General features: G+C 36.0%; 6 protein-coding genes and 3 long non-coding RNA genes across 15 annotated transcripts; 4 read left to right on the forward strand and 5 right to left on the reverse strand.

Annotated features, from left to right (window-relative positions):
- The first annotated feature begins 6704 nt into the window (after positions 1 to 6704).
- LOC120328475 (beta-arrestin-1-like) lies at positions 6705 to 22653 on the forward strand. 4 transcript variants are annotated; one of them, XR_013477408.1, is made up of 15 exons: positions 6705 to 6856; positions 7103 to 7133; positions 7374 to 7434; positions 8276 to 8320; positions 9001 to 9098; positions 10093 to 10194; positions 12199 to 12326; positions 12580 to 12715; positions 14644 to 14801; positions 15008 to 15145; positions 15530 to 15616; positions 16873 to 17031; positions 17346 to 17373; positions 19134 to 19195; positions 19657 to 22653. XR_013477408.1 is itself a non-coding variant. In XM_039394983.2 (14 exons), exons 1-14 carry the CDS (start codon positions 6834 to 6836, stop codon positions 19659 to 19661), a joined length of 1233 nt encoding a protein of 410 aa, XP_039250917.1. In that variant the 5' UTR covers positions 6705 to 6833; the 3' UTR covers positions 19662 to 22653. The 4 variants fall into 4 exon arrangements, 2 of the variants coding, with proteins under 2 accessions (XP_039250917.1, XP_039250916.1); XR_005567657.2 differs by having other exon boundaries at positions 21341 to 22653; XM_039394983.2 differs by lacking the exon at positions 17346 to 17373.
- A 3369-nt stretch (positions 22654 to 26022) lies between these two features.
- Positions 26023 to 28563, forward strand: LOC120341628 (uncharacterized). The gene is made up of 3 exons (XR_005569425.2): positions 26023 to 26185; positions 26662 to 26839; positions 26917 to 28563. It is a non-coding gene; the product is annotated as an uncharacterized LOC120341628 (long non-coding RNA).
- A 1478-nt stretch (positions 28564 to 30041) lies between these two features.
- Positions 30042 to 36446, forward strand: LOC120328471 (GDH/6PGL endoplasmic bifunctional protein-like). Of its 2 annotated transcripts, none has more exons than XM_039394978.2 (7): positions 30042 to 31052; positions 33457 to 33596; positions 33842 to 34015; positions 34470 to 34532; positions 34718 to 34838; positions 35227 to 35412; positions 35886 to 36446. In XM_039394978.2, the coding sequence occupies exons 1-7, from the start codon at positions 30475 to 30477 to the stop codon at positions 36163 to 36165; spliced, it is 1542 nt and encodes a 513-aa protein (XP_039250912.2). In that variant the 5' UTR covers positions 30042 to 30474; the 3' UTR covers positions 36166 to 36446. The 2 variants fall into 2 exon arrangements, with proteins under 2 accessions (XP_039250912.2, XP_039250911.2); XM_039394977.2 differs by having other exon boundaries at positions 30045 to 31052; positions 34715 to 34838.
- Positions 36447 to 37621: 1175 nt separating this feature from the next.
- LOC120328469 (sphingosine-1-phosphate lyase 1-like) lies at positions 37622 to 39567 on the reverse strand. The gene has a single exon (XM_039394975.2). The coding sequence runs from the start codon at positions 39526 to 39528 to the stop codon at positions 37843 to 37845; it is 1686 nt and encodes a 561-aa protein (XP_039250909.1). The 5' UTR covers positions 39529 to 39567; the 3' UTR covers positions 37622 to 37842.
- A 4760-nt stretch (positions 39568 to 44327) lies between these two features.
- LOC144425154 (uncharacterized) lies at positions 44328 to 47591 on the forward strand. Its single transcript, XR_013477323.1, has 3 exons — positions 44328 to 44493; positions 45550 to 47261; positions 47411 to 47591. It is a non-coding gene; the product is annotated as an uncharacterized LOC144425154 (long non-coding RNA).
- A 37227-nt stretch (positions 47592 to 84818) lies between these two features.
- On the reverse strand, positions 84819 to 85801 carry LOC144425093 (uncharacterized). Its single transcript, XM_078114383.1, has 2 exons — positions 84963 to 85801; positions 84819 to 84861 (listed from the first exon to the last, which is right to left on the reverse strand). Exons 1-2 carry the CDS (start codon positions 85799 to 85801, stop codon positions 84819 to 84821), a joined length of 882 nt encoding a protein of 293 aa, XP_077970509.1.
- Positions 85802 to 96845: 11044 nt separating this feature from the next.
- LOC120328477 (uncharacterized) lies at positions 96846 to 100299 on the reverse strand. Its single transcript, XM_039394986.2, has 3 exons — positions 99671 to 100299; positions 98430 to 99332; positions 96846 to 98026 (listed from the first exon to the last, which is right to left on the reverse strand). Exons 2-3 carry the CDS (start codon positions 99286 to 99288, stop codon positions 97875 to 97877), a joined length of 1011 nt encoding a protein of 336 aa, XP_039250920.2. The 5' UTR covers positions 99289 to 99332; positions 99671 to 100299; the 3' UTR covers positions 96846 to 97874.
- Positions 100300 to 101116: 817 nt separating this feature from the next.
- On the reverse strand, positions 101117 to 102862 carry LOC120328478 (uncharacterized). Its single transcript, XM_039394987.2, has 2 exons — positions 102072 to 102862; positions 101117 to 101974 (listed from the first exon to the last, which is right to left on the reverse strand). The coding sequence occupies exons 1-2, from the start codon at positions 102793 to 102795 to the stop codon at positions 101784 to 101786; spliced, it is 915 nt and encodes a 304-aa protein (XP_039250921.1). The 5' UTR covers positions 102796 to 102862; the 3' UTR covers positions 101117 to 101783.
- A 33449-nt stretch (positions 102863 to 136311) lies between these two features.
- On the reverse strand, positions 136312 to 140489 carry LOC144425266 (uncharacterized). Of its 3 annotated transcripts, none has more exons than XR_013477417.1 (4): positions 138546 to 140489; positions 137911 to 138096; positions 137517 to 137745; positions 136312 to 137072 (listed from the first exon to the last, which is right to left on the reverse strand). It is a non-coding gene; the product is annotated as an uncharacterized LOC144425266 (long non-coding RNA). The 3 variants fall into 3 exon arrangements; XR_013477416.1 differs by having other exon boundaries at positions 138499 to 140489; XR_013477415.1 differs by having other exon boundaries at positions 137911 to 140485.
- Positions 140490 to 141498: the final 1009 nt, after the last annotated feature.

Genomic DNA, 141498 nt, shown 5'->3' on the forward strand with positions numbered 1-141498 from the left:
TTAGCTATACGTCATTCGGGTCGTGGCTCAGCGGAAATGTATTCAAAAACTTAGAGAGCTGATATATACAAAAAATGAATACCTTCTGAATGACGTGTGATAACGTCATATCATGTTGTGTGGACAAAGAAGAAAAACATAAAGCAAAGTTTGCTGTCGTATTTTTCGGTCGAATTCACAGCAGGACGTTTTTTATGTTTGAATTACGCACGGCGCATGAGAAAAAAAAACATGTTTGTCTTATCAGACCAGTACACGCTTCTAAAGTGACACTAATATATTTCATGGCTTTATTCAGTGTCAGGTATTTCATTTCAAAATATTCAACCCGTTACAGTGCTAATTTTGTAGACAACTTTGTCCACATATATATCTCGATATCGACAAACTCAGAGTTTGTGCAGAACCAGTGTGTCGGGCAAGTTGCCCTGTCCATACAAATAAATCACTCACAAAACTTTTACAACAATTAACAAAACTGGTGGTGCATTTACTGGCATCAGGCATAGGCTATATTAGTTTGCCAATTCTCACTGATTTGAATATAATATATATCAAGCATTTTACCGTACGGTATGGTATTTATCATTTATATTCACCAAGCAAAAAATTAATGACACTTATCGCCAATTTGTCAATTCCTATCAGTAAACGATTGCAGTTTCATTCCTAAATAAGAATACAACCCCTGAAACATACACGGATGCGAGTCACGTCTCGTCAGCTCTATACGTCACAGCTATTGATCACTCACTATTCACGACGTTCCGCTGTGAGATTGGAAATACCTAAAAGTAAAAGGCGGCCAAACTGCAGAAAGTGCATAAAATAAAGCAGAAAAGATATTTTTCTACAGCTTCGTTAGTATTCGTTAAAATACGACTGTAGTAGTGTCAGTAAGAATGGCTCACAATCATTTCAAAATGAACTCAAGAACTGTAGAATCGGCAATAAAATTGCCAAAAAAATGCCAAAGTGGTCATCATTTTATCACACATGACCACGCAATTAATTGACTAACTTCATGGCGGTAGATGAATTACACAAGGAAAGTAATTTTATTTGCTGTTTCTATTAGAACGACAAATTTACAAGAAGAATTTGTGACATACTTAAAACCCCTATTTCGCCATTGGCAGAGTCATCTATCGCCGAACATTATCTTACTTTCGGTCAGCTGTAATAGAAGTATTTTGACGGCTGAGAATAATTCCTCTAAGATGATTGAGTTCTATTGCTTTTTACGGCATCGATGAGGTATTTAAAGATGTAGGATTATCTCCACAGCAATTAGTTGCGTGAATGATATTGCTTTATAATTATAGATCATTATTACAATCGATATGTTTCGTCAGACAGAATATGACAATACATATTACTAAAAGAAAGGTTTTGAGTGCTCAAGGTAGAATTAGGTGATGATGTAATTACATACCAGTGACTGAATTTCAGATTGTCAATACCTTTGACGACTATTCATTAAATTAAACTCACCTACTTGTTATATAATCTATTTGATTTTAGGTTACGGGATTTCACATAAATTCAGTCAGGCCATGTATTTATTTAAATTTCAATGATTTACAAATTTATGTGCAGTGAAAGAAAGATAGTAGCTAACCAAAAACACACACACAAACATGCTTGTCTATGAAATATTCGACGGTATAAAATCACTTCAATCTAACAATGAAATTTCGCGTGACCTAAAATCGTGTGTCGATTTTGAAAAAAATGAATCACACGATTTGCGTACGTTTACTCATAATATGTTGAATAAAAAACTCAAGATGAGTAGTAGGACTCCAATTTTTAGTCATGCTTCAATCTTCTGAAAAACTGCAAAAAATAATTTTGATGAAACTATTGCGTTTAGAACTAGATTCTAAAAAGCTGCAAAAATTGGTTACGATAAACGAGTTAGCAATGTATTCATATCCAAATTCAGCTTCGTCTGTTATTCTGTTTTTCACCTTTGCTAAGTAATAAATTTTGTAACAGATTGGCAATTCTTATATTTAGCGAATCAGACAGCCGAGCATAATTAACGTTTGTGGGTTTATTGTCTTTGATATATAACCAATTGGATGTCAGTCCTCCCGTGGAAGATTGTATGAGCGAATGATTTCGGAGTATACATCAATAAACATATACGTTGCTTTTATACTACATGACGTACTTCCGTCGCAAGTGCATGCTCCGAAATTCAGATTAAACTTATAATTCAGCTTGTCGGGCAAACAATTTGTCAGTAAACAGTATTAGGTTTGTAATCAGCTAGCCTACTACTGCTGTAACATAGCCAGCCAGTGGTGAGTAGTGCAATACCTAATGAATTGCCTTAAATTTTTGTTGAAACTACCGTGAGCAATTGCGAAAAAGCAAACTATATTTGAAATATAAATAATAAAAAATAATTTGCCTATCGTGTGTTTTAGGTCCAGTTTTCCAAACTTTTGTGGGTAACTTGAAAAAGGGTAGCAAACAATATATCAGCAATATCATAAAAAGGTCATACCGATGACGTCAGGTGTGTTTTCAATATATCGATATTATCTCAAAAAATATGCTGCATGTACATATATGAAACAAACATTTCCGCTCCGGTTATATGATATATACGTAATAAAAGAAATCCCGATTTATGTACAGCATTTCGCAATTTTGTTGATTGATTTTTGAACGTTTTCATTACAGTCGCTTAATAATAGGTGTAGGAAATCAATTGATATCTTCTTGAGCAAAATCTTGTTCTGGTGTGGCTCATCTCATATCTCTATGGGTATAATCATATTGAATTTCAATATGAACAATCTCTCCAGATTTCAGGATTTGTAGGCTACAATATCAGATTTTAATGGAAATAGAATCAAATGTTCATTGAAGCCGAAACAAACGTGCGTATTGGAGCTGTATAAAACTCGGCCTTTATTGCTCGTCGCCAGGTACTTGTAAATGTCTTCATCGTGTCGTCACCGCCTGCAGTACCTTCGAATAATTTAATTTTTGTTACGCTTAGGTCAATCTCACATCATCATTTATGAGTTCAGTACTTTGTGATAGTGTTTTTCGCCAGTAGAATGTGACTAGATTTGATATTCAAGGAAATATTAGATTCATGTCAGCGTACTTCAATGTTAGTTGAGGGAATAGTGGGCGTTGAACAATATAATGGAGCGTCAAGTTCAGCAATTTCAATCGTAAGTTATATCATCACTCATCAGTATCAAATAATTTTATTTTGTTAGCTCAGGCATAAACCTAAACTTAGAGGTGAAGAATATCAAATAGGCCTATCCCAAATTAAATCCTGTCCCTGCGCTACTACCTTTAAACGAGGAGTGGAAGTGGTGACTCCTCTTCGGCCCATGGGCCGGGGCCACGGACCATCAAATTTGGCCTAGGCCCATCAGGCTATGGGCCGCGGCTCATCAAGTTGCGTAAAGGAACTATTCACTTGGCTAACACAGACAGTCCCCAAACTCATAATGGAACTATAATGTAAAAAATCTGAACAAAATTTTGCCCTAACCCTAACCTGGTACACATACTACAGGAGTTTATTTTTTGGTTCGAATATTGACAATTTTGTAGAAATTGAAAATTTTGGTAAGATAATTGAATTTTTCCTGACGGGGCCGCGGCCCATAGCTTGATGGGCCACGGCCCATGTGGCCCAATTAGATGGGCCGTGGCCCCGGCCCATGGGCCGTAGTGGAGTCACCACTATTGTAGTAAACGAGAGGGCTTTTGCGACTCGAAGGCGACAGTCACTCTTTGCTGCCTGTTCACGAAAGCATTGAAAGGAAGTATAGGACAGGGTTTGCATATTCATCCCATCAGGCTATGGGCCGCGGCCCATCAAGTTATGCAAGGGGACTATTCACTTGGCTAACACAGACAGGCCCCGAACTCATAATAGAACTAGGCTATAATGTGAAAAATCTGAACAAAATTTTGTCCTAACCCTAACCTGGTATACATACTACAGGAGTATCCTTTTCTGTAGCTTGGGAATTTGCTTTATTTTTATATAAAGGCTTATCGTAAGAAAAAAATTTGGTGGCATCCCGCGATTTTTTTTTTGGTTCGAATATTGACAATTTTGTAAAAATTGAAAGTTTTGGTAAGATAATTGAATTTTTCCTGATGGAGCCGCGGCCCATAGCTCGATGGGCCACGGTCCATGTGGCCCAATTGGATGGGCCGTGGCCCCGGCCCATAGTGGAGTCACGAACCCTGTAGCATAACTAATCCGCACAGGATGCAAACCCACGAAGTGTAATCAGAGGTGCGGTGGCGAGCGTATTCCTAACTCTTAGCACGATGCGTCACACCGTCAAGCCCCACCAATGTAAGTTACCGTACCTACTTTACAAATGCACCATAAATTACTGCGGTACCGGTATACCACTGATAGTACCGGTACCGTACGGTAGTTTTTAAAACATATCCTCATAAAATGGGTTTAACCTGGGGAATTTTGATACCTAGCAATTACTCGGAAAATATTTATGTTGCGTAAGCTAGTAAGCTACAGTGACGTAAGGGGAGTGAAAAGTGATGTTCTTGGTGATTTCCTCGGGCGTTGTTGCTTTGACTGCGCTTTTCTGAATAAACCAGCCTAGCTCCCCCACAACCGCTTTACGCTGTGTTAGCTGAATTGGCGGTGATGTGCGCTTTTCTGGATATACCAGCCTAACTCCCCCACACCCACTCTTGCGCTGTGTTAGCTGAATCGGTGGCGATATTGCGTACCGAAGTCATTGCGATGTAACGTTAGCTGCAGCGGGGAGGTGCCGGTATTCCTTACCGGTAGGTAGGCTACCGGTACCGTTTTGCACCCCTACTGACTTACAGAATACCGGTACTGGATAATGTACCGTACGGTACCGGTGCATTTGGGTGATTTTTTTTGCTACTGCAGAGCCTAACATATTGGTACTGGTAGGCATTTTGATTGTGCAGTACCGGTACCCTACAGTCAGACAGTACTGCAGTACACTACCGGTATCGTAACTTATCGTACCGGTACATCTCAGAATTGTGCTGGCTTGAGTTTGTTTTCCAGTATTCTTTCTATTGCAACATTTTTTTCACAAGTTATTTTGAAACTGTCAAGCTAAATTATTGAATTATAAAAATCTATTAATATATGTGTTTATATCCATAATTACAGAATTAGGCTATATGTACCGGTATGGTACCGGTACGTCCCGATTCTATAATCAGTTTTATTTGTTTTGTTCCTATCAATTACTTTATTAACTATCATGCTAATTATGGAGTCAAAATGCTGAAATGAACTTATACTTATTATACATGTATCGTATTCAGGTATTGGCTGTGAATTTTTTGTCTGCATACCTGTATCAGTGTATCCCAAGCTCTTGAGGTATTAACTTACAGGATCATCGAGTCTAGAAATTTGGTTTATATACAAGCCATCAAACATTATAGGGAAGACTTTAAAAATCCGCCATTCTTTTATAGCTAATTAGGCGGCTTAATCATATGGCGAACCATAACCTCTCGTCTGGTTACCATGCTGCCACTGGATTAGTTGACCAGTTATTTGGTTCAGATGCATGGACATGAAGGTGGAGGTAATGTTAGCCATAACCAACACCAGTGGACGGGGAGTCCAGCGATCTTCTCGCACACAATTATGCCATAAATATCATATAATTATGATATTTGAACCTGCGAACACATGCAGGGTATTTACAGAATTAGAGGTGCGGTGGAGAGCATATTCCTAACGCATGTCTGCATCTGGAGTTCCTGATTTAGCAAGGTGTGGTACTGCCTTGCACAGTTATCCCCTCAATATTCCTCCATTTGACTAACATTGTAAAACATTGTGTAGTTTGAATTTAAGTAATCACAATAATATAACAGTACAATATACTGCAATATGGGTGCATGTAATTTTGTTCAAACCCAATTTTGCCAAAGAATATCTGTTATCGACTACAGGACTATGAGATAGACAAAGATTGGGCATTGTAGCCCAATTGTAGCAGTGTAAAAGCAGACTAGCCCCCAAATGTTTTTTAGTATTTGGATGATATTATAGTAAACAACTGGTTATTCAAAGAATCAAATTGTAAATGAAATCTAGGTTTGTTATTTTCGAATAATTTTATTGCACATTCAAAACTATTAATTTCAAATTCCAGAGATTCCCATAATAGAACTTTGATGTTTAAAATTAAATAAGGCAATGCAACAGTATAACATGAAGTAATTTCTGTTATTTGGCATTCCCCTTTACTTGAAATAATTGTACAAACTAACCAGGCTAACTGCAATGAAGTTTTTATTATTTTCCGATTACAAAATTACTCCTGTTTTTTTTTAATGAAAGCTGTTTTAATTAAGGCTTCTGGATAGGCACTTTATATGAAGCAGAATAGCATAGATTCTAAACTTTTATCCTATGTGTGTATTGTTAATTTGTGTAAGACATTCATTTCAATTCATTCAGTCGTGCACTTATGAAATATGTTGTTCAAGCCAGGTTGCGGTGAACTACCTACCGGTAATTGTTTACACCTTGATTTTTTGACACCTTGCTCATTTAGTGAATTGGTTTTGTGACATGGAACCAGACGCTTTATAAAGCATGGCAGACCACTGTGTGTAGTAATATATATATAAATTTGTCTTCATTTAAACCTATATTTATTTTGAATTTTTAGATTTAAAATACTGTATTGTGTAAGTACGACTATTATTGACATAGACTCAAATTCATTCAAGCTATCGGATCAAGTTTGGTGAAGTGATACATTTTTTCTCAAATACCCAACATATCCAGGCATAGTAGAATGGCATCTGCAGGAGGAACACGGTAGGATAAATTCATGAATTATTTATAACTCTGGCGTTGTGTATGTTGATTTGCTTTGTTTTTTATAAGTTTGTATACTGTGTAATGGGATTGAATAATCTATGGTCAATGTGAAAATGTCGAGCATCATACTGACAGCATTTTTACTCATGTACAAAAAATAAAGTATTAGTTGTTTAGATTTCGAGGGTATGCTTCAAATTTTCCTCTTGTCATTGACATTACAGTGTTAACTTTATTTTTCAGTGTCTTCAAGAAGAGCAGCCCAAACGGAAAGGTAAGGACTTTTCAGATATCAATTTTAAAGTGTTACAGAATGTCGTTGAATTTAGAATGTTGTTTTTGAAGCATTCTCATAATTGCAATTAAGAATTTTAATAAGAATCTTTGACCAATAATTTTGGAGTTTGTCAAAATATTTTTAAAACATCTTTAAACAAAACTGTTGTTTTGTTATCACATAATATAACACTGTTGAGATTAATATGGACTTTTCTAATCTCAAGTATATTTGCAGATCACCGCCTATCTTGGAAAAAGGGATTACGTTGATCACATCACACAAACAGATCCAATTGGTATGAAAAAGTATAGTTTTTTCTGCACATTCACATGCTAGATTAATATAATTGTGAGATTTTAAATGCTGTTCTTGATGCACAATATACATATGTAGCCATTTAGAAGTATTCATTGCTTTTTTATGAAACCAACTCCAGGCAATATAATATAAAAAATCGACATACCGTAATATCTTGTTTTTAAATAAATAAGTAAGTCATCACTAGTTCTGAAACCTCTTTGGGCCTGGGTTTCAGAGCTGTAACCAGTTTATTTTTGATTTTAGGTAAAAAAATTTGGTATAATTTGATCCCTATTGTTATTCACAATTAAAGAGAATGCCCACATGTCTGTGTATAATGGAATTGCACAAAGGATGGTTTCAATGTGAAAATGTTAAATTTGACAATTGACATAAAGCACTAATTTCAGTTATCTTTGAAATTTGCTTTTCAGTTGAATTCATGAAATAAAAAAAGTAAAGTGGTAGCCTGACCATCTTTAATCTGTTTTGCTATATTTTTGGTTATCCCAAGAGGCAATGTGTGGCGTCTGATTGGAACAAATAAACCTAAAACACATTTATATATATATAATTTTGGAGAATGACAAAACTGATATTTTCACATACCGTACTAACACATGTATAATACATAGCACATTGCCAATGCTCCCTTATAATTATTGATCATGTCATCTGGTGGTATTTTAACTATAATTTCATTTTGTCATTGTGTATATGTTAATTAGGTGTATGTAATCTGTAAATTGTCTGTCACATTTTCTTGAGATTGAGAAAAGACAAAACCATCACATTCGTAAGGTGGTGGCATATTAAATATTAATATTTATCTTCAGATGGTGTCGTACTCATTGATCCAGAATATTTGAGAGGAAAGAAAGGTGAGATATGAACATTAATATTTCAGATTCATTTTCAAGGAATAGTATGTATTTGTTTGATATCATATGACTGTCCGAATTTCTCTGCTACTTCATTCATTTTCACACAAAAGTATTAGGGTACCTTACTTTGCATATTTCCTATGTCTTCAAAAAATTTAAGTTGAGGTTAGCAGTGTAAAAAGACAAAAATTTGAAAAACACTGTGCTTTTTTGGGTAGGGGTTAATAGATGCTTCTTTTTGCATATCATTTTCAATCTTAATATAAAAATTTTGAACTTTCAAACTGGAGTTGAATTCATCGACTAAGGGTATATTTATACTGAGTTGGATATAATGAATGAAATACTTTTTTGTAACAATTTTTTATTTCTAATATTTTAATATTGTCACAAAATCATGATTCAATTGAATTTCTACAATGTTATTTCTCTGCATTATCTATTATGTATTTGTGAATATGAATGGAAGCTCTTTTAGAGCTTTGTTTTGGGCAAAGGTGTAACACCTCTTTGTTTTCAATAAAATAGAATAATCAATAATTCTTTTATGGTACACTACAGTCTACATCGATTCCCAATTTCACACACTTTCTGATTCCCAGTTTGCTGTAAATTATCAGTCACCACTACCTGAATGATATTATTATTGATTATCAGATCATTATTATTAATTTCAGTTTTTGCAAAACTGCTATGTGCTTTTCGATATGGAAGAGAAGATCTTGATGTATTGGGATTGACCTTTAGAAAAGATTTTTATACAGCAACCAAACAAGTATGCTACTTTTGTCTTATAACTGGTATATGTTAGTGGTAAATTTGGAATTTCAGAGGAATTTCATACGATCTAAATTGGGTCTGATAATATAATATTATTGTCGTTTTTCTCTAATAAACACACAAACTGTATATATGCAATCTTGGAGAACTTATTTTCATGAAATACTTTTCATTTCTAAAATAATGTCAGTCAATATTTTCTCCCATATGCTTGTTGCGCATGATGCCACATGTGACTCAAATCATTCAGATAGGTATGTCACTAGGATAGAGACTGCGAGTAATTTGTGTGTTCAATGAACAATGAGTCTACATTAACATTGGTATACCTTGTATTTTGGCACAGACATTGGCAACAAACTCCACATTTCATCTCTTGCTTACATTTAGGACCGATAATCTATTTTTAGAGGATTACTATAAGGCTGCATTTTTATTTTTGTATGAGCATTCTCCTTAAACATGTTCTTCTCTGAACTTTATACTGTTAGCGTTTTCCCCTTTAAATCCCCAATTACCAGTTCTTGCTTTTTACAATACATGTTATTAATACTGTATATGTGACAATATTGATTTCATTCATTCATCATGCGAGCTTAACTTTTACAAACTAATGAGCAGCATGACTAATAAATAGTAGGCTACTAACAATATCTATATTTTGAATTACCATTCTGGTTCAGTACATTGTTCAATTGTTTTTTTTGTGTTGATGCAACTTCCGTCACCAGTAGACAATTCTTGTACTCCTGTGCCCTGGACCATCGTTGATCATATATATAATTTGCTATACTTAGTCTACTATACAACCAACATTTTGGATTTTTGGAAGAAACACTTTAGTTATTTCTCAAAGGTGCTATTTTGTAGGATATAATATGATCATATTTTTTATATGCCATTTTTGATTTTTTAGAATAATTTTTACAGCATATTTTCACACGGTTAAACTTTTATATCAAAATCATCCATTATTTTTGTTTTATTAGGTTTATCCACCAGAGAATGATGATGAGAAGAAACCAAAAACAAGGTTGCAAGAAAGATTGATGAAAAAGCTTGGATCAAACGCATATCCATTTTTCATTGAGGTATTTCTTTTAACAACATAATTTAATGCTTGCTTGGTAGCATTTAATGCAAAAATACTCTAACTTCTTGATTATTGTTAGTATTTATTTAAATATGGTGTTGTTGTTTTCAGTGAGTTGCTTTAGACCTTGTTGCTCAGTGTTTTTTTTAAGAAAACCAAATCAAAATATATAAATAAGGTTCACTTCACTTCAAATTCTTTTAATGGGAGAGTAGGTATTTGATATAATACATTAATGTGAATATTTCTGGAAAATTACCTTTTTATGGTGTTTCCAAGTACACATACCGGACAATCTTTGTGGTTTATAGAATCGTAAAATTATTTAAATACCCCATTTGTTTGTTTAAATAGTTTATTCTTATCACACACATTGGCAATAATATCGCTTAATCGGTACCTGAATTACTTTAATTTCATAACTGGAAATGGTATGAGATGATAGAATTCAAATGAACTTTCCTTTCCCTCTGTGGATTTTAATATGCATATTTTAAAATATATGTTAAGTTTAGCTTAGTTTAGCCCAAATGAATGTTAAAACAATTCGAAAGATAGCAATATGAGCTTCAAACCTGTAATCGATCAGTACCACACATATTCTGTATTCCATAAGTCATGTGTATGGCGCGATGGTACTATACGTAATTGGAATTTTTTCATTCGAATTTCATTATTGTATTTTTTCCATGCAGAGAAATGCTGCACTTCCTGTATGTATAAAGATAATATGAAAATGCTTCATAGATTTTGGGTTTTTTATCTTAGCAATAGTTTGTAGAAATTTGTCCACAATACCATGATCTTTCATTTCTTTCGTTTATACTATTGTATGTTTAATGAAATTTCAAATAATAGTATTCAAAAATAATAAAAAAGTCATTATATTTTGGCTGAAGATATATATATTTTTTGAAACTTTATTTCACAATTTCTCTGAAATTGATTATTTAAGATTGGTTTTTTATTTATATATATTTATAAACTAGTAGTATTTATAATGGAGAGGGAAGCCAAACACACAGCCAAATATTCCAAAGAAACCTGGTTGGAATTTTCTTGAGTGAAGTTTGTCAGTTTCACTGCAAAAAGGAAAATTTCATAGAAACTTTAATCAATCTGATTATTTAAATGTAATTTTTTTTTACTCTTTCAATATCAGACCTAATGTATTTTATGAATTGCATTGAATTTAATGATTTTCTTATGCTAAATAAACAAATGGTACATTCCAATATTTACATACATGGATAGGCTTATGCTTATCAATATTTATTACAGCTCACGACAGACCACACATGAATTAGTTATGAACTGGCAGAATCTTATCGCATAAGAATTACCATCAGGTGTCTTGACCTGACTGAAAAAATAAACAAAACTATGTTTTTTTAATGACCAGTAATCACTCTAACCCCTGACAGTTTTGGAAAAATAATTGAAACCCCGATCACACTGTCTGTTGGTAATGGTATGTTGTACTGCGATCTGTTCACTTGTACGTGTTTTGTACGTATATATTTAATACAACATTTTGGATGCATAATATTTTATTCTGGTGAAATTCTTTGAAAGACCATCTTTCATCAGCATCTTAAATTTAATCGTGTTAATCTTTTTAATCACTGTAGGATGACTGTAATTGTACACTTATAATTAAAAAAATATTTTTATTTTGGAACCACTCTTCTCCTAAGATTTTCAAGTTGACAGTTTCTCAAATTATAATAAAGTTAAGTTCATACCTTTTTTCGAATAGCGTTGATTTCAACTTTTGTTCAAACTGAAGTTTTTTGACATCATCTTCATTCTAAGAATACACTTCAAACATTTATAGTCAATCTTCAATTAAAGGAAATTAATAGTCACACACTTGAGGAAGATGCCATTGCTAAGAATGTCACAATTACAATAGTTACGTAAATTTCGTCTGTCTGTGTATTTAGATCAAGATTTATGTTGTTAGAACTTCCATGTGATTGTATTTCTTTCATACACTTAGATCCCAGCTCATTCACCATGCTCAGTAACTTTACAACCAGCACCAGGAGACACTGGAAAACCATGTGGAGTCGACTATGAGTTGAAAACATACGTTGCAGAGGAAGCAGAAGATAAACTGCATAAAAGGTTTGTTTTATTCAATTCTTATCACTGTTTTAGTATCATTGTCTTAAGCTGTTTCCACAGATTGGCAAGTACTTGTTCCAATTTTTAATTTGAGTATCAGATATGCAACAGTCCAAAACATGAACATGTTTTTTTAATTTTTAGGTAAATTTTCATATATGAAATTGACATCACTTGATGGAAGACTTCTTAGAATGTCATACTTTTATAAAGCAGAAATGATTCCCTCTTAACCATTCTCATTATTTTTCAGAAATTCAGTAAGACTGGCCATACGAAAAGTCCAGTATGCACCAGACAAACAAGGTCCACAACCTACTGGAGAAATTAGAAAAGATTTTTTAATGAGCGACAAACCGCTTTGCTTGGAAGCGTCATTGGACAAAGAAGTGAGTGATTTGTTTTGTAAGACCTTTCCCTATTTTTGAATCATGTATTCTATATTTAGCATTTATTTCAATATTCAAGAGTCAGATTTGTAAACATAATCCATTAATGGCCCGGCATGACCTATATTAAAAAAAAACATGTTTGAGTTGGCTTTGTAGATCAGTATTAATAATTGTATGGCCAAAATAGTACTGGGAATTTCAAAGAGAAATGATCTTAAGTGTATTTTAAATGGCCTGTGTATAAATAATGTACCATAATTTTGCCAATATGTTATTTTACTTTATAGACTTTGACACAAAATTTTAAAATAAATAATAATATAAATTCATCAGACTGCCAAGAAATAGAATCTCAAGACAGTAGAAAGTATGATGGTTTGTGAACTGCTCTGTTTCAGTTTGATATACATGATTGAATTTCTCGACCAGAATACAATATATCAAGAAAAGAAAATCAATAGCACAGTCCCTTAGGGAGAACAATGTTAGGATTGGATTTGCTCATGACATTTCACTGAAATCACTATAATAACACTATCTGTGTAGAGGGTCAACAAAAATTTAATTGATCAGTTTTGATGGATTTTTTTTTGTATTTATTATACCAGTCTTTTGTTACTATCAGGAATGGTTGGATTTGACTTTTTATCTATTCCAAGTACATTCTGGAAATATATTTTTGGTATACAATCTTAAATGCGCAATAAACTTAAATCATATTTAAATGAGAAATGTATTAATTTATTTAAATAACTTTTAAAATTCAAATATCATATTCATGTGAATAAAATCATTAATGTATATAGATTTAATGACTTGGGTGGTTTACAACATCTTCTCATTAAGAATTGAAACTTAATTGTCAATTTATAAACTTTTTCTGAAAATTTGCCATAAAGTGTTTGTTTTCATATAGTTAATATTGCCAGCATGTCACAATCATTTTATGCTTGAAATGTTAATTGTTCTGAAATTTGCATTTGATTCAGAGTTGAAAAACTACAACAATCTATCTAATTTATAGTTTCATTTTGAAAAAAAAGCTTAATTTATCACTTATTACAATTCGAACAATAAACTCCAATGCTCACAAAACTGAATTTTCTTTATATTTGTGATTTAAAAAGTCATACTGCGAATATCAGGTTTTCAACAATATGATTCTCACAGACGTTCCTTACCGTTATTTAATTTCCAGCTTCCCTGGTTTCAATTTACTGGCATCTACTTCCTTCTACGCACAAAGTTATCATATTCGCTCCCAACAATATGAAAGTCTTATGGTAGTATTTTGTTAGGTCCATACCTGAGTTTTTTGAATATTCATATAGAAAATTTATTTACGGAATAAAACATGATATACTCGGCATGACTGTACTGTTTCCTGGTCCCTTAGGCTTTCTGGTGTAATTTCCTAAAATGCACAACTGTTTTCTGACATTTTAGCAATATAATACTTATGTGTTTAATGTTTATATTTAGTATCGTCTCATTCAAGTATCCCTGTAACATCAGTTACGCAGACATCTATCTGTAGTAACAGATAGGAATTATATGTAATGCATACCATGCTATTCGTGTCTCATATTTATTTCTGTGAAACCTTTTTTAAACTTTATTGTTTGAATATGATAGTGCATGGATTATCATACAATCACTACACCACAAATCTCCATGAGTTTATCTATGTGACAGTGTTATCACTAGATTGTCGTTGGCCATGGGCCCATGACAATCGAAAAACCTCAAATCTGCACAGTAGGGAAACTATTAAGTAGATGTAAAATTCCACAAACATAGATATTTTATGGAAAAGGTATATCTGATCTTTTTTAATATTGTATTCAAATTATTCAATCAGCTAATAGGTTCCCAACATACTGGTTCATACACATACTAAACTACATATACATTTTCTATTTCAGCTATACTACCACGGAGAAACGATCAATGTTAATGTTCAAGTTACAAACAATTCATCAAAAACTGTAAAAAAAATTAAAATTTTTGTTCGACAATTTGCAGACATTTGTCTTTTTTCAAGTGCACAGTACAAATGTCCTGTTGCGTCTATCGAAGCAGAGTAAGTTACTTATCAGTTTGTTTTTTCTTTCAATTTCAGAGTGTAACTAAGCAATAAACTGTTGATATGCACCCATAAAGGAAATTAGTTTTTCTTTTATTAAATTAAGCTAATTGAAATTTTCGTTTTCAGTTAAATTCATCATATTTATGAGTGGTATACTCTTCATGACTACATATTCTAAATCTTTCAATAAACTTTTACAGTGACCAGGTTGCACCAAGTTCGACACTGTGCAAAGTATATCAAATCTGTCCGATTCTAAGCAATAATAAAGATAAGAGGGGTCTTGCTCTTGATGGACAATTGAAACACGAAGACACAAATCTTGCATCCAGTACAATGTAAGAGGATCAAAACCTAAAACTTAATTTGTCCATTGTTGTTTGCCATATCGTGACTTCAAATAATGGAGAGTAGTGCTATGGTTATTTGGGTCATTGATTGGGCAACTGTTTTATATTCATGTCCATTCCAAGCCAGTAAATGCTTGTGTAGAAATTTGTTTAGAACATGGAAAGTGGAATTTATGTGTTAGTTTGTTCATTGTAGATAAGAAGTGGGGTTGGATTGCTTTCAGAGTTACTAATTATTCAATAGAACTATAATGAAGAAAACATATAGAAGGAAAGATTTTGACCATGTGTTTCGTCTTGCCTGATACTTTGTGTGAATATTTTATATATTGCTTGCTCGTTGCTTGTGTTAACATTATTTCAATTTTTCAGAATAAAGGACGGAGTTCCCCGAGAAAATCTTGGCATCATTGTTCAGTACAAAGTCAAAGTTAAACTTGTTATTGGTGGTCTTGGCGGGTTAGTTTTTTGTTTTAGGCTATAAAATTAAAATTTTTATGTTGATGGTAAAAGCATTCATGCCCCAAAGGAGATTTACTAGCATAGATGCTAAATTTTGATTTGTGTTTGAACTTGGAAGACAACATTTGCGTACTATTTATTGTTGACATTTGTTACATTGGACTCGCTCATGTCTATAATTTCATATTTTGTATTATAACTACGTCTTTCTTTGAAATTTATGCTTTTAAATCCTCCATAATAATGATAAGTACGTCATTTTGGAAACATCCTACGTCTCTAAACATTTTTTATGTGAATTTCATACAGAACTTAATATTGCCAAATTAATTTTGTTGTTGAGGTTGCCTCGATTCTTTGAATTGTATGCATGAACGTCAGTGAGATCATTTTACATACTGCAAACGCCCATCAAGGATATTCTATTTTATTAGAATCAAGTTAATCAAACCACCAATTGATATGACTCTGTTGGAACTTGAGTTTTAGACCAGTCATGTGCAACAGAGCGTGGCCAATATTTTCATTCATTTTTTTAATGGGAAATACTGGGAATTTATAACTTTGTGTTAGATTTCAATTACAATATTCTTTCACTTTTCAATCGAAATAGATTTCACGAATGATCTGTTTTTGTTGTTACAGTATTAGAATTTGTTCTTTAGTAATAGAATTTCAATTCAATTCTTGCGCCAGAGAAAATTGAATCTAGGAATTCAGAGTAAATAAACTCTGGAATAAATGCAAGTAATTCGGAAATTGTTCTAAGAATTTAAATAATTACAACTTCTGCAGTGTAATTATGGTTTTATGAGTAAAGTTACATGTATTGATTTTGCTAAATGGATCCTGTTGGATTATTATATTAACAGATTAAAACTAGGATTGCACCTGACTCTTTGATCAGATTTAATTATGCTTTTGCTTTTATTTAGTTATGCACAACCGCGTCCCCTATATTATTTCCATTATTTAGGGCATATACCAGTTTATGATCAAGCAGTCTTGTATGATTTCCTCACTGAAAAAATTAGTAATGTTATCTTTAGCTGGCAATGTATATGAATCTGAGAGATAAATTAGCTCCTTACTGCGCACATAACTGGATGACAGGCATGTTTCATCATATCATAGGGCTATCTTATTAACTTTCCTATTTCCAGATCAATATAAACTATTAACGATTTTCATATGTAGCTGGTTTTATAAGTTATACAGTACCTTTCATGTTTCTGTAATTTTATTCCATACAGAGAATGCAGTCTTGAATTACCAGTAACTCTGATGCATCCCATGCCCGAACCTGAAATTGATTCGAAGGATGACAAATCTCTACCTACGTCAGAGTGTGACAAAACAGAAAACCAGGCTGATCAAGCATTGGAACCCAATCTTATTTCTTTCGACTCTAAGTAAGTTGATTGATGCATGTGGTAAATTGCATAGATCGCTTGGCCATGTACTTACATATAAATTTGAATGACAGTCAATTATGAATACAGTCAATTTTTTCATCATTCAAACTTGGCCATAGATAGATTTGTTATCATGACTGATAATGTAATTATTGTGTATACACGTAGTAGCATTTAGATATAAGCAGCAGATGCTATACTTGCTATACAATGCTAACCTTAGTCAATCACAAACTAATCAATACATGTCTGCAGTTGAGACATTGTGTTAATTTTCCTTCAATTTTTTGCTGAATTCGATTGGAAACTAGAGCGCAGCCCGTAGATTGAAGAATTCAGGTGCATTTTGTATATCTTTTTCGCGTCTGGGAATAGGGATGTCCATATCTAATTTTCTAATGAAATGACCCTTGTATTTATAATTGTAAGGCACATAGCTTTGTCCATTAACAGAGAACTGTGGTTCATAATGTAGTTCCTGATATAGATGTACAACTAGTAATAAATCGAACATCATTAAGCCATTTTAACTATCTACAGTAACACTATTTTGGAAAGATGTAGAAATGAAACAATTTCAGATTTTTTTCGGAAAATTTTCCATGAAGATGAAAGAATAACAAATTTTGTACAAAGGTTCAAGCCTTTTAATTATATTGAAACTTCACCCATTCGTAATATGTCATATAATGAAGAATATTAGTTTGTAATAGGAATTATGAAACAGATACACTTCCAATTCTCGAGAATTTATTTATCCCAAATTTTAAATATTGAGCTAGTACTATGGACATCCCAATCCCAGAAATTGAAAACTAGAACTTTGTTTCACCTACTTTTCACAATTGAATGAACAGACGAAGCCAAAAGTTTGTGGGTTATTCACCTACCATTGTTAAGAAGAGTCAGGATCTTTCAATTTCTGGATTCTGTTTGTAAAAAAATTGCGGAATTCCGTATTTTTGGTCAAATTGTCCAGTTTCAGTGAACGATTTTGACTATCTCCTAAAAGCTGAACTTGATCAAGACATGTGTTCCACTTCACCCAGAGTGTAGAATGTCGATGAACCTACAGCATTTCCAACTCCAGTTGTTTGGCATATCGCAGAACTATTATCTTAAGCCTTCTCTAAAATAAAAATACATGAAAAATAATGTTAGAATGAATCACAACCGGTAGACAAGACGTAAATGCCCCAGTAATCAAAGGTGTTAAAGAAAAATTATCAAAATGAGAAACTTCAAGTACAAAATCAGTGTGGATCGGAAAATATTCTTCAATTTACTATATTGTCGGCAAACACATAAAAAAGACAACCTAAATATGTGTGTATGTATCGAAAAGATTCTCCATTCACTCCTTGCTTCGGAGCCCACATTTTTTGTTACTCTACTTCTGCTTGATTTTAGATTTAGAAAGGCATTATTTCAATAATTTAGTTTATTTTTTGGAAATTTACTTCTAGATCTAGTTTAATGCGTAACTTAACCTACTTGCTGGTGGGGAAAAAAAATTCAATATTTAAATTTCAGAGTACTGATGCAGCAGATGCTGATTAATCTTTGTATTTCACTGCATGATGCATTGTAATTTTACTAAATGTATATTTCTAATCTCCCGCTTGGTTTTGGATGTTTTTATATGTATGATGGATAGATCATAATGTTAGCAGCACGGTCGCATGTCTCGCATAATCGCAAGCAAGCCTTCGTATCGTCGAAAATTTCATTATTAAACTTAGTGTTTGACATCTCAGGTCACTTCTGCGACCCATAGTTCCGAAGTCCATGTCTCATCGACGAATCTTGTCTACCGGAATTCAAACATGTGTTCTCGGTTTGTGCGATATGCCCGAGGTGACTTCCCAGCTTTCGAGAAGTTTACCTAACCAACTTCATTCAAGTATTGTATATTTGGTGCTCCCGAAGTATTAGTTCCAAGATGGCACACAACCTGAACATAGTATGTGTACCAGGTTGGGGTTGTTCAGGTTGTGCGTCATCTTGGTACGAATAATTCCGGAGTGCCGTATATTTGTGTCTAGAGTTGCTCTTTTTTCTATGTTAAACTAATATTTGTTTTTCTTTTCTTGCAACAGAGAACCAGATGATATAGTTTTTGAAGATTTTGCCCGCATGCGTTTAAAAGGAGATCCCGCAGGTTTGTAATAAAAAATAGACATTCACTGTTACTTGTGGCATATTTTATTGTATATGGTACATAGAGCATCCTCATGTACAAATTGTAAATAAAAGCATTGTGGTATTGTAACATTTGTGAGGGTTACTAAAGGTTTCTAATAGTTTTGATTTTCGCGTTGCCAACGATCATTGGCAGCAAAAACCCCCATGGCCATCTTTATTTCAAACAAAATAACTAAATATGAATTGCTGTTATTCTACTAATTTTGCGGCTATTATATTTTATTTAATTATTTAGCAGTGAATGGTTACCCATCCAATCTTGCACCAGTTAGCAATGGTTAGTTCATTGGACCTAACCATGTTGGCTTAACAACTTAGGCTCAAATCCCATGCAGTTTTGAATTGTACTGATGTTTGAATTTAACTCTGGGAAGCATTCTACTATTTGACAAGATTTGTCTTCATTTTTTGTTCTAGTTTAATGGAATGAATATTTTACTATTCATCGAGAGTGCCGCCACAACTGAATGGACTCTATCGCTGCATGAATGCTATACAACAGCTCGTCGTGACTGTATTGTTATCCATTGTGTCTTGCATAATTGTTTCATCATTTAAACGTCTTCATGTTTGTTAAATTATTGGCAGTAGTTAAAATGGACACAATTTGTACATAGATCAGAGTTATTTTTACTTTACAAATTTAGGCAAAAGTTTTTTTTTTCTCTGTTCTATGAAACTTTCTAAAACTCAGGGTCTGTTGTTCACACCCAGTTCTTCAGTATAACATGCATGACAAACTATAAAATGATAGCGGATTTATTTTATCATCTACATGCTATGTGACATATATTATTTATGCATGTCTTGTAGTGTGAGTAGGCATGGTCCATCTACAGCTTATACACAAGTATTACAATGGGTTCCTACTTTGTAAACTTTATGTCCATGGGAAACTGTTATGAACTTTGTGCCAGGCCAGATTTGGGGCCTAGGTAAATAACGAGAATACTGAATTTGACACTTGTTGAATTTGCAGTAAATATCGTAGTGAGGTTTCAGAATGTCTCAAATTCACATTACATACACATTGATTGAACTCGCATTCTGCCCTACATCTGTCACAATTATAGGAACCTTAATTTGGATTAGTCGAGTAACCAAATTTTTTTATTTCAATATTTATTATATTTCTCATAAATACTTGATGAAAACAACCACTTTAGTTGTTATAGCAGAAAGCTCACATTGTTCTTATGTTCTGCCCTCCTTCAACTCGCCTGAGTGAGCCATGTGAAGAATTTGTTCAGAAAGATTAGGCATTAAAATGTGTTATATCCTTTTGCACTTTTTATCAATTTGGAATCAATATCGGAAATGAATTGCAAATCAGAACTTTTCATTATTGAACTATATTAACACATCATTTGCTCTATAAAAGAATGAATTTGAATGTACTGTATTTAAGAGCACCTATTTCTGTTTCTTGTATGGTCTTTTATATTTCTCTTAACAAGAAACATGATTGCTGCATGTGTATTGTATTATTTTGTTCTTTTTATTTCTGCCCTATTATTTTTCTATGATTTGTCTCTTCGATAAATAACTAACAAACTTGCCGAGTCTTTAATACCTGGCATTCAGTATATTTTACATTTGGCAGTTTTTTGCTTTCCATAAGGGCTACAAAAGTTGATAGCTATTTACACATTTTTTCGTTGCTTTGCAAAAAACCTCTTCTCCATGTCACAGAGAGCAATCATGTATTACGTCATTCAAAGGAAGTTCCTGTAAAATTAGTCCATATTCAATATATTATTTGATCATTAGAAGAATAAAGTTATCATCTAATGTGTCCAAAGTCAGAATTTCGCTGGCGCCACCAATCATTAATGGTAGCATTTGTCTTACTTACACAAGGTCTCTATCATGACTCCATGACTTACTTTTTAAAGATTTAAATCAAAAATGAAGCAGTGGATACTATTAGATATAAAATTCCTTTTTTACTTTGATCGAAATTTTTGTTGGTTATATATTCATATAGTTCCCCCTGCTGGCTGCTCCACATTGATTTGGCGTCGGTTAGATTGTCATATTTTTGTTCCGTCTATAAGTGCAATGAACATCCTCAGACTTTTTTCTTGCTTTTATTATTCAGAAACAACCTAAATCGATTTTTTGCATCTGTTTTCCGGCTACATTTCTTGAAACCGAGTTCAACTTTCCTTACTCAAGCTGCGGAGGAGCTTGTTGATAAAGTGTAAACTTCATTTAAATGAATTCGAAAGAAGTATAATTTGTTGATCATTGTCTTCAGTATAATAGTTTATATGTATGGTTTCCATCCTTATTATTAGTTAGACAAATGTTTTGATATCTTTTATCTTATGAAAAGAACTTCTGGAAAGCAATTGTACAATCGATTTGTCATTTTTCTATCTTAATAAAGAATACTATGATTTGATGTTGATTCGCTCACAAAATGCAGTAACCCTTTTTCACTTTTGTTGTTGAAGCTTTTGACATTAAGATGCTTCAATTTTTTGTCGCTTTGTATGTATTATTTTATTTGACATAACCATGAGAACTCAAGTAGATTTTTGTCAATTTCACAGAGGATGCCAGGAGGTAATGTTGCCCCAAAATGTCTAATAATCTCTCTGTTTTACATCTGTATTTGAATCTATTTCAAATTGTGTATCATAGTGCAATTCCTAAACCATTTTGATTTTTGAAAATCTCTAATTGTTTGGTAAAATTTCCAAATTTAAGTGTAATCTTCGCTGTCCATAATTCGCTAACTTCCCTATTTTAAAAACATGTATCGAGTGTAGTAGCAGCGCACTTAATGGTATATGTTGTAACAAGGGTCCATTCTTGGTTGAATTTAATTGAGCATATTATCCTATTATATATGGTTATATAACCATGTCTTGCTTAACAATTTGAATATTTATTGTATTTGATGTTTGTTTCTTTGTTATGATTGCTTTCCAAGAAGGTGTTTTACTATTTCCTGTGTATAATATCATAAACGTGTACATAGAAATTCATTCTTAATATAAATGCTGATAATAATAGGCAACACTTGTTGGAGCTTATTTCATGATACACAGATTTCAGTATACAGCAATGATTTTCTTATATTGTGTTTTGCGTTACAGTATATTCATCGTTCAAACTTTTCAAGGCGTATGTTACAATTGCTTATATGAAAAAGTTTGAAATTGCTGCAATGGAAACTAGAATATTCTGTACCACATTAATCGTGTGGTAATCAGGATTCCTTGTTTGATTCTTTTGCCACACTGGTTGCACCTTCCTATTCTAATAATATCAATGTTTTCGGTGTTGTACCTATTGATGATATTGTATTGTGTATTATTATGACTTGTTATTTGGAGCCAGATATTTTAACATGTTTTTGTGATTTAAAATTAAGAAAAGACTGCAAATCTTTTGCTCTCTCTACTCGTGAGTATTAATGGCTCCTGCTTGGGTTATAGCTTGTAATCAGCTTCATAAATGAAGCACCATGATTTGTATTGTGTCTATAGCATAAGTATGTCTATTGCACTTTACTTAAGATTTTCGTGACTACTTGATTACTCAAACACTCTTCGGGAATTGTGACACAGAATAATATGCCAACACATTCATATTGCATGTAAATTGTTGGTGTTGACGAAGAAAACAAACGTTTTGTCGACACACCCTACAACAATTTTTATTCCCAAGTAGCCAAATTTGAATTTTGTCCAGTCATGGATAAGGTGCCATTAGTTGTTTATCGGACTCACAGACACTATAGAAAATATTGGTGTGCGCAGGATAAGTTCGGCGCAAATCGATTCGTTCATAACGACCGAGATTTCCAACGATTCGTGTTTTGTCACCAACTCGAGTGAATCTCTCCAAGTTGAGAGTCGGCCCTATTCAAAATCTAATCCAGATCCAGTACATTCCGTTGAATCAATATTACGGGACAGAACAGAGTGTTATTAGCAATATTTTGAGCAGCCATCTTGAATATAAAAGAAGCTTCAATCCAATTAGAACAAAAAATGAAACTTCTATCAATTTTTTCACTCTAGGTGTTGTCATTTTGCTACGTTCACGAATCCTGTAACTTCGAAAAATGCTCATTGCTCACACGATTTCGAAATGCCGTTTGAGATTATTTCGACACCTACACAACTTGCAGACATATCACTGGGGTGTTTTCCCTCCGATATCCAGTTAAAATTCTGTGTGAATTAGTCAGCTTTCTTTTTGAATTCACACTTACAAAATAACTTAGGAAATTAAATTGCGTTGATTGATTCATACATATCAAATAACGCAAACAAATCAATTAACACGGACAAGTAGAAAAACATCACAGCACCGTGTATATAAATATCACAGTAAAATACCATAATATCAGCAAAAATAACAGGTAATATGAATCAAATTCACAGGCAAAATAAATGCTCGTATGAATCAAGTGCGTTCATCAAAAATATGCAAAGTCAGTAAAATGTTGAAAGTAATTGGAAGGGATGTCATATAAAGCATGCACACATGATGTAATATACCTAATAATTGAAGAAAGACAGCAAAATTGCTGAATCTAATAATGGCCCCGACACCATAGGACTCAAAAAAGGGTTTGTCATAGCCTAAATGTCCTCTTTATACAAGAGGCCATAAGTGTAGAATCTGAGATAGCCCGTGCCGCACAATCGTGTTTTAGGCCAGTATAGTCTAGTGCAGTGGTTCCCAAACTTTTTTGACCATCGCCCCCCTACAGTAGTTTATACAACTTCATCGCCACCCCCCCCCCCACCCCCCCCCCCCCCCGCCCACGCACTACAAAAAAATGTAAGGTTAGAAACGAATATATTACAGACCAAATAAGAGGACAAATCATAATTTATAGTGTTTTTAATGAGATAGATGAGCTTAGTGTTCTTCAGCGAGGTTTTTATTATATCTAAAATTACCCCGTTTACTGGTGGAAAGGCGATTTCGTTGTTTTGATAGCAATAGTAGCACGGCTGAAAACCCCTTTTTTACCATATGTATATATAATAGGTCGGAAATGAAAGAATCCAGGGTTCTACCTCCTCAAAATCTGCCGCGTACTCTTGCCTTATAGCATTTCACTCCCTAAATTCACCCCATTCACAATAAAATAATGAAAACAAAGTTAATTTTCCAAAACTTATAAGAATTTTCGTACATCTCATTCATTCCTACAGCCTGATGACTTGCACCAAAATACTTCGGTAAGCCGTGGCCGACTATCGGCTACGGCCCAGGGGTCGGCAAATTTTATGTCATTCGCAGGACAAAATTCAGGGTTCCTAGTCTTTTGCGGGTCGCATATATTTTTTGAAAGTTAAAAACGGAACAGCGCGCGAAAACTGCGACAATTCGTGAACTCAACTCAGTCGTCTTATTAAAAAAATATTACAATGACATTTAATATTGCTGCATCACGCTGGATAGCTTTACGACGCCAAGATTGGAACATTTTCTGAATGGGAATGGTTAAACGAGTTCAATAGAATATAATAATATTTAGTCCAAACGTGTCTCACGATAAATTCTGTTACGTAAAAAATGAATTTACTCCTCGAGCGTAGATTATAAATAAAAAAAATTCATCGTCAAAACCGCCGTTTGGATGTTTCCCCGGGCATACACTTCCTTGTTTACTTCGTGACTATGGCCAATCAGCAAGATGCAAAAAACGTAACAATGCCCCCTTTTGCATTCGCTCAGACACATTCACTCAAACAGATTTTCAGGCGTGGTCGTGAACATTACCTCATTTTTGCGTTTTTGTATTATTTTCGTTAGTTTTTAGTTGTTTTTCGTAAATTTAAATATAAATCAAATGAGTCAATGATTACTCTGTCTTTCTATGAGTTTCAGTTTAAATACAGTAATCAAAAGTTAGTGTAGAAATAGCTGTGATAGACCAGGCAAAAATTCTTTATCGGTACTTTTAAAAAAAAGATTGTTGAATGGTGTGTATTAGAATGATGATTTGTTGAAAATTACACAGTATAATTTATCGCTATAAGACAAAAATGGTATAATATTTTCGTTAGTTTTTAGTTGTTTTTCGTAAATTTAAATATAAATCAAATGAGTCAATGATTACTCTGTCTTTCTATGAGTTTCAGTTTAAATACAGTAATCAAAAGTTAGTGTAGAAATAGCTGTGATAGACCAGGAAAAAATTCTTTATCGGTACTTTTAAAAAAAAGATTGTTGAATGGTGTGTATCCCAGTGCAGCAGGACTCTTGAATTGCATATTAGAATGATAGTTTGAAACAAATATTCCATTATACAGGCAACAACTCGCGAAACCACTCTTAAAATAAGCACCGGAAATTTTAAAATGGTAAAATATAGGTAAAATTTTCCGTGGTCAAAGGTCGCGGAAAGGTCCATTCAGTGAACCGTCCCGGGCCAGATTATTTTACTCCGGCCGTATTTTGCCGACCACTGGGATACACAAACCGCCGTACCTTACTGCGAAGATGAGTCCAGAAATCCTTGTGATAATCGCCCACGTTATTCAAGCCTGCGAATGCACACAGAGTACAGAATTAAGTGCACGATGCGCCGAACATAAAACAGGTTTCGCGAAATCGCCCCCTTCGACTTTTTCGCCCCCCTCTGTATCCATTTCGCCCACTGGGGGCGATATCGCCCACTTTGGGAATCACTGGTCTAGTGCAAAGCCCATATATACCTAAGTTGCGCAACAATGGAAATTGGCCGCCATTTTCGATCAATGTCGCCTGCGAGGTTACGGCGGTTCTGCGTGATCCTCAGCTAAGCTGGTGCCTTCTGCTATAAAATTATAGGCTACTCGGAGTATAATTGCAGCGGAAATAGCAAACAGTGCAACTATTGAAGCTATCAGCAGATGCCGAGAGAAGAAACAAATGGGAAAATATTTGTAGAGGCTGGAAATCCGGCCCAGGCAGTTCGTTGTGTGAGGTTAGTCAAACGAATGGCCTAATGTCAAACTGACACCAGACAGACTAGTAATCTGCAGGCGGTACATAGTTTTGGGATGATGTCACATTTAATTATTTATATCACGTTGCCGATCCGTCCCACTAAAGTTAGCCCAGAAAAGTTACGTTGAACTACTAAGATTTTTAGATTAGGAAAACTGTATTTAAATCATCCTAAGTAGCCTAATGCAATGTCAAAAATCAGTGCATTGAATGTACAAGATTCACTGTCATGATTGCTTGGAGTCCTACGGTCACAACATTTCATAGTAATTATCAGCAATGTGAATGGACAATTCGGAGCTTAGTGGAAATAATGCTTTATCTTTTGAATTTCTGAACTGAATGCGTGTTTAGTTAAGTCACTGTCAATTATATTTTGTGGTAAAAATTGGATGCTGAACGCTATTTCAAAAGTACGTTCATTTTATAACCTACAACTCATTCCATTTTCAGACTCATTTTTGAAAAATATCAATTTGAACCGAAGAGGACGGATAAATGGAAAAAAAATAAAATGGGATATAGACAATATTTGATGAGCCAAATTCACCAAAAAATTCAAATCATCAAAAGCTGAATTAGCTAATATATTGACTGAGATAAAATTTCAAAAAAGAACAATAAGCCTACAGTAAGTTTTGAATGCCAAAGTAATCTATAATTGTCAGTTTGAATGTGTTGAAATGAATCATTTCACTTACGTTACAGGTTTGATCGAAACATCCTACTCCAGGTGCCACCAGGACAAACCAGTTGTGCCAGAAGCCTATAATGTTGGGTCATATACAGCACAAGAGTGTGAGACTGCTGCTTAAGCCTCAAGATTGACTTCAGAAGTACTATGGCTTTTGTTTAGGCATATGATGTATTGAAGACTGTAGCTTCGATGGTTACTACTTTGCACACAGTGAGTGGACTGTTGCATGTATCCAGAACCACATTACACTGTGTAACACGCATTTTGTTACTGGCTTCTGATTATTATTTTCTGGGTTCCATTACATTTGAACCCACGTACATTTGAACCCATGACAATTGTACCTGTATGCTATTGCACCTATGGAATTTTTTTGTTTCACGGATAGTTAAACCCATACTAACCCTAACCCATGGGTTTTAGCACCCGCATATAGATTGAACCCGTGGATATACGCATGGGTTCAAATGTACATGGGTTCAAATATACGGTCACCTATTTTCTGAGAACAGCACGCAACCACATAAGAAAATTTGAATATTGGGGGGAGTATTTCACCCAAATCGTTTTTTGGGGTATATAAAACAATATAAAACTTTCAGTGTAACACAGGTGTGCTATTTTTTGTGTTTTTATTTATCCAAATTATTACAAACCTATTATAAATAACTTTTTAGCAGTTAAAAGACTTGAAATTGAACATAAAAACACAGATTATTTGTTAAAGTCAATTCCACGAATAGGCACTCATATGTAGTCACGACTTTGTAATGAAACTAAGATAAGGAAAGTCGGAATAAAAATTGGGCTTAGCTTTAACCTGGTACACATACTGCGGGAGTTTTAATTAATGTACCTTTTTCATGTCTTTGTTATTTAATTGTTGAAATTTCTATTGTTGGTCAATCGAATAGCACTTCTTTTCCACGTTTTTTATATTTAGATATTTACATGCTATTGTTGATCAAATAAATGGTTCTTTTCTGATATCTTTATAATTTGATAAGTATCATTTCTATTTTTGTTCAATCAAATTACTTCCAAATTGCTCTGGACTATCAGTTTGTTTGCAATGATTTCATGAATCATACTGTTACACCAAAGATTTAAATAAAAATGTTCAGTATTCCTATGATGATCATGCTTGCTTCGTTTTGTAAACACGATTGTCAAGATGTGAATTATGAAAATTTTCCTATTGATTTGACCCTCTTGTGTGGGTCAGAAACGTTTTCAAAACCCATCTGCTAAAACTTCTTGATAAGTATACTTGTAAGTATTTACATTTTTAGAATGCAAGTTTGTAAAAATCCCAAAATATATATAAAGTTCATGCAATTTTGAAACATTTTCAGATTATGACAAACCTATGAATCAAAATCATCCTTTTCTATCCAGTGTGTTATTTTTATGCAATACTCTGTATGTATCACTAAGTTGCACTTATTTATTTTTCACGTTTAGACACATTCTCATCACATTGAAAAAAATTTTGTCGCTGATCCACTGTGTATACATAGCCAATTTATTTTTTTTTTTTTGATTATTATCTTTCAAACTTCATTGAATTTAAATTTCAGTTAAATATAAATTTCCATCACATTATTCTGGCCGCTTTTGTTTTATTTAACGAATGCAACCGCTGAGCCCCATCCCCCCCCCCCCCCCCCTTTTTTTTTTAAAAACACACACATGCTTAACATCGGTTTTATCTAAGAATCCCCCCATTTTGTTCAGAAATTCATTGTTAGAATATTATCGTAATTGTTTTTGCCACTGGTCATCTCCACCAAAACAATTTGATTTGCTGTAGCTATTTTATTGATGAGTGTATTTTTTGTTGACAAAGTAATAAAATCTCTCTTTCGTTGTACTGCCATTGGTAAGGACATTTACAATTCAATTGTGCAGCGATAGGATAGGATTTACATGTTTATCCCAGGGGAGAGAAAAGCCGATAAGACGGCTTAATCATATGGCGAACCAAGGGCTCTCGCCCGGTTACCAGGTCAGGTATGGGATTAGTTAGCCAGTTATTTGTATTCGGAAGCAATGACTTGATGGTGGAGGAAGCTGTAACCGACCAGCGGTTACGTGAACCACCCTACGGCGGCGAGGAGTCCAGCAATCCTCTCGCACATGATCATCCCCGCATGGGATTCGAACCTGCGATCCCGCGAAGGGTAATCAGAGTTGAGGTGGCGAGCGTATTCCCAACGATTAGCACGATGCGCCACACCGCCAGGCCCAGTATTTCGCAGCTGACATAGAACAGTAGAATGTTCTTTGGGGAATTTGACAGATACCGTAATCTTACTAAACAGCGTCTGGAAAGGGCAAATTTCTAATGTAACATTGCCAACAACATTTAGCTATAGGACAGTTGTAATATCTCATTTGACGTCGTCTTTACTGTCGAAATTCAGTTCGTTTTAGTCATTTAGGCCTGTTCTGGTGTGAAACACCCCAAACATGGGACCCCAAATGGCGAAATAGGGTATTTCGAATGTGACAGAAGCCAAAAATAGCCCAAGCTATTTCAGAACGCCCTGGTTGTCAGTAAATTCCGGGACAACCGTGGCCCGGGCCGCCAGACGTCAATTCCGGGACTGTCCCGGCCATCCCGGGGACGGCCGATAGCCCTAGTCTGGAATAATTTTAGATTTTGCGTACTTTCCCAATTGTCCGTAGGCTATATGTGTGTGGGTGTGTTGACTTGCATTGCCCATTTGTTTTATATTATGATAATGCTCACACAAGTTCTTAAAATGTTCAAACTTCACCTGCAGTTTTCTGGTTTTATAGCAACTTTAGTGTTACGGAAAAATCGAAATGAACTTTACTTTACTAACCGTGTGTTGCGTCTATATTTTGTTTGTCACCGAGCGGCGTGGGTTGTTAATGTAAGTGCCTCATATTGAGTTCGATACTGAATGGGACGCCTTATCGGATTTCTGCGCTTCGGAATATAACTACTCATTTAAATCTTCCCCAATAACTATTTAAAACTACTAAAATTAGGCTTGTTTGCGTTACACTACTCGACCCGAATGATCGAAAATGGCGTCCATATGACGCCATAATGGGACAAGTTAGTTGCACGGGGTTGGTCTAGTCTAGTGCATACATCCCGTCTTCAGTATTTATAATTACTAATCCTTTTAGATTGCTTTTACGAGACAAATAAACATACATACATACATACATAAACATTATCTGGGAATCAAATAACGATTGTAACATGATGTCATTTGAATTACTACATCTCCTCATAAACAACCACAGATTTTTAGCACGATGATAAATACAATATGTAAAACATTTGATCATCTATTAGTAACGTTTAGCCGTAGTAGTATATATTTACGGTTTAACACAATTCTTTTAATTTTCGAGGCGCACTTGGCAAATCGCCCTTTTTGAAAACCGCTGCCCAAACGCGTTACAGCTGCCGAGCGGGATGCGCCATCCTTGCTCGGGACATCCCCCTTGTCTAGAGGCGTACATTCCCTTATCCCGAAGTCCATATAATTGTTCCGAGCTACGCGATAAGTATGTAGGGTCAAGTAATGACGAACAACTGGTTCTTTTCGTGTTGGTGCTTCGTTTTCCTTGTTTTAAATTCACAATGCAAAGCAACGGAATTGGACGTCTTCATTTTTGGCGGCAAAGGCGATCTTGCAAAAAGATATTTGTGGAATGGATTTTTTAGGCTTTTTCAAAATAATAGAGAGAAAAAAATGAACTTCTATGGACTGGGGCTTTCCAACATGCCGCAATTAGATTTTCTAAAAGTCGTCAATAATTCAGTACACTGTGAGCCGAATTCAAGTAATAACAGTATCTGCAAGGAGCTTATTCAAAATTTTGTTGCAAGTACAAATTATTTGCAGATGAAAAATGAAAAGGATTTTGAAAAATTGAGCTGCGCTATTGATTCATCTATCAATGAAGTTATATTTTATCTCTCTGTTCCTCCCTCAGCATACAAGCACATTATACAATCAATCTCCTCTCACTGTGATTTGAAGAAAAGAAACAAAAATTACAAATTTGTTTTTGAGAAGCCATTTGGGGAGAGTTTGGAATCTGCACAGTCTCTTTCATCCTTATTGAGTAAGCACCTGAATGAGTTTCAAATATTCAGGTTTGTCAAGTTCATTTTTACTGTTTTCAACAACATCAATGTATACTATAAAGCAGGCTGCAACCTACGGCCAATGTAATCTGGCCTGCGACGTTTTACTGAAAGCTGTTTTGACGATTGCATTCTTCACGTAACAGAATTTATTGTGAGACACGTGTAGACTAAATTATATTATAACCCAACAAGTATATAATTCACGCTAACTCGTTTAATGAGCCTATAATTTAATTATAATTAGACTAATGGCAACAAAACGCAGAAAAGTTGATGCGAAGTACCAAACTATACCCATCGTCTTAAGTGCCAGTTCGCCCTATATGAATTAATATATCCAGCTTCTGTGTCTTTATTCTTTAATCATCTCTACTTTGAGTGATTGTGACATTGTAGTGACGTAATCTTTGGCTGATATAGTCACATGGGGATATAAAATATGATACAATGGCGCAGAAAATATTCAAATGGAATTTTTTGAGATGCAATGCAATGAGAAAATAAATCTATATTCTATTTGAAAGATGTATCACTGCTTATTTTCTTCATAGAACACCAAATTTGACAAACCATGCGAAAAAAATTCATAATTGATGTTTTTAAGTACAAATGCATGCGAACAATTTTTCTCGAAAATGAACATTAGAAAGAACAAGTTGAGAACTCGAATTAGTGATTCCCATTTATAAAAAGTTTTATTCTTGACTGTCCCATTTAGAAAAGTGTGATGTCTTTTGCGGCCCGCGAAATACTTGCAACCCTTAATTTGGCCGCAAGCGACAAAAGGTTGCCAACCCCTGCTATAAAAGCTCGAAATCCTAGAATAAATTTATATTCCACTAACACTAATAGTTTCTACGTCTCAAACCACACTGCGACCACATGGTGGGATTTTTCCACACTAGCATTAGAACAACCACAGTTTTCGGTTCGAAGTTAGCATAAAACGATTAGCCCATCTTATCAAAATTATACTCTAATACAGGGGTTCTCAACCTGGGGTTCGCGAACCCCCAGGGGTTCACGAGAAGATTTTCATGGGTACTTGAATGACAGTTGAGTTTTTATGTGTTGCTATTTTTAATGTCCTTTACTATCAGAGGAAAATGCGTACCGATTGAAACTCAGCATGGATTTTCCCTGAAATTGCGTTGTTGTGACTCAACAATGTGAAATCCACAGCTTTGCAGTCAAACTGGGAAATCTCGAAAGACAATGTGTTGTTGTTTGCTCCTCCAATTGAGAAACTTATTTGCAATAAACAGGGACAGCTGTCACACTAATGTCCTGTATAAATAAAATGAATTTTTTTGTTTAATATCCTTTAACAGTGGCCCAACCTATCTGGCGGACCGGTAAAAGTAAATAAAATGTACTCGTTGTCTGGCAAAATTGAAATGAGTGGAATAAAAAATAATAACATATATTTGCGAAGTGTAATGCAATGGTGGGCACTTTAAAACATTTCACATGAATAAAAACAAATAATGCGCCGGCCAAAAATTGATATAAGTAGATCAATAATAAACTTATTAAATAAACTTATTCTCCTCGTTCTTATTGCAAAATATCAAAATACTTTGTTGGTCAACTGATCTCATATTAATCATTCTGCAGTTAACCAACGCATCAAACAAACCTGCAGGGTCGCAACAAGCTCATATTTTACTGGATGTCATGGCGAAGCCCTGGAATAATATACTGTCCATGACTGTTTTCTGGTTTGAACAAAGAAATATTCATAACCTTTTCATTGGAAGTTCATATTAAGCAGGAAAAGAATGCAGAACAGAAAAAATACATTTGCCGTTCTTTTGCTTTCTGAATCTTGCCAGATTTGACGGGCATTTCGAGATGAATCGGAACCGAAAAAGTGAAAAGTGTGATTACTCTGCGCCAAGACGTCGTCGGGCTATTGATACCACAAACAGAAATTGCGCAATGAACAAACACAACGTTGTTATTTCGGGTTCGGGTAAAACGATTGAGACGACTGAAAAACAACATAATTTTTCACAGAATGACAAAAAAGCTTCCAGTGCTGGTCCGCCGACTAAGGGTTGGGAACCACTGCTTTAAAACACAGATTAAAAATTATGAGTTGATATATTCCAACTTTATTTGGTGTCTGGTTACTGGGGGTTCGTGTTGATTATTTCATGACTCGGGGGGCACTTAACAGGAAAAAGGTAACGAATCAAATTTCGGCTTATTTCTGTGCCAATGAAAAAAAAAAGGTATCTAACTTTGCTATGCAACCTGCAGCTGTAATTGTGGCCCAACCTTTATGCTTCCAATTACTTATGCTAATAACATAATTTTGCAGTTGATCAAAATCTGCTTCTTCTGGGATTAAGTATTACAGTCTTATTGGCATTGCTATTTTCTATACTTTCTGTATCACATTCAGAGTTGATCATTATCTTGGAAAAGCAACCACACATAAGATATTGAACTTCAGAAGGAAGAATCCTTATATTGAAGAAATTCTGAACAAAAAATATGTTGAAGAAATTCAAGTGGTTGTGTCAGAGACAATTGGATGCAAAGGTGCATATTTATATAGTTCAGGGCAAGTATGAAAAAATAGAGACTTGATATCAAGCATTTATTTTCTCAGCCTTCAATATATTCTTCCTTCAATTGAAAGTCGTTTTCTGTTATAATTCAAAATGCTAGGTTGCATTGCCAGGGAAAGATGAGAGCCTTCATAATGAATTCCAGTTGAAAACTGTACCCCATTCAGGTTTCGATTTTAGACACTGCATTTCTTCACTCATTCATTTTTCCACTAGGAAGAACAACCTACTATGATAAGTCTGGAGTTATCCGAGATATGCTACAAAGCCATTTAACAGAAATATTGTGCTTAATGACAATGGATGTCAATGGAGAGCAGAGTAAATCAAAATTACTAAGGGATATTTTGACTGTTTTTAGGCGTGATATTTTGTTTGGCCAATATCAAGGTGTGTAAGTTGTTTTGAATAAAGATTTTAAATAGTGGAAGTTTTATACTTATTTACCATTCCCCAACATTTTTGTGACCAGTAATCTAACCAATGATCATCTAGTATGAAATGGAATTTTTTATTTATACTGTAAGAGAGTAATCCCACATGCTATTTAAGTTGCACCATTTGCAGAAATATATAAAACCATGCATGGTCTGTCAATGTGAAGGCATTAGCATATTTGTACATGTGATAACATATTTTAGATGCACTTAATCTATCTATGGGATTTCTATACTTTAATAAGGCTATTTCTGCATTTTCATCCAGGTATCTGACAATGTGGATTCCACGAATATAACTAAATATTCATTCCATTTCTAATATGATTTTAAAAAAGTAGTGGAAATAATATCACCTCACAGTTATTCTCTCACAAATGCCTTTCTATGTTATATATTTTACGTAGGCTACATGGAAGAAGTATATCATGAATCTGGAAATAACAAATCAATGACACCAACATTCGCTGGTAATTCAAATTTATTTGATGTATTTGTAGTGCTAATACATTTATTTTCTTTTATGTAACAGCAGTAATTTTAAATTGAATTCACATAACAGCAGTTGTGCCTCGGACGATACAAAAAATTTTGTGATATTTCCCAATTACAAAAAGAAGTAAAGAAATTTGTTTTCTTCTTTTATAAATAGCAGCAAATATCAAGCTTAAATCTGCCAAGTGGAAAAATGTGCCGGTTAAACTGATTTCTGGGAAGAGGTTGAATGAGCGCTTTGGATATGGAAGAATTGTTTTTAAGAAAAAATATTTTCCAGAGTATGTTGAGATTAAACAGAATTTTCAATATTAGCGCACAACATACAAGGATTTTAATGGCTCTAGCTTAACTACTCATTGAAGACATTTTGATGAATTTGTATAATCAAATCATTTTTCACTAACATTTAAAATCTATATCCTTTAGCAGAGTAAAATTTCCATTTATCATGATAGTGTTATAAAGTACAAAATCTACTGCAAGGAAACATTTTGGAATTCTAATTATCTGGTTATAGTATGGACACGATCCAAATTTGTAATATACTGCTAGTTTGATTTATAAAGTTCAGTAATCCAAATTTTTAAACATCGTTCGTATAGTTGTGACTAAATTTTTTTCTTAGAATTCAAGCAGCATTCAACATATTTTTTGTAATTTTCACAGAATATCAGGATGTGAGTCAATGGATCCTCAAATTATTTTTATGATTAGAAATGATAAATTGAAATCTCCAGGGATTCTTGTAAGCTGGAACCTTCCTTTCAATTCTGACTATATCCCTAATGATTGGAGGTTGGCATCTCATTTGGATGATTTAACTATATTCGGATCTAAAGGGAAATGCTTCAGGTGAAATATTTGTACAATCGTTACAGAGGCCTGAACTCTATGGTGTACAATCTGAGTTTGATACCAAGAAACTTCCTGACATTATTTTATATGGCACAATGTGGTAGACACTCCCAAAACAAAACATGGGGGAGAACAGAATGTAAGTTCGACCCCAAATAACTCATTAAACAAAAACAATGATGCTTAACAGATAACACCAAGCTTAAAGATAATCAAGTTACGAATCACTTTTTTTGAAACATACTAGATCACCTGTTTGATCACAATAGTGACCTATATAGTAGTTTAGATAGATAGTAGTTTAGGTGGTTCAAGGTTAACGACATCGGTTGAAGACTTTGAATCCTAGTTAAGTGATTTTTATAAGAATCACTATTGCGAAATAAACATTTGATGAATGATGATAACCATCTCAAAACAGAAACATGACACATTACAAGATGACCCATTAGGTTATTTCAATATTTCAGAATCTTGATACCAGCAAACAAATTGGATGCATATTCTTATTTGATCTCGAAAATGTATGAAGGTGATCACACATATTTTGTTCCTGTTCAAGATCTATTGGAATCATGGAGAATTTGGTCTCCAGTTGCAACACACCAACTTAATACTCATTCTGAAATTATTCAATATAAAATAGGCTGGTCCATTTCAAGAATATTGTACGAAGGGATGTGTGAATCACATAAGTGCTGCCTCTTGAACACATTCCAAATGAAATGTGATCTGACTCCCAGAAAATGATGGCCAAAAAATTCTGTTTAGATGAAATTCAGAATTACACATTGAGATGTTTTTTAGGAATATAGATGGTCGCTATAGTGTCCAATAATAGTGAAATATCATAGGTAGTTTGAGTATCTCATCAAATTGTTTTTAGAGTCATCCATCATAAACTACCCAAATATTACTTTTTGAATCGGACATGGAGTTTAACCCAAGATTCTTGGCCACTGAATAAGCGCATAGTATATGCGATGAAACGTAATATATCCAGGATCTCTTCATTAAATTAATAATTTTTACTGATGTTATTTTAGTAGGTCAAATATTTAATTTGATGGCAAATATTTGAGGACTAGTACAGGCCGCTGTACCCAGGGCTTCTATATTGTCTTTAATCTTTATGTTATATATTCTTAAAACATGCACCTTACTAAATATATTTGTTTATACTTAAGATTTTCCCTGAGTTTTGACCTCCATTCCTCTTTTAACATTGAGATGAACGCAACATAAATTTTGATGTAAAATAAAACCGAGTGGCTCTCAAATTGGATACTGCTGTGGTTGAAGAATGTTGTGAATGTCGGTTCATTTCTGTGCTGCCAAACCAAATACCTTTGTTTCCCCATTGCCTTGTTTGTTTTGAGTGAACTGTCAAAATCGTTGCAAGTGAATTAGATCTGGACTGAAGTTGTAGCAAATGATTAATACAGACTTACCCACCTAATATATAATACTGCCTGGTACAAAAATGATTATGTGTCAAAATTTGTTCTCATGATTATGTTTTAAAACTCGGTCAATAGATTGAGCAATCAATAAATTCCTACTATTTTTTGATCAATATGACATTGTAGAGAAAACAGATTAATCACCGTATGCACATGTGGTGTAATTAATTTCATGTCAGCTTTTTAAACAAAGGCCTTATATTAGCACACCTGCAAAGTAAATATTGTCCATTAGAAAAATAGGGTGATGTAACCACATGGCACGCCCTGAAGTAGCCCTATATAATATTTGCTCATAGACTTTTGCAGGCATTGGCCCATTATTTTCTTTATATTCAGAGTTATTTCATAGACTTTTGACAAGTGCGTCTTTGAGATATAATTTTTAGGGACCATCCTTTTTACCCACCTCATAGATCCTTATTATGAATATTGGTGTCAGAATTGATTATTTCATTATTCACACTGATTTCATTCATTGATCAATACTTTTTTCACGATTTCTATTGTCAACCAGTGAAACGATTATTGTAATTCAGTGCATATAAGTAGTAACATGGAAACTGTTAACAGAGTTTGAAACAAATTTCCTAGCAAATAAATAAGTTTCTGAAAGCTAATTTGTGGTTTATGCCTACTAAATCATTGATATCCCTTCCACCTCACCTATATAAATCGGGATGGTATAAATTTTCTCAGTATTATTGAGCCCTTGGTGATACTCGTATATTACTAAAAATCCATTTATTTGATACAGCTTTTAATACATTTATTATTACCAGTGTCTTTTGGCCATATGCCAGAACAACCATCAATAAAAACAAATTTTCATAAATTACATAATAAAATATTACCACACAAAATTGCATAACAATTTATTTTTCTTTCAAAATGGATAGATAGCGAACTGTTATCGGAAAAGAAAATTTCCAATTTTATGTATGTAAAATACAATACAGGAACTTCATATATGTCCATTACGATGAGAATCTCCATTGTTTCGATAATCAGAGGTATCATACATTGCATCTAAGTAGGCACCAGTTAGTTCAGAAACTAATGAGCGATCGGGGATGGTCTGAGCCATACCATACATAGCAGAGGCCCCTGTGTTCTTCTTCTTTGGATTCATCATTATATTTTGCACGGACTGCTTCACATCCTTCACAAAGCGATCTGCCACACCGGGCTTTGTATGTAACATTGTACAGCATAGATGAATAGCAGAAGGAAATTGAACACTGTTCAAATTCCATCCCAACTCTGTCATGGCTGATGAGAGGCGGAATATATCAAAGTCCAAGCTACCCATAGCAACCACACAGACTTTTGGTTCTCCGAATATAAAGATGTTCTCCAACATACTGAGCTCTTTGGTGATGTACCTAGCGGTTTTAATGACTTTACGAGTGCAGTCAACATAACCAATGCGCCCAAACTTTACCATTACGGCCCAGCATCCAGAAATTACAGTGCCTGTTCTACTACCACTGAGAGTAGGAGTAGCATACATACCACCCTGCCAATCAGGTGATACAAAATACTGATAAGTACGCCATTTTGGTGACGAATATAAAATACACGAGGTGCCTTTTGGTGCATATCCATACTTATGACTATCTGCAGAAATACTAGTAACGCCTGGTACACGAAAGTCGAATGGCTCGAGTGGAAAGCCAGCCTCTTCCATGAAAGCAATTAAGAATCCTCCCAAGCAAGCATCAACATGAACAGGAATTCCATATTTCAATCCGAGAGCAGCTATGTCTTTTATTGGATCTATAATACCATGAGGAAACTGTGGTGCAGATCCCATAATCATGCATGTATTTTTTGTTATAGCCTTCTTCATCTTATTGATATCGACTTTCCATGTTTTGGTATCAAGTGGAACTTGAACAATTTTGACTTTAAAATAATGAGCTGCCTTCTCAAAGGCAGCGTGGGCACTGACTGGGCATACAATTTCTGGATGCTCTATTCCATTATCAAGTGCCCAATCTCTATATGCCTTCACAGCAAGAAGAATGCTTTCTGTGCCACCAGAAGTCACGGTACCAGAGGACTCTAAGGGGTCTCCATGAAACATATCGCACACCATTCTCGCCACCTCTGCCTCCATTTTACGAAGTCCTGGAAAGACATCAGGATGTAAAGGATTAGTCCATGTAAATTTGCTGCAAACTTGTCCAACAATGTTAGTTAGTTCTGGACTACCATTATATATGGCACCAGAAACACTTCCATTATCCCACTTATGATCCATACTCAAATATTCGTCTACTTCGTGTATTATTTTACTGTCTGAATATCCTTCACGGGGTAATTGACGGAGGTATCTCATACCAGGTTTCAGTTTGAAAAGTTTTTCCGCGCTTATATGGTCTTTTACTTTTCCAACTTCCTTCTTAATCATATTACCAACAATTGGCATTCTTCTAATCCAGCGAAATACAAACTTCTTGGATCTTTTTGCCAATGGCTCATCTTTCTTGAAGAGGAAAAACCATGACTTCAGTATTACTAAAGTAGTAATCAATGTGTATAAAATCAACTGAAATGGTCGATAACCTTCACAATGTAAATCGATAGTATTGAGAGCATTCTGTATTGTAACATTAACAACCTTCAATGTTTTATCCAATTCCATTGCAAGCCCTTTTACACACCTATTACAGTATTATACAAAACTGAAAAATTGGGAACAATTATGAAAATATATTTTTAGAGCTGTTATTCATTTGTAGATGCAATCGTACAGTAGGTATCCGACTAAACACTTTTGCGGAGCATTCACTTCATGTAATACAGTTATACATATAGTATAAGTAATGAATTCAATACCTTAATAAAAGTTCTCAATGAATGACTAGAGGGTAAGGCCGGGCGGTATGCAGCATCGTGCCAAGCGATAGGAGTACGGATAATTATGTGCAAAAGGATTGCTGGACTCCTCGCTGCCGTCAGGTTGATCACGTACCGTAACCGCTGGTCGGTTATAGTTCATGCATCTGAAAAAGAACGAAAAATAACTGGCAAACTAATCCCGCACCCAAGGATTTGATATCAGAAATATAAATTGCCTCAGTCTGCTGGTCTGTCAGTAACGGGCACCGGTATGGCACCGCACGGATATGACTATGAGCTGTCTAAACTAAAACCTACGGTACATCTGTACCTGACACTGTACAGCTCTAAGACTTAATACCCTATGTACGGTATACAGAATACAGGCCGACAAACAAGTCACTACCGGGCAGAGTGCAAAACAATTAATGATAGCCCGAAAGCTTAATTTGTGCGAACATGTTGAATTACTATTCTCTCTCTATCGATCGCCAAACGATAGGTACCGTAGTCTACTTTTTTTCAATTTTACATAAGAGTGGTAGAGGCGATCATTGCGTCACCTCCATTTTCTGATTGATTATTCCATTACTTGCGCATGACCGGATGCAGGATGACACTGATATCTGATTAGAGGTTAAACAATTTACGAGTTATTACCCTGATGTAGGTGCGCGTATTTAAACTAATAATAATAAGAGAATTTGTGTTGGAGGGTGCCTGGCTGTTACATCACATAAAGCAGTAATCGTGTCTTTTAACAATGGAAATTAAATTACCGGAATCATAAACCATATAAGATTTTTATTGAATGTTTGTAAAACGGAATATAATATTGCCAGACAAAAAATATATTTTTAATTCCAGGTCGGAGATGGACTCCGTACTCCATGCTCGAGACCAAAGTGGCAATAAGCAAGTGAAGACCTCGAGTGCAATGATGCATATCGGACGCCTTTTGGGTCCGACCAAAGTGACTATAACCCACAGAGATATATAAATATAGAGTGTGCTTCTCTCTCGTTTTCGCGGGACCATTTGAAGCCTCTCTCGTTTTGACGTTAGACTTCCAAATTTTGCGTAGCGCGTAATGTATTTCATATGGGATTTGACAGATACCAATTATTTGCGTCGATTTTTTTTGTATATTCGCTTGATCTTGATTCGTTTCTTATTAGGTATGAAACGCTAATACATCCAAGCTCGCCATACCGTGCTAATTTTTCATTTTGCATTAACCCTTTCCGTGCGGTGGGCACGTATACGTACCCACGACAAAACTCGCTAGTTTGCGGCGGGTACGTTGATGTACTCCACTGTTTTATTTAGCAATCGGTCGCAAACTGTTGGTCTAGTTTTTCCGGGTTTTAGTTTATTGATAAGAAGCCTTCTTCGAGATTAACATAAGCGACGGTAAATCTCGCTTTCGTTTACCATGGGAGTTTTATTTGCGGCGGAACGAGGGAGTGTTTTTGATTTATGCAAATTTCGGTGTTTTTTGGGTGGTAATAGAAGACATATTATCCCTTCCATCTACCAAAGTATTTTGAGTTAGATAACGAAATTGCTACAGTAATATTATGCTATTGTTTGCCAACCAAGAAGCGGTAACAGTAAAGGATTTAGCGAATATTTCTATTTTTTATCACGGCTTGAAGTTTCAACACCCAAGAAAAAAAATGTCTTTTTTCTATCCTGTTTGTGACTCAGACCACCCCTTTTGAAAAAAAAAAAAATTTTTCAATCGCCAATTGCAAGCTCTTTAAATAAGCTTTCCAACGAGCCGTCAGTGGGCAGCAGAGGATCATTACTTTTTCGTTAGTCGATCGATTAGTTGTGGGGGTACAAATGCATAAAGTCGGCGTAGCAAATACGATTATTTAATAAAAAATAAAAATCGCATGGAATCGTGGATGAATAATATTGCCTAACCAATCACACAGTAGGCTACATTGCTCCGAGTGGCTTACCGGAATCGCCAACCCATTTTCTTGTATTTGGCCATAGTTTACCTAGCCCGGCTTCATATTTTGTGCGCCTTAATACCATTTTTTGCTAATTAAAAAGTTATCGGAGCTATGACATTGATTATTGTAATTTTCCAAATGAAGTTGTTTCCAATTTAGAATATATTCGATTTCCAATGTTCAAAAAAACTTTTCATAACATACCGTGTATGCTCGTTTAACCGCCCGGTCTTGATTTAGCGGCCCGTGTGAACAGGACATAAAAATAAATACGGGCCGGTGCTTGAATACCCGCCCGGTGTGAAAGCTGATTTTTCAGTGGTAGAGAGCAATAGGAAATAAGAAGCGTAATATGAGGGAATTACTCTTAAGACGTGAATAATTTGCGTTTGACATGGAAAAAGGATTAATGTCGTCAAATATTTGTCTTCAAAGATACCGGTACCGTAATTTCTGTGTATAATTTTACTTTAAAAATAACAAGGCCCCTGCTTGAATAAGCGCCGGTTTGAATAAGGGCCCGGTTAGTGAGTTTGTTTAAAAAAATAAGCGCCCGGGCTATTAAACGAGCAAATACGGTATTCTGTATAGCCTATTCAGTTTTGGCCACACCTCTGTAATATAATAAGAATCAGAAAACTTGGATAGATAGCGAAGTTTATTTAACATCCAGTCATTAGCCAACAAACCAAACAAATAATAACACACACTAAGTAAACATCTCCCCCACATGAATAAGGTTGGCGGTTCACATTTTACATTATACCTATAATAAAGCATGTTAATTTATTGTAACTAATAATCGTGAAACAAGAGTAATGACACAAATAGGACAAAATTGAAAACAGTAGTGGCAAAAAAAGCGTTTCATTTTATATCGCACAAATGAAACGCTGAGATTTAATTTTTTTAACTTTGTAGGTGAAGCAATGACCTGTGAATATGAGTGGTCATGGAGCACATTGTTAAATTTCTCCTGCACTGACCACTTCTGCTTTACACATGAATGAAATTTTCTTTTTGTCGGTGACTTTCGCTGTTCGTTGACCTGCAAGAAATTTTGATGATCATGAGCATGTCCCACTTTAGATGCGTTGAACCGAAGCATGTGGCAAAAAACGAGAATTTTGAAAATTTAGAAGGCATTTGTCGTAAAAAAAAATCTCACACATCACATAAACAGATGATTTTATATAGTTATTCCGATAAACTAAAAATTAAAATACATAACAGATCAAGTCTATTACCATAAGCTAAAATACTAGGTATCTGCATGCTATAGTGATCTTAATTGCCTGATATATGAAAAAACACCCATTAAAATATGTGACAGGATTTTTTGTCGCTTTGGGTACAACATTTAAAATTATTGAGGATTCAATTTGTTGTTTATCTTATGCATACCTTTCTTAAATATTTTGGAAATGATTTGAATCAGGTCGGAACAGCATTGTCCTTAATTCTTGTGCGTTTCCCGGTTCTCTTAATATCGCTCTCTCTAAAATGGTCAGAGCATAAACGTGAAGAACTAGTTGGAATCCAATTCGCCCTCCTCAAAGCAGTTACCCACTTCTCGTAAAGTGCCTTATTCAAAGGAAATCTGAGAAAAATATTGTTAATTATGTATGAGCAAAAAAGAACTGATAATCATTTCATGCAGTAAGTGCACAATTTATTCGGATTTGAGCTACTTGAATTGAAGCAGGCCAGAACCAGAATTTGGATTTAACATAGTCTATCTGTATAGTCAAAAACGCTCTTTTCTAGTCAATAATAGTTTTATGCGCTAAATTGTTGACCACTTTGTATGTTATAAACTTGCTGTCGCCTTCAGCCCAAATGATTTAAATGCTTATACAATTTTTCCAACAACTTTTGACTAAATTACAACTTTACTACAAACTGACTTCTGACCTTATAGTTACAGAAGACGAGCCTCAATACTGTACCGAGACAGCTATACCTGTATGCATTTACTCTAACATATATCTGTATATCATGATAATTTAACTAGCTTTATCTTTTACAATGTTTAGCAATATGAACAATTTACAATATGAACAAATTGCTAAAACACACACTGGCAGACAACTGAAAACTGATATTGTCAACACAAACTGCTGGGCTATTTTTCTTACTTATGAAATGTCCTTGGATATTTTCGTTTCAGCACACTTTCCTCGTCATCATCTCCCTCGCTATCACTTCGAAAGTCCTTCCTTTTAAAACGTTTTTTGCAACCATATGCGGAGCACTGAGTACCAATACCGCTACTTTTTCCAATCATTTTCTCCGCCTCAGATTTTTTTGGCAATGCCATACCGTACCTTTAGTTAAACTATTCCGTAACTATATCGTACTGTCATCCTAAAATATAAAAAAAAAATACTAACTAGCTAGTGACAAATACTAACCTAGCCACCTATACTTAGGGAAGTTTGAACGTAAATACCCAATTATGAAACTAGCAGCTTTTAAACACGAAAAACAAGCCAAAACCAGCGAACTACCCTACCAGCAGGAAGAAAGTTTGGAAGCATAAGTGCCAAGATGGCGGCGATCAAATTGTCCCGCGCAGCGACAACGCAAAACGAGAGAGAAGATCGTTCCATATATTTCCAGTTCAGTGCTATAACCCAAGTGAGGACACCGAGTGCAATGATGCGTATCGGCCGCCATTCTGGGTCCGGCGAAGCGCGGGTCCGCGACCAGGCTCAGTCTGTTTTGGCTTCGTCAGTCTACTGATCAGGTTTCGTTAGTCATTTAGTCTTTGATTTGCAACTGTTTTGGATTTCATTCTGGTGAGTTTAGTATTTTTCTTTTGCTGTTTGCCTAGTATAATAATAATTTTACCGTGCGGTTTCGTGAAAGCTGTGATAGTATCTCATTTTAACCGCACTGCGTCTTGGGCACTGAGCTGCAAATACATATGGAGCAAACTTCTCTCTCGTTTTGTGTTGGGTTGCCTGTTTTTCGTATACTCTTGTAGCGAAAGAGATAATGATTGAAGTGAGCAAACATGTCATAAGTATAAAAAATCGCCTAGTAGTACGGTACCGTATTCGTAACAATATCTGTGTTTACTGGTTTATGGCCTGTCAGTGTGTAGTTTGGGATCTTTGCTGTTCAGATTTTGTTTCATTTAGTCTTTCTACATGTTGACATGCTGTAAAGGCATGGAGCGTAATGGCGCGGCGGTGTGGCTCATCGTGCTAAGCGTTAGGAATACGCTCGCCACCGCATCTCTGATTACCCTGCGTGGGTTCGTAGGTTCGAATCCCATGCGGGGTAGTTATGTGCGAGAGGATTGCTGGACTCCTCGCCGTCGTAGGGTGGTTCACGTAACCGCTGGTCGGTTACGGCTTCCTCCACCATCAAGTCTATGCTTCCGAAAAACAAATAACTAAAACTAATCCCATACCCCACATGGACTGGTAACCGGTCGAGAGGCCGTGGTTCGCCATATGGTTAAGCCGTCTTATCGGCTTTCCTCTCCCCCGGGATAAATATGTAAATCCTATCCTATCCTAATGTGTGAATCCTAAAGGATTAATGAGTTTGATTACTGAAAAATGGTAACTTGTACCCAGGATTTAAAAAAATAACAAATGTCACATATTTTATGAGGTAATTTTTGTAGAAATTATAGTAAGAGGTAGAGTAGTTCGTTGTTCTGAACTTGAAATTTTTTACAGATGGAAAGTGTACCTGTCTGTCTGTAGGTTCTGTTAGGTGTCATTCATATACAATTGCTCTACAAATGATATTACAGTATAAAATCATCTGTATCATAATCTTGCTAGCTTATGTGATGAGCAAGATTGTTTTTATTCAACAATTATCAAAATTCCTTGCAGGTCGAAAAAGAAATCTTCATTATTTGTGAAGCAGGAGCGGGAAGGGAAATTGGACAATGTGCTCCATGGCCGCCCATACTCGCAGAACGTTGATTCGCCTACAAATTAATAAAAGATTAAGGGTTTTCTTACAGCATTTAAAAACAGTAAAATGCCTTATCTGTCGGGTCGCGCAACCATGTAAAATCCATTGATGCCGTGATAAAGACCCTAGGAAGAAAAACTTGACTTTTTACTCTTTTTCTAATAAAGCACATCAATATGTGCACAAAGTCTTAAATGTCACACCCAAGCGTCATAAGAAGATGGTGCTAAATTCTTCCAGCTGAGCCTGGTTTCACAAAATTTGCTTTTCATTTGATTCAGCTAAATGGCAATGTTTTTTCAATGTAGTGTACTTTTTAAAGTGAAGCTTTACCATCGTTTAAGTCTTCCTATGTATTTGATTATGACTATGTCCATCGTATTTCAACGGAATGGCTAAAACCGAATGCCTAAATATTCAGAATTTGTTCAAAAATAGATTTTCAAATATAGAACATATTCTATACTGAAAATAACTTTAATTACAAAACTGCATTATTCTGTATGTATTTGCTTCAATCACATTTGAAATAGCGCAAAGATGAAGACCTTTGTTATCACATTTTTGCATGCGTTTGATGAACATTGCTTTGCCCTGCTTGGTCGATGACAAATGTACGTCTCAATCGACAATTTGCGAATTTTGATTTTTCAAAATGTTGCTAATGGAACTAAATCATTATATTGAATATAACAAACTTCTAATATATTTGACTGTTGAGTTTTGGACATCTTGATATCAGGCTTCCATTCCATAAAGTGCTTATACTACAGTCAGAACCAGAGCATTCTGCTTGGTGGGCTTCATTTTTGGGCGGGTGTTTCCCAATTTAGGAGGTGGTAAATGTTTCGCTATTGCGATTAAAACTATTTGGAGCAGTAATGTGAAAGTGTGGAAATCATGTTTACTTGTTTTATATCAGTGGAAATCTCCGTCATGTCAAGAGTAAATATGCTTTAGTTAGTTCATGAGCAGTCGAACTCGGCCCAGTGTGGATCTCGTGCTTGAAAATGTAGTTGTTTAGGCGATTACACAGTACACACTATATATAAGTGGAAATAATTGTTTTTGACTGATATCATAAAAACGCAATAACCTCCACGAGAGAGAAGTTCGCCAAAGTCAAAACGGGATCTTCAGATGATCCCGCAAAATGAGAGAGAATCATCGCATATTATTCCATAAATATAGTGATAGCTCGGGTACTACAAAGACATATTATATTGTGATCGGAACACATAAGATAGAGAAAGACAATAAAATGTGGCCAACTACATGTACATGGAAAGTCGATTCCGGTTAGCCACTCTGGGTAATGTTCTGTGGCCGTAAATTTTCGCTTCCTACGGGTCTTTTCATTCACCTGGTCCTCATTCATTTTGCCAATACTAGTTTTTATAACGCCTAAATTAATATAAACTTGTTCAGTCCAATTTTAATAGTACTGTACATAGATACCACGAAATAAATCAAGATGGTAGGATGCTCAGCACTGAATTGTACCGGAAGATATGAGAAGGGAAAAAGAATGTTCAGGTTTCCAACAGATCTTTCCAGGCGAAAACGATGGTCAATCAACTGCCGTCGAGATAAATGGTTTCCATCCAAAAATGCTCGTCTGTGCCAGGTGACATTTATGACGTTTTAATCTTGTGTAACCTTTTCACATTTATTTAGTTTATATTTCTCATTTAAACGTTACCTAGTCCCTAGTGCATTGTAATTGCCCTAATAAATGTTATAAAGGTCGTGTTGACACATTTCACTCCTTTTTAGGATCATTTTGAGAAATCTCAGTTTGAAGGTCAAAGATTGGATGGCAATACCAAGTTGAAACCAAACGCGATTCCTACCCTATTTGATGTCCCAAATTGTCCGAAACTATTAACAAGCCAGCGACGTGTTCTTAAGCGTGCAATGTTAACCGAGGCAAAAAAGATTTCGTGTTCAGGCAGTGAGTAATTTAACAAAATTTATGTAGGTAATTTAGTTCTCTCATTAATATTTGTTACATTTCAAAATATTTATAGATATAGCCGAGGAGCATTGCTACTATAGAAAACGTTAGCGATGTTCAGTGCGAAGTATTTGTTAAGAATAACGAGATGCTGGAAGATTCTAGGGAAGAAAACAATGAGTTAGATGGAGGAGATTCATTAGAACAGGTTGATGGCGAATGTGTTCAATGCAGAGAGAAAGAACTAGAGATCCGACGCTTAAAAAGACAAGTATGCCCATGTTTTATAATCATCTGGCAGTTCAAGAAACAGAACAGACTTATACGGGATATTGGCTACTCTCACCAGGATAACTGAGTCAGGAGTTCTTGAATCTCTAATTAGGTGTAGTTTTCGTGCTTTTAAAGTGCATAGTAAAAGAATAACATGGTATTCATATACATCACACAGAAAGATGTACATCTCCACCTAAGAAGTAAAACTCTTATTAGAAATTTACTGGTTTACCCTAATTCAGAATTGTGTTCATATGCGTCTAGATCCATCAGTTGAAGCAAAAAATAGATAATGTGGATTTGAGAGTTGGTAGTTTTTTAAACAAAGATCAAATGGATGCAATGAAGAATTCATCGGGAAAGCCAGTTATGTGGGAAAATGAGACTGTTTCAACAGCGCTTAAAATTCGGTGTGCAACGGGAGTGCAAGGGTGAAATTATGATATTTATACATAGCTGTCATTTTCTTCATACATATAAAGCAGTTTATTTGCTATGGTCTTTGAACTGGACTGTCTTCGAAAAATAATGCTATATCAGAATTCGGTATTCGTTTTGCTTTTAGGTACAAATTCCTTTGCAGTCTCGGCTATCCATTGCCATCTTACCGCACACTGTGTCGGCGCATTGTCAGTTTAGACTTTGCTCCAGGAATACAGCACACTGTGCTGGAATGGATGCAATTAAAAGGTGTAAATATGACTGCGACAGAAAAACTATGTTCTTTGATGCTTGATGAAATTCAAATAGCCAAGGCAGTGGATTTTGATCCCGGATTGCATCGGCTTATCGGATACATTAGTTCCGAATTTTCAACAGCAAAGGAACCTGACTCCAACGTAGCATCCCATATTATATGTTTTATGGTTAAAGGCATAACAACAAAGTGGAAGCAACTAATAGGTCAGTTGAAACATTAGATCTTTGTACAAATCCCCGCTCATAATGCAAAAACGGCTTCGTACCAAATATGCGAAATATTGACATAAAAAGAGAATTTAATATTTATCGAGTAATTGAGTGTATGTGACAAAATAACATTTTGCTATTTTAGCATATTTTTATACCGGCATGTCCGTAGCCCCATATCAGCTGTGGGGGATGATTAAACAGATTATATGTCACCTTGGAGAATGCGAATACAAGGTTGTTAATGTGGTTAGTGACATGGCTTCATCCAACCAGGGTATGTGGAAAGAAGCGGGAGTGATTACAAACAGGTAGAAGTTTGATGTATGTTATTATTGGCTAAAATGTTACAATATAATATGGTCATTCATATTTTACACTTATACAGGTTTCAGATTTCACCATGTGTTGTTCATCCCTATTTTGCTAATGAAAATTTATATTTTATGGCCGATGTGCCTCATCTGTTAAAAAATTTGAGATCTGCTGTATTAAAATATGATCTGGAACTACCAAAATCAACAGTAGAAAAATATAATTTGCCAACTTCAGTGGTGAGTTTTACTACTTAGTTATCATATTATGTATGTTTTCGTATGTGATTATATAACACATTTCATTATTTATCTTAAGGTATCCTCAAAATTTTTCCATGCATTGGTGGAGTTGCAAGATGGAAAAGAACTGAAACTAGCACCTAAACTTGCGAGAAAAAATGTTAATCCATCACACTACGAAAAAATGCGAGTGAACACCGCCTCGCAGGTAAGTAAATATTCATTCAATTTGTTAATGATGGGTGTTCGGTACAGCAGTTTCCATCGTTTTATATTTTGGCAGTTACTAAGCCACACCACTGCATCGGCATTGAGAACACTTGTCGCACACAAAGCTATGGATGAAAATGCTTTGACAACCGCCTTCTTTTGTGAATTCGTCAATAATTGGTTTGATATAACCAATTGCAGACATATGGGAGATGCTCTATTCGAAAATTCTGAAAAAAAGTTGGAACTCTTATCTGAGGTGAATATTTTTAATTTAGAAATAGTGTGGTTGCTGGGTATTTGGGACGCCGGTTTTTTCCTGTTGGTGTTTGATCAGAATACCTAATGCTAGTTTGGAGCTTTTTCTAGTAGTAAACAATAAGGCGACAAGGTTATAGTCACTTTGGGTCCGACCAATGACATTAAACAACATGATGCGCAACTCCGGCATTTTTGGCCGAAGATCGTATCTGATAGCACGCTCCAATGCACATACTTGACGAGACGAAAACGAGCGGATGTGTGCTGCTTTCAAGGCATAGCACGAATGGTGTTCGTGCCTGCTTTGACAGTTGCTGTTGATTTTAATGATATTTTGGAAAGTTGAGGTAAAAAGAAATTGGAAAAAGGTAAGGTAAATACTATTGTTGTATAATCACACCCGGACATCGCACTGTTAAGTACATGTGGGAAAGCCAGCTTTTGTCAAGTACTACGAAGTTATTAATTCAGTACGGTACGTAGTTGCCCATTTGCCGAAATTGCATATTTACTTAACCCTTATGATTTCAAATTGTTCATGCACCTCCATTTAGATTTTTTTTAATCAGTGAGGGTATATACTCATTGCTGTAACATACTATTGCTCATTCACTTTTATTTGCGTATTGAATCAAAGGGTTAACAAGTTCACCTAACATTCACTCATACCGGACGATATTGTATAGTCTGATCTCTCAAGTATTTGGAGCCACGAATGCTTGTAATTTTCTGACTAAACCCTTTTATTAGTTGGTTTATATACCAAATTCAGTAGAAATTTTTTACATAAAACATGAGATATTGGATTCATTAGCTTTTCCATTCTAAATCATATAGTTGTGGACAAACCTGTCTAAGCATTGTGAGACTCCTGCAGCATAAGAAGCAATAGCAAAAATAGTAAGTATATCAATCAAGAAATTAAGCCGACATAAAGCAAAACTTTCAACTATTCGTCTAACCTCAATTTCCTATTATTTATTCACAGGACAACTGTAGCAGAGAGGAGATATCAGAAGTCTGGCGACATATCATTGATCGAGTTATCAAGTGTGATTCCGAGAAATATAATTAGAGTACCTCATAAATGTTTGCAATAGAAGAACAACCTATGGAGGCATGCAAAGATATTTGACCCTCCGGTAGAGTTGTGTATAGCCTCCATATTCTGCAGGGCTTGAGGAAAATAACTAAAAATTCCAAAGCGTAAGATTCCATAAGCGGTCTTATTTGTAAAAGGGCACAAAACACGCCAGACATACTTAAAACAGCTTTGGAAAATGAGGATTACGGGTCACTCACTACACATGTGTTATATTTAATTCATCAACTTTTGGTAGTACTATAGAAGAAATTCAGGAAAAGGTATAATCATGATTCACGATAAAATACTGTTATATATTTTGGCCAACTTTAATCTAGACCAGGGATGTCAAACTCGCGGCCCCAGAGAACTTCCAGTGCGGCCCTCGAACGCCTAACAATAATTGTAATAGTATTTTATATCTAAATGTAATAGATTTTTTAAACCTTTTAAAGTGAAATTGATTATTCACACAAAAAACAATTTACTGAAAGTAATTTTGAAAAATTACATTTTGACCCAATTAAGAATACATACACATCAAGCTAGCAGAAGAATCCTTGAATAAAACACTTGCGTGAATAAATTAAACGCAAGTACATGAAGAAGGTGGCATTTTCGAAGAAAATGGGAGTTGCAATATTTCTGCATTTCACAAAATTCTGAAGCAAAGAAGAATTCTGTTTAATTTGTCATATTTCCATCAGTACAATGAAAAAACACAATAAGCTCAGCAGTCAATATGACAAATTCGAAGAGCAATTTCGAACAGAAAATTTCCATGTGTTTGTATATTAATATAATTATACAACGACTTAGTTACTAAAAATCATTATCAATAATAATTTAAGCAATCCTATGCCACGCAATGTGGCGCGAAATGTCTTGTCGAAAAAAATCTGTCATTTGTTTTTTACTGATCTATACATGAAATGATAAAAGTAACTTTTTTGCATTACTGGAATTATTTAAACATTTGCAAAGATCCATATTAACCCATGATCATGTGACCTCGTGAGTTAGAGTTGGTACTATAAAATCATTTCAGCCTGGCCTTAGTATGCTGGTGACACATAAAAGATGCCAAACGTCACGACAAATGTAATTAAAAAAAACAATGAGTTTATACTGTAGTATTTTTGTCAATTTTAGGTCCATATATTTAGATTAAGTGTATGTAATATTCTTTCCTTATCCAAACCTTGTTTAAAAATAATTTTGATGGTTGTACATAGAATTTTATGATTTTTTGTAAAAAAAAAGTAACTTGCAATAATAGTGGAATGCAAATATTAATATGTAATTGCATTTGAGATTAAAGAAAATAATAAAACTTAATCCAACTGTTTAGTTGCATCACAAGATATGTCACAAACTGAAACTATCTTTTAAGTATACATTAGCAAAAACTCTTTGCGGCCCTTTTTACAATTTTCAAAATGCAATGCGGCTCTCGAAAACCCATGAGTTTGACTGATCTATTCTAGACGATTCAAGCATTGCTTTGGGAAATAATATCACTTCAATTAAATTGAAAAAAATCTCGCTATATTGAATACAAAATCGTTGCTATCATAAAGGTAAACCAATTCAGCCAGTCGGAATATATTGGCCTTCACAAAGCAATGGGGGCAAAATTGAGAGTTCATGAGCTATGAACTTTTGTTCTTTTCTTTGTCTTGAACTTTTCATACTCTACAGTCCCTATTAAATTTTTTTTAATTTTAATTACCACGTGATGGTTATATATATCTTTAACTTGTATTTCCTGTCATGGTGTACTATCTCAATGTGTCAAACTTTTAATTAGTGTGCATATTTTGCTTCCAGATGACATAAATGTATTGTCTTGTTTATTACCTCAGCTTGGAGTATTGACAAGAAAAAGGTGCTAGTAAATTACGTAAAAATTTTTTTAACTCTTTGTTATAATCAGAATTCACAATTAATAGAAATTATAAACAGCCAACAATCAATGAGAATTATATGCGAAATCCCTCAGAATAAATTTGTCTTCTAAAATCGGAGGAAGGCAAAACATCCCATTCACACAAGTCTTTCAAGAGAACTTGCGCGAGCCAAACTAAATGAGCATTGTCAGGTGATCGGTAAGGCTGAAAGTTGATTTTAGCCCTGCAACCTCCTGCATCGAAGATAATATTAATTAGTGAGCTATGAGCTAAATTTAGACACAAACCTATCTACGGGGCATAATGTACCGGAAATGTTACGTACGATTAACTGAATATGTAATATGTCTAATAAATTCACCTACTTAAGCAAGTTCGATAGGTGCAAACTTAGTGTTATGGAATTGTACCACAGCACCGTAAAAAGAAGTAAAAACAGTTTTGCTGTTTTGTATGACACCCTCTTTAAATGAAATTTCAATGTTTAAGCGCAAACATTAAAATTACTAACTTTGAACTTTGTCATTTTCTGCAAAATGTTCCACACAAATCTTTACGCTATCGCGTTTGTAATCTTCTCTGATAAAAAAACGTCTATGATGTCCAGAATTACTCTTCACAGCTTGTCTGCAATTCCAGCTTTCCAAGTGAGCAAAACTTCTTAGATATAAGGATTATTTTCTTTCGTCACAGGCGCAAATAGGCAGGTACTACACGTAAAGAAAACGCCGTGTAGCAAAAGCGAGCGGAGAACGGTCGCGAAAGGCGACGAGAAATATGTGCATTGGAGCGTATCATGAAATACAATCTTTCGCCTGTAGCCTTATGGAGTGACGTCAGAGTTGCCTATCATGTTGTTTAATGTCATTGGTCCGACAAATCGCGGTAACGCGACAGCCTCGGTTTGTTTTAGCTTCGTTAGTCTGCTTATCAGGTTTCGTTTGTCAATTTGTTTGGAGATTTGGTACTGTTTTGCATTTTATTCTGGTGAGATCAGGATTTTTTTTTTGCCTTTGCCTAGTGGAATAAAACTGGTATCGTGAAAGTCTCTTTGCTCAGCCGCTGGTCGGGTGCCAGGAATAAAGCAAACCAAAATAACACTAGGTCCAGAATATCCCAAATAATTGCAATGTCTAAAACGCATTTCAAACTCATTTCGTTTCGAATTATTTATTTTCCAAGTACTTTTAGGCAGTGTAATCACAATGGACTATTCCCCGACCTTTGACCCCCGGAAAATTCTTCCCATACTTTACCATTGCAAAATTTTTAAGAGTTTTTTAGGAGACTATTTTAAGAGTGCTTTTGCGATTTGGCGCCTGTAAAATGGAGTATGTGTTTCAAACCATCATTAGGATTCATCGCATACAACAATTTGTTTTTTAAAAGTACCGTTGATGAATTTCAGGCTAGTCTATGAAAGCCATTTCTACACTAATTTTTTTTACTGCAATTAAATTAAAACTCATAGGACAATTTGTTTTTTAAAAGTACCGTTGATGAATTTCAGGCTAGTCTATGAAAGCCATTTCTACACTAATTTTTTTTACTGCAATTAAATTAAAACTCATAGGAAGACAGAGTGATCATTGAACTATCTGATTTTTATTTAAGTTTCCGAAACACAACTGAAAACTAACGAATAGAGTTCAAAACCACGCTTGAAAATCTGTCTGAGTGAGAAAAGTGTCTGAGCGGATGCGAAAAGGGGGCATTGTTATGTCACTTTCTGCATCTTGCTGATTGGCCAATGTCACGAAGTAAACAAAGAAGTCGATGCTCGAGGAAAGGTCCATATAGCTAATGAGTTATAGTAGTAGTATATATTTACGGTTATATAACTTCCATCTCATTGCGAGAATAATTGAACAGTACGATTATAAAAGGTTAGCATATGTATGGTTGTTTAGATGTGGAACTACGAGATCATGCTGAAAGAATTTACAGGGCACAAAATTTGGCCAATTAGACACATTCATAACCTTTGACTTTCGAGAAATAGCTAATAATATTACCAGGGCTATTTTATATATATGTGCAGATTTGAGACTGCTTGAAGTAAAACTGCTTGAAGTTTTAGTCAATCCCCACAGGACCGCTTTAACAGACAGACAGAGATATAAGTTATAAGTACGTTTGCAGATGTTATTGTAATCTTTGGTTAGACTGAAAGTACGATAGCCTACTACCTTCTGTACTATTTTTGTACGTGGATCTTACTGGATATACTATCTGCATACCTAACTAATTTCACCTCGCAATCAATCACACTACTGCGCTAACGTTATTTCAAGATGAACAAGGAAGTCCAAACCCAGATTCTTGCAGCTATCTCATCTCCCCAGGCCAAGCAAGAAGAGCTAATGTCACATGCAACTCTATTGTCTGCCTCTAAAGACCATGGCAACCAGTCCCAGGACATCATTAAGTTCCAGAATGACGTGGCTCAAATCTCCTCCAAGATCCAGGAGATTATTAGCAGGCTGGAGACTTGTGAAAAGCAACAGGACGATTTAGAACAATACAGCCGAAGAAACTGTGTGATTCTCCATGGCTGTAGTTCTGTGCCAGAAACTGAATACCATAAGTTCGAAGACTTCGTAGTGAAAACTCTCAACGACAGCCTTAAGCCCAACCATTTTATTAACACTGTCATTGATATTACTCACAAATTAAAATCAAGATCTCCGAAGAACCCCATCATCATCAAATTCGTCAGAAGATCAACGAAGAATATGGTGTATGGTAGAAAAAAAGAACTCAAAGGCAGCGGATTGTCCATCACTGAGTCCCTGACCCGTAGCAGGCTCAAGCTACTCAACGCTGCCAAGGAAGCCTTCGGAAAACAAAAAGTGTGCACAATGAATGGGATTATCTACGCTTACCTAGATAAATGGCGACTAATATCTTCTTTAAATGATATCACTACTCTCTCTCGTTCCCTCTACTCCAAGGCTGCTGCCCGTTCAGTGGGACCAACCTCAAGACGTAGCTGTAGCCTATGAGCAGAGGGGAACGATCAACTCATTCCTAATCTCCATTTTTCTTATTTAAATAGGCTAATGCTGTCTGATCAATTGTTCTCAATGGATCAATGGAAACCTATATAGCCAGACTAGATATTTGACTTATTTTATTCATTTTACATTTTTTACTTTTATTTTGTTGTGCCACTGCCATGAAAACTAATTTAAAATACCCATGTAGAAATTGCCACAAATCAGTTCGAATCAATCAAAAAGCTCTTTATTGTGACATTTGTTCTTCTTGGATACACTTAAAATGTACCAATATTTCTGGACAACAATATGAAAATCTTGAATCTGAAGCTGATGAGATACCTTGGTGCTGTTTCCTTTGTGAAATAGATTGTATGCCATTCTCTTGTCTCTCTGATGATGAAATATCTGAGTTATTTGTTCCCCTTCATACAGAAACAGCTGAAGCCCAGCCACTTACCAAAATTCTTGATCCTGAATACCTCAAAAAAATGTTTCTTGAATCAGCCAATACTGATACTGATGAATTCAACAACACTTGTACAATTGCTCAAATCAATATATCTGCTCCAGTGATGTCAATGCCCTTAAATGTGGTTTCATGACTCTTTCAATCAATATCAGATCTTTAGCCTTTTAAAATTCACAAAATTTGAAGCACTAGTTAATTCACTGAATTGTAAGTAAGCCTCATGTAATTGCTGTAAATTAAACATGGATTGTATCTGGTACAAATGGCCATTTCAATGCACTGGATGGCTATGTTTTTATCTCTAATAGTAGATCTCATCATCGAGGTGGTGGTGTTGGTCTCTACATTCGAAAGGATTTAAAATACATTGTCCGCAAAGATATTACTATAATGTGCGAAAAGGTTTTTGAATCTATATTCATTGACATATCATTGGAAAATAAAATAATAACCTGCGGTACTATTTATAGATCACCACTAACTGATGAATTGAACAATGCTAACTTTCGGAATCTCTTGTCCCAAATTCTCCCAAAGATGAACAGGTTACATTATAATTATATAATGGGTGACTTCAAATATATAATCTTATTGATGAGTCCAATATGAATACCAGTCTATTTGTTGATATTATGCACAACCTGGCCTATTATTCTCTGATAAACTGCCCCACCAGGATAACTTCAAGTTCTGCTACCTGTGTAGACCACATCTGGACAAACGTATATGATAAAAAAATTAACAGTGCTGTTTTAGCAGAATGTGTTTCTGATCATCTGCCAATTGTACAATGCTCTCTTCTAGAAAAGCAAATTCAGACCAGAATTGAAACGCTTTACGCCAGTTTACTTCGTCCAACTTGAATACTTTTATGAATGAACTGAATTCTATTGATATTGATGACTTCAGCAGCATCCAGGATCCCAACACTTGCTTTGAAAATATTTTCGAAAAATTCCCCACTGCTTACTCTCAATCTTTTCCTTACAAAAAACAGACAAACAGATCAAACAAACCTTGGTATGATACTGAGTTACGCAAACTCAACAAAGTCAAACAAAAACTTTATAAGAAATTAATAAACAATAAAAACATAAATGACGAGCACAAATTACAGTTCAATGAATGCAGGAACCTTTATACTCGATTGCTCCACAAAAAGAAATCAAATTATTACAAATCTAAATTTGCTTCTCACAAAGGCAACATCAAGGCAGTGTGGAAAACAATTAATGAACTTATTGGTAAAAATAAAACAAATTCTTGTCCTTTGATTGCAGTAATACACAAATTGCAAATAAATTTAATGGACACTTTTCCCTAGTGGCACAAAGCCTGCTCGACTGTATGCCACAACCAGCTGGCTGTGACAAAAATTACATTTCATATCTTGGGAAGCAAGAATCCTCATCCATGTTCTTAAGGCCAACTACATCATTAGAAATAAAAAATATCATACGCGATATGAAGCCCAAGTCAAGTTTTGGAATCGATGGTATTCCATCCAAAATATTGAAATATGTTCCAGAACATATTATTGATATCCTGACATATATATTTAATCTTTCACTATCTAGTGGGTTATTCATTGAAAGCTTCAAGACATCCAAAGTTCTTCCTCTTTTCAAAAAGGGTAGTGTTTCAGATCTTGAAAACTATAGACCTATTAGTCTTTTACCATCATTTTCTAAGATTCTTTAAAAAATAATGTATAGTAGAATGTCAAACTACTTAGAAACTAACAATGTTTTCCACTCGCATCAATTCGGTTTCCGCAAGCATCACTCCACTGCTATGGCTGCTAATGTTTTGGTACACAAACTGACCAAGGCGTTTGAATGCAAACCACATGGAATTAAAGGCGTCCCATTCAATTGGATCAGGAGCTACCTTCAAGACAGGAAGCAAATTGTCCAATATGACAACTCATTCTCTACAAATATTTGTGTCATGAAGCACGGAGTTCCACAAAGATCTTTACTTGGCCCATTATTTTTTCTAGCTTACATTAATGACATGTCCAGGTGTCTGAAATCCTCTGAGTCGATCATGTTTGCTGATGACACTGACTTGATTCTTCATGGGAAAGATCTATTCACAGTTGCAAACCAAAAACTAACCAACATTCATAGCTGGGTGTTAGTTAATAAATTATCTCTCAATGATAACAAAACTAAATTTGTATTATTCCATCCAAGCAAGCATAAAAGTGTGAGTTGTTCAAAAAAACTACTGCTCAATGGCAATGAAATTGAAAGAGTGAAAGAAATAAAATTTCTAGGAGTTATCTTTGATGAAAATCTGTCATGGAAATCACAAATAATGCATGTTATTGGTAAAACAAAAAGAATCCAAGCAGTTTCTGCCAAAGTATCCCAGTGTGTTGATCAATCAGCTCTACTAGCAATGTTTCAATCATTACTACTTAGCCATATTCGATATTGTTGTTCAGTCTGGCTTCATGGTAATAAAACACTTGTCTCAAAACTGAGACAAATAACAGTATTTGTAATAATTTTTTAAGAACAGTTTTTGGTAAAAGAAAACGTGAAAGTGTAGACCCTTACTTCAAATCACTAAATATACTTAAGGTTGAAGACATGATGAAATTTGAAATATTATCCCTAGCTTACGACTTTCATGATAATGCGCTGCCCAATTGCTTTAATGGCATACTTGTCAAAAATACCTGCAACCGAAGAAGTAGTTCTGATTTATTCGTACCTTTCATGAGTAAATCTGTGAGTCAGCATTCCTTGTCTTTTACTGGACCCAAACTTTGGAATTCTCTTCCCTTAAATTTGAAGTGGTTAAAGTCCAAAAAATCTTTTCAAAAACAAGTCAAGTCTCATTTAGTTTCCAAATATTAAAAATTACTACTGGTGGTATTCGATGACAAAAACTTGGGACACTCCACACTTGCACATTATTGTTTTAATGAAAATGTTGAACAGCTATAATAATATTGTTATATCTTGCAATGACTTGGCCAGACCTAGTCCAGCACCAAAGAAATGTTATTGTGACATGCATGTTTTTTTTTTAAATATACAGGTAGCTGACATCCCCGGATGATATTTTCTTTAAATAACTGCACACATTCTATCACTTCACGCTCGTGTTTTTACCGTTTACTAGCTGTGATGTCCTTATCATACACGCTTGGTCTTATGTTTGAGTGGTGGAATAAGGGTTGTAGATAGTATAATATAGTTCCTGCAAGGTTACTACTTATTGCAACTAGGCGAGTAGTAGAGCTAAGTTGGATTCTCCCCCTCAGATTTTAATTTGCTGTGGGTCATTGTAATTGGATGTGGTTTTTATATCATTTATGTATGCATGCATTTTATGTTAAGGCATGGTATTGGTGTTTGAGTTGGCCAAGGCATAGATAGTAAAATTTTGTGTGTTTTTTGCATGGTGTGATAAATTTTTCTCTGTCCCAAGCAGAATGTCATCATAGATCATCTATCCATCGCTATATAATGACAATGCATCCCATTTAATTAAACAATTATTTTTTGCCTGTAATAAATAGTAGTCCGGCAGATAAGGGGACCTTTTTGGCCCAAGTTTGATTTCAAACATATAGTTTTTTTTATTTGTGATTATTCATCTTGGGGTCATTGCCCATCATTTCTACATGGGTGTGGAGTTTGCATCCTTGAGCAATTTTTTTTTACGGCTCGATATTTGTATTAGTGTTCTTCGTCAAACCTGTGCATCATAATGGCGCACAACCTGAACCATAACCTGTTACAATACTATGTTCAGGTTGTGCGCAATCTTGGTGCACAAACCACGCAAGCACCAAATTTACTAGGAAATAAAATCGATAACTTTTAGGTATTTATTGAGATATTTGTATTAGTGTTTTTCGTCAAACATGTGCATCATAATGACGCACAATCTGCACCATAACCTGTTACAATACTATGTTCAGGTTGTGCGCAAGCTTGGTGCACAAACTACGCAAGCACCAAATTTACTAGGAAAAAAAATCAATAACTTTTAGGTATTTGTTGAGCCCAGCTTTGGGTCGCGACCCATATACAGTATATGGAAATACTGTCGAAACATACGCGTAAAATAAAGAGTACTTTTTCAAAATACCCGTTTTTGTTGCAATTATCATTACAAGCCTGCTAATGCAGTCGCCCGTGGTTCAAGTGGATATACACCCGGTGGAGAACAGTCAATTATTTGTTGGCGAGAATTGTTATGCAGCGGGATGATCACGACGACGCAGTGAAAGATAATGATACCACGAGAACAAGAATGAGAAAATTGCTACATTTTATAGTATATCCCCGGGAAAGAATGTAGTTCATTCTTATGTTCCACGCCAAAGATTTTCAAACTACCAAAGACTCTCAACACTTTTGCTTCTTCTCTTCTATAAAAATACATTGTTATTATATATTCGCATTTCCATCTGTTTGTTCGTGCTCCCAGATAACCGATCAGCGGCATCCAAGGAGGACGGGGTCCCCTTTTAAGAAACCCTGTCATAAACTAAAAGAGGCGACCGTGCTTTTCTTGCCTGTTATCATGCTGTCCCTGGAATTCAGCTACAACACAAATTTCACGAAAACGGATTTTTAAATTTTATGATTATATCAATATTCTCAACAATGAATGATATACGGGTGGTAAAATGCCAAGTTATTCCAACAACATGATCATGTTTTGCAATTTACAACCAATATTTTGTAGGTAACTTTGTTTGACAGAGCCCCAAGAGCTCTAACTACAAATGTCAAAAATGTGAGGCCAAAATAGCCACACTACAGCATTGTCAAATGTGCTGTATTCACGATAGATAACAGGTTTACCAAAAAGAATTACATGAAAAATGGTAAAATAAAGATCAATTCAGCAATATCTACTTGGTGATATGCATCTGTTGATGATTTTATGTGTTTGTTTCGGAAGTTTAATAACAGAATTAATTGTGGTTGTTGGGGATGTTTCAAAAAAAGGATGCATGGAAAAAAGTTTTCACAAAATATTAAGGTTTGATAGTAGTAGAGAAGTAGAAAAAATACTCCCATTTTTTTTTTCATTTGATAACCACGCCACAGAACTTCCCCGATAAGTATACGCAGCAATTCAAGAGGCAGAAATGCCAAGATGGGATTTCATCGCATTGCAAACCAATATTAGCAATTCTTATATATATTCGCGCATTCCCATCTGAACAGCGTGGAGAAGATTATACCCATCTACACACTTTAAGAACTATGTCAGATGAGCGTCATATTATCGAATATCAATAAAGGAATAGTGCAACGGGAAAAGACATATAAGGCGGAACTTTCAGTAGTATGCAATCAAATAATCTTATTGTAGAATATATATTTAAAAACATTTCGTCACGCCAACTGCAGTCCGAAACTGTTTGTCTCTGGCTGAGCTTAGATACCAATTGGCACTCATGTAAACGGGTAAGACTGTAAGAGGCACGCGATGGAGCAGATACTAAGAGTATCCATCCCCAGCTGTCATTTGAGTGGGTACTGCTGTTTGAGTGGGTACTGCTGCAAAATTCATTTTTTCTTGAACCTACGTCACCTTCAGAGGTCTTCCAAATTATAGCGAACCTGAAAAAGGGAAAAGCTGTTGGACCTGATGGTATTCCATCCCACATTTTAAATCTGTCGCAGATATCATCTCACCAGCACTAAGTCATTTTTTCAACGCGTCATTTAGATTAGGTACCTTCCCTTCTTCACTTAAGATTGCAAGAGTGATACCAATATTTAAGAATGGTAGTAATAATGATCCTTCAAATTATAGACCAATTTCATTACTACCCCTATTTGGCATAATCTTAGAAAAACTATTGCACAGCAGAATGCTCAATATTTGTACCAAATTCAACCTAATCAACAAATGTCAATTCGGACTTCAAACCAATCACTCGACCAACCACGCTATTCTCGACCTAATTTCTTATATTTACGATAAACTGGATAATGGAGAATTTGTTTGTTGTATTTTCCTCGATCTTAAAAAAGCTTTCGACACCGTCAATCACTCTATTCTCTCACACAAACTGAGACATTATGGTTTTCGAGGTGCTACAGGCAACTTATTTTGCGATTACCTGTTCGGTCGACAACAATTTCTCGAAGTGGATTCCAATAGGTCCCCGATGCTCCCCATCCACTGTGGAATTCCTCAAGGTTCTGTATTGAGACCGCTTGCTTTCCTCCTCGCAATAAATGATCTGTCGTCCTCCTTCAACTTCTTGACCAAACTTTTCGCTGACGACGCCTGTTTGCTTGACAGTTCAAAAGATTTGAATACGCTCCAAGACAAAGTAAACTCTGAAATTAAAAAAATATATGATTGGATGGTTTGTAACAAATTTACAGTGAATGTGGATAAATCTAAATTGATGTTGTTCACCCCCAAAACTCGTACTAGACATGCAAACATCTCGATCAAAATAAATGGTATAACTCTCGAAGTTGTCCACTCGTACAAATATCTGGGCCTTCATATCGACAGCCAGTTAAAATGGAACACCCACACTGCTGAACTACACAGAAAACTTTCAAGATCGGTAGGAATTCTGAGAAAGCTCAGGCACTATGTACAAGACGCAACTTTGCGAACTGTATATTTTGCCCTTTTCCAATCCCATTTACAATATGCTATAGCTGCTTGGGGAGCTGCCTCCCAATCAAACTTGTATAAATTAGAGGTCCTACAAAATAAGGCCATTAGAATTCTCATTAGAGCACCCATTCGTTCCAACTTAAGCATCCTATACCACAAGATCAGGGTATTAAAATTGCCCGACATTCACAAGTTTGAGATCTCTAAGATCATGCATCAATTCCACAACCAGAAATTACCCGCGGCTTTGACAATCATTTTGTTCAACTTAGTTCCATGCATGAGCATAACACTCGCTCCTCGTCTAAATCTAATTTATTTGTACCCCGTTATTCCCTAAGCAAAACTCAAAATTCCTTAAAATATAAAGGCGTTTTAATTTGGAATAGTATCCCCCAATGTTTACGCGACTCCACATACACTACCTTCAAATTTAAATATAAAAAACTCATGCTCTCTTCTTACCTGTCTCCTGCCAGGACCTTGAGTTGATGTGTTGTCAGCATTCAATCTGATCCACAGATCCTAACAGTCCTTGTAGTTGGGTTTCTGAATCTGTTATTTAATGTTTTCGTATCAAATGTTGATATGCTATTTTCTCACTTATTGTTATTTTATATATTGATATAACCGTATAATTCGCCTTACACATTTTTGAACCATGTACCAATTGCTTTTATAGATAATATATTTCGTAAGACTAAGAGTCTTCATAAGAACATATAGTTGGAGCTATAAACTCATAAAGCTCAAAATCCATTTATTACTGCTGTTGATTAATGATATTTGAATCGTCTTCTATTTGATTGATCAAATATTATTTTTAAAACCGGTTTGGCTATGTATTGCATACGCTAGGTAGGTTGGTGAGCTATCTTAATAATAACTCTTATCCTGCCGGAAGAATTTTTGTGTGTTTTTTTCTTTGAAATATTTTCTTCCCTGTTATTCATGTGATCTTGCTTTTTAACTTATTGGAGATTGCTTTTTCATTTAATTCTCAATTCTTCTTGGACTTTGTAATGACTCCAGCACCACCTCTTTCTCACCTCAGCTCCACCTCATTCTCTATTTGAAGGTGAACTAAACAAAGTCCATGGTATGGTACCACTGTGAAGTGACTCTCACGGTGACCTTTGTGTGCAACCAAGCGAAAAGTTCACCCATACGCAATTAGGACGCGAATGTAAAGAAAAATACAAAAATAAAGTTATATTCGTTATTTCTGTGAATTGAAATAATAAGAGCGTGCCAGAAAAATGTAAAGTGAGAAGTAAAAACAACAACTTATAAACATGAGTATGAAATTAAAAAATACAGCACGAGTAATTACTTTAAAAGTGAATATCGTAAAACATACACTTTTCAAACTTTAGTCACATGTATTTTCGCCCAACTGGCGCGAGATTTTATTATTAGATATTGATAAACTCATTAAAATCTACACAATACAACTTGAGTCGTCGGGAACAAAATTCTATAATTATGCGGAATCCATTGCTGAAAAGAGCCCATTTTGCATATATCGGAATAGGGTGTAAAATCAAAAAATATACACTTTTCAAACCTTATTCACATGTCTTTCCGCTCAAGTGGCACGAGAATTTAATATTTTCTATTGATAAGGTTCTTAAACTCTACACGATACAATTTGAGTCGTCGGGAACAAAATTTTATAATTATGCGGAATTCATTGCTGAAAAGAGCCCATTTTGCATATATCGGAATTCGGAATAGGTGAAAAATCGAAAAATATACACTTTTCAAACCTTATTCACTTGTCTTTCCGCTCAGGTGGCACGAGATTTTATTATTTTGTATTGATGAGCTCCTCAAACTCTACACAATACAACTTGAGTCGTCGGGAACAAAATTATATAATTATGCGGAATTCATTGCTGAAAAGAGCCCATTTTGCATATATCGGAATAGGTGAAAAATTGAAAAATATACACTTTTCAAACCTTATTCACATGTCTTTCCGCTCAAGTGGCACGAGATTTTATTATTTTATATTGATGAGCTCCTCAAACTCTACACAATACAACTTGAGTCGTCGGGAACAAAATTATATAATTATGCGGAATTCATTGCTGAAAAGAGCCTATTTCGCCTATATCGTCCTAGGTGAGAAATCGTAAAACTATGCACTTTTCAAACATTACTCACATGTCTTCCCGCTCAAGTGGCACGAGATTTTATTATTTTATATTTATGAGCTCCTCAAACTCTACACAATACAACCTGAGTCGTCGGGAACAAAGTTTTATAATTATGCGGAATTCATTGCTGAAAAGAGCCCATTTTGCATATATCGGAATAGGTGAAAAATCAAAAAATATACACTTTTCAAACCTTATTCACATGTCTTTCCGCTCAAGTGGCACGAGATTTTATTATTTTATATTGATGAGCTCCTCAAACTCTACACAATACAACTTGAGTCGTCGGGAACAAAATTATATAATTATGCGGAATTCATTGCTGTAAAAAGCCTATTTCGCCTATATCGTCTTAGGTGAGAAATCGTAAAATTATGCACTTTTCAAACATTACTCACATGTCTTTCCGCCCAAGAGGGGCGAGATTTTATTGATTGGTATAAAAAAGATTCATACACTTTATACAATACAAATTGAGTCGATGGGTACAAAATTTTGAAATTATATGTAATCCATTGCTGAAAAAAGCCTATTTCGCCTATATCGTCATAGGCGAAAAATCGTAAAATTATGCACTTTTCAAACATTAGTCATATGTCTTTCCGCCCAAGTGAGGCGAGATTTTATTGATTGATATTAAAAAGATTTATAAACTCTACACAATATAATTTAAGTCGACGGTTACAAAATTTTAAAATTATATATGAGATATTGGAGGGTAAAATGTTCCACCTGGTAGACATTATAGTCCTTGCGCTCTGTACGAACGACATCAATGGCCCTTGTTCAACGTATGGAAAGCGAATCGAGAAAAACTTGTCGCTCGTGTACCCGAGTACAAAGGGAGATACATCTTTTCGTTTATAGTTTTTGCTGTTTTTTCGGTAACATTTGACAACAATAGGGAATAAGAATTATCGAACTTTGTAAGCCACGCTATTATATCTACATTGTAACTTGAAATGCTGCGTCGAATACCATCTCCATTTCATTATTAGATCAAGTTTATTCTATTATTTTGGTTGTTTGGCATTGGTGCTTCCCCAATCAGGCCGACATTCTCACTGCGTGCAAGAGGTCAATGATGCTATTTGTCGATTGGCAATAACTAAAATATTGAGCATTATAAACTTAGAAGAATTAGGTGAATACTGGGGGAACTGGGCTGGGGACGACGTTCACCTTTCCGATATGGGGCTGCAGGCGTACGTAGAAATCCTGCAACAAAATGTTGATGCAATTTTTAAAAAAGGTTTGTTTGTCATAGTTACATACATTTTATGATATTTTTGTGCTCGTATTAGCATACTTGAATAGTTGTCTGGAATATTTGGTAGGATTCGGATTGTATGATAGTATAAATTCATATTTATCTCGAGGCAGATACAGGAAACTGCATAGTGCGATACGGTCTTCATATCAGATATGGGATTAGCAATCAGATAGGTCAAATATCTCATTTGGTGTTTGGTTTGGTGTTGGGGATCATAGGTTGACTTCTTCTTCAGTAGCATAAGCGCAAGATACCGTTTTTAATGTAAAATGACCTTTTCGCCGTTCAGAAGTATAGATTTTTAGTTCACACGGTGTTATTGATGCTTGGGCTTTTTTATCAGTCAAAGATTATAAACGAGTACACGGGAAATTATGAAACGGCTTGGTCAAATAATATAGGTTTTGGCTCTTTTAATTTTCTCGACCATATAATCCGATCACTACATTCAAATACATGTCACAATTTCGAAACCATTTTTAAGAGCTTGTTTACATACTCGCTGAAATTATGGATTTTGTGCGATGTTGACGTTGGATATGATGGGTGACGTTGGGTGACTAAGAGTTATGAACGCTTTTTCATCTCACCGCGGATGTTATTCCTTTTTCTGCACCCCTTCAACTTGGGAAAAATGGGAAAGTTGGAGACATTATAGCGTCCGCACACCATAACAACGGACAATGTCTTGTTACAAAACGGTTGGGGTTACGGTTGGTGCATGGTGCAAACGTTTTAAATTAGTTTATTACCACTGCATCACCGAATGCGATGGGCAGATTCAAATCCATTGGGATAATCACATGCAAGAGGACTGCTGGTCTCTAGAAGGTGGTTCATGTAATCCCCGGTCGATTACAACTTCATTCGACGTCAAGTCCGCGCACCGGAAATAAATACCTGGTTGGCTATTTTCATACTCGACATGAACTCGTAACCCTGTCGTAAGGCCGTGTTGCGCCGTATAAATAAACCAGTTTATCGGCCTTCCCTCTCCCCGGAATAAATAGGACAATTCTATCCCATATGACATAATTTGAATCTTTGCATTAAAATTATTTATTGAACTCTACTCTATTGAACTCTATTGAAATGTGTCTCGTCAAGAAGGCTTGTCAAGGCTCTAATTGATCAGGTGCAGTATCACCATATTCTGTACCGGTGTTTTTTTATCACTTTGTTGACTATATAATTTTTTTCGGCCTATGACAAGACTAATTCATTTTTGAAAATTGTTCTCGTACCACAATAACGATGAGTGTTATCAGATTATTCCACCAACCACGTTCAACTGATGTAAGTTGAAGATGTCAAGTTTGTTCAATTATCAAAAGGTTTTTAAACCTGAAAACTAAATGTGTTATATGTGGTATATGTGTTAAGTTGTTCTGATGTCTTACTAATTATCAATGTAAAGCTTGTATTTACTGCTTTGTTGACGTATAAGATTAATGTTTTCAGAAAAGAGGTAAAAATTGGTACTAAACCAGAAGTGTATATGGTCTGAACAGTAACATGCGCAGCCAATCTTAACGAGCGAACCACGAACATGCTGACAATCAAACCACGGGCATACTGTCCACATTTTATTGGTCTCGAGTCCGTGTAGAATTATATTAAATCGTAATTAGTTAGCTGTTAGCATATCACATATTTTTTCAGAAATTCAGTCAACACGAAGGATGGATGATGGGTCGTGGCTTTACTGTTTCCTGTTGGTGCCAGTAGAGAATGGAGCCTTTAGGTAGCTACATCCCTCCACTAGCCTGGGGGCTCACCTTGGGTAAGTGACAGCACCCCCTAAACCTCCCTTACTGAGGTAACAAGAAAATTTTCTACAGATAATTTTATTAATTTCTTTTTTAATCGGATATTTTGGATTTTCATTAGTGTAAAAGCATCAAATGTGTTTCATTTATCATTATACCATTAAATATGCTAAACGACAGGCTCAGATAAAAAATTGTCAGTTACTGATTACATATATATATATACGCAATGTATGTTTTTGAGATGTATGTATAGTGTATGTACCTTATTTATATAATATCTCACCCTGTTTGCGTGGATACATAGACTTCTAAATTTTTTGCATCCCAAATATGTGTATTTTAATGCACCTTAGAGTTTAGACAAAACATTTTGAATTTGCAAGACTTTATAACATGTATATATTGTGTATTTTTGTATGTTTTATATTCATTAATTTAAACCTGGCTTTTAGTCGAATTATCTACGATTTGGCTTTCAAATTTTGTCTGTATAATATTGGGTTTGCTTATTTTGTATCGAATATGTATTTGCGACTTTTATATGAATAAAACTTTCAGAATATTTTGTTTCATTTGTGTACGTCGATCGAATGATATATGATATACGACTTTTCACCTATGCTGATATTAGAGAAATAGGCACTTTTCAGCAATGGATTACACGAAATTTCAAAATGTTGTACCCATCGACTCAAATTGTTTTGTGTAGACTTTTAGAACCTTATCAATATAACATAATAAGAAATCTCCCCACTTGGACGGAAAGTCACGTGACTAAGGTTTGAAAAGTGTAATTATTTTTAATGCAAAATGGGCTCTTTTTATCAATGGATTCCGCATAATTATAAAATTTTGTTCCCGACGACTCAAGTTGTATTGTGTAGAGTTTAAGAACCATATCAATAAAAAATAATAAAATCTCGTGCCACTTGAGCGGAAAGACATGTGAATAAGGTTTGAAAAGTGTATATTTTTTCAATTTTTAACCTATTCCGATATATGCAAAATGGGCTCTTTTTAGCAATGGATTCCGCATAATTATAAAATTTTGTTCCCGACGACTCAAGTTGTATTGGGTAGAATTTAAGGAGCTTATTATTATAAAATAATAAAAACTCGTGCCACTTGAGCGGAAAGACATGTGAATAAGGTTTGAAAAGTGCATAATTTTATGATTTTTCCCCTATGACGATATAGGCGAAATAGGCTTTTTTTTAGCAAAGAATTCCGCATAATTATATAATTTTGTTCCCGAAGACTCAAGTTGTATTGTGTAGAGTTTGCGAACCTTATCTATACAGAATAATGAAATCTCGTGCCACTTGAGCGGAAAGACATGTGAATAAGGATTGAAAAGTGCATAATTTTATGATTTTTCACCTATGACGATATTAGGGAAATAGGCTTTTTTCAGCAATGAATTCCGCATAATTATAAAATATTGTTCCCGACGACTCAAGTTGTATTGTGTAGAGTTTGAGGAGATCATCAATATAAAATAATAAAATCTCGTGCCACTTGAGCGGAAAGGCATGTGAATAAGATTTGAAAAGTGTATATTTTTTTCAATTTTTCACCTATTCCAATATATGCAAAATGGGCTCTTTTCAGCAATGGATTTCCGCATAATTATAAAATTTTGTTCCCAACGACTCAAGTTGTATTGTGTAGAGTTTGAGTAGCTCATCAATATAAAATTATAAAATCTCGTGCCACTTGAGCAGAAAGACATGTGAGTAATGTTTTAAAAGTGTATATTTTTTCAATTTTTCACCTATTCCGATATATGCAAAATGGGCTATTTTCAGCAATGAATTCCGCATAATTATAAAATTTTGTTCCCGACGACTCAAGTTGTATTGTGTAGAGTTTGAGGAGCTCATCAATATAAAATAATAAAATCTCGTGCCACTTGAACGGAAAGACATGTGAGTAATGTTTGAAAAGTACATAATTTTAAGATTTTTCACCTATGACGATATAGGCGAAATGGGCTCTTTTCAGCAATGAATTCCGCATAATTATGAAATTTTGTTCCCGATGACTCGAGTTGTATTGTGTAGAGTTTAAGAACCTTATCATTATCAAATAATAAAATCTCGTGGCACTTGAGCGGAAAGACATGTGAGTAATGTTTGAAAAGTGCATAATTTTACGATTTTTCACCTATGACGATATAGGCGAAATAGGCTTCTTTCAGCAATGAATTCCGCATAATTATATAATTTTGTTTCCGACGACTCAAGCTGTATTGTGTAGAGTTTGAGGAGCTCATCAATATAAAATCTCGTGCCACTTGAGCGGAAAGACATGTGAATAAGGTTTGAAAAGTGTATATTTTTTCAATTTTTCACCTATTCCATTATATGCAAAATGGGCTCTTTTCAGCAATGGATTCCGCATAATTATAAAATTTTGTTCCCGACGACTCGAGTTGTATTGTGTAGAGGTTAAGAACCTTATCAATATAAAATAATAAAATCTCGTGCCACTTGAGCGGAAAGACATGTGAGTAATGTTTGAAAAGTGCATAATTTTACGATTTTTCACCTATGACGATATAGGCGAAATAGGCTTCTTTCAGCAATGAATTCCGCATAATTATATAATTTTGTTCCCGACGACTCAAGTTGTATTGTGTTGAGTTTGAGGAGCTCATCAATATAAAATAATAAAATCTCGTGCCACTTGAGCGGAAAGACATGTGAGTAATGTTCGTAAAGTGCACAATTTTACGGTTTTTCACATATGACAATATAGGCGAAATAGGCTTTTTTTCAGCAGTGGATTACACATAATTTTAAAATTTTGTACCCATCGACTCAAATTGTATTGTGTAGACTGTAGAGTGTATGAATCTTTTTTATATCACTCAATAAAATCTCGCCCCTCCTGGGCGGAAAGACATGTGAGTAATGTTTGAAAAGTGAATAATGTTACGATTTTTCACCTATGCCGATATTTGAGAAATAGGCACTTTTCAGCAATGGATTACGCATAATTTTAAAATTCTGTACCCATCGACTCAAATTGTTTTGTGTAGACTTTTAAAACCTTATCAATATCAAATAATAAAATCTCGCCCCACTCTCGGCGAGAATACATGCGACTGATGTTTTGAAGCTTTATAACTTTTCGTTTTTTGATATATTCCAATGTCTGTGAAATAGGTCATTTTAAGCAATGGATTACGCATGAATACAAAATCGAATATCAATCAAATCAAAGGTATTGTGTAAAATGTTTTAATAAATTAATATTTCGGCGGCAATATCTTCCGACATTTAAAACTTTTAATAATTTTGTTCATTTTTGGTACTTCTTCAATATTATTGACACAATTGCACATAATTTCAAAAATTCATCATATATATATATTGACTAAAAATGGTATCCACCCCCCTTAACTTAAGAGGACCTTTTTATTGTTGTTTTTTCTAACTTACTGTATCTTTATATTACAGCCTATACCACATGAAATAAATTATGTACTGACTTCTGGCTTTGCGACGGCGAAAAATTCTGATATAACAAAACCTATTTTATATTTCGATCAAACTTTTGGTTGCCGCATTGATTAAAAAACTTGTGATGTACTATAAAATTCATGTAAAACTTCTTAAATTGCTTCTATCTACGTCATACAATGCAAAATTGCAGAAATAGAATCCCATGTACAGCCGGCCATAACGTCCTTACTTCAAAAATTTGTCTCCAATTTAAAGGGTTTGTCTCTGAAAATATTTTTGCCTTATCTGTAAAAAACGCGCTCTTTTGACACGTGTCCTTATTTTTGTTTCATTTCAAGGGTAGAGGTTCCTATTCCGGGCGCTTAGGTTGGTCAATTCGATTAATAGGCGCATTAATGGCAACAACAACAGCAAAATATTGCTGCAATAGCCAAGATCAGTTCGTTTATCTCGAACCCAAATACAACTTAGAAGTGAGATGGAACTAATAGTTTTTGAGACTAAAAAACTCATGTAGCAAATCTTTGCTAGTGCAAAGTATGATTGGACCCTGGTCGCTCTGGCATGAATACATTTTGGTTCATTACATTTCGTTCTTTGTTATCTTATGATTATGTTTCCCTGTTGTCCTTATGTTGGGATTAATATCGATGGCAGCCCTGGCTATAGGATTTAGGCCTGTAATTGTCCTGGTTTTAAAACATTTTCAATGTCGTATATGAATACGTGGTCCTCGCGTTATAGTAGCACTGGCATTATTCATGGTATATTCTCTGAGAGTAAACTCCTTTGATTACGAATCTTATGAACTGACTTGCTCAGAGTTTATTTTGTTAGTCGGGTGAATACCTTTTTGGTAACATATTTGGAAAATACAGTATATTCCTTGAAATTCATACCTCTAAGTTACCGTAAAATGCACTTAAATTTACCGCTTATCGGGATGTATTTAGTTCATATCCCAAATTCAAGAGAATTTTCCCCGTGTTGAATTTAAGACTCGCCCATGTTTCACACAACCACCCGGTTACCGGCACCGTACTCTGGGTGCGGCCATATCTTTGAAATGTCGTTCCCATGGTTACATTACTGACGGTGCTCGGAGTCTAGTGTTGTACGTATCTGGTTTGAATTTTGCTGTCTTTTCTTCCTCATGATATAATGTTTGACTTCTTTCTCTCTTCTGTTTATATTTCTGTTAGACTAATTCACGGGTGTCGCTGCTCGTTAACCAGTTTTGGTTTTTCGCGATTCCTTTCGCCTTGAAATGCCGTATTTGAATTCCTTTTTTATATTTTTTGCATGAAGTGTTTTGTTCTGTTTGGTGAAAAAATAAATTACTGATTACTGATTTATTGCAAATGTTACTGATCTTTTTGTATTAAAGATTTACTGGCGTCACCGATTTAAGGATGTTGGAAACCAACACGCAATATTACAAAACTTACTTTCAACACGCGGTTTGAATGAATGAAAAAGCTGAAACTAGTATTCTTTAGAAGAACAGCATACTAATTCTATGGAATGAAATCATACACAAAAGCTCGTCAAAAACCTATAACTCAATAATCAAGTGGAATTTGATGCATGTGCGCAAAAATGTGCGCGTTACTACGTACAACCGAAGCACGCAGGAAAATGTGTGTGGTGTACTAGTATTCAAAACGTTTGACTCAACCATGTTGGCATAACAGGTGCACATCTCGGTTTTGCATACGCATACCTTCTATCTCCACAAGGATATATTAATTTTGCCAAAGTCAATGCGGCACTGAAAGGTTGCGGTTCTTCCAAAAGAAAACACGTTACACATCTTTAGATACCAGTGGATGGTTTTACATGGCCTTGTTCGGAGTGAAAGACGAGGTCAAATAATCCAATCCAATTCAACTAATATAATATTTCCCAAGTTTCTAAGCTTAAACTAGGAAAACTAAATGCGCACGGCAACGCAAATGTAGTTTGAAGAGCGCAATAGAAAGTGACTAGATGCTGTCGATGGATCTTGGCTCGTATTAGTGAAATAAACTACCATTTATTCTACTAAAATTGAATTTCTGACATTGTAAGGAGATTCAATGTTACTATGTATGCAAAACTAAACCATGTAGTTATGAACTAATTATTTTTAACAAAAAGGCACTCCTGAAGTATTCGCACCAAGATGGCGCACAACCTGAACATTGTATGTTCACCAGGTTAGGGTTCAGGATGTGCGTCCACTTAAATCCACTTAAAAAAAATTGCTCAACATTATATACTCCACACCTCCTTGGGTATCTTTATATATGTCATATACATTATATCCAAACAATAAAAAAAACTTTATGTCCCAAAACAATGTTAAGGCCCGATTCTGCCGGACTATAGTTCAGCGCGTTCCCCTTCACCCAATCATTGAAACATCTATTCGCAGTTTTGTTTTTCAGGTTACTTCAAAGTGATTAAATGAAGTAAAACACATAAGGAAAAAATCAAACAAAGACCCCGATATCCTGTGAAAAAACAACCTTATTCCTGTATCCTTGTCTGAAATCAATACCCAAGAATGAAAAACCTCACTTACACCCTTTGTAACCAATTTATTTCCATATCCTACTTTAATTAATTATAGTAATTTTACTGTTACCGGTAACTTTTATTACTTATTACAATCTGGACTATAATTTGGCAATAATAGGCTCTAATTTGGGGAATGAAATGGTCTCGCCCACCTCTTCATGCACCCAATTCTGTCAACTTTGGTTTGGCAACTTGGCATTTGACTCCAACTATAATCAGCTTGGCAATATGTTTTCAATAGAATCTTCCTTTTATATTTTAATTAACGATTAGAAGATCGATTAATTTGGCAATGGCAACCATTACAAAAATATCAGTTTTTATTTATTTGTTTTTATCTGTCAAATGTATTGTTATGCTGATTATGGAGTCGAAATAAACTTATACTCATCTTGCGCTACCCATTATGTGATTAAGTCAATCATTACAATGGGTGTGTTTCCCCAAACATCGATTTCCTTGTTCATGTACGTAACAATGACCAATCAGCAAAAAGTCAATATTGACGTGCCAATTGCAATTTACGCAGCCGCTCGGTCACTTGTTTCGCTCAGACAGATTTCGAAGCCTGGTTTAAATTTTAAAACATTGCTTCGGTTTTGCGTGTTCTTTGTCAGTTTTACAATTTGTTGTAAATCAAATAATTTAGATGCCGTTAAGTCTTCTGAGGATCTCAAAATAATCAAAAGTTGACCCCGCAAGCCTTGCGATAGTCAAGCCTAAAATTACGTATTAGTACCTGTAAGCCCCATGCGGATTAATGTTTCTAAAAAAAATGATAATTTTGATCATGTGAACGAGTTTGTAAGCGCAAACTCTCCAAAACACTCTTAAATAAGAGCCAGAGATTTTGCAATGATAGTATATAGGGAGAATTTTGCAGCGGTCGGGAAAACGTCCAATCGTTTACCATCTGAATTGAAATATTAATTTAGCAATTTCATAAATATATACATCATTTAATTTAAGGAAGTTCATATGCTTGTAAATGGGACTTATACTACGACGCGAAGGAGTATTGGTCATAACTCAATGAGCTCTATTTTTTATGCAGATATTACATCAAGTCTAGTTTTATAAGCGGATCCCCGTGCCACAATTCCATACTACAAGTGTGAGTAAAAGAGGGAAACGTAAGCAGTTCGCAGGATTTTTTTAGGAATCAAATTTTTGGGGCCAAGAACTGAGGCCTATGGCACGCCGACAGAAACAAGTTCGCGCGTTGATTCATTGGCAAAGACAGGAACGAATTGATTTCGACCGTATAGGTAACTAGAAAACAGTTTAATCGCAGTACCATAATGTTTCAATTTGCTTGATCACTATTTGAAATCGAATGTGAAAATTTCGAAAGCAAGTCAGCAGTTTTTAAAAAACAATTGAGAGGCACGAAAGAATGGGTCGATAATTGGATATATATATTATCTTTTTCCAGACTTATTTACAAGAAAGATTCGATCTGAAAGCACACCATAAAACACAGAGTAATGGAAAAGTTTACAGAGCACGGCGCTTATTGTACTGCGGAGAAGTTTTAGGAGATAAGCTGTATATGATCAGTTGCTTTATTTGTTTTTAGATAATTATTTATATTTACTTCATTAAACGAGGCATTCCCTGAATGCTGATTGATTAGTTTTTAAGGAAAATTACCGTTTGATTTAGAATTTAATAAATAATTAATTGTACTCCTAGTCTTTTTTGGATCGTTTATATTATTTTTAGAGCGCTTGGCAAATTATATCTCCCTAGCTTTCTCTTTCCATTGGCACAATTTGTTGGCGTATCTCTCATAGTGCTGTTTTTGTTCAGTGGATCCGTTATTGAAATGAGTTTTATGCAATTTATCTCTAACCTTGGCCGAGTGAAAAATGCCGGTTGATATCCAATGTTTTCTTTTCTAGTTAGTTTTCTTAATGGTGCACGCTTATCACACACACTTAACACTTTAGAAATAAAACCGTTAAAATATGAATTAAAAAAGGCATGAGAAGTAAAAAGATTTTGCGCGACTTGAATAAAGTTAATATCGACAAGGTTCCTCATTTCACGTTTCAATTTTTGTTGGGTGTGAGAAGATGCATGACTAATTCGAATTTGACAGAAAATAGGGTAATGATCTATTTTTCAGATATATTGGAATAAATATGGTCTATTACACTAAAACTTTAACTGATTACTCTTGTCGACTGGATTATTACTGTAATTGTGGCATGAGACTTCAACATTTTAAGAAAACTTTTTGTAAATGTTGAGAGTAAGAGAGATATTTATTGTTTTGTCAACCAAAATACAAACAGTCATCAATACGAGAAAAATACGTAACACAAATAAAATTGCTTTGGTATTGGCGAGAGGGAGCAATACGACTATGCGTCATCGAGGTCAACTCCCACCCTATTTGCTGATGAGATTATTGTTCACATTGAAGCGGACTATTAGAAAAGTTGGTCTGTCATATAATACTTGTTCACCCAAATAGTTGATAATTTGTAGACTCTGAAAATATTTAAATTTATAGACCCACCATAATATCGTCAGGCTAATAACCGAATTACATAAGTGATTTTTGGCGGGTTTGAGTGTTTTTTTAAATAGTTATTTATGTAATGATGCGCACCTGTCTGTCAATTCAGATTTTATCCCAAGAATTCCAAAACCCCCAGAAATGGAGATTTTGTGTTGTTTGCGTATTCTTGCAATTGTTTCGTCATAATGAATTGTCATTGTTTAACGCGTGCCGATGGTGACGTCACAAAGGCAAAATAGGATCTGCGAAGTATTTTCGAGTTTTTGCATCTTACATTCTAGCTTATAAATTTGAATTTACACTCCAGCGTAGAAAAGTGTGCCCTTGTAATTTTCACTATCTTAGTCCCATTCACACTGATTGGCTTTTATTCAAGGGTGCATTGATATTTTATTCTTTATATTTAATATATATGTAGAAAGCAGTGGCGGCGCGTCAATAGGGCCAACCGGGGCAATGCCCCGGTTGTTTTTCCGGTATAATAAAAAATATTCAAAAAATACCTCAATATCGGTTGCACAGACTGTCTACACTAGCCATATTCTCCCGACATGGTTCATTTTTCGCTCGCAAAGCCTTCGCCGAACGTCGACGGGGCGACGCCGATTTTGCCCCGGTTGCTCATTGTATATCGTATTCTCTCTTTTATCTTCCACTCGCCGCGTTTGTCTCGTTTGTTTTCTGTTTCTTTTACTAAATCATCGGGGCCGATCGGGGCTAGCCCCGAAATTATGACGACACAATGCCGACTTTTCTTACAACAACGTGTTGACATATTCACGCATTCCTTCTCGTTCGTTGGTTGCTTGAAGAGTTGATAGTTTCCTCGCCTTCGTTTTTGTCGCTTGTTTCGCTATTTGAATCAGTTAGAGACCTTTAGTCCATTTGCTTTCGATTTTCCACATTCCTTTTGAGCTCCTCACTTCTTTCCGGCTTCGCATTTCTTAGCCTTAGACCTCATAATGAATAAGGTTGATGCACTACTTCGCACTCCGTTTTCGCAGCTGCCGCTGGAACAAATATTAGAGGTACAACGTCTTGGGCCTTATCAACCAAAAAATTGTTCACTGGAACAATCCCATGACGGAGGAAAGCGTCGGCGTACATTCTGCGCAGAAACTTGGTATAAAAAACACGAATGGTTGTGTTACAGCGAGGACAAATATGCACTTATTTGTTTTTATTGCCTACTTTTTGCTACCGCCCGTGACTCACGTTGGTGTAAATTTGGTTTTAGAGATCTTAAACATCTTTCCGAGCGAGCCAGGGATCATCAATCTTCTATGGCAGGGGTTCTCAAACTTTTGTTGTTGCGGAGCCCTTGAAAAGGTTAACTATTATTCACGGAGCCCCAAAAGAAATGTTAAAATTGTTATTTTTTCATTAATATTCCTAAGTAAAGGTAAAAGTACGTAATAACCTTTTTTAATAGGGTTAATACAAGTAATAAAAAATTCAAAGATAAATTATGTATACTAAAGCTGTAAATTTGACACTTGACAAACATCACATGACGACGATAATTGCATTTTTGTTCTCGTGGGGAATTATGAGTTCAATGTGAAAACATGTTACCATATTATAGTCATCCGCGACGAAATGCTAAAAATAATAATTATTACTAAAGAGGTAAATCCGCAACTCAAATTTCTTGATTGAAAAACGGCATTCTGAAATATTAAAACTTAAAATGGAAGATCACACTATAAGTTTGGTTTCGGCAGTCTCACGTCAGATTAAAAACGCTTTTATAGGCATTGTGAATCACAAAATTTGTTGTTATGTTAGGTTTTCTTTGCTTATTCATCGTAGTAACTGTGAAATCGAAACACAGTCAATTGTGCGCGCGATGTACCTTTTTTTCATTCTGAAACTACCCACGGAGCCGCATACAATAAATTAATATTAATCGTTCGTATTTTGCCGACACCTTGCCGTGATTTTTTAAACGGCGATATCTTGCTTAAAAATAATCTCGAGTGCGAAAAAACAAATCAAGTTTGAAAAATCCCAAGATCGCAAAAATACGATCCAATTTATTTATAGTTGGCAGTTTACCAGGTATTTTATGTTATTTTAGAATAGTGAATCCTTTTATTCCAGCAATCCTAATAGTAATCTCGAATCAAAAGTGAGTAACGATGAGCATAAAAAAATTATTACGACAAGACACTTTAAATGCTCGCATCGGTCATGGATTGAACATTTCACGTAACAGAAATCTCGTAATCCGTTTTTTATTTTTAATCATGAAGAATGTTGCGCGGAAATTTCCGATTACACCCTCACCCTCTCCTCAAAAGCCTGGCTGCGCTCCAGCTCATAAATAATGTCATTTTTCAATTCCGCCTCTTTGCCATATTTCGAGGCTATATTGTTTCGAATATTATCAGAGCTGGTATTGCTTCCTTGAACGGTTACAAAATTAGCCAAGTCAGTATTTTGAAAAGTAATCGAATAGCTCGCGGAGCCCCTGGGTTTCTCTCGCGGAGCCCTGGGGCTCCGTACGGAGCACTTTGAGAACCTATGTTCTATGGAGCATCTGGACAATGCAATAAAATTCCGAACATTCGGAAATGTTAATATTGCAGCACAGTTGGATGAAGGACGCGCGGTTTCTACTCGTCGGCACAACCAAAACGTCGAGAAAAACCGCCATGTTCTCGGTCGATTGATAGATGTTTTGAAGTTCATTGGTTGTCACGAGCTGTCCCTCCGTGGGCACGATGAACGGGCTGGCTCTTCTAATAGAGGGGTATTTTTGGATATGATGGAATACACCGCATCCCTAGATACAGTATTGAGAGATCATCTTGATGCCGCAACTGTTTCGAAAGGGACATCTAAGGATATCCAAAATGATTTGCTCGACTCAATGTATAAAATTTATTTACAACATTTGGCTCTGGAAATTGAGAATTGCCAGTTCCTTTCGATTCAGTCTGACGAGACAACTGACATCACGTGCGTTTCCCAACTGGCTGTGATTTTTCGGTTTGTGAAAGATGGTAAACCTACCGAGAGATTTCACAGCTTTGTACCAATCGTTGATCGCACGGCTTGCGGGATATCGGCTGTACTGAAAGAAGTGTTACAGCCTTACAATGCGAAGTCAAAATTGATAGCTCAAACTTATGACGGCGCGGCAGTCATGAGTGGGTTGAAACATGGTGTTCAATATTAATTAAAAGAAGATTTTACTCATGCGCATTTTTTACATTGTTATGCACACCAATTTAACCTCGTTATTAAAAATATGTGTCTTGATACCCCTCTCGTCCGTGTATTTTTTGCAAATGTTTCGGGATTTTCTTCATTTTTATCCATTTCGCCGAAGCGCTCTGACCTCCTTCGCCAGATATGTAGCCGCCGTCTCCCAGCTTGTGCACCAACACGTTGGAACTTCCAATCACGCGTGTTGCAGGGCGTGTCCGAAATTAGGTCTGAGCTCATTGAGTGTTTCAATGGCATTCAGAGCTCTCCGGTTTGGGACGAACGCTCTGTGAGGGAGGCGGCAGGTCTAAAGCGTCTGCTAGAAGATGGTGAGTTTTCATTTTTTCTCGCTTTTTTCTCCACAATATTCTATCACGTGGATGTATTATACGGCGCATTGCAGTCAAGGCTAATGGATGGAGCGTCTGTGCAGTCGTGTATTTCAGACTTCTGCGATGCTGTATCACGTATCCGGGAAACAATAAAATACGACGACACATGGAGTGCTTCTTTACGCCGCGGGCAAACAACGCAGCGTTTGATTTTGTCTGCAAAGGAATGCTGTGACATTCTGGTGAATCAAATAGGCGATCGTCTGCGCACTGAACACCTTTTTTTCACCAACACCTGACACCAAATTTTTCAAAATTTGAACGTCAATTTCCCATCCATTTGTTGGCTACTGTCTCCAAATTTTACCCCATGATAAACGTGGGTAAATTGGAAAATGAATTGCGATGTATATACACCAATCAAACTTTTTTGAACATCACATCAACTTGCGCGCTCTATGGGTTCCTCATAGATAACACTCTAGTAACTACCTTTGCGGCGTCTGCAAAATTTCTGGACATCATTTTGACGACGCCTATTTCTTCCGCCGACGCAGAGCGAACATTCAGCACGCTGAAGCGTATTAAAACGTATCTCAGAAACACAATGAAGCAAGATAGATTAAATTCCTTGGCTGTTTCATCCATTCACAGAGACGTTATTTCTGGGATGCATGACTTTAATCAGCGCGTTATTGAGCATTTTGCTTCCAAGAAACCGCGGCGTGTTGCATATATGTTCAAGCAGTAGAAGTCTAGCAGCATATATATCTATGAGTGAGCGACGCATGTCCCTTATCTTTGCATTAGCTTTCCTTTCTTCATAGTAACGTTTTAAACCTTATTTTAGGTTTTGTCTGCTTTCCCGAAGTTTCTGTTAATATGTCATTGTATTTATCTGGTTAAATATTGCCTTTCCTTTTGAAAGAGGTTTCAAAATAAACTATGTGTGGCGTACCAAAATTGATATCACCACTCAGGTTCTTTCTGCCAGCTTATCGGACACTGAAGTTGCAATAGATGTCGTTCACAAAACAATCTTCTTGCGGTTCCAATCACAGCAGAGTAACTAAGTTAACTAACTAGATTAATTATACACCTGTAAGAACTTAATACAACCAAATACTTAATACAACCAAATACTCCAATCAGAAATACAATAAACAAATAAAAACATGAAAAACACAGTACAAATACCGTAGGATACATACGTAACACAAGATACGGAATTGGTCTATGACGTCACAGTCATGAACTATTTACTTATAATGGGATACTAAAAACCGGGTAAAACATACCTAGATATACATAAGAATAACTAGTATGACACTAAAGATACAACACAAATCCTATCTTATCGACAAACACGTAATATACATGGAAAAACGCATAGAAATACGGAAATCACACAGGAAATAAACTGCGAAAGTAGACTAGTTACGGAAGTGTTAAATACAAACTAACTAGTGAACAGAGCTATGCCAAACTGGAGAAATAGTAAACCTGCACTACTAATATCATTTTACAACAAGAATTACATAGATTTACGGCATTAAAACACTATAATAATAACCTAATATACAGAGGAATATCTACACTGCCGGCAGTCTGACAAACCAGCTACAAGAGAAAGTTACACAGTTGTTCACTAGTGACTCAAGTGGTAAGAATAAATATGGGCGTACAGAATAAAACAGAGTTATTGACGTGGTCGTCTCATTACTCCCCCCTTTTTCAGATGGGAAATTACAACGAAATTTTCCATCTTCAAAATTGAAAAACCATAAAAATGTGAAGAAACTGCAAAGAACTGTACACTCAAATGAAATGTATATCTAAAATCAAAACAATCAATTGTTAAAAGCACTATCACAGTCAAATCAAATGTAATCATCCAAATATCTAGGTCTTCGCCTAGTACGTTGGCCATTATCAGAGTTCGCATCAATTGTAACTTCTTCTGGTACAGTGTCTGGCCTTGAAGAGAAAGGTAATTCATCAAAAATATCATGAGCAACCTGCTCATTATTTTCCATAATAGGTTCCACATCAGGTAAAATGTCAAATCCAGTTAATTCAATAACATTGTCTTCTTCATCTTCATGAAGGTAAGGTCTCAGTTTGTCAACATGCACAATTCGAGAACGTGTTCCCGAATTCTTCTGAATCCTATACAAGTGATTAGGTAAACAGTCCACAATTCGATAAGGCCCAATCCAAGGAATACTCAGCTTGCGATGCTTTGGTGGATAATAATACCACACCAATTCATCTCTCTGGAAAGTAAGTGGTTTAACACCCAGATCAAAATTTCGCTTTTGTCTGGTTGCAGCAGCATTTAGATGTTGCCTAGCATGAAGAAAAGCTTTTTCAGTTGCACAGGAAAACCATTCGACAAACTCAGTGTAACAAGGATGAGTTGATGACTCTGGTTTGCCAAACATAACATCAACAGGCATCTCGATTTCTCGTCCAAGCATTAACTTGTTCGGTGAATATCCTGTACTATCATGTACAGTGGAGCGATATGCCATACAAAGATATGGGAGATGGTCGTCCCAATCATTTCGATTCTCATTTACAAAAGCTTTCAACATCTGCTGTATGGTCCTGTTGAAACGTTCAACTTGTCCATCTGAACGAGGATGATATGGAGTTGTACGAGTCTTTTGAATCCCGTACAATTGACACATTTCTGAAAATAATTTTGATTCAAAGTCTCTTCCTTGATCTGAGTGGAGAATTCTTGGTACCCCAAATCTCGAAAAGAATTGAGTAACCAATGCATCAGCAGTGGTGTCAGCTCGCTGATTTGGTAAAGCAAAACATTCCACCCATTTAGAGAAATAGTCCGACAAAACCAAAATGTGTTCATTTCCATTTTCAGTTACAGGCAATGGTCCAAGAAAATCAATGGCAATCCTTTCCATAGGAGCTCCAGATATAAGTTGTTTCAAATCTCCCTGTCTTCTTCCGTAAAGCATCTTTGTTGAAGCACAAGACTTGCAAAATTTGCACCATTTCAGAATGTCCCTTTTGAAACCAGGCCAATAAAATCTGCGCCTTATACTCTTGAAAGTTCGATTAGCACCAAGATGGCCTGCAGTGCGCAAAGAATGGAGCTTATGAAACAAGTCCTGCCTCAAATTTGATGGAACAACCAATTGGATATGCGATTCCTCCGATTTACAATCAGGAATCCAACGACGATAGAGAAGTCCATTATCTACAAAAATCGAGTCCCATTGTGACATCAAACGTTTGGTCACTGTTGACTCAGGCATGTATTCTTGAATGTCAGGTTTCTGAGCAGTAAGTTGTTTCCATTTCAAAACAGCAGAAATATCTGGATCTTCACTTTGCCAAGATTTAATTTGCTAATCCGTGTAGGTATTTAGCCAATTACAATCGGAACCGTCTGACAATGATTGACCGGGCTGTTTTGATTTTGCACTTACAATAACATTACTCACAGCCACATCACCATCGGTACCACAATCAGAACAATCTTCTCGCTTGCATTTGCGAACTTGGCGTGACAATCCATCAGCATTGCCATGTTTCACGCCAGGTCTGTGTTCAATCTTAAAGTCATAAGCACCAAGTGTTAATATCCATCTTGCTAACATTCCTTGAGGTTCACGAAAATTGATCAACCATTTCAGAGCAGCACGATCTGTGCGAATTCTGAACGATCTCCCGAGAAGAAAATGACTGAAGTGACGAACAGCCCACACCACAGCTAATAGTTCCCGGTGTGTAGCACAGTATCTACGTTGAGACTTGGACATAGTCTTACTGGCATAAGAAAGTACACGTTCATTGTCGTCCTGAACTTGAGATAACACTGCACCAATCCCATAACCACTGGCATCAGTATCCAATACAAATTCGCCGATTGTCCTCGGAAAGCTAAGAATTGGGGCAGATGTCAGACAATGCTTCAAAGTTTCAAAAGCCTTTTGACATTCAGTACTCCATACAGAGGAAATATTCATCCTGGTCAATCGAATAAGAGGTCCAGCAATTGTTGAATAATCTTGAACAAACTTCCGGTAGTAGTTCGCTGTGCCTAGAAAACTACGAATATCGCTGACAGAATTTGGCGTTTTCCATTCTTTAATAGCCGCAACATTTCCAGGGTCGCAACAGACACCGTCAGATGAAATAAGATAACCAAGATAAGAGGTGCTTCGACGGAAAAGTTTCCATTTCGAGGGCTTCAAGCGTAAACCGGCACGGCGAAGTCTTATAAAAACTTCCCGAAGATTTGAGAGTGCCATTGAGAAATCACTACCATGAGCCAAAACATCATCAAGAAAATTGAAACACCCGTTCCACAGGAGATCACCAAGGATATTGTCCATCATCCGTTCGAATGTTGCAGGAGCATTCGCTAAACCAAATGGCATCACCACAAAGTGAAAATGACCACGGCCTGGGATGCTGAATGCTGTCTTTTCGCGGTCTGCAGGATCAACCTCCACTTGCAAATATCCGCTTGCGAGATCAAGAGTTGAGAACCATTGGGCTCCGTTTAAGGACTCAATGATATCCTCAATACGCGGCAAGGGATATGCGTCCTTGTATGTGACGTCATTAAGCAATCTAAAATCCACGCAAAATCTGGTAGAACCATCTTTTTTGGGAACTAGGACAATGGGAGAAGAATATGGGGAATCGCTGGGTTCTATGACACCCTGAGCCAGCATATTATCAACAGCTTCTTCGGCTATCTTCCTACGCGCCCACCCCATTCGACGAGGAGCCTGCCGAATCGGCTGTGGTGTGGTTGTGATGATCCTATGCTTTGCTGCTGAAGTACGACCAAGTTCACCATTTGGTCCTACAAATACATCATGAAATTCACAAATCAAATTGACCAACTGTTCACGTTGACTCGGGGTTAAATCCTCAACGGAATTGACCATGTCATGTAGATGTTCTGGTAATTCAGAAGCTATAACTCGATTATCGGATTCGTCAACTTGAATTTGTGCTACAAGTTGAGGATGTGCAATACCAAGCAAAGATCCAGCACTGATCTTAAGTTGTCTGCCTTTTTGGTTCACCGCTAGAACAGGAACAGTGGACTTTCCTGGATCCACAACAGAAGAGATCAGCTGAATGCCATCAGCGAGGAAAGAAGAATTCAGCGGTTCAACAAGAGCAGCAACGTCAGACAAATTGCTTTTCGGCCAAGGACGATTAAGTTGTGCAGGGATAACAACCTTAGAATATGGCGGTATAGTAATATCTTCTCGAACAGTTACACGACAACACGGTACAGACTTTTCAGTAAACAGTTTGATTTCATGACCCTCTATCATCATGTGTCCAGATGATAAGTAAAGAACGCAATCATGTTCTCGGAGATAGTCCATGCCCAAAATACCATTAGACATACCTAGGTTGGCAACAACAACAGTGCGTCGCGATGCAAAAGAATCAATAGACAAATCAACTTCCAATGTACCCAGTGGTGATAAATCATGTCCTCCCACTGCAACAAGAGATTCTTCGAGCGGTGCTAAATGTGCTTCTTTCCCACCTATAGCCTCAAAGATGGAAATGTCGATCAGAGTAGTCATAGCACCACTATCTACAAGAAAATTGAACGGTTGATTGTTTACAAGTACCTTCGCATGCCAACTATTGTCATATTGCAAGGAACAAATATTCAGGTCTATATTCTGGTTCGTTGGTCCGTCATCAAGTAATAATTCAGCGGACACTGAGGACCTCAAGCCCGCTGAGTGTCGTTTAAATTTGCGGTCGAAGAGGAAGCAGCTGTTGCAGGATCAGCGGGATTCTGAAGATGTGGACAATCCCGTTTAAGATGACCAGTCTGCTTGCAATTAAAACATGCCTTGCAATCCCTGCCCCAATGACCATGTTTACCACATCGAGGACACGGGTTGCGTGGTACACCATCAAAATTGCGATTGTTGGCACGCGGTTTAACATATCCTATAATCTCATCCAGTTTCTGTACAAGTAACTTGATACTGTCTTCAAGAGAAAAGTCGCTTTGCTGATTAACTACATTACCAGTATTGCTCTGTTTCACTGCTGCAATGCGCGGTTTAGACATGTTCTTTCCCTCGGAGTGGTTATTATCAACAGAGTAATACAGTGTCGCAAGAGACAAAGCCTTTTCGAAAGTATCAGGCTGTTGCATGGTAACATGCTTGATCATGCTTTCATCGGTTAGACCGGCAAGAAATTGCGATTTCAAAATATCATCTTGACCAGTAATATCCAGATTTGGGTAGGCAAGAATAACAAGCTCTTTCAACTTATTACCGTAATCCCGTGGCGCTTCACTTGGCTTAATCCTACGACAGTGAAATGTAGTACGGTAGGAGCTCTCATTTCCGGCAGGTTTGAAGAAATGATTGAAATGAGCCACAATATGACGATAGCTAGTACGTTTCATGTCTGGTAAATCTTTCAACACATTTAGAGCTTGACCTGTCATGCAAGTAGCCAATTCTAATCCCGCAGTGTCGTCATCCCACTGATTATAACTGGTAACCAATTCAAAATGGCATAAATAACTGGGCCACGTCATGACAGTGGATCCATCGAAATACATTGGCTTTTTGGCATTTCTTGTCATCATCGTAGCATTAGCTGTGCTATTGAGAACACTACGACTAACATTGGCATTTGAGACACTACTAGCGCTCACTGGAGGAGCTGATTGTGTAGCCACTGTAACCATTTTCGGCCTAGTACTAAGTTGCCTTCTGACATTTGTGCCCTCATTACCATTATCATTCAAAAAAGGAATTGTAGGTGTAAGGTTACTCACATGATCATTTTCCAAAAATTTCACTTCTAATGTCTGCGAGAACGCGTTCCGCTTCCCTTCTGGCTGTCCATCTTCTGATCCAAAATCAGAAATTTCATCATGCTTGAGAACAGGTGCTGCTTTTGGAACAACTGTTGCTGGTGTTGAAGTTATCAGGCTGACATTTGTGTCATGTGACATGGGCTGGGTTTCCTCAGGATCAGCAATTTTTCCTTTATTAACCACGCCAGAAATATCTTGCAGAATGCTGTACATCTGCTCAAATGACGAGCCCATTTTTGTATTTTGGAATTCAACTGATTCTAGTTGACTTCCAATCTGTTGTACACAACCGTCCATCTGTTGCATGCGACTGTCTATCAGTTGCAAACGGCTGTCAGTCTCCTCTTGCTTTTCCTCTGACTCCCTCAATTTCGCCTTCAATACCTGTATTTGCAGATGCAAAAGTTCATTCTCCTCTTTGGCTTGCTTTGGTGCCGGTACAATCTTTCTTCTCTTAACCATTTTTCCAAAATATCAGGCAACCGCAATTAAAAAAAAATTCGGCAACCTCAAATGTCCAATATTGTCCAAATATTATCCGTCACAGACTAGCCTACTTAATCGGCTTAGTCTTAATAGTCCCTGTGTCAAATAATATATCCTGGCGTGTGCTCGCCAAAAATTCGTATATGTGGCGTACCGAAATTGATATCACCACTCAGGTTCTTTCTGCCAGCTTATCGGACACTGAAGTTGCAATAGATGTCGTTCACAAAACAATCTTCTTGCGGTTCCAATCACAGCAGAGTAACTAAGTTAACTAACTAGATTAATTATACACCTGTAAGAACTTAATACAACCAAATACTTAATACAACCAAATACTCCAATCAGAAATACAATAAACAAATAAAAACATGAAAAACACAGTACAAATACCGTAGGATACATACGTAACACAAGATACGGAATTGGTCTATGACGTCACAGTCATGAACTATTTACTTATAATGGGATACTAAAAACCGGGTGAAACATACCTAGATATACATAAGAATAACTAGTATGACACTAAAGATACAACACAAATCCTATCTTATCGACAAACACGTAATATACATGGAAAAACGCATAGAAATACGGAAATCACACAGGAAATAAACTGCGAAAGTAGACTAGTTACGGAAGTGTTAAATACAAACTAACTAGTGAACAGAGCTATCCTAAACTGGAGAAATAGTAAACCTGCACTACTAATATCATTTTACAACAAGAATTACATAGATTTACGGCATTAAAACACTATAATAATAACCTAATATACAGAGGAATATCTACACTGCCGGCAGTCTGACAAACCAGCTACAAGAGAAAGTTACACAGTTGTTCACTAGTGACTCAAGTGGTAAGAATAAATATGGGCGTACAGAATAAAACAGAGTTATTGACGTGGTCGTCTCATATGTCTATATTTATTAACCTCTTGACTTGGACCGGTTTTAAAGACACTTTCTTATCGTTAAAAATTGTCGCTTTTGCCGATTGGTTGTTACGATGGAATGGTTTTTATACTCATAAAATGATGGGAGAACTTACAGCGCTCATCCTGTCCCCGTAGATGGGGGTGACTTGGTCCCGCAGTAGCTTGCCCCGGTTGTCAAAATGACCACGCGCCGCCACTGGTGGAAAGCATTATTTTAGGTACAAGTGCAGAACGCGTTATATTGATGAAATATATGTTTTAATATTAAAAATAATGTTATTGAGACAGATAAGCTATTTTGGGGATTAGACATCGTAGATACTGGGAATTACAAACGTTTTTTGAATGTTTGGTTCTCGGGACTGGTGTATATAGTGAAGTTACAAAATTGCGTATGTCCCCAAGTCATAGGCCCATTTCTGCGCAAGTCACAGTGCGCCATCATGAGGTCACATACCTGCGTCATACAAACTAATTTAAATCCGGCTACTACTAAAAAATGAACCATGGGAAATTATTGACTTTCAATGGCATAACAATATCATTAAGAAGTTTTTTACGTTTTTCTCAACGTGACGATATGGAATATGTAATACACAAGTTACGTATCCACTCGCAATTTATGGAATGTGCTATCATTAATAATTACAGACTTAAGATCGAGGTTCTCGAAATTTTGTGTGGAATGCATTTGGTTTTCAAAATGTCTATATATGAATGCGGGAGATTGCACAATTGCATTTTCGTAGATATATTCAGTTTTACCATGTTATTCGTTGGTTTTACCCAATGCAATTAAAAATAATAAGAGCAATCGTAACGTATATTTGGATTTTACGAAATTGAAGATCTTACAAAACTAGTAAGTGTCTTTAGGTGATTTCTTGAATGCGGGAGATTGCACAATTGCATTTTCGTAGATATATTCAGTTTTACCATGTTATTCGTTGGTTTTACCCAATGCAATTAAAAATAATAAGAGCAATCGTAACGTATATTTGGATTTTACGAAATTGAAGATCTTACAAAACTAGTAAGTGTCTTTAGGTGATTTCTTGCTGCGAGGTTAACATAATGGCCAGCGTATGAATAGTTCGTTGGGTATGGATGTTTCCCCGAGCATCGATTTTCTCGTTTGATTCCGTAACAATTACAAATCAGCAACAAGTTAACAATGACGTAACAATTGGATTTTATGCCGCCGCTCAGACACTCTGACAGATATTCAAGCGTGATTGTAAACATCGTCACTTTTTGGCAGTTTTACGTGATATTTTTCAGTTGTTTCCGAAAAATCTACAATGGACTAGCCTAAAATTAGCTACCAGTACCGGTACCTATGGCTTTAAGCGGCACATGGCTTATTGTTTTGAATAAAAATGATAGTTAGTTTAGTGAACATGTGAGCCAGTTTGTAAGCGCCAACTCTCCAAAACAACATCGAAATCAGCGAATCTATCAAGGGTCGGGGAAACGTCCATGATCAAAATTGAGTGGTTTTGCTAGGTTTACGAACAATTTCTACTGTGTCCGAAATGGAATTCCTCTCAGCAATATATAATGATAAATAGCTAAGGATCAATACCTTCTCAAACCAATTTGACAAATGTTCTTTCTCAAAATAGTAGTCTAATAATGGTGCAGCAGTCTCTTCATGGTGCCACAGTCATCGAAACATTCTCATTCAAGTCTTAGACTCATTTTCTATTTTTTTCATAATGATCAAATGAATTCAATATCTAGCTTTTTCAAAATATGGCGAGACTCTGATGAATCGCCTGCGATTCAATCGAACCAGCACTGTGAAACAACAGCCTCAATTCATAAACCCTTGTCCCGAATCAGACTACAAACGAAAAGCCTGGAATGCACCCTCGAATACCAAAACAATACCCATGCCCTATCTGAGTCCCATGCCTCAATTATACCGACAGCATCTAATCTGGCTTAATATGTAACAAGTCAAGGACGTGGTTTAGCCCAGTGGTTCCCAAACTTTTTTGACCATCGCCCCCCTAAAGTAATTTATACAACTTCATCGCCCCCCGGCAATACAAAAAAATGTAAAGTCAGAAACATATTACGGACCAAATAAGAAGACAAATCATAGTTTATAGTGTTTTTTTATGAGGATAGATGGGCTTGGTGTTCTTCAGCGAGTTTTTTTTCTATTATATATAAAATTACCCCGTTTACTGGTGGAAAGTCGATTTCGTTGTTTCGATAGCAATAGTAGCACAGCTGAAAACCCCTCATCATATTAGCGGTTGGAAATGAAGGAATCTAGGGTTCCACCTCCTCAAAAACCTCCGTGTACTCTTGCCTTATAGCATTTCACTTCCTAAGTTCACCTCATTTCACATTAAAATAATGAAAACAAAGTTGATTTTCCCAAACTTATAATAATGATTTTCGTACATCTCATTCATTCGTACAGCCTGATGACCTGTACCAAAATACTTCGGTAAAGTTCATCCCCGATTCCTCATCCTACCACGGCCTCCAGTCCGATCACCAGTCCATAATTACCCAGCCATTTGTTTTTGGATTCATGGATTCGGATGTGGAAGAAGCTGTGACCGACTATCGGCTACGGCCCAGGTTGACGGCAAATTTTATGTCGCTCGCAGGACAAAATTCAGGGTTGCTAGGCTTTTGCGGGTCGCATATATTTTTTGAAAGTTGAAAACGGAACAGCGCGCGAAAACTGCGACAATTCGTGAACTCAACTCAGTCGTCTTATTAAAAAAATATCACAATGACATTTATTGTGACACTGTCTTTTTGCTGCATCACGCTGAATAGCTTTACGACGCCAAGATTGGAACATTTTCTAAATGGGCATCACTAATCCCAGTTATTTGCTTGTTCTTTGTAATGTTCATTTTTGAAAATAACTGTTCGCACAAATATGTACTTCCAAACATCGAAGTGAATATTTTCGCATGATTTGTGAAATTTTGATAAAGATTTTCTTTAGGAAGATCAATGAGCATATATACAATGAGTGGAAACTTGCAAAGATTTGCTCATTGTGGCATTGTCCCCTGCATTTTTTACGTCGTCCAGCTAAATGGTTCGTTGCATATTAAGAAAACGCATTGCTCGCTGCCAAAATCCCTTGCTTCAGCCGAGTCGGGTGCGAAATTGGCCGTATTGAGGTCTTTAATTCTTCAATACATATTTGGTTTTGGGTTTCGAAGTATGGTACGCTGAAAGCATACAACTATGAGCATATGCTTATTGGGAATGCATATCTATTAGACAGAAAACGTATCTACAGAACAGAATATGAACCAGTCGCCGAGAGGAGTGCGGTTATTTATGTATTTATTAATTGATATAACATGGGATTTACATATTTATCCAAGGGGAGAAGAAAGCCGAAAAGAAGGCCTAAATATATGGCAAACCACGGCCTCTCTCAATCATAGCTCTGTGCTCCATATGAATCACATGGCTCTGCGAGCTATTCGTTTACTTATTAAAAATACTGATTTCAACTATAAATTACTCTGGGATATCTTGCCATTGAAAACAAAAGCCAGAAATTGAAAGAATAGCAGGGAATGAAATGTGTGTATTATGTAATGGAGAACCTGAGTTTGTTTCACATATTTTCATGTATTGTAAATTTACAAAAAATATTTATGAAGATTTTGTTTTAGATATATTAAAATTGATTAGAATACATTTTGTTATCAATATGATTCTTGCATATTATTTAATTTTAACGATCCTTCATATAGTCATATAGATACTGTTGATTTGGATGCAATTATACTTTTGTAATCAATAGTGAGATATAAAATTTTGACCATGAGAAATTCTATTATATTCGAAAATAAAACACCACATTTTGCCTTTCTCAAAAAGCGGATAAAAATGGCCATAATATGTAGAAAAATATAGAGAATTATAGAATAAACAACCCATTTGAGAGGGAGTTGAAAAATTTATGTAAAGCATTATTTTAAAAAGAAAATTATATGTTTATGATATGTATTTTATATTTACTAATTTTATTTTTATTGTTTTATATCAATGCATTTATTAAAATAACCTAATTATGGTATGGATTACTACTGGAATTGAACAAAATAAATACTGGATCATGGATGCAAAATGGAATATTAACTTATTTATATTATATATATTGTTTTATATTTACCGTAATTAAAATCACTCATTGAGTGAACGAATGAGCACACTGTAATGCTTATTGGGAATACAGACCATCTATTAGGCAGAAAACTTATCTACAGAACAGAATATGAACCAGCCAAGTCGGGACCTGGGATATTGTATTCATTGATATAGATAGAGATAGTTTATTTTGAAAAGTCCACAATCTGACAATACAAACAAATAAAAAATGGAGAGTTCTGGAGAGCGAGCAAAACCTTTAAAAAAGTTCAAAACACGATGAGTATTATGTGCCTGCTATGTTATAGCAAGTAGTAATGTGTAATGAATTTAATTCACTGTGGTAAATGAATTGCTATCTTTTTATTTGTTATGAGCACACTTGCTGGAACTCCATAATCTATTATTTTATTTTTTAGTAACACTTTTTATAAAAATATCAAATTGTTTATCATACTTGCATCCATATTTCGCCCTAAATTCCATTCTATGACACTTTCTCTGTATCCAAATATCTATGTACATGACCACATTATTTATTTTTTAGTAATACTTCATTTAAAAGTATCATAATGTTTATTATAATTGCTATTCTAGTATTTTATCAGTTTTTTGCCTTAAATTTCATTCTATGATACTTGCTCTGTATCCAAATATCTATATGTATATGAGCACTTTATTTATTTTTTAGTACCGGTAATACTTATTTAAAAATAACCTATTGGGTATCATTGCTATTTCAGTATATTATCAATATTTCGCTTCAAAATTCATTCTATGTTACGTGCTCTGTAGCCGAATATAGATATGTACATGAGCACTTTATTTCATATATATATCTGCTGGAGAAGGGTCAAATCCTGATCATGTATTATTGTGTGTTACTATCCTCCAAATCACTTGCCAGTCATAATCAAGTATTATAATTTGATGTGTTCAAATTATAGTGTATAAAGAAATCTACTCATGATTTCATTACTATTATCAAATGTTTATAATTAAAGTGCTATAATAATAGAATTTTCCCCATCTTTGCTTATAAAAAATCCATGTCCTATTACATTCATTTTTAGTAGACAAATTTTCCAAATAATAGGTATCCTCGCTAACCCATTTTTATGCAGTTGATATGCAATACATGTCAACTTATCAGCTGAATAAATGATGATCTTAGGACAAAACACGATTATTTTGTACTTTCCAAATCAAAAATTCTTGTGAATAATGTATATAGTGAATAAGGTATATGAGAGGTATTGAAGAATTTAACACCGAACCTGTTAAATGACCCGAAATGTTGTAACGTTGTCTCCCAGTCAAACACCTGAGCATCTGTTTTTTTTATTATAATTTATATATGTTCATGGTTTGACGAACGAAATAAACTCTCTCTCTCTATTAGTTTAAAATACTGACTTCTGGACTTGGCTAATTTTATGCATATCAAAACTTGTCATTTATTTTGTTCCATCCATGTATTTTCCACATGTTTTTCCAATAAAACATACTTACACCTTACTACTGTTATTTGTAGCTTATTATTGTTAGCTAATTATTTTTGAGGTGGGGCGCAAGACTTCACAATTCTAAAAAGGGGGTGCGGCTTGAAAGGTTTGGGAATGTTTGTATGTAGTAGACCCTAACCTGGTACACATGGTTCCGGTGTCTACCAACTGGGTGTACATACTTCAAGAGTACCTTTTTGTATTACAGTTGTGAAACAGAAAAAGCTGAATGTCGGTCTTATTCCATCTGTAAAGTTACCAAAAACTCCACAAAGAATGAACAATGTGTATTATCGATGAAATGAAAAGTGACATATAAAAAATACAGAAGCTGTAGAAAATATTTTGCATTACAGAAAAATTAGTTCACATATTAAATATTTTATACATTACAAAAAAAAAATGGTGCTCCAGAAGTATGTGTACCAATATGGAGGTAACTAATTTTGTTCGCCTACTTTATATCAAGTTGTGTAAATGGACTAAATTCTATCGGTAGGGGGATATTCACTTGTGTAACACAGCCAATTCCCGAACTTTTAATAGAACAAAAATAAGGAGAATCGTAACCTAACCTTGTACACATTCTACGAGTACCGAAAAAACAGCCCACATAGTAAAAGCAGTTATGAAAATACTTTACATTACAGAAAAATTAATTCACATAGTAAATAGCAGACGAAGGAAATATTTTGCATTGCAGAAAAAATAGCTCACATAGTTAATAGCAGTCATGAAATATTTCTCACTATTGATTACAAAAGTATAATTGCATCCAAATCAACAGTATCTATACGACTATATAAAGGATCGTTAAAATTGCAAGCATAATAATTGCATAATATGTAAGAATCATATTGATAACAAAATGTATTCTAATCAATTTTAATATATCTAAAACAAAATCTTCATAAATATTTTTTGTAAATTTACAATACATGAAAATATGTGAAACAAACTCAGGTTCTCCATTACATAATACACACATTTCATTCCCTGCTTTTCTTCCAATTTCTGGCTTTTATTTCCAATGGCAAGATATCCCAGAGTAATTGATAGTTAAAATCAGTATTTTTAATAAGTAAACGAATAGCTCGCAGAGCCATGTGATTCATATGGAGCACAGAGCTATGATTGAGAGAGGCCGTGGTTCGCCATATATTTAGGCCTTCTTTTCGGCTTTCTTCTCCCCTTGGATAAATATGTAAATCCCATGTTATATCAATTAATAAATACATAAATAACCGCACTCCTCTCGGCGACTGGTTCATATTCTGTTCTGTAGATACGTTTTCTGTCTAATAGATATGCATTCCCAATAAGCATATATAGTTGTATGCTTTCAGCGTACCATACTTCGAAACCCAAAATCAAATATGTATTGAAGAATTAAAGACCTCAAGTCAAGTTAATACGGCCAATTTCGCACCCGACTCGGCTGAAGCAAGGAATTTTGGCAGCGGGCAATGCGTTTTCTTAATATGCAACGAACCATTTAGCTGGACGACGTAAAAATGCAGGGAACAATGCCACAATGAGCAAATCTTTGCAAGTTTCCACTCATTGTATATATGCTCATTGGGAAGATACATTCTTACAAAAATTAAGCAGTGATGAATCTCTCGAATATAATATGAATTTTATTTCTTTATTGCTTTACAATATATTCGAATATTGACTGCGCTATTGAACCCTTGCCCTCAGCATCAACTTTTCTTCGTGTTTCCATTTGTCTAATCATAATTAAATTGTAGGCTCGTTAAACGAGTAGCTGTTCAATAGAATTTTCAGGATATAATAAAATTTAGTCCAAACGTTTCTCACGATAAATTCTGTTACGTAAAAAAATGTTATTTACTCCTCGAGCGTAGATTATAAATAAAAAAAAATTATCGTCAAAACCGCCGTTTGGATGTTTTCCCGGGCATAGACTTCCTTGTTTACTTCGTGACATTGGCCAATCAGCAAGATGCAAAAAACGTAACAATGCGTCCTTTCGCAGGCGCTCAGACAGATTTTCAAGCGTGATCGTGAACATTATCTCATTTTCGCGTTTTTGAATTATATTCGTTAATTTTTAGTTGTTTTTCGGAAATTTAAATATAGATCAAATAAGTCAATGATGACTTTGTTTCCCTATGAGTTTCAGTTTAAATAAAGCAATCAAAAATTAGTGTAGAAATAGCTGTGATAGACTGGGCTAAAATTCTTTATCGGTACTTTTAAAAAACAGATTGTTGAATGGTTTGTATTAGAAAGATAGATTGAAACAAATACCCCATTTTACAGGCAACAACTCGTGAAACCACTCTTTTAAAATAAGCACCGACAATTTTAAAATGGTAAAGTATGGGAGAAATTTTCCGCAGTCAAAGATCGGGGAAAGGTCCATTCAGTGAATCGTCCCGGGCCAGATTATTTTACTCCGGCCGTATTTTGCCGACCACTGGGATACGCAAACTACCGTTCCGTACTGCGAAGACGAGTTCAGAAATCCTTTCGCGTGTGATAATCGCCCACATGATTCAAGCCTGCGAATGCACACAGAGTACAGAATTAAGTGCGCCGAACGTAAAACAGGTTTCGCGAAATCGCCCCCTTCAAATTTTTCGCCCACTGGGGGGCGATATCGCCCACTCTGGGAATCACTGGTTTAGCCCACCCTTTCGACATCTGATCTACTCTCTTACTACTACTACTGATCTAGCAACATTTTTTATTAAATATCTCTTCAGTTTATTAATTAGTGTTTAAAATGTCAATCATTACGTAATCAATTTGTAAAATTTTTTTATATTCCATCAGATTGTTTCTTCTTCACCAAGAAATTTATTCCTACGCGTCCGTCATTTTTTTTATTCAGAAATCATTCACTTTGTATAAATCTCAAGTAATTAAAAGTCTACTGAAGTTCATAAACATTCAAATAAATGGTAGGTTTTTATGAAGCCTTTCTCACAATGCATTGTGAATGTGGTGCAGATCAACATGTTTAAAGCCAGGGTAACAACCCAACACCATAAACCCAATAAGGTAGAAAAGGTTTGTCAATCTGAACCCTGATTTTTTGGTTCCAACTGTACCTGCACTCACACAGACAGATATACTAAGTTTACTAACATATTTTGATCATGATTCATAGCCCTTGCGACAATTCACTACCTCGGTCAAATACAATCTTCTGCGTGAAAGACATCACAAAAAACTTTTTAGTCAAATATTAGAACTTGAAGGAAAATACTATTTTCCATAAGTAAGATGCTTCTAATGTACACTGGCTAGTTCATAAACTAAATATTTTCGATGACATTTCTAATTTCAGCATGATAACTGATACGGTAAGTGTAAGTATATAAAAATCGATCAATAAAATGAATATTATCAAAAGCTGATAAAAATGGCATTATAAAAATAAAAACAGGATAACGCCAATATGCCAAGATATAGGATTACAGATAATTTCGATACAACTATAATACATTAAAAAAAGTAATCGTTAATTTATTCAGGATTCAAATATGGATTGTGCGAGTCAGGCAAGGCACCTGAACAATGCTCGTCTTAGATAGGCACTAAAATAGTGTATAGTAAATGAATAATATTGAATTAAAAATACGATACCAGTTTGGTTTATCGAATGTAAGAGAATAACTACGAAAAACAATAGGCATAATCCGTGAAGCAAGGAAAAATATACAACCAACAATAATTGTATTCCAAAAATTTGGATATCAGTCATTTTCAGAACAATTCAAAGCTTTCATTTCAGCTTCATAAAATATAGTTGCAATTTGAAATTTTACTTTTGCCTTTATATCCCTCGGTAGCTGCTGCAATTGAGCAGCTGTATGCACAGCAAAGAGGTATTCTGCGTTGTTCAAATCTGCAAAGAATGCACATGAAATATGAATACACATAGTACAATATGTCATGAGTTCCAACCTGTTATCAATTTAAACTGGTCCAAAGCAGCCGCATAACCGACATGAAAAACTCTCATCAAACTACAACAACGTCAACATTTTATAAGTGAAAAGCTGTTGCAAGCAAGCATGCAATATTTTTGTCTTTATCTCAGAATGGGGCATACATTTTTGAAAGGATCACCAGACAATTCTTTATAGGAAAGATTTATTTAGAACATTTCTATCAGACTAAGTATTCTGTCACAAGCATTTTGATTGCATACCCAAATAGGCCCATAATATTAATGTTACTATATTCAGAATGACAAAACTCTCCATTGATAAAACTTGATGTTGTACAAAGCTAGAAAACCCAAATACCTGTGTCATTCAGTGTCAACCTTTTGTCAGGTTTAAATATTTTCCTTTGATTTTCGGATGAAACTGTGTTTGACTTTCGTTTCCTCGAAGAAGATTGTTCGGCAGAGAAAATTGGTAGAGAGTTTTGCGATGAAGAAGCTATCCTGCAAGAACTATCTTCGATTGATCCATGATCCATAGTTAAACAGTTGGATTCAATTCTTTGAACTGACATATGACTACGTGAAATTGAGGTAGGCGAAGAAGACTGATCATCATCTGCTACAGGCGTAAAATCTTCAGAAGTAGGAAATTTTTCTTCAGACTCTGATTTTACTTCAGAAAAGGAAATGGAACAATCATTGTCAGACACGGTAGATGCCAGAGACTCAATAACTGTCTCTTCACAACTTATATCCAGAGGTGTCGCCGTATGATCAACAACATTGTTAGAGCTGACACCTTTTCTATAAGGTGCATGCTCGAGCAGGTAATCGTTTCCAAAATAATGCACGAGGTACAAGATCATAGTATCACTACTGCATTCGCCAATAGCAAGACAATAAATATGCCTTTGGAAATTATACAGCTGTTTGTTGAGGTCTGTCCTGTTGTGTTTCAGGTGATAGTAACGTTTCATAACACCAAATTCCTTGTTGTAACCTTTTCCGAGATACATAAACTTGTACGGGTCTAACTTGGCATGTAATTTGCATAATGCCAGGCGACTTTGAAATAAATATGCTCTGCCACCAACTGGATTAATGCATGGCACATCTGGAAATATTTTTACTGCATTAGCAGGATTTAACAGTACATTTCGAGCAGCCTCAAATGAAAGTGGTGCATTTCCTAAACTAAGCAAGTTCCAGTCAGACATCTTCACACACCATTGATTATGTTCAAATGAACTGCAAAATATATCTGAAACAACAGAACAAGAAATACTTGATAATGAGAACACTGCTTGATATGCAATAATTAATAAATAAATTTAATATGAAGAACTTTTAAAATATGTTTGTAGTACTATATCCATTATTGCCCCTTCACTAGTTTTCTCATCTATTTTATTATTATTCTGGTTACAGTACGGTATATCGGGTTGAGTTAGATTAGAAGTTTCGAATAACCTTAATTTAACAGGAATGGTGGGCCAATAACTTAGTAGTATCAGCAGATCAGATTTTGTGCTAAATGCGATAATACCAGTAAATATTCATAAGTCGCCTAGGGCTGTTAACTAAAAAAACTCAACTCACCCTTATCTGGCCGCAGAACCTGCCAATTCAGTTCCGCCTTGTATGCCGTCAGTTACCATTGTAGTCAGGCGTTCCTGTTCCTTTTTTCTTTTCTCTCGTTCAGCACCAATCAAATCCTCGGGTGGAAATTTTCTAGTTACGTTCAGTCCTACATTCCGCTGAACTAGGTCGCGTTTGAAATCCGTTTCGCAGACGATATATGTTTATGCGGGTGTGCCGCGCGATGAAGTGCTCATTGTCAAACCAGATGCTCGATTCATCAAAAAACGCAGTTTTATTAGACCAGCGTTATACTTTTAACCTTCCAGAATGTTATTTATTTCCCAAGTTTTGTCGCCGAGTGAAGCAAGACATCGAGCTACTCGGCCAACATTTCATACGGCATATAAGTCACGAAATGGCGGTAACAGTACGAAGCAGATCGCTGCATGAAATGTCCGGAATGTATGGTTAACTGGTAGCCAATCCCTACATCCATCTAGGCTAGGTTTTGTACCACACGCCTGCCACCGTTTTAAAACGAGTGTCCCAGGACTGTTGCAACGTGTAAAGTGTTTGACAAAGACGCTTCAATGAAAGTGCAATTGTTATGCGAAATTTACCGCAATCTTTGATAGGACAAGTTTTATGTCAACGCGCATTTTTACATAGCGTTTAAAGGAACATATGCCCCCGACTCCTAAAAAATTTATCCTCAAGTTCACCCCTGCAATATTTCCATTCTTATTTTGAATGTATTCAAGAGTGGATGTCATGTCTCCCGCAGGTTGATGAGTATAATAAGTATAAGTTTATTTCGACTCCATAATCAGCAATAGACGATAAAAACAAAAGTAAAAGTAACTGATTATAGAATCGGGAAAGCGAACAAAACCTAGAGTAAGGTTTGAAACGTACAGATGTTAGATGGAAAGGTATTGATAAAAGAAGTAGTACGTGTTCGCTCACCCAAGAGAGTTGTGTATGCCTTCAATGAAAGTTAACCACTGCATGCGAAAGTCATGCTAAGTTGTAATCGAAAGGGTAACATTCACAAATGCAAGATGCAAATACGTCAGTATCTGTCCTTTATCTGCCAATACCTCTAAAATCTTCCTTATGTTCGACATTCAAAAAAATAAATATGCCAACCAAAGTTATTCGATATGCACATGAATTACTAATAAAAAACTAATAACTGCCAGGGGGCAGCCAATATGACAAAAAAATGTTCACAACCACGCATGAAACGACACAGTGGAACATTGTTCGAGCGCCCCCCTAAAATTGGTTGATTGAGCTCGCTGATTGAGCACTCCAGCGCAGAATGTCCAAACAGCTATAATAATTTTTCATTATGTTTGCCTTGTATATAAACATTACTTCATATTTTATTTAACAACATTGAGCCAGGGCGATTATAGGGGCCAGATTTCATTTAAATTTACATCCAACAAAAAAACGAACTTTTGCATCGGAAAAAATTTTAATTTTTGAAAGCATAGAATAAAATGGATTATTAAAATTAGCTTACAGTAGGTTGCCTTCAGCTTTTCTAACCTATCATGGAAGAAGGTTGGCAATTGGCATATTAGATGAAAGTTAGCCCGGCAAGATGTTTTTTTAACCCAAAATTATCTCATCCAAAAGGCATAAGGTAGACTAGGGCTAGACATGATTTATCATGTCAATGCCCAGTCTTATCACCTTTATCCAAAATCTTATCATAATATAATTTGATAATGATAACTGGTAGACTAGGGCTAGACATGATTTGTCATGTCAATGCCCAGTGTTATCACCTTTATCCAAAATCTTATCATAATATAATTTTATAATGATAACTGCCTCCTAGTAAAGAAAAATCAGCTCTACGGAGGGATAGCCTACCCAGGTCAAAAATTTGAATACTGCTCAGGAATCATGTGCAGAAAAGAGATTATCTGCACTCTCCATCCTGAGGTATATAGCCATCAGTTTCCCTCTTGTTACCCCCATGTATCCCAAATGTTGAAACAGGTGCTGCTATTTTTCTTCATATCGCGTTTCACCAGACCATTATTTTTTTCTTTTCTTGGGATTTACCTATGGATCCTGTCCAATCGGGTCAATAATTTCACTCAAAATGCCGCCACTACTTGATGAACATATTCAGCTTGGCATCTGATATGAGGTCAGTACTGGAGCAATTTAGGGCTTTTATCTCAGCTTCATAAAACACAGTGGCAATTTGAAATTTCACTCTAGCCTTCATCTCTTTTGGAAGTTGCTGTAGTTGAGCAGACATGTTCATTGCAAACAGGTAATCTATGTTGTCAATCTCCACTGAAAATAAGTTCATGTTAACTCACAAACACAATGTAATCTAGATAATTTTGAAGAGCATCGATTTGTTAAAAAAAACAAGCAGTATCATAATCACCTGATGATGGATGCTCTCCAATTTCAAGATGAACTGACAACTTTTTTTCCGACAGAGATTCATGTTTGTATGGCTGAATATCAACAAATTTTCGTTTTCTCATAGTTGACTTAACTGGCTGAATTGATTCATAATTTTGATGATTAGGAAATATATCAGATTCCTCAGTTTCATCGAGGAAATGTGATGCCATTGCTGGCAGTTCATCATCATCACAAATTGCAATTTGAGAATTAGCTGTATCTTCGCAAGAAATTTCAGTTAAAATAATCCCATTTCCATGTTCAGCAACTGTTGGAGCACCCCGTCTATGCTGAGCGGCATCTAACAGATAGTCATTTCCAAAATAATGTATAAGATAGAAATTTGTCATGCCATGCTGGTTATCAAGTGTCAGACTATAAATGTGCCTTTGAAAGCTATACAGTTGTTTATCAAGATCAGTTCTACTGTGCTTTAAATGATAGTACCGTTTCATGACGTCAAATTCTTTATTGTATCCTTTACCCATAAACATAAATTTATAGGGATCAAACTTCGGGTGCAACTTGCTTAAAGCATGAGGACTCTGAAATATGTAAGCTTTTCCACCTGTAGGCATGATGTAGGGCACTTCTCGGAATATTTTATCTGCATTTTCTGGATCTAAAATCACTGACCTTGCAGTCTCATATGACAAAGGACTGTTGCCCAAATCTAATATTCTCCATTCCGAATTGTCCATGTTAATAAACCATAGATAAATGTACTTAAAATTTTTTACCAAGGATCTGAAGAATACACAAATTTGGTATATAAAATAATGAAATATTTACTCAATGATGAAAATATCACAAGAAACTACGATAATAAACACAAGAGAGCAGTGATCAAATATAGTTCAGTGTCACCGCGCTGTGTTACAGTACCAGAACTCTTCTATCTTTGAAAACATTGGGCTTCTAATTGCATTTCTGACCGTCATGTATTTTAAGAACACGTTCATTTCGAACAAAACTCGTCAAATTATAAACAAAGCACCACATCACAGCAATCAAACAGACAAAAACACGATGGGAGTGGAAGTGGTGACTCCTTTACGGCCGGGGCCTCGGCCCATCAGGATATGGGCTGCGGCCCATCAAGTTGTGTAAAGGGAATATTCACTTGGCTAACACAGACAGTCCCCGGGACCCGGACTCATAATAGAACGATAATGTGAAAAATCTGAACAAAATTTTATCCTAACCCTAACCTGGTACACATACTGACTGACATACCGTACTACAGGAGTAGGTATCCTTTTCTGTAGCTTGGTATTTTGCTTCATTTTTATATAAAGGCTTATAGTAAAAAAAAAATTTGGTGGCATCCGCGATTGTTTCTGGTTCAAATATTGACAATTTTGTAGAAATTGAAAATTTTGGTAATATAATTGAATTTTTCCTGATGGGGCCACGGCCCATGTGGCCCAATTCGAAGGGCCTCTCACCACCCCTGTAGCACGGTGGTCGCAAATTGTTTGACGAAGATATTATCGACGTATTATTGGAAATGCGCACCCCCCTATTCCCCCTCCTACCTGTAATGCCAGACGCTTCTTCTTTGCAAAACCAACTTATTCGATTTATCACGGTAATGTAACAGCAGATACCACTACAGTCTACAAATATATTCACACCAAGCGAAGCAGTACAGTCGGACACAAAATGGCGTCCGATGTCCGCAGAACGTGTTCAGTGACGTCATAGCAAACAAAAACAAATCTTACAGAGCTAACAAAAAATTTGAAATAAATAAAAGTAATAGCCTTCTGGAGAAAAATTTCATCTTTAACCACTAAAAATTTCAAAGCAATTGGTCCGGTCATCAAAGAGAAAAGCGACTTTTTAGATTTTCCACTAAGTGTCCAAAAAAGTATGACGAAGGAGAAGAAAAAAAAGAATAATACCAAGAACAACAACATAATATTAAAACGATCGCTATGTCCACTACGTGTCCAAAAATGCTTCATTTTGAAAAAACGTTCGATATAATCAGTTTTTTGGCATATAAGGGGCTACCTAAGTTTAGACTGAAAGTACGATAATGCCCAGGAATTTGTAATTAAATATAATGTATATTTCGAGTGGTGAAATATGGGCTTCCCGGAATTTTTGATAAATGTAGAACAAAACTTGACACAACGTTTTTGCATAATTTCAACAGTAACCATTGTATCAATACACAAACCAACGAATCTAAAGTGCAGTGATCACTATTGGCACCCTAAACATGGTACAGCTGTACCGTACCGGTAATGCAGTAATGGTCTAATGTGGTAAAGGTACGTCAGTACATAAGAGTCGCACATTCATGCACATTTTTAAAGCAATCGCAACAGAGCAACAAACGATCCATAGGTCTACTTTGTGTCTAATGCCAGGCTCGCGGACCACATGTGGCCCGCCGCTTCATTATCTGTGGCCCGGGTCACATTAGGAGAGAAATAAAAAAAATCGCATTCCGTGTTGTTTCGTCATAAAATTAACCAAAAAATCTTTTGACATATTGTTGCATCACTAATGTCACTGAATTGACTAGTGTTATGGCTTGCTGAGGCAACTAGCGAAGTTCTTGGCACTACTGTGGCCCGCGAACAACGCAAAAGTGATTTTGTAGCCCGCGGAGCTGCCAATCTTGGACCACCCTGGTCTAATGAATCTAATATCATGGTCGGAAACATTGGAAAAGCTAGTCTTTTTTTTTTCAAATAGTCAGAGGTAAACAATGTTCTCCGCGTTACATTAATTGTCACCATCCAGCCATCCAATATGATTTCCATTGCCATCATTATATTTCATGAATTTAGCATCAGTAGTATCCAATTCATTCAAACACACATTATCATATTGGTTAAAATTATAAATTTTTAAAGTTAATATTAGAATCATAAATATACAATAGTTAGGTACAAAAAGAAATAAAAATCACAATTAGAGAATGAATATGCACGGTATTTTACACTATTATTAATAAATTAAGACATAATAATTTGATCTTACAGGTATAACTTATAATATAACCGTAAGTATCATTATTTTTTTACCTGAGGGGCAAAAATAAAGTTTTAGAAACATTGGCATACGATAATATATTAACATATTGTCCATCATTACCGTACTATGCCTTTCTAAACTAAGTCTGTGTTTCAACTAGAGATGTACCGATACCGCTTTTGTCGCCGATACCGATCCGATACCAGCTAAAAAAGCCGATACCGATACACCGATATTCGAAAACGACTGATATTTCGATACTATGTAATTATTACCTCAAGTATGCAGGGCAGACAGTTTAAAACAATAGTCTTTGAGCATTATTGATAGGGCACATTGTTTCGGTTCAAAAAAAGAAATATTACACATATATATATGAATATATATATAAATATATTAAAAAGTAGATGTTATGGATCCAAATGTGTTAATTGATTCAGATACATTGAGCGCTGGCGCTAGTAATCTCGTTGTTCAAATTAGAAAACTAATAGGATTTGGCTACTGTTGGTGGTAAAATAAATAAATATTTAGCCTACTCATCGTATGAAACTGAAACATTGAGTTATGTGCGCAGGATTTTGTGCCAATATAACTTCGTAGGCTATTTTATTATGTTTCACACATCGGAACATCCACTAATATGCGATTGATATATTTCTTCATAATTACCATGTAATATTAAGAATTTTAGATAAGATAAGTTTATTTCGACTCCATAATCAGCAAAAAGGCGATAAAATGGTTGATAAAAACAAATTAATAAAAACTGATTATGAAATCAGGAGAGTAAACAAAACCTTGGACAAGGTTTAAAACCTACAAGATATAAGGTATTGCCAAGAAGAAGCGGTATGTGTTCACTCACCTAAAACTATTGAATCAAATCATTCACACTCACACACACACAACCATAGGGCACTAATAAAATTAGAAAAAAGAGAGAAGCTTTAGATAAATTTTATGGTAACCAAAAAAAAAAAAAAAATTTGTAAAAAAGAAATTAGAACAAAAGATGAAATGTAAAAAATAATATTGTTTGCCACACCATTTTAATAATTTTATAAAAATTCACAAGCAAGAGTGAACAGTATAATATAAGGACAAAAAAATGATTTCACCAAGCTGATTATAATTGAAGTCAAATGCCAAATTGCCCAACCAAAGTTGAGTGCATGGAGAGGCTAAACCTTTTCATCCACCAAAGACATGCCAAAATATTGCCAAATTGTAGTCCAGATTTATTATAAAAATTTGGCAGCGAAATTACTCAAATTGATCGAGCCAGTTTGGCTGATAAATTGCTGAAAATAGGTCATAATCCGATTCCTGTTTCTACTAGCAGGGATGGGGACATGCATGATTCTTCTACAGGGGTGGTGACTCCTCTACGGCCCATGGGCCGGGGCCACGGCCCATCGAATTGGGCCACGGCCCCATCGGGAAAAATTCAATTATCTTACCAAAAAGAATCGCGGGATGCCACCGGATTTTTTTCTTACGATAAGCCTTTATATAAAAATAAAGCAAAATAGCCAGCTACAGAAAAGGATACTCCTGTAGTATGTGTACCAGGTTAGGGTTAGGACAAAATTTTGTTCACATTTTTCACATTATAGCGGTCTTACTACTTACTAAATACAGCGCGAAACACCGCAAAACAGAAGGAAACCAGCGCAAAACAGAGGGAAACAGCGCAAAACCGGTTATGTACCGGATTATAGGTCATCGTGCGAAATTTTATCTACCTTTTTGGTGCTCCAGAAGTATGTGCAGCAATATGTCGCACAACCTGAATCCGCTACACACACACACATACTATTTTCAGGTTGTGCGCCATCTTGGTGCACATACTTCTGGAGGTCCCTTTTTACCTAACCCTAAATTATGGTACCCAAAATGTGTCACAAGCAGGGGCAGACCTGCCATTACAGCATTACTGGCTACATACGTTGGTTTGTGTTTTTAATTTGCTGCCGTGGTACTCCAACTCAAAACAAGGTGCAGCGAACTCATTGCAAAAATTTTTTCTGCTTCACACTGTTTCCTTTCCCTCTGTTTCCCCACTGTTTTGCGCTGTTTCGCGCTCTTTGCAGTGTTTCGCGCTGTATTCAATAAGTAGTAAGAGCGCATTATAGTTCTATTACGAGTTAGGAGACTGTCTGTGTTAGTCAAGTAAATAGTTCCTTTACACAACTTGTTGGGCTGCGGCCCATAGCCTGATGGGCCGAGGCCCAATTCGATGGGCCGTAGAGGAGTCACCACTTCCACTCTGATTCTTAGTTCATGATCTATCCAAGCAAAAAATAATTTCAGGATCAGTATTCTAACCTATTTTTCAAAGCATTCTGGATCATATTGAGAAACTAAATATATCGGTCTGAATCTGGCCGATACCGATACCGAAAATTTAGGCCGATATTGCCGAGTTTCAACCCCTTTCAGCCTTTTTGTTTTATTTATTTTCTTACCCTTGTTACATCTTTTGTGACTCATTAAAATGTATACTAACATCATTTCGTTCCATCCATACTTTAAACCTGACAGGAGCAATATCAAAGCACCTATTTGTGAAAAAGTGGCAATTCCATCCCCCTATACAACTCTATATTATATGGGATTCAATATGTATGGGAAGCAACCGAGTTGCAAACAGCAAAGCCCATATATACCTGGCAAACAGTGACATGTGGTGCCTCAGGTGGGTCAGTCAGTCATTTGGGTCAGCTACCCCCATGTTCGCTATTAACCCTTTCCATGCGATTTTTATTTTTTATTAAATAATCGTATTTGCTACGCCGATTTTATGCATTTGTACCCCCACAACTAATCGATCGACTAACGAAAAACTAATGATCCTCTGCTGCCCACTGACGGCTCGTTGGAAAGCTTATTTGAAGAGCTTGTAATTGGCGATTAAAAAAAAGTTTTTTTTAAAAGTGGTGGTCTGAGTCACAAACCGGATAGAAAAAAGGCATTTTTTTTTCTTGGGAGTTGAAACTTCAAACCGTGATAAAAAATAGAAATATTCGCTAAATCCTTTGCTGTTACCGCTTCGTGGTTGGCAAACATTAGCATAATATTGCTGTAGCAATTTCGTGATCCAACTCAAAATACTTTGGTAGATGGAAGGGATAATATGTCTTCTATTACCACCCAAAAAACACCGAAATTTGCATAAATTTCAAAAACACTCCCTCGCTCAGTCGCAAATAAAATTCCCGTCTTAACGAAAGCGAGATTTACCGTCGCTTATGTTAATCTCGAAGAAGACTTCTTATCAATGAACTAAAACCCGGAAAAACTAGACCAACAGTTTGCGACCGATTGCTAAATAAAACAGTGGAGTACATCAACGTACCCGCCAAAATCTAGCGACTTTTGTCGTGGGTACGTATACGTGCCCACCGCACGGAAAGGGTCAAAAAAAAAACGTTTATAGTTGGGGTTATAGTTATGGTTATAGTAAAGGTCCATCATTTAACCAATGAGCATATATACAATGAGTGGAAACTTCCAAATATTTGCTCATTAATCCAATGTGCCCTGCATTTTTACGTCGTCCAGCTAAATGGTTCGTTGCATATGAGGAAAGCACATCGTTCGCTGCAAAAATCCCTTGTTTCAGCTGGGTCGAGTGCGAAATTGGCCGTATTGAGGCTTTTAATTTTTCGATTCGTGTTCGGTTGTGGGTTTCGAAGAGAGAGAGAGAGAGAGTTTATTTCATTTTGTCAAACCAAGAAAACAATTCATGCACACATAAACAAATATCAAAAAAATAGTTTTCGGTATATGACTGGGGGGCAACGATACGACCTTTTGGGGTCATCAGAGTCAGTTGCCACCCAATTATATTAAATAAGCATAAAAATAACAGGTTCGTGTCAATATATCAATGTCTCTCACGATTTAAACTATGTACAATATTTACATGAACTTACTATTTTCAATTATGGAAGCATTCTTTTAGATAATGGGATTTTGCACAAATTGAAATTATATTGCAAAATATAAAATGATCGAAACGAAAAAAAGTGGGAAAGCAGGTCAGACAAGCTACCCATTATTCGGGTAACTTGTTTTATTGAATGAATATAAATCAAACATATCAAGTGGGATTTTGAATAAGCAAATATGGGTAGAGTTCTATTCTACTATACACACACTAGTGCAATGTAATCACAAGCATGGGTTGAGTCATCAAAACAAATTAGAATTTGGTTTAAACAACAAAAAAATGCATTTCAAAAATGCAATACATTGTAAACTTTGTATAAACAAACAATCAATATTAAAATATCAAGAAAGTTAATGCAAAAACACAACAGTTGACTTAATGTAGGAATAAATAGGATGCAATATTTCATAACACCAAGTGAAATGATTTAGAACACTTTAAAAATAAACATCAATTATTAGTGTTTGTACATAGAAATAGAACAATTCATTAATCATGGCCATTTATCCAGATTTTTACACTAATTGGTAGTAAATGGATTAATATATCATAGATTGGCCAGGGATCTCAATAGAGAAGTATTGAGATTGGCAGGTCAAAGGTTGATGAAAAAGAGCTATTAACTTAGCATATTAGCTTCATAAGATAGAAAAATTGAACGGAACATTTTATTACACAATTAGGGACTCTTTTACATGAGAGCATTTAATAATAGCAATCAAAAAATAAATCAAATAAAGAGCTCATGTCAACAAGGAAATATCATGAATGCATAAAAGCTTGGCATATTAAATTTATGATATAGAAAAAAAGAATGTAACATTTTGTAACATGATTTGGGACACTTCAAATGTGATATTAATAGTACGGGTAGTTATCAAATATAGATATAAAGAGCACATGTTAGCGAGGAAGTAACTTGAAGGTAAATATGAGGTTGGCATAACTCTATAAAATGGAAAATGAGAAATGTGACATTTATAACTTGATTTCGGATACTTTGAATATGAACATTAAATAATAGTAATAGAGTATAAGAAAAAATCAAATAAAGAGCACACGTCAACAAGGTAATATCATGAATGCAATACAAGATTGGCACATTAACTTTATGATATAGAAAATAAAGAATGTAACATGATTTAGGACACTATAAATGAAATATTAAGGTAGTTATCAAATATATAAATAAAGAGCACATGTTGCCGAACAAGTGACACGTAGGTAATATAAGCTTGGCTTAACTTTTTAAATGGAGAATGAAGAATGTAACAATTTTTTTAAACACAATTTTAGACAATTTGAATATTAACAATTAATCATAATAATCTAATATAAAAAAATAGCTCATGTTGCCAAGGTATCAATATCCTGAATGAAATTTTGGTTTTAGAGTTTTAAAGTAGAACTCGCAAAATCTACAATTTGTAGATATAGTGAAGGATTGCAAACATAAAAAAAAACAGTAGTCTTCAAAATCACAATGAGAGATCAACAACAATTCACTGCGAAGACACAAGTTAGGCATATTGGAATTGCAAGTGTATATGAACAACAACAATTCACTGTGAATACACAAGTCAGGAATATTGGAATTGCAAGTGTATATGGATTGAAGGATACTGTGTATATTTACCCCTGACTAGGCTAGGACCAAATCGACAAACATCAAACTACTGCATGGAATTTAAGTTACATCAAAGATTGTTTTATATATAACGGCCTCAAAATCAACCAACTCTGTTCCAACACAGGATCCAACTTTTATTAGATAATTTCATTTAAAATCGATAAAGCAAATACCATTAGGTGCAAACATAATTGGGTCATTTATATATAGAAATATAGAAAGTAAATCAACATGTAATAAGAAGGAATGAAACCATAATCACCCAATATTTAATAACAGTATATTAAGAATACTTTGAAAATGTAGATCAGCACTGAATTTCAATAGATTGCATAGCCAAGGAACTTTTGGGCTTGCATATTAAGAAAGTGACATGAATATTAATTACACATTGCACATAAATAATTCAATGAAGCATGATACTAATTCACAGTATAATTTGATGTAAAACTTGGAAGTGTTGGATTCAGAGTCATCACTACTGAGTTGCAGAAGATTGTAAGATTGCATATGCACGGAGTAGAAGTATAACGATGGGGTGGGAATTGAAAAATTTTGCATAGGAAATCAGTGACATGTATATAGAAAACATTTTTCTAAATGTATAGAGAACACCACTGAATACTATTGTGAAGTATAATACCAAATCGTATGTTAATTTAATCAAATGAACTCTTCAATTTGAAAAATCCACATGACAATAGACAGACAAAAAGATAGAAATGATCTCTTGACTGAACTCATCTGTACAAATAAGTAAATATTTATTTAGCTATGGAAACCTTATCAATTACAATCAATATTTTGATATGATGTGTTTCATAAGTTCATCTTTGAATTTTTTATACGAATATGTCTTGAAAATGGCGGGTATTTCATTCCAAATTTTGGGGCCAGCAATTTTTATCGAATTTTGGGTAAATTTGAAATTGATTCGAGAAATGAAGTATGCTCCTTTAGATGCCGAACGAGTGTTATATGAATGGACATCACCACAATCAGTAAAGTATGAATTGAATGCCTCTGGCAACATGTTATGCCTAAATTGGAACATCAATTTAGCAACTTCATAAAGGTACACATCATATAATTTTAAAAGATTCATATGCTTATAGATAGGAGACATTCTTTGGTACAGTGGGGCATCAGCCATAACCCTGAGAGCTCGGTTTTGTAACACTAGTTTAGGTTGAAGTCTACTTCTGTCTGCTGAGCCCCATGCCACGATTCCATACTGTAAGTGGGCATAAAAAAGAGAAAAATACACAGTTCGCATGACTTTTTTGGGAATAAATCTTTTCAGCCTAATCATTATTCTTACTGCCCTGGACAACTTCAGTTTGAGGCAATTAATGTGATTGTCCCACTTCAAATTATTATCGATGAACACCCCAAGATATTTTACAAAATCATGAATCTTCAAAATGGTACCATTTAATGTAAAATTGAGGATGGATGAAGATTTCTTCATCTTATCAGTAGAATAATTAATTAACATTACTTGAGTTTTTCGTGGATTAACAGTTAATTTATTGGATTTCATCCAAGTTGAGATACTTTCTAGATTTTGTACAACTAGGCTGGATAAGTGTGTTACGTTGGAAGATATGGAGGTTGTGCAAGTGTCATCAGCGAATAATTTTACGGCGGCTGGGGTGGAGTTTACAACATCATTAATATAGACTAGAAACAGGGTTGGGCCAAGAACTGAACCCTGGGGCACGCCCACAGATACAAATTGACGATGTGATTCATTGGCTGAAAAAGATACAAATTGAGTACGACCATTCAGATAACTTGAGAACAAATTATTCACTGTGCCACGAACGCCGTAATGTTTTAATTTACTAAGTAGTACTAATAAGTAGTTACTTATTAATAAGTAGTATTATAAGTAGTACTTACTAGTAATATCTAAGATTGCATGTTTTGTAGAATGCTGATTCCGAAATCCAAATTGATGACAATTTATAATAGTGTTTATCAAAAAAAATTTTCAGGCGCACAAGAATTACCTTTTCAAAAATATTTGAAAGGCATGACAGAATAGATATGGGACGATAATTAGACACATCTTCTTTCTTTCCAGCCTTATACACCGGAACAACCCTTGCCACTTTAAGATGATCCGGGAACACACCGAAGCACACAGAATAATTAAATAGTTCGCAGAGTACAGGACTGATTATGCTACCAAGAAGTTTGAGAAGATAAGCGGGTATATGGTCATACCCTGTAGCTTTGTTTGTTTTTAGAGAATTTATGATATTTACTATTTCGGTCACTGAGCAGTCTTCCATAAACATAGATGATGTATTTGGAGTACCCATGTATCCAAGATGTTCGCTATCGTCTACATTATGGAATGCCTCAGATAAATTTAGACCAATCTGCGAGAAGTAAATATTGAATAATGAGGACATTTCCCCACTACTATGCACAATATCCCCTGACTGAGGATTAAGTAGTCTTTGGGGAATATCTTTACTAGATTTTGAATTTATTAGCGAATTAACAGTATTCCAGGTCTTTTTGGGGTCGTTTATATTTTTTTTAAAACACTCATTAAAATACATTTCTTTGGATTTGTTTTTCAAGTGACATAATTTGTTAGCGTATTTCTTATAATGTTGCTTTTGTTCATTAGAACCATTAATAAAGTGAGTTTTGTGCAATTTATCTCTTATATTGGTTGAGCGTAGAATGCCCGAGGTAATCCAAGGATTTTTTTCCAGTCGACGCTCTTTTCGAGTTAGTTTTCTAAGTGGTGCATGCTTGTCACAGACATCTAGCACCTTGGAGACAAAATCATCAAAATATGTATTCAAATTTTCAGTACAAATACTACTAGATATCTCATATGAATAGAAGAGTTCATGGGCATCCCTAACAAATTTGTCCGCATCAAAGTATCTCATTTCTCTTTTTAATCTATGAAGATGATGGGGTAATGCATGATTGAGTTGGAATTGACAGAACACAGGGTAGTGGTCAGTCATACAATTCTGCCACACAAATGGCAAAATAACCTTTTCCGATATATTTGAGTATACACGATCCAGTAACGTAGCACTAGAACTAGTAGTTCTTGTTGGGTGTGTTATCAGTGGAATTGTGGCATGGGACCTCAGCATGTCAAGATAACCTCTGGTAAAATTTGAATAGCTCAATAAATTAATGTTAATGTCGCCTAATATTATATATTTTTTGTTGTCAAATGTCAAATTGTACAAAGTTTTGCTTAGGGCATTGGAAAATTCAGATTGATCAGAACCGGGGTGGCGGTACACTACCCCTATAATAATTGAAGTTGACTTTTCAGTACGAATAGGTAATTCAATCCACAACTCTTCACATGCGGTGATGTCCAAAATATATTTGTTGACCAATGATGGATTTAGGTGAGATTTAAAATACACTCCAACACCACCAGCGTTGGTTTTTGTTGGAGCATGGAGAAAATCATACCCATCAATATTAATTTTTTACAATGGGATCTGTTTTAAGTTTGGTTTCTGAAAGCGCTATTATTGTAGGAGATGAATCTAAATTATATATGATGCTGGACAACTCATCAATATGTTTTTGTATTGATCGTATGTTAAAGTGAGCTAGGGTAAGTCGATTTTTTGTCAAGCCAGAAGGGGTCAGGACATTTCGAACATCATCAATAGTTTTAATTGATGCACATAGTTTAACATTTTGAAAACTGAAATCTGATGTATCAAGAGGGGCATCTGGTTCCTGTTGTCTGTCCATTGTGTTTGGCAAATTTGTAAATGATTCTGTACAAACAGGGCAAAAAGCACTGGTACTATTTTTCAACAAAATTTTAAAACAATTGGAACAGAATTTATGATCAGCCATTTTGCTAACCAAAAAAAAAAGTCAAAAACATTATTTACACACACAAATAGATTATGATAGTTTTTCTATATCAGAGAGTTTAGTTATGGGGATTCTTGGGCTATCTTTGTTTTTTTTTATGTAAATATTTCCATTAGTGGTCCACAGTCGCTCATACGTTTTTGATCTTTTGGCTACTCTGGCATTATATAGTAAGTTGTTTCGATAATGCGTGAGATTTTCATTAATATATAGAGACTTCATACCTGTTATGCCAAAATCTTTCACATCAAAAGTTTCATATTTCTTGGATAAAAACTGGTTTCTTTTATTTCTGTTGGTGAATCTGACAATAATTGGTCCAGTTATTGAGCTATTTTTCCTGGGGATTCGATGAGATATTGATAACTCCAACCTTTCAACAGTGATGCCTAACAATTTTCCTATGTGCACAATAATTTTGTCTGTATCTTCACCTTCAGTGTAGGGAATACCATGGAATTCCAGGTTCTCCCTACGTACATACTGTGCGAGATCGTCAAATTCATGGTCAAACCGTTGCTGCAGGGAAAGGCACATGTTCAGCAGGCTTGCATTGCTTGCGGTCAGATCTTTTACCATTTGGTCTAGTTTGGCTATATAGTCTTTCTGAATTTCGAATTCAGCATTTATGAATTCCTGACTGGCCTGCACAGCACAGATATTAGTTTGTAGATTTGAATGGTCTACGCTAATACAATCCAGATCTTTTGATAGCTTAGCAAATTTTTGAAGTATGGTACGTTGAAAGCATACTAACTATAAGCATATTGTGGCGGGACTGGAGTTGTACTATTTTTTATTGTTTATTATTTTATTTATATTTCTTGTCTGGTTATTGCATATGCATTGGTGTGTGGAGTCTGAGCCCTAATTCGCCCAATAGTTGTATTCAGTTACTCGACTCCAACCACCACTGCATATGTGAACTGGCTGCAGTTCGCAGCGTTCGCTCTTCTTTGCTTTTGCAGTCGCTGAGTGAGGACCGTGTTTTGTCGCTCTTATTTTATCTATTTTATCTGCTTTAAGTGTGGATTTTACACTATTTTAATAAAGTCTCTTCGTTTGCATCGTGAACTTCGAACCTATTTGTGTGTCTTTGCAGCACATTGGATCTTCTGAACTAATTATTACAGTATTACTAGACTGTATTAGTGGCGAGCACCTACCGGTATTCCGGTTAAAGTCGTATTGTTGCAAATTGACGAGCAAGCGCCAGAATTGAAAAATCAGACGATTTTTTGATTAAAAGTTCATGATGTCACACCGAAGAAAGAATTGCGACCAGGAACGAGATGTAATGTGGGATAAAATTGCCCAGATGGAAACCGAAAACAAAGAAATTAAAAACATGAATAAAGACATACTAGTGGCAAATAAAGTACTAGAAGCGGAAAATAAAGAACTGGCTAGACAACTGCAAATAGTCTATGCTAGCGTTGCAAAACTTGAAGAAAGAGATTTTGGCATGAAGGAAATACTCGAACGGGTTGTAGGCCGTCTGGAGCGGTCTTACTACTTACTGAATACAGCGCGAAATACCGCAAAGAGCGCAAAACAGAGGGAAACAGCGCAAAACAGTGTGGAAACAGCGCAAAACAGAGGGGAAAAGGGTGAAGCAGAAAAAAATTTTGCAATGAGTTGGGGCACCTTGTTTTGAGTTGGAGTACCACGGCAGCAAATTAAAAACACAAACCAACGTATGTAGCCAGTAATGCTGTAATGGCAGGTCTGCCCCTGCTGGTGACACATTTTGGGTACCATAATTTAGAACATTTTCCACATGGATATGGTTGGCTTTAGAGACATATTGCTGCACATACTTCTGGAGCACCAAAAAGGTAGATAAAATTTCGCATGATGACCTATAAACGGGTCCAAAACCTTGTAAATATGCCCGAAATAGCGCCATAAAACCATGGCGAGAGGCGCCGTGGTTCTTTCGTGACAGGAGGTGGTAATGACTGCGTCTCCTGTTTTGCGCTGTTTCCCTCTGTTTTGCGCTGGTTTCCTTCTGTTTCGCGCTGATTTCCTCTGTTTTGCGCTCTTTGCGGTGTTTCGCGCTGTGTTCAGTAAGTAGTAAGACCCCGTCTGGAGAGCTTTGACGAGGCCATGAGTGAGGGCTTTAGGATCGTAAAAAACAAATGCGATTTTGATATTTTTAGTGCTCAAATGTTGAGAAAAATACATAAATATGCTCTTGAAAGCATTTTTATTTGTATAAGTGGCTTATTTTGATCATGTTGTATGAATACAAATACAGTCTACAGACGAAATTGGAGTAACGTTAGCGAAGTTAGTCTATAGACCTAAAACACCATCGTAGAAAATGCCAAAAGACGGACAACTCACCAGGCCTCTAGGTAGTCGAGTTGTCTCTGGTGAGTTGTCCGTCTCCCAACCTGACTGCCCTGATAATGAATGTTTGATGGTAATGGTAAAGGTACTATTGAAAAATTGAATTTTGCTGATGAGTGTGTGGTTGACCAGTCTACACATATGCATGCAAGTGTGAATGGTAATGTTACTGATTGCAAGGAGGTTCCTTTTGGTATAAATAATAGTGTGAGAATGGATATACAGCCTGATACTTTTAATGGTGATGGTATGTCTTTGGATGATTATTTGTGTCATTTTTCATCCATTACTACCTGTAATGGATGGACTGATAAAATTGCTGGTGTTCATTTTGATGCATGTATGCGTGGGAAGGCTTTGTCCTTGTTGAATGAATTATCCCTTCCAGATAGACACAGTTTGAGTGTTGCAGCGAGTCACTTGAAAAAGCGTTATTATCCAGAGGGTAAGGAGTCTACTTTGCTACTCTGTTTAATAACAGGAAGAAGTTGGCCACTGAGACGCCAACGGAATATGCTACTTCTCTTCGTGCATTGTCGAGGAAGGCTTATCCTTCTTTGGATGTTATTGCTCGTGAGAGTCTGATTAGGCAGCGTTTCATTTCAGGTTTTCCTGATTTCGAGATGTGTAAGACTTTGACCATCAGGCAAACTCAGAGTTTGGATGAATTAATTACTGTGGCTGATGTTTGTCATTCTATTGATGCTACGCACAGTGCACCTGGTTGTAATCGTGCTAGTAAGCCTATGGTAGCTGTTGTGAATAATTCTGAGCGTGATGATGGTGTGTGTGAATCTGAATTTAGTAAGCTGCGGAATGATATTAAAGAGATGCTTGACAGTTTTCGTGCTATGTTTGACAAAGGTCATCAACCCCGATTTTCCCGTCGGAAGGGTGGGCGTAGGAATGAAGGTATTACTTGCTATGGTTGTGGTGCCAATGGTCACATACGTAGTAATTGTCCGGAGAACCTGTGCCAGATATGTAATGGCAGGGGTTATATAGCTTCTCAGTGTGACAGATATTATGTTCCACAGAATTCGCAGCCTTCCTAGCAAATGGCCAGTGGCCCTGTAGGAAATTTTTCTCAAGGGAATAGCTCCAATTCTGTCTGGGGTGGGAATGGCCAAACTCGTGATGGTGGTAATATTTCCCAGTTTCACCCTGCTCCCAAGAATAATGATATGCCTTTAAACAGAAATCAGTAGCACGGGGGTCCTCAGTTGCTACTAGAAAGATGACGAATGTATGCATGGACCATGATTTTGATAATTTGATTTGTTCTTTGAGATTACCCACTAGCTGATATACTATGGTTGATGTGAATGGCATTACTGTACGTTTTCTTATTGATTCTGGTAGTGCTGAAACGCTTATAGATTATGCAGTTTTTTGTTCTATTGGTGGGAAGGAGTGTGATTTGTCTCCTTGTGATGTTTGTTTTCAAACTGCTTCTCTGAAAGCTCGTGGCATGATTGACTTGAAAATTTGTATTGATTCTGTGTGTGCTGTTCAGAGAGTGATTATTGCTGATCTTGGTGCCCCCTATGGTTTGCTTGGTATGGATTATTTTCAAGAGCATGACTGCGTTTTGCATATGTCTGTAGGTCAAATAGAGGTTGATGGTAAAACTGTTTCCCTGACTAAGCCTGTTTCGTCTGTTCCTAGTTGTAGAATTGTTGTAGATAAATGTGCGACTGTTCCCAGAGAGAGTGAGATGGTGATTGATGGTCGTTTGAATAGCCCATGGAAACCCAATAGTGACGTCATAGCTGTGGCAGAGGCTGCGTGTGTGTTTGAGAGCGAGTATGGTCATCGAGGTTTGTTTTTATTTCCCGGAGTGGTGGACGCCTCATGCTCTTTAGTGCCTCTCATGGTGGTCAATGTTAGCAAGGAAGCGGTAGAAATACCTGCGGATTTGCTTATCGGTTTACTATGCCCAAGAGAAGACCTGACTGTCTCTTCTCTGGAACAAGTGGTGCCTGGTGATGTCATGGACACCAGGGAACTACCTGAACATTTAAAGAAGCTCGTCGACGATCCAGAAGATTTAACGGTTGAACAACGTCAAAGTGTTAACCAATCAAAGTTCCACCGCGACGTATGGGATGGGCGAAGAGAGAAATCGCAGAGAAACAAGTACAGAACATGCTTGATCAAGGTGTAATAGAACCGAGTGAAAGTCCCTATAATTTGCCTATTGTTCTCGTTCCCAAGAAAGACGGAAGTTGTCGTTTTTGTATCGATTTCCGGGAAATTAATCTGGTAAACATCAAAGATGCCTACAGTTTGCCAAGAATTGATGATATTTTGGATGCGTTGGGTAAAGCAAAGTGGTTTTCATCGTTGGACTTGGCGAGTGGGTACTGGAAAGTTGAACTCGACCCAGAAGATCGGGAAAAAACAGCATTCAGCTTGCCAGGGAATAATCATTTTCAATTTCGTGTTCTCGCTTTCGGATTAGCCAATGCGCCATCTTGCTTCCAGCGTTTAATAGACAAAATTTTGGCTGGAATTCTATGGAAAATATGTCTTGCATTTTTAGATGATATTTTGTCCTATGGAGAAAACTTTGATCTGGCCATGAGCAGTTTACGTGAAGTTTTTATACGAATTCGTGCTGCTGGACTGCAATTCAAGACAGAGAAGTGTAAACTTTTTCGTCGTAAAGTGGAATATTTGGGACATGTAATATCTGAATATGGTGTGAGCTGTAGCGATGGAAAAATTGCTGCTGTTCGTGATTGGCCCAAGCCTGCTAATGTCAAAGAATTGCAGTCATTTCTTGGATTTTGTAATTATTACAGACAGTTTGTTGAAGATTTCTCCACATCTTCTTGTTCATCTGACAAAAAAGAAAGTAGAATTTGCTTGGACAAAGCAGTGTGATGTCGCTTTTCTTCGCTTGAAAGAACTCTTAGTTCGTGCTCCTGTGTTATCATTTCCACAGGAAGATGGAGACGAATTCATCTTGGACACTGATTGTTCTGGTTTTGGAGCTGGTGCAGTTTTAAGTCAAATTCAGAATGGCGAGGAAAAAGTCATTGCATATGCCAGCGTTACTTACCCTTAACAAGGCACAGAAGAGATATTGTGCAACGTATCGAGAACTTTTTGCTTTGCAATGGGGGGTTAAACATTTTCGTCATTTCCTGTGGGGTCGACATTTCAAGCTACGAACTGATCATGCTTCATTACGTTGGCTTTTGAATTTTAAAGATCCTGAAGGCATTGTAGCTCGTTGAATATCAGTTCTGGACACTTACGATCTTACAGTTGAACATCGTGCTGGTTCCAAGCATGGCAATGCTGATGGTTTGAGTCGTATTCGTCGCCGATGTAAGCGTGATTCCTGCACTAGTTGTGGGAATGGTGATCAGCCGTGTGAATTGGAAACTGTCAAAGTTGCTGCTTTGCAACCGAGTCATGGTAATTCTATGGAATGGCTCGCTTCGTATTCATCGACCGATATGCGTGAGATGCAGATGAAGGACGATAACATCTCTAAAGTACCGACAATGAGGAAACGTTGGATCAACCACCTCCAGCTGCAGAACTCTTGTTTTTCTCCAAAGAAGTTCGAATCCTGTGCAGCCAGCGGAAATTATTGAAAGTCACCGATGGAGTACTTCATCGCGAGTTTTTGCCATCCGCGCCTGTAGGGAAATCCATTTACAAATTGTGTTGCCTTTAGTTTTGCGTCGCGAAAGGTACCGACAACTCCATGAGTTGCGTACTGGTGGACATTTGGGTAAAGAACGAACTTATAAAAAATTGAGGGAACGATTTTATTGGCCTAGAATGCACAGTCAAGTATCCTCTTGGTGTCGTTATTGTAAAGCTTGCACTGCTACCAAAACCCCTCATGGGAAACGACGTGCTGAAATGTGTAAAATGATTTGTACTGAGCCACTTCTCAGAATTAGTCTTGATTTTGTGGGTCCTTTACCTAAAACTGAACAGGGCAATAAACATTTGTTAGTAGTCACAGACTATTTTACTAAATGGGTTGAGGCTTATCCTTTGCCTAATCAAAAGGCCAGTACAACAGCCGATGTACTTGTAACGGAATTTTTTAGTAGATTTGGTACTCCACGAATTATTCATTGTGACCAAGGGGTTAATTTTGAATCTCATTTGTTTAAGCATATGTGTTCCTTTTTTGAAATTGATAAAACCCGTACGACTCCTTATCATCCTAGGTCGGATGGTGTATGTGAAAGAATGAATAAGACCTTGCAGCAAATGCTTAAAGCATTTGTGGATTCTAGTCGCACAGACTGAGATGAACACATTCCTTATCTTTTAATGGCTTATAGATCTACTGTACATGAAAGTACAGGTTTTACTCCAAATCGCTTAATGTTAGGCCGTGAAATTTCTTTGCCGACTGATTTACTTTTTGGTAAACCTCCTGATCATAATGTCCCTAAGTGTTATGATGAATTTGTTGAATGGTTTGATAATGCTACATCTGAAGCTTTGAATTTGCTAGAGAACAGTTAGGTAAATCTGCTGTTCGACAAAAACGTAATTTTAATGCAACTGTCAATCCTTTATCTTTTAATGTTGGTGATCTTGTTGGGTATTTTTATCCTCCCAAGAGTAGAAAACTTTCGACTGGTTGGATAGGTCCTTTTGAAGTGTTAGATTGTTTTTCTCATTTTGTTTATCGTATTAAGAATGTTAACACTGGTAATTGTAGAATAGCTCATGTTGATCATCTTCGTTTATATTTGGTTGAAGATTGCGATAGTGTGCCTGTCATTAATGCTGATTTCCCAGACAATATTGCTCTTTCTAATGATGATGATCAGGATGTTGTTATTCCTGTTGATGTTGAGTCAGAAGTTAATTTAGATTTGCCTGTAGGGGGGTCTGATGAAAGTCAGGTTGTTACTCGTTCTGGTAGGACAAGGCGTAGACCTGCCTACTTGGCATTGTGAATGGCATTACTGTACGTTTTCTTATTGATTCTGGTAGTGCTGCCACGCTTATAGATTATGCAGTTTTTTGTTCTATTGGTGGGAAGGAGTGTGATTTGTCTCCTTGTGATGTTTGTTTTCAAACTGCTTCTCTGAAAGCTCGTGGCATGATTGACTTGAAAATTTGTATTGATTCTGTGTGTGCTGTTCAGAGAGTGATTATTGCTGATCTTGGTGCCCCCTATGGTTTGCTTGGTATGGATTATTTTCAAGAGCATGACTGCGTTTTGCATATGTCTGTAGGTCAAATAGAGGTTGATGGTAAAACTGTTTCCCTGACTAAGCCTGTTTCGTCTGTTCCTAGTTGTAGAATTGTTGTAGATAAATGTGCGACTGTTCCCAGAGAGAGTGAGATGGTGATTGATGGTCGTTTGAATAGCCCATGGAAACCCAATAGTGACGTCATAGCTGTGGCAGAGGCTGCGTGTGTGTTTGAGAGCGAGTATGGTCATCGAGGTTTGTTTTTATTTCCCGGAGTGGTGGACGCCTCATGCTCTTTAGTGCCTCTCATGGTGGTCAATGTTAGCAAGGAAGCGGTAGAAATACCTGCGGATTTGCTTATCGGTTTACTATGCCCAAGAGAAGACCTGACTGTCTCTTCTCTGGAACAAGTGGTGCCTGGTGATGTCATGGACACCAGGGAACTACCTGAACATTTAAAGAAGCTCGTCGACGATCCAGAAGATTTAACGGTTGAACAACGTCAAAGTGTTAACCAATCAAAGTTCCACCGCGACGTATGGGATGGGCGAAGAGAGAAATCGCAGAGAAACAAGTACAGAACATGCTTGATCAAGGTGTAATAGAACCGAGTGAAAGTCCCTATAATTTGCCTATTGTTCTCGTTCCCAAGAAAGACGGAAGTTGTCGTTTTTGTATCGATTTCCGGAAAATTAATCTGGTAAACATCAAAGATGCCTACAGTTTGCCAAGAATTGATGATATTTTGGATGCGTTGGGTAAAGCAAAGTGGTTTTCATCGTTGGACTTGGCGAGTGGGTACTGGCAAGTTGAACTCGACCCAGAAGATCGGGAAAAAACAGCATTCAGCTTGCCAGGGAATAATCATTTTCAATTTCGTGTTCTCGCTTTCGGATTAGCCAATGCGCCATCTTGCTTCCAGCGTTTAATAGACAAAGTTTTGGCTGGAATTCTATGGAAAATATGTCTTGCATTTTTAGATGATATTTTGTCCTATGGAGAAAACTTTGATCTGGCCATGAGCAGTTTACGTGAAGTTTTTATACGAATTCGTGCTGCTGGACTGCAATTCAAGCCAGAGACGTGTAAACTTTTTCGTCGTAAAGTGGAATATTTGGGACATGTAATATCTGAATATGGTGTGAGCTGTAGCGATGGAAAAATTGCTGCTGTTCGTGATTGGCCCAAGCCTGCTAATGTCAAAGAATTGCAGTCATTTCTTGGATTTTGTAATTATTACAGACAGTTTGTTGAAGATTTCTCTACTATTGCACATCTTCTTGTTCATCTGACGAAAAAGAAAGTAGAATTTGCTTGGACAAAGCAGTGTGATGTCGCTTTTCTTCGCTTGAAAGAACTCTTAGTTCGTGCTCCTGTGTTATCATTTCCACAGGAAGATGGAGACGAATTCATCTTGGACACTGATTGTTCTGGTTTTGGAGCTGGTGCAGTTTTAAGTCAAATTCAGAATGGCGAGGAAAAAGTCATTGCATATGCCAGCGTTACTTACCCTTAACAAGGCACAGAAGAGATATTGTGCAACGTATCGAGAACTTTTTGCTTTGCAATGGGGGGTTAAACATTTTCGTCATTTCCTGTGGGGTCGACATTTCAAGCTACGAACTGATCATGCTTCATTACGTTGGCTTTTGAATTTTAAAGATCCTGAAGGCATTGTAGCTCGTTGAATATCAGTTCTGGACACTTACGATCTTACAGTTGAACATCGTGCTGGTTCCAAGCATGGCAATGCTGATGGTTTGAGTCGTATTCGTCGCCGATGTAAGCGTGATTCCTGCACTAGTTGTGGGAATGATGATCAGCCGTGTGAATTGGAAACTGTCAAAGTTGCTGCTTTGCAACCGAGTCATGGTAATTCTATGGAATGGCTCGCTTCGTATTCATCGACCGATATGCGTGAGATGCAGATGAAGGACGATAACATCTCTAAAGTACCGACAATGAGGAAACGTTGGATCAACCACCTCCAGCTGCAGAACTCTTGTTTTTCTCCAAAGAAGTTCGAATCCTGTGCAGCCAGCGGAAATTATTGAAAGTCACCGATGGAGTACTTCATCGCGAGTTTTTGCCATCCGCGCCTGTAGGGAAATCCATTTTTCAAATTGTGTTGCCTTTAGTTTTGCGTCGCGAAAGGTACCGACAACTCCATGAGTTGCGTACTGGTGGACATTTGGGTAAAGAACGAACTTATAAAAAATTGAGGGAACGATTTTATTGGCCTAGAATGCACAGTCAAGTATCCTCTTGGTGTCGTTATTGTAAAGCTTGCACTGCTACCAAAACCCCTCATGGGAAACGACGTGCTGAAATGTGTAAAATGATTTGTACTGAGCCACTTCTCAGAATTAGTCTTGATTTTGTGGGTCCTTTACCTAAAAGTGAACAGGGCAATGAACATTTGTTAGTAGTCACAGACTATTTTACTAAATGGGTTGAGGCTTATCCTTTGCCTAATCAAAAGGCCAGTACAACAGCCGATGTACTTGTAACGGAATTTTTTAGTAGATTTGGTACTCCACGAATTATTCATTGTGACCAAGGGGTTAATTTTGAATCTCATTTGTTTAAGCATATGTGTTCCTTATTTGAAATTGATAAAACCCGTACGACTCCTTATCATCCTAGGTCGGATGGTGTATGTGAAAGAATGAATAAGACCTTGCAGCAAATGCTTAAAGCATTTGTGGATTCTAGTCGCACAGACTGAGATGAACACATTCCTTATCTTTTAATGGCTTATAGATCTACTGTACATGAAAGTACAGGTTTTACTCCAAATCGCTTAATGTTAGGCCGTGAAATTTCTTTGCCGACTGATTTACTTTTTGGTAAACCTCCTGATCATAATGTCCCTAAGTGTTATGATGAATTTGTTGAATGGTTTGATAATGCTACATCTGAAGCTTTGAATTTGCTAGAGAACAGTTAGGTAAATCTGCTGTTCGACAGAAACGTAATTTTAATGCAACTGTCAATCCTTTATCTTTTAATGTTGGTGATCTTGTTAGGTATTTTTATCCTCCTAAGAGTAGAAAACTTTCGACTGGTTGGATAGGTCCTTTTGAAGTGTTAGATTGTTTTTCTCATTTTGTTTATCGTATTAAGAATGTTAACACTGGTAATTGTAGAATAGCTCATGTTGATCATCTTCGTTTATATTTGGTTGAAGATTGCGATAGTGTGCCTGTTATTAATGCTGATTTCCCAGACAATATTGCTCTTTCTAATGATGATGATCAGGATGTTGTTATTCCTGTTGATGTTGAGTCAGAAGTTAATTTAGATTTGCCTGTAGGGGGGTCTGATGAGAGTCAGGTTGTTACTCGTTCTGGTAGGACAAGGCGTAGACCTGCCTACTTGGCATTGTGAATGGCATTACTGTACGTTTTCTTATTGATTCTGGTAGTGCTGCCACGCTTATAGATTATGCAGTTTTTTGTTCTATTGGTGGGAAGGAGTGTGATTTGTCTCCTTGTGATGTTTGTTTTCAAACTGCTTCTCTGAAAGCTCGTGGCATGATTGACTTGAAAATTTGTATTGATTCTGTGTGTGCTGTTCAGAGAGTGATTATTGCTGATCTTGGTGCCCCCTATGGTTTGCTTGGTATGGATTATTTTCAAGAGCATGACTGCGTTTTGCATATGTCTGTAGGTCAAATAGAGGTTGATGGTAAAACTGTTTCCCTGACTAAGCCTGTTTCGTCTGTTCCTAGTTGTAGATAAATGTGCGACTGTTCCCAGAGAGAGTGAGATGGTGATTGATGGTCGTTTGAATAGCCCATGGAAACCCAATAGGTACGTCATAGCTGTGGCAGAGGCTGCGTGTGTGTTTGAGAGCGAGTATGGTCATCGAGGTTTGTTTTTATTTCCCGGAGTGGTGGACGCCTCATGCTCTTTAGTGCCTCTCATGGTGGTCAATGTTAGCAAGGAAGTGGTAGAAATACCTGCGGATTTGCTTATCGGTTTACTATGCCCAAGAGAAGACCTGACTGTCTCTTCTCTGGAACAAGTGGTGCCTGGTGATGTCATGGACACCAGGGAACTACCTGAACATTTAAAGAAGCTCGTCGACGATCCAGAAGATTTAACGGTTGAACAACGTCAAAGTGTTAACCAATCAAAGTTCCACCGCGACGTATGGGATGGGCGAAGAGAGAAATCGCAGAGAAACAAGTACAGAACATGCTTGATCAAGGTGTAATAGAACCGAGTGAAAGTCCCTATAATTTGCCTATTGTTCTCGTTCCCAAGAAAGACGGAAGTTGTCGTTTTTGTATCGATTTCCGGAAAATTAATCTGGTAAACATCAAAGATGCCTACAGTTTGCCAAGAATTGATGATATTTTGGATGCATTGGGTAAAGCAAAGTGGTTTTCATCGTTTGACTTGGCGAGTGGGTACTGGCAAGTTGAACTCGACCCAGAAGATCGAGAAAAAACAGCATTCAGCTTGCCAGGGAATAATCATTTTCAATTTCGTGTTCCCGCTTTCGGATTAGCCAATGCGCCATCTTGCTTCCAGCGTTTAATAGACAAAGTTTTGGCTGGAATTCTATGGAAAATATGTCTTGCATTTTTAGATGATATTTTGTCCTATGGAGAAAACTTTGATCTGGCCATGAGCAGTTTACGTGAAGTTTTTATACGAATTTGTGCTGCTGGACTGCAATTCAAGCCAGAGAAGTGTAAACTTTTTCGTCGTAAAGTGGAATATTTGGGACATGTAATATCTGAATATGGTGTGAGCTGTAGCGATGGAAAAATTGCTGCTGTTCGTGATTGGCCCAAGCCTGCTAATGTCAAAGAATTGCAGTCATTTCTTGGATTTTTTAATTATTACAGACAGTTTGTTGAAGATTTCTCTACTATTGCACATCTTCTTGTTCATCTGACGAAAAAGAAAGTAGAATTTGCTTGGACAAAGCAGTGTGATGTCGCTCTTCTTCGCTTGAAAGAACTCTTAGTTCGTGCTCCTGTGTTATCATTTCCACAGGAAGATGGAGACGAATTCATCTTGGACACTGATTGTTCTGGTTTTGGAGCTGGTGCAGTTTTAAGTCAAATTCAGAATGGCGAGGAAAAAGTCATTGCATATGCCAGCGTTACTTACCCTTAACAAGGCGCAGAAGAGATATTGTGCAACGTATCGAGAATTTTTTGCTTTGCAATGGGGGGTTAAACATTTTCGTCATTTCCTGTGGGGTCGACATTTCAAGCTACGAACTGATCATGCTTCATTACGTTGGCTTTTGAATTTTAAAGATCCTGAAGGCATTGTAGCTCGTTGAATATCAGTTCTGGACACTTACGATCTTACAGTTGAACATCGTGCTGGTTCCAAGCATGGCAATGCTGATGGTTTGAGTCGTATTCGTCGCCGATGTAAGCGTGATTCCTGCACTAGTTGTGGGAATGGTGATCAGCCGTGTGAATTGGAAACTGTCAAAGTTGCTGCTTTGCAACCGAGTCATGGTAATTCTATGGAATGGCTCGCTTCGTATTCATCGACCGATATGCGTGAGATGCAGATGAAGGACGATAACATCTCTAAAGTACCGACAATGAGGAAACGTTGGATCAACCACCTCCAGCTGCAGAACTCTTGTTTTTCTCCAAAGAAGTTCGAATCCTGTGCAGCCAGCGGAAATTATTGAAAGTCACCGATGGAGTACTTCATCGCGAGTTTTTGCCATCCGCGCCTGTAGGGAAATCCATTTTTCAAATTGTGTTGCCTTTAGTTTTGCGTCGCGATAGGTACCGACAACTCCATGAGTTGCGTACTGGTGGACATTTGGGTAAAGAACGAACTTATAAAAAATTGAGGGAACGATTTTATTGGCCTAGAATGCACAGTCAAGTATCCTCTTGGTGTCGTTATTGTAAAGCTTGCACTGCTACCAAAACCCCTCATGGGAAACGACGTGCTGAAATGTGTAAAATGATTTGTACTGAGCCACTTCTCAGAATTAGTCTTGATTTTGTGGGTCCTTTACCTAAAACTGAACAGGGCAATGAACATTTGTTAGTAGTCACAGACTATTTTACTAAATGGGTTGAGGCTTATCCTTTGCCTAATCAAAAGGCCAGTACAACAGCCGATGTACTTGTAACGGAATTTTTTAGTAGATTTGGTACTCCACGAATTATTCATTGTGACCAAGGGGTTAATTTTGAATCTCATTTGTTTAAGCATATGTGTTCCGTATTTGAAATTGATAAAACCCGTACGACTCCTTATCATCCTAGGTCGGATGGTGTATGTGAAAGAATGAATAAGACCTTGCAGCAAATGCTTAAAGCATTTGTGGATTCTAGTCGCACAGACTGAGATGAACACATTCCTTATCTTTTAATGGCTTATAGGTCTACTGTACATGAAAGTACAGGTTTTACTCCAAATCGCTTAATGTTAGGCCGTGAAATTTCTTTGCCGACTGATTTACTTTTTGGTAAACCTCCTGATCATAATGTCCCTAAGTGTTATGATGAATTTGTTGAATGGTTTGATAATGCTACATCTGAAGCTTTGAATTTGCTAGAGAACAGTTAGGTAAATCTGCTGTTCGACAAAAACGTAATTTTAATGCAACTGTCAATCCTTTATCTTTTAATGTTGGTGATATTGTTGGGTATTTTTATCCTCCTGAGATTAGAAAACTTTCGACTGGTTGGATAGGTCCTTTTGAAGTGTTAGATTGTTTTTCTCATTTTGTTTATCGTATTAAGAATGTTAACACTGGTAATTGTAGAATAGCTCATGTTGATCATCTTCGTTTATATTTGGTTGAAGATTGCGATAGTGTGCCTGTTATTAATGCTGATTTCCCAGACAATATTGCTCTTTCTAATGATGATGATCAGGATGCTGTTATTCCTGTTGATGTTGAGTCAGAAGTTAATTTAGATTTGCCTGTAGGGGGGTCTGATGAAAGTCAGGTTGTTACTCGTTCTGGTAGGACAAGGCGTAGACCTGCCTACTTGGATGATTTTCATACTTGATTTATGCTCTGTAACATTTTGTTTTGAATTACATTGGGAATTGTGCTATAATGTATATATTTAGGTAGGACTTGTTAGTGTTTTTAGATAGGGTTTATTTGATTTTGTAGTTGGGAATTTTTTGTATTTCTATTGTGTATTTTGTAAATAGTATGCTTTATATTTGTCATACTTTCAGGAATGCTTTCTACTGTTTGATATTTCGTTCCACTGTGTTTCATATTTTGCTAATACCTGCCGATGGACATACACATTGTGGGGGGGGGGGGGTATTTTATTTATATTTCTTGTCTGGTTGTTGCATATGCATTGGTGTGTGGAGTCTGAGCCCTAATTCGCTTAATAGTTGTATTCAGTTACTCGACTCCAACCACCACTGCATATGTGAACTGGCTGCAGTTCGCAGCGTTCGCTCTTCTTTGCTGTCGCTGAGTAAGGACCGTATTTTGTCGCTCTTATTTTATCTGCTTTGAGCGTGGATTTTACACTATTTTATTAAAGTCTCTTCGTTTGCATCGTGAACTTCGAACCTATTTGTGTGTCTTTGCAGCACATTGGATCTTCTGAACTAATTATTACAGTATTACTAGACTGTATTAGTGGCGAGCACCTACCGGTATTCCGGTTTAGTCGTACTGTTGCAATATGCTTATTGGGAATACATATCTATTAGACAGAAAACGTAGCTACAGAACAGAATATGAATTAGTCGCCACGTGAGGTGCGGTTATTGCTGTATTTATTCATTGATATAACATGGGACTTACATATTTATCCAGGGAGAGAGGAAAGCCGAAAGCCTGAACATATATGGCGAACCACGGCCTCTCCAAATAGCTCTATGCTCCATATGAACCCCCAGACTGCCGGGACTTTGTAAACTATTCGTTTACTTATTAAAAATACTGCTTTTAACTTTAAATTACTCTGGGATATCTTGCCATTGAAATTTAAAATTTGCCGTTTTCATGTCTTGTGAATTAACACAAAGAAATTTTTTTTATTATATTATTTAGACTTTTAGAGTACATTTTGTTATAAGTTATTTAATTTTAACGTTTCTTCATATAGTCATATATATAGACACTGTTGATTTGGATGCAATTACGGTGGTTTTGAAACAGTGCACCAAAAGTTCAATTAATGACGGCGTAAGGCGGGTAATAAATTAAAAACAATGCGTCGTTCACAGCGAAATTCCACAGTTACGTGTAGCTCGTCTGACGGTTTTGGTGAATATATACAAAAACACGCTCGCGTGTAGCGCCGATCGAATGCATGAAATGTGGAACTTTTACTTGGAATTTAATGCTAATAAAGTTAAGACAACTATTAAGGAATGCATTCACAACAAAAATTAATTTTATTCTGATTTTTATCTTCTGTGTAGGATTTGTATCACAGTTACGGTCCCAATTTTGAGCGAACAATATTATCCTCACTGACCCTGGGATGCGATATTTGTGAAGCTGATAGTTGACATTTTTATGTTTTAATTTTATATCGTTTCCGTGTTACTTTCGTATTAAAAAATAATTAAAAAACTCCGCAAATTGTTGAGTATTCACGTAACTCAGCTTTGGTTTCAAACACTGATACCTTACACGTGAATAAATCAGCAAAAATGGCATTTCTACGTGGTCAAAATATGATTTCTCCACAATATCTCGGGAAATTTGCATAGAATACCTTATTCACATGCCTTGCTTATCTGATTCAACGTTTCTAAATTTACAAAAACGATGTTGACGCGATTTACGAAAAATTAGAAATTGAAAAATATGATGGCGCAAAAATGAAACAAAACAAAAAATTCTCGCATTCATCGTTTCTGCCTGTTGGCGATAGCCGTCGGTAAATTTTACGTAACTCGTTGTAAATTTATGTTAATAAATTCTATTTTGCTTTTATTGCGCCCTGTATTTGTATTAAAATAAAAGAGAATGTCCTTAAATTAGCTTATAACCCTTCTTTCATTTTGAACGCCCTAAACGACGGTTACATGCGCGTTACTGAATAACAATCACGCATTCTTATTTATCATTATTAGCGCCAACTAAAAAAGATAGTGATAATACACAGAAATAATATCGTTTTGACGAAACCATAATGCGCGACCGAAAACAACGGTGCTGCTTTTTTGTGTTTTTTGAAGTTTCGCATAGAAAAGTTTCTCAAACGGAATGCGACCCATGTAAAGAGGGACGTGGGGCATTGTATTCATTGATATAGGATGGGGTTAACATATTTATCTAGGTGGAGAGGAAAGCCGATTTCCTGCTATTCTTCGAATTTTTGTCTTCGTTTTTAATGTCAAGATATCCCAGACTGACAGAGTAATTTAAAATAGGGGAGCCCTGGGGATTCGTATGGAGCACCTTATAAACTATGATTGTGAGAAGCCGTGGTTCGCCATACATTTAGGCCTTCTTATCGCCATTGCTTTCCCTGGATAAATATGTACCTAAATCCCATGCTATAATTAGAAATAACCGCACCTGACTTCATATTCTGTGCTATAGCTACGTTTTCTGCCTAATAGATATGCATTCCCAATAAGCATATGCTCATAGTTAGTATGCTTTCAACGTACCATACTTCGAAACCCAAAACCGAACACAAATCGAAAAATTGAAAGCCTCGATACGGCCAATTTCGCGGCCGAAGCAGAGGATTTTGCAGCGAGCGATATGCTTTCTCCATATGCAACGAATCATTTAGCTGGACGACGTAAAAAATGCAGGGCACAGTGGATTAATGAGCAAATATTTGGAAGTTTCCACTCATTGTATATATGCTCATTGCTCAGACACTTCTTTGCAGGGCTGCCCCTCTAGATGTTTTTTGTTCGAGATCTAAATGTAAAATTTGGATTCTAGATGTTAGCTATAAAATCTAGATATTTTTTTTCAACGTTCCTGATATTATCCAGTGGGAAATGAATGAAGCGATGTGTATAATACTGTAATAGGTGAATGAATATTATTTCATTATTTAGAAGTATTGATGTAAGATTGATAAAACTCATTCATATTGCAGTATTGTATTCGTCCAACGGTACCATACAGCCATGTGTACTTATAATATTTGAATAACGAATTAAACATGTGACGTTTTAATTAACGTTAAATAGAAAGGACGACGTTAGTCCGATGATATTGTTGCCAAGGGGTTTTAAAATTATTAAGTTATTTAAGTCTATAAGTGCTATTGAACGTGTCTCTCTTTAAACATCAACATTTCAAAATGCCAAAGTGTATACACTACCAGCAAAAATTTAAAAAAGAATGGCTTAAGGAATGGTTTGCCCCTTCAGATAATAAGAACAAGGTCTTTTGTAAGTTCTGCAGGTGGGAATTGAATTCTAGGTTATGATGTTAGCTTCTTCGGCATTTAATATTACTGTATTATGGTCACCTTTTATTAAATTCAATGACCCCATATCTAGATGTATTTTCTAGATGTTTTATTTTTCAATCTGGATGTTTTTCGAGGTCAATCTAGATGTATTTAGTCAGGCAAAAGTTGCAGCCCTGCTTCTTTGGCTCAGACAGATATTCAACCTTGGTTGTAAACATTGTCTCGTTATCTTTTTATTTCAGTTGTGTTTCCATAAAATAGTTGTAAATCAAACAACTTAATTGTCATCATGCCTTCCGAGGACATTTAGTTTAGTTACAATAATTAAAATTTGATATCGCAAACACTGCGATAGACTTGCCTAAAATTAGCTATCAGTACCTGTATGGGGTACGTGGTTTAATGATAAAGCAAAAAAGCAAGCCACTTATTTATTCCTATGCCCAATCGCTACTTTGCTGTCAACAAATGTCTGAACGACAGTCTCTTTCACTTCACTTGTCAGGAATTTTTTTTCGATGCTTATCACAGATAAACTCGACAGACGCTGATTTGACATTGAAGACCTCAAATATGTTTTTATCTGTTTCAACTTTGAGAAAGATCGTTCACAGCTAGCAATTGAGTAGCACTGTCGTTTCAAGGTTTTCAAATGCTCCATATTTTCAACATCAATTGAGTCCAGCTTTAATAAGAAGGAAAACTTGTCAGCGAGGTTACTAACGCGGCCTGAGCGTTCTGAAAGTTCGGTTTTCAGTCTGTTTGCGATTTCATTCATAATTCTTCTCATTTCCTCAAATGCTGATAAGCCACAGTCTTTCACACTCTCTCTAGGCATCATTTTCTTCGCCTGATTCTTGTCAATGGTACATTCCATTCCTCGCAGTATTCGGATGCCAATCTGACTGCATTCTCAATAATATCTCCAGATTTCAGATCAATAATTCTATTAAGCCCATCAAGATCATCACTTGCCTGAATTAAATCGATCTTGGGATCTTGTAAGCGTTTGTCACTCTCTGAACGGATGACAAAATAGGGCACCAAAATTTCATTTAAGCTGAGGTTTTCGCAATTGACAAACTGGGCCTGTGGATTTATTTCCAAAATTCGTTTTTGGACACGTAGTGGACATAACGATCGTTTCAATATTATGTTGTTCTTGTTATTGTTGTTTTTGACACAGAATAACACACCTAGTGGAAATATTAAAAAACCGCTTTTCTCTTCGAATACTGGACCAATTGCTTTGAAATTTTCAGTGGTTGAAGATAAATTTTTTTCCCAGAAGGCTATTACTTTTATTCATTTTAAATATACCTGTTAGCTCTGTGAGATTTGTTTTTGTTTGCTATGACGTCATTAAACGTTCTGCGGACATCGGACGCCATTTTGTGTCCTACTGTACTGCTTCGCTTGGTGTGAATATATTGTAGACTGTGATCTGACGGTACGGTACACCGTTCTGTACTGCGAACAGACGTGTCCATATATTTGGGCGTAGCTCTCTTGTTGTACTCCAATTCGTACACCACTCATAGAAGCCGCGTTATCGTATGCCTGTCCTCGACAATCATTTATCTCAATTCCATCATCATTCAATTTCTCAATCACCGTTTCCATTAAGCTTGCGGCGTTTTTCTCGAACTTGAAAAAAAAAAATTAATTTCGACATCCTCATTCTCACTGATATGAACGTATTTCAAGATCTCGGCAAATTGATCCTCACGTGATATATCTGGAGTAGAATCTAACATCAGAGCGTAATATTTGTATAAGTATATTTGGCTTTCTTTACTTCGGAAATAATCTTCTTCCTAATTATACCGGCAATAAGATTGATTATTTTATTCTTACTTTTATTCGAAAGATAGTTGACCTTGTTGGGGTTTTTCCTCGCATTCTGTAAATGTTCAAACAAAACAACGTCATAATCTGCCAATAGTCCGATTATTTCCAAAAAGTTTTCGTAAGCATTATCGTTAACCAACTTTAAAACTCTTTCATCTCTGTGACTCCGAAACGCAATATTCTGTCTTGACAGGAGGAAAACAACATCGACAATTCGTTCAACAATAAGTCGCCATTTCTTTTTCTCACTTGAAATATGCTTTTGGAGTTCATAATCAATCACACGTAATTTTTCAAGTCGAGCTTCAAAATCCAAATATTCACGCTTTGCATTTCTGTGACCCGGACTTTTTTCATGCTTATAAATTCGAGGATTTAATTTTCTTCAGCTGCGAAATCCTTTTTTGTTACAAAAACTTGATTTACATTTTGAAAATGAAAAACAGACAAAGCAAAAAGCTGCCTGTTTGCATGGCGAATATATCAGCCATTTTCTCTGCAAACACTCTCCATTACTTGGCAAAGTTTCGAACCAATGCTTAGAAAGAGATCTTCCTTCTCTTTTAGCAAAAGGACTTTCTTTGTGTTGAAATTTTTCTGGTCTTTGCTGAACTAAGAATTTCACTAAATGTGTAGATATCGGCTTCCTTAAACGCCCAAGGTCGTGGTCACAAAATAATTCGATAAAATTTCCATCGTTATTGTAACCCTCGGCGTCATCGTTCAAAGTGACAGCATTTGCCTCAGCATTAGCACTCATCTCAGCAAAATCATCAGCGTCATCTAGAATCGAATTGTGTAACTGATTGTCACGAACGATGTCAAGATCTGTGTTAACTGGACTACTCACATCATCTTGGACGACAGTCACGGATTCATGATTTTCAGCACCCAATTGATTTTTTGCCACGTATTGCTTTCTCAACCAAACATCTAAAGAGCCTCTCGGGACATTATCCTCTGCTTCCCTGCGTCTTTTTTGCGACGATATTGAGCCCCGCTTGGTTGTATTCGCTTCATCCGTAGATCAAATTTGGAGATATCAAATCACATAAGAAGAAAACCGAAGAATAAGTAAAGCCAACCGTCGTGTTGGCCAGTACTGGAACCAAACATAAACTTTGCAGCATTGCATGCATGCAAGTAAAGCGCGCGCGCGAAACTGTCGTCATGGCAAAATAAACAAACAAAGGCGATGTTGCACCTCCAAGTGGCGGGCGTCACGGTTGGTTTTGTTCAGACTAGATGCTTAACGACGACGACGCTCCTGCATCACAGCTCGAAAACTAGCCCTGTTCATTGATGACTGATCGAAATATTTGCTGAAGGACGAAGAAATTCGATAAAAATGAACAAATAAATGTGAAAATGAAGACACAGTCTGTCTTGCAAATGACAAGGATGATGTGACAACTTCCTTGTCGAAAGAAAGCAAGGCATCAAAAATGCGATGCATAGCAAAAAATGTCAGTCAGATGTAGGTAAAGTGGTGACGAAAATGAATACTTTGCACTTTATATAAAAAAAACGCTTAGTAGCACAGCATTTTGGTCCCACTCCATCTCAAGTATTGTAGCTTTCACAGAAGTTTTTTCTCCACTTGACCTATAATCAGGGCTGCCATAACGTCCTTATTTTTAGAATTTGTCCTTATTTTGAAGGTCTTTGTTTTAGGAAATATTTTTGTCTTTATTTCTAAGAAACATCTTAATTTTGACGTGTCCTTATTTTTAAAGCTTATAAATGAATATACCAGTGATTTAAACATTGAATTTAGTTTAGGGAAGTTCATAGGAGATAAAATGAGTGAACGTAAAAAATTTGCCGTGATGATTATGAGAAAGAATTCAACGGCGTCAAACGAAACGAAGGGCCAGTTATTTGCGCACTGCAGCTTTTGTGAATGTGGCAACAATTCAATTAAATCAAAACCAATCTATAAATAACCTTTTTAAGAGTCAATGATTATACAAAGGCTATCTCAACACATGAAAGCAGCTGAAATTTATTTCCATCATCACATCATTGAACATCCGACAATTGGTATAAATAAAAAAAAATATTTTCAAATCATTCATGAGCGAATACCTATTAAACAATGTAACTGAATTTCAAGATGTAACAACACTACTTGAGAAAGTATTCAAAAAATTTGAGCAAATGTATACGCAAAGTACTGCAGCCAAAATAATAACAACAAGATGGACAATAGGACTCATGGAATACGAAAACAATTGAAGAAACACAGCAGGTAGATCGAGGATTAAGATATATGTGATTACAGTTAAGTTTCCGTACTCCTGAAGTATGCGTACCAAGAAATGAGGACACCGGAATGTAGTTTGTGTACCACGTTAGGGTTAGGCCATAATTTTATTCCTTTTTCCTTATTTTAGTTCTATTACGAGTTCAGGGACTAACCAAGTGAGTTTTGTAGTATTTGTACCTAAAAGTATGGCCTAACCTGGTACACATACTATGTTCCGTTGTCCGTCATCTTGGTACACGTATTTCTGGAGTACACAAGTTTTTTTCTCAATAATCCATAGAAATACTAATTAATATTTTAATTACTTATGTGATTAAACACTAAATATGAATAAGGCTTTGGGAGTGGTTCTTAGCTCGGGTAAAAAAGCAATTTAAGTTAGGTTCTATCACGTTGACATGCTACATATTTCTTTTTCTTTGCTGCTTTTCAATCAACTGGAGCACCGATGGATTCTCAGCCCCGCGACCTGCAAAATATGCATCTTTTAAATTGAAAATCTTTTAGCGATACATTCAATATTTAGGGTGAGGCCCTACGGGCATAGCTGAAAATTTTGAAGGGGGGGGGGTCTGAAATTTTCAATCGACAAGTTAGACCAAAACACCTAGCAGGTCTGATCGGCAAATGTTAGTTTATAATAGTCTCGATTGGTCTAAGTCTAAAAAGTGTTTCAAGCCACAAAAAAATTATATGTATGATATTGTAAAACAATTTAGAAGACTTTTATTTTACATTTAAAGGGGGTCTGACAGATGTTTGGTCTAATATGGAATATCACATGTTGAAGGTACCAGTATTTGGAGCCCTTCATACGCTGGAGAAGCAATGAAATGTTGTTGTTTTTTAAGTATGACTACAAAATGTGTTGCATGTAGCATTTAAAGTGTTTAAAAATCCTTGAGCTAATCACCTGTTGTAGACTTCCAGTGTGTAAAATAATTTATGAAATTTTAGCTGATCTACTGCAGTCTTTTGTCTCCAGATGTTTCAGAGAGTAGTAGTAGATTTCCGTTTTTGAGGGAAGCCACGTCAGTAGTGCTGTTGCATATGTCAAAAAAGGTATTTTGCAGTTTGCAAAACTTGGCAGTTGCTTCAAATTCAGACATTTCCGAAATCCTAGCAACAGATGCAGGAAGAACCTACAAAGAAAAATTTCCCCGGTTCATCTGTTATTAATGACCTGAATACTGTTGGTAATTTTAGAAATAATAATCATGATCCAAGTATTTAAATGCTCAATAGAAGATAGATCTAATAAAAATATACAAATGAATTAATATCCAAAACAATTCTTTGTGCCATACCTGTGCTTAATATTCAACAGACATTTTTATCAAGCTATTGAGTTAAACATGTTGGTCTGTTAGTTTACATCGATGTTTCAAATGTTTTGTCAGACATATCTTCATAAATTCCCTCTAGATGTGTTTCCATGCCAAAACTTTATCTGGTGACAGCAAATCATTCTTCAAAAGTGAGTTTCGAGACGTCTGCAAAAAGTTATATTTTAGTTTCGATATTTTGAAATAAATCGCCCACAACAATTGAACCTTGTCTACCATCTAAGCATGTATGTGTTTATATATAAGTATAACAGCCACCTTGACAAAGTATTATTTGAAACAAAAATGTGGATACCCCACAAAACCAATTGGAATTAATAAAATGTAACGGTTCCAGGAGAAATATTAATGCGTTCAATAAATGTGGTGGATTTTGCAGTAGCAAAAAAGTTATTGCCATTGATCACAAATCCATAATTAAAAACACTCGACAAAATAATTCCAAACTTTTTGGCACATCTAAAATTATAAATGTATATATATGTTGAAGCCATGATTGGATAATAGCAATAATAGGTATCCAATTTAAGTGAAAAATGTTATTAGTACCAGTCTGAAATCAAGCAAAATGGATTATCATGGCAAACGTAAAACACCTCTTATGTTGTAATATGCAGCTGGTGATTTCGTATACAATGACAGAATGAGTCTGGAAAAAAATTATCAAGATCAGTAGAACTCCATCATAAAACACTAATTAATTGAATTTAAAATATGCGTGTTTAATTTATGTATTTCATACAGACGTCACACTTTCAGGGTGGTATCGCTCACCACATTTATTTTTTTGCTGACAGTTTTGGTTGCTCCACCAAAAATTTTCATTGATGTGGTGTAAGCTAATTCTGATTTTTGAGATAAAGCATCACACAGCATAAATCCTCACACTGCAACTTTTTTATGATCCGAAAATATACATATCTCTTATTATAATTTACATTTCTTGACAAATCATTACTGTATTGGGTACTTATAAGAACATTTACAACTTACTCTTTTTTTATGCTGAACAATCGTAGCACAAAGCGGCTCTCTACGTCTACTACATCTACTCATGGGAGCTTTAAAGTGAATTTAAAATCTTACTGTCAATGTGCTTTTGAGTGCTGGACCGGTCCCAGGGCCTTAGATAGATGGATAGTTTATTTCGAAAACTCCATAACAAACATAAATTAAAAATGGAGAATTCTGGAGGGCAAGCAAAACCTACAAAAAAGTTTAAAACATGAGAAGTACCGTATCTCATGTGCCTGCCCACAAGCACGCACACAAAAACACAAGCCCTATTAAATGAGGCTTGAGCCAAACTTGACAAACAAAATACACGATAGTATTAAACTTTCGGGTTGTTGTACTTTCAACAATTACGTTGATAATGACCAATACCTACAACCTCATGCAAAGATAATGTGGGGAGTGGAATGTAATAAATTTGCGACGATAGTCATACTTATGAAAGCTTTAAGAAAAATCAAGCCACGAAAAACTACACTGATTACTAGATTGGGAATTGCGGAAAAGGTGATAAGTGGTTTATTATACAAACAAACGCAAAACCATGGCGGCAAATTCGGTGTGCGGGCACTCATAAAAGCAATTATCAGGAAAAACACTAATCACACGTGAGCAGGTCTGTAGCCTAGGCCCTAGTTAATACATTGACGTGGCCAACATTGTTAAAACAGTACCGGTATACACACAGAGAGAACAAATCATAAAATTGTTGCGCATCATAAATTACACTACAAACTATTTACACATATATAGTTGAATACTCATTTAGTTTTCGAGCGGAATTTCTAGAAATAGCAGTATCTGCTGACAGTCCAAATTCAATATCATACTTCATGTCACAAAATAAAGTATCTGAATCAATCCCTGATGTATTCATCTTTCGATACTGTTATGATGTCCGTATGTCGCTTTATGCTGCCATGTAATTTCATATTTCGGTCTTTAATTGTTGATATGCCTTCAGTGCTGATTCATTGTTGTCATTCTCAATTGATTGCTTTTCTATTTTGTTTTGTAATCTGCGTTCTATCAGTTTTATAGTCAAGTATATCGTGTAATATTCCATGTGCACAACTAACTTGAATATTTATAAGTCACTCACTTAATCTTGACGCGAGACAGCGCCGTCAGAACACAGAAAAACGCAGAAAGTCGCTCGATGATTTTCGAAGCAATAATAATCTGTCAGCACCAAGTCGAGTGTGACGGAAAATTCAACACCGGGAATAAATTTCCGGAGTTACACGGGGTTGGTAAGTGTTTATCATCAAGCACTAATTAAGCTTATGAAATGTTTTCTTTGAAATCCAGAGCTCTCGCAAAATAGCATGTGAAAGCTCATCTTACATAGATCATTCATTTCTCTGAATAATCTCAAATAAGTTTAACACCCCACAGTTGAGTGACAGAATAACAGAATATTTTTGAACAAGAGAAAATGACGACTAATTTGTAGTAATTTATATAGTTTATACTTAGCCAATGAGCATATATACAATGAGTGGAAACTTCCAAATATTTGCTCATTAATCGATTGTGCCCTGCATTTTTACGTCGTCCAGCTAAATGGTTCGTTGCATATTGAGAAAGCATATCGTTCGCTGCAAAAATCCTTTGCTTTGGCCGCGCCTGGTGCGAAATTGGCCGTATTGGGGCTTTTAATTTTTCGATTCGTGTTCGGTTTTGGGATTCGAGGTATGGTACGTTGAAAGCATACTAAGCATATGCTTATTGGGAATGCATATCTATTAGGCAGAAAACGTAGCTATAGCACAGAATATGAAGTCAAGTGCGGTTATTTCTAATTATAGCATGGGATTTAGGTAGCCTACATATTTATCCAGGGGAAAGCAATGGTGATAAGAAGGCCTAAATGTATGGCGAACCACGGCTTCTCACAATCATAGTTTATAGGGTGCTCCATACGAATCCCCCTATTTTAAATTACTCTGTCAGTCTGGGATATCTTGACATTAAAAACGAAGACAAAAAATTGGAAGAATAGCAGGAAATCGGCTTTCCTCTCCACCTGGGTAAATATGTTAACCCCATCTTATATCAATGAATACAATGCACCACGTCCCCCTTTACATGGGTCAAACTTTTTTATGCGAAACTTCTTCCACAAAAAAGCAGCACCGTCGTTTTACGGTCGCGCATTATGGTTTCGTCAAAACGATATTATTCTGTGTATTATCACGCAATTAACACCGTCAGACTTTTTTATCTTTACGACATTTTATCTTTTTTAGTTGGCGCTAATAATGATAAATAAGAATGCGTGATTGTTATTCAGTAACGCGCATGTTACCGTCGTTTAGGGCGTTTAAAATGAAAGAAGGGTTATAAGCTAATTTAAGGACATTCTCTTTTATTTTAATACAAATACAGGGCGCTCCATAAAAGCAAAATAGAATTTATTGACATAAATATACAACGAGTTAAGTAAAATTTACCGACGGCTATCGCCAACAGGCAGAATCGATGAATGTGAGAATTTTTTGTTTTGTTTCATTTTTGCGCCATCATATTTTT

Source organism: Styela clava, chromosome 7, assembly GCF_964204865.1.
Source record: "Styela clava chromosome 7, kaStyClav1.hap1.2, whole genome shotgun sequence".
Classification (NCBI taxonomy): Eukaryota; Metazoa; Chordata; class Ascidiacea; order Stolidobranchia; family Styelidae; genus Styela; species Styela clava.

Coding starts and splice junctions, on each gene's coding strand:
- LOC120328475 (XM_039394982.2), top strand. CDS start 6,834: ATGGCATCTGCAGGAGGAACACG. Junction 7,435..8,275: donor CACACAAACAGATCCAATTG/GTATGAAAAAGT, acceptor ATTTATCTTCAG/ATGGTGTCGTACTCATTGAT. Junction 8,321..9,000: donor ATATTTGAGAGGAAAGAAAG/GTGAGATATGAA, acceptor TATTAATTTCAG/TTTTTGCAAAACTGCTATGT.
- LOC120328471 (XM_039394977.2), top strand. CDS start 30,475: ATGACGAACAACTGGTTCTTTTCGTGTTGGTGCTTCGTTTTCCTTGTT. Junction 31,053..33,456: donor AATGAGTTTCAAATATTCAG/GTTTGTCAAGTT, acceptor TATCACATTCAG/AGTTGATCATTATCTTGGAA. Junction 34,533..34,714: donor AATGACACCAACATTCGCTG/GTAATTCAAATT, acceptor TTTTATAAATAG/CAGCAAATATCAAGCTTAAA.
- LOC120328469 (XM_039394975.2), bottom strand. CDS start 39,528: ATGGAATTGGATAAAACATTGAAGGTTGTTAATGTTACAATACAGAAT.
- LOC144425093 (XM_078114383.1), bottom strand. CDS start 85,801: ATGACTACTCTGATCGACATTTCCATCTTTGAGGCTATAGGTGGGAAA. Junction 84,862..84,962: donor CAGGCTCCTCGTCGAATGGG/GTGGGCGCGTAG, acceptor CCATTGTCCTAG/TTCCCAAAAAAGATGGTTCT.
- LOC120328477 (XM_039394986.2), bottom strand. CDS start 99,288: ATGTCTGACTGGAACTTGCTTAGTTTAGGAAATGCACCACTTTCATTT. Junction 98,027..98,429: donor GTTGACACTGAATGACACAG/GTATTTGGGTTT, acceptor CATTCTTTGCAG/ATTTGAACAACGCAGAATAC.
- LOC120328478 (XM_039394987.2), bottom strand. CDS start 102,795: ATGGACAATTCGGAATGGAGAATATTAGATTTGGGCAACAGTCCTTTG. Junction 101,975..102,071: donor TGGAGAGCATCCATCATCAG/GTGATTATGATA, acceptor ACTTATTTTCAG/TGGAGATTGACAACATAGAT.